Here is a 144,179-nt window from a genome sequence, read left to right as displayed (position 1 = left end):
ACATACTTTATTATATTAACTTACATTCATTCATTCTTTCATCTTCTACCGCTTATCCGAACTACCTCGGGTCACGGGGAGCCTGCGAATATCTCAGGCGTCATTGGGCATCAAGGCAGGATACACCCTGGACGGAGTGCCAACCCATCGCAGGGCACACACACACTCTCATTCACTCACGCAATCACACACTACGGACAATTTTCCAGAGATGCCAATCAACCTACCATGCATGTCTTTAGACCGGGGGAGGAAACCGGAGTACCCGGAGGAAACCCCCGAGGCACGGGGAGAACATGCAAACTCCACACACACAAGGTGGTGGCAGGAATCGAACCCCGACCCTGGAGGTGTGAGGCGAACGTGCTAACCACTAAGCCACCGTGCCCCCTTATTAACTTACATATTTATTAGAAATTTTCTAGCTTTATAGCAGAATTATCTTTTATCTGAAATGTACTGTAAGCAGCTCAAAAAGGAACTTTCAGATTATTATTTTATTCATTTTTATTGAACAACTGTTAAATTATTTTCTCTAAGTTCACACATACAGCGACTGACAATGGCAAAGCGAATTAAGATTATTCATTTTTAATGAAAGCTTGTAACAGGTACTAGATGTGGTGTGTCCACATCTTCGCAGCAACTACCAATGGGAGTGAAGACAGTAGAGACACACTGCTTTTTCTTTATCTCGTATATTATGATGCACATATGCACTAGTGTATTTATAAAAACAAAACTCTTCAAATAGAATTTAATTTTAGCAACAAGAAAACTGATTAGGAAATCTAGTCGCACCACCCAATGATAAATGTTATTACTATGGCAACCAGTAGTTGGAACGCAGCAACTGGTGACTTGTTTGTGTGAACATAGCAAAAGAGGCAGAAGCTGTAAGTTTACTCAGCTAGTAAAAGTATAGCCTAGGAGAACTGAATTGTAATCACTTGTTTTGTACAGCTTTAATTCAATGGCTTCTGGAAGCCATGACTTACATCATCACACCATTCCTTCATCTTTCCAGTTAATTTTTGTATCAAGAAATATGTACACTGTTAATTGTCTACCGCAATGTGTTCTATAAACGTGTTTTGTATATAATGTCTAATGTTATTCATTGTAATTGTTCTTCCTTTATGCTCAGTATTGTTATTGTTATTAAACAAACTGGCAGTAATACCCAAAACTGGCAAAGGGTTATGAGATATATATCCCATATATGAATTTTGGATTTCATAAATCATTAATTTTTTTTAGGGTACAATAAATCATAAGCAAATGTGCAATGAACAGAGTTTAGAATATAAGGAAAACATTATTAGGAAGGTGGTTTTAATACCGTTTTGAAAGAAAGGTTCTCCCTGCTGTAAGAGAACACTGTTGAGTGATATGTTGCCCTTATAAACAGACACAAGGTCAAGTCCCAGCATCATCTTCAATGCCTAAAGAACACAAAAGTGTTTAGTTTAAACAATAGCCAGTGGCAACATAGTTCTAGAAGAAAACTTAAAAGATCATGTATATACTTACGTGACTATAAGTCATTGGTTTAAAACATACATTGACAAAACTAAAAAGACAAGTAATCTGTAGCAGTAAGCATCTACACTATAGGACCAAATGTTTGTGGATTTCAGGCCTTTACTTTTTGTATAATTAAGCATTGAGAATCCTTCTTTACTGGAGTTAACGGAATTAGTCCAAACCTGTATTAGTACGACAATGCAAAGTATGCAAAGCTAGGTCCATAAGGAAATGGTTTGCCAAGGTTGATGTGGAAGAAGATCAGTGGCCTGCACAGAGCCCTGACCATAACACTTTTGGGATGAATTGGAACACTGACTACATGGCAGGTCTTCTTAGAGTGGTTTGAACAGATCAGGCTGAAGTCACAGAAACACACAAAAAACCTGTGTTTGGTAGACTCAAAGATGTTCTGTCAAACCAACACCTCAGCAGAAGTAGATCATAAGCCATTGAGGTAAGATGCATTCACAAGCTTTGCCAGGCAAATATTAGAAATATTGGTAGCTCAGTGGTTAAGGTGTTGGGCTACTGATCGGAAGGTCATGGGTTTGAACCCCAGGTCCACCAAGCTGCCACTGCTGGGCCCCTGAGCAAGGCCCTTAACCCTCAGTTGTAAGTCACTCTGGATAAGGGTGTCTGCTAAATGCCGTAAATGTAAATGTAGAAAACTCTGACCTTCACTGGGGATAAAGTTTAGCAGTGGAAGAACTTTGAGGAACTTTTTAATCTGATGGATATGCACTCTGTTTAGGTTCTGCTAAGGCCATGAAACAGTAGACCACATATTTCACAATTTTTTGGGTGTCACAAGGGTGTACTAATGAAATAGACATGTCATGAGATTTGGAGAAGGAAATTGTGTGTTTCAATAGTTATGAGAAGCACTCCAGGAGTAGAGTGTACCTAAATTTCTCTCTATGAGCACTGTGTTGTCATTTTTTTTAAGGTGGGTACTGAACACCATCGAGGGTGTGTCTTTTTGTGGTTTTATGGACAGGATATCAAGTCACAGCTATGTTTGAGATGCAATATGTTTGTATGTAAGGGATTGATTGAGGTAACGTCCCACTGACATAGACATGAATATTTTGCAGCCGAGTGTGAAGCAGCAGGAGTGAGAATAAGGACCTTCAGGTTAAGGCATGGTACTCTCCTAGAAAAAGAGCTGTGCTTCCTGCAGGCATATGCACAGACCTTGCCACTAGTGAAGAAGTATCAGTACCATTGGATCTTATTTATGAGATGGAAAAAATGTAATATTGACAAATTGATTGGCTCAGCAACAGCCAACAGCCTGGTGGAGTAACTGCACCAGCTTATTTTCAGGGTAATAATTGAAAGAATAGGGTCCCAGGTAAATAAAGGGGACCGAGCGTTGTCTTTACACTAAGTGATCGGTTGAAAAGACAGGCAATTCTAGACAGTGTCGAGGTATGGTGGTGATTTCGGCATGTAATTATGAGATTTCCTACTGCTATATTTACAGTGATATTTTCTTGCTAATGACTGACAAAATTATTCACCTTGACATTTTTTCCATCACTTTTGGAATCCAGGTACAATCATATCTGATGTACTGCCCTGCTTCCTACACATACTGTATCATATACAGATACTATATACAGTGCATGGAATACCTTGCTGCAATGTCCTCTGCCATCACACACAGTGCTAATGTAGACAGCCCAGGTTCCATCAGTGGATGAGGCCAACACATAGGTGCAACCACCATGGAAATGGAAGTGCTTCTTGTCAAAGGAACGATAATGTGCTCCACCCCAGCTCATGCAAGTGGCAGAGGCCTTAGGATCTCGAATACCTCCAAGAAGACCCCTATGAAAAAGAGGTGATGGCTGAGCATCTGAAGACAAAGAATAATAATAAAGGTTGTAAATACAATTTTACACTATGGAATGTGAACAATCAGACAACCAAGGCTTACTGGCACATTTTCCTGAGATTTTGATTATTCTAGAGGGTTGTTTTAATCTAGTGAAAATGCTCATGTTTAGCTTGTACTCTTTAACTGTTTTCAGTACTGACAAAGACACTTGTTATGTTAATGTATAATTCAGTTGAACTCTGAAATGATTATAGACTGCCGAGTAGATGAGAAGTTTGAATGGACTTTAACAGTGATGATTCAACCAAAATGTTGTAAAGAATGGAACAACTGGTTAAAACAGTAATATGATTACCTGGCAAGAGAGTGTAGGTACAGGACAAGCAGGTGTGATCAGAGGCATTTTTCCAGCTAAGACCCCACAGGCTGCCACAGCATTGCTCAAGAGGCATCAGAGAGGCATTCTGAACTCCAGGAAATTCCTCACAATTCCATGTAGAGAAACACAGACCTCGGATACTCACTCCTAGAAAAGCAAAAATATCCATTTAAAAAATAAACATGTGTATGTACTGTTTATAATGTAACTGGCTATATTTGGTGTTTTACCCTGTGAGCATTGAGGACCAGACCAGCCTTCGCAGCAGGCTCTTATTGTCCTGTTCACTCTTTCAGTCACAATGTCCGCAGCTCTACAGCAGAAAAAACACACAAATCAAACAGAGATACAAAATTGCGCTTGCACAAAGATGCAAACTAACTGTGAAGAAATATATATTCTCAACTATTACAATGTCTAAAAATCCGAGACCACTCTAAAAATCAGAATTTTTTTCTAGAAGATGTTTTAGTTTATGTTTAGCATATCTTTATTATTCAACAGTATTCTAGATTATAATTTTAAATTTGAGAATATTTTTGATGTATAGATTATATATTCGGAGGGCACGGTGGCTTAGTGGTTAGCACGTTCGCCTCACACCTCCAGGGTTGGGGGTTCGATTCCCGCCTCCATCTTGTGTGTGTGGAGTTTACTCCGGTTTCCTCCCCCGGTCCAAAGACATGCATGGTAGGTTGATTGGCATCTCTGGAAAATTGTCTGTAGTGTGTGATTGCGTGAGTGAATGAGCGTGTGTGTGTGCCCTGCGATGGGTTGGCACTCCGTCCAGGGTGTATCCTGCCTTGATGCCCAATGACGCCTGAGATAGGCGCAGGCTCCCCGTGACCCGAGGTAGTTCGGATAAGCGGTAGAAAATGAGTGAGTGAGTGAGAGACATTATATATTCTTCAGATATTATGTTATTCTTATATTTGATATGTTCAGATGACTTGAGTGTAAAGCAAAAGCAGGATGAACTAAACACATAATTAAACTCATGAACATATTATTGAGATTCTACTTTTCATTCTTGTTAACACTGCTAATATATTTTGTAATGATTTGAATTCATTTGTTTTTCAATTAATTAGAAAACAATGGAAAATTGAAGTATTTTCAATATTGTGCTAAGACCTTCGGAGCATTGGAATATATTTTCTTACTTAAACAGAAAACAGGAAGCATTGGGTCCTTGTCTTTTGTAATACAGAGCAATTCCATCATCACCCCCATGTGTGTGACGCATCCTGTCTATATCTAGCCTCCATCCTTGAGTGTTGAACTGATACACCTCTGAGCAAGCCACTTCTAGCTGCAGGCGAGGCGAGATGATTGTCTCCAGTTTATCTTCCACTCTGTGTTCACACCAGTGACTAAAGTTGAAGAAGATGATGATGTTAGAATTATCTGTCCTTTCAATGCACTAAACAGAAGCGGCAAATAATTGAAATCATTTACGGATCGGTAATTTACAGATTAATAATTTCTAATTTCAAAATAATGATTTTCAAATCTTGATTGAATTTTTTTCTTAACATTAATATTATTTTCATACTTTTTTGCCATGTGGAAACAAAAGAAAAACATGAAATATATATTATACTGCATTATACTGTATGTATAAATAAAAAAAAAACACAAAACAAACAACAAAAACACAAGGAATGAAATTGTAGTAGATTTTTAGATGTGCGGCGGAACTTTGACACAGAACCAGATAGACTGAAATGTGGTTCAGATTGACAAATGAATTGAACACCACAGCACATGGCTGGTATCATTTTAACAGATATATCATGGTGAACAGTCAGGGTGTGATTACTGAACATAATGTGATTTTTTTTTAGGAGTTTGATTTAGTTCAATGTATTAATTGTTATTTAGCTAATGGACTATAGAGATACATAAATTTAGAGAAAGAAAAGTAGGAGAAATCTGTGTGCAAGAAATACGAAGACTGGGTTCAGCAATTTTTTTTTGCGTAGAAACAATAAAAATGTAGTTACAACTTGGCCCTCAAAGAGTGCTATTGTGCTAAGCGTGTGAAGATTTAAGTTGAAGTCAATTTAAAACTGTAAATAAATACCCAAAGTATTTTAATATTCCAACAGACTTGAATACGCATTTTAACGTCGACAGAATACAGTTTCACCATTTTAAGTAAGGTTCGTTTATTTAATATATTTATCATTCATTTTTAGCCATACCAGTTGAAATGAGTTCATTATTTCAGTTATTTCAGATTTATTGAGCTTTCTTTACAATAAACAAACAGCATGTTTGAAATATCTCAGCTCAAATGCTTAAAATTTAATTTTAGACAATTTTATAGGGTAAATCTAGACAAAAAAGTCAAGATAAATAAGCAATCCTCACCAGCCTACTAAAAAGTATAGCATTTTGGGGGATAGAAAATACAAACGAATATGTTAGAAATGCCTACCCAATTCCCAGAACCAGACGCAGACTCAACAAAGACAAAAGCACAGCCTTCATAATGTTTTTTGCGTCTGTTGTTTCTTGATAATGTGACCAGCTGTAAAACAAAATTACAACTGAATGTATATTACATTCCTATATTCTTGTCAATATGAATACTGTATGAGTCTATTAGTTATGAATTAAAAATAATATCTACTCAGTACAGCTACATCCAGATTCACTTATGATTTTAATTTCTAATCTAAATGAAAAAATTCTACTGGGAATTCAGGATGTTGCTTATTTCACTCCACCATAATATCATTCATTAATTGTTTACAGCATGTTGGTGGACCTCTCACATTAAAAGATACTCTGTTATGCAGGATCAAATTTCCAAAAATAGGTAATCAAGCCTAAAGTAAATTACCTGTGTTGTCAGATTCAGTATCTTTTCAGTTCCAGCAGAGCTCCTATATCTTCGGAAAAGTTTCCCAAAAATTTGTCTCATTAAATCTCTATGAGTGTTGCATTTTTATTTTTTTCTTGATTATTTCTTATTTTCATTTATTTCCAAATCTTTGAAGACGTCTTTGCATGTCTAGTCCGTTTTAGGTTTTTCGCACAGATGACACCCAATTCTGTAGTAAGGATTATGAAGCCACTTTCACAATGACTGGTGTTTTGTTTTTTAATGAGGGGGATTTAGGGACTTCTGGCAGCATCTGAAAGCTATGCAATTGGTGCACAAACCGCTTGGCCACAGCTGCGATGTCAGCCATTAGCCGTTCATTTGTTATTGACAATGCTCAATGCCCACCCACTGTCCTGTGTGCCCATCCAGAGGGAATGGGGGAGCACAGGGGTTAAATTCAGTTGCTTTTGCAAGAGGACTGTTTGTGCAAGTGTAATCCTATAAAGAAATTCTTCAGAGGAAGGATTTCAGGGGCGTTTATTTAATAAAGTGTGTCAATAGGGAAGGGCCAGGGGCCATGTGGCTGATCCACTATCATTAGCCAAAACCTTTCGCTTTGGGAGAAGACACAAACACAGCTGCCTCAACCCTTAGCCCTTCCTGTAGTCTACAGAGTTTTCTTTATTCAGTGTCACACACAGCCAAGGATGATACATGCAAAGTCAACGTAGCAATATAGTTCTCGCAGTAAACTAACCTTTTTAAGCCTGACCTGTAAACTAGCTGTGCCATGCTCTAACACTGGTGTCAGGGTCTGGGAAAAGCCTACATATAGTAAAATTCTGGCATTTTCTTCTATAAAGATTCTAATATATCTCACTCTCATTCATTTTCTACCGCTTATCTGAACTCCCTCGGGTCACGGGGAGCCTGTGCCTATCTCAGGCGTCATTGGGCATCAAGGCAGGATACACCCTGGATGGAGTGCCAACCCATCGCAGGGCACACACACACGCTCTCATTCACTCACGCAATCACACACTACGGACAATTTTCCAGAGATGCCAATCAACCTACCATGCATGTCTTTGGACCCCAGGGAGGAAACCAGAATGCCCGGAGGAAACCCCCGAGGCACGGGGAGAACATGCAAACTCCACACACACAAGCCGGAGGTGGGAGTCGAACCCTCAACCCTGGAGGTGTGAGGCGAACGTGCTAACCACTAAGCCACCGTGCCCCCCAGTTATTTATTCAATTGTTAATTTGTTGAGTAGTTGAATTGGCAGGTCAGGTCAAATCAACAAAAACATTAACATAAAACCATCTGGATTATTGTTACATAATCCACAGAGGCCTCTAGTAGTAGCAAAGTGTTCTGCAGTAATTGTCAGATACACAGTGTTCCCCATGTCGAATTTCACTCTGATGCCCAATCCACTTTCAACAAACACAAAATCTCCCAGCCAGTGGATGCTTACTCCTATTGAAAAAGATTACACAACACATACTTTATTATATTAACTTACATTCATTCATTCATTCATCTTCTACCGCTTATCCGAACTACCTCGGGTCACGGGGAGCCTGTGCCTATCTCAGGCGTCATTGGGCATCAAGGCAGGATACACCCTGGACGGAGTGCCAACCCATCGCAGGGCACACACACACTCTCATTCACTCACGCAATCACACACTAGGGACAATTTTCCAGAGATGCCAATCAACCTACCATGCATGTCTTTAGACCGGGGGAGGAAACCGGAGTACCCGGAGGAAACCCCCGAGGCACGGGGAGAACATGCAAACTCCACACACACAAGGCGGAGGCGGAAATCGAATCCCCAACCCTAGAGGTGTGAGGCGAACGTGCTAACCACTAAGCCACCGTGCCCCCCGATTCTAATATATAATTTTGAAAATTAAAAAGATTTATTTACTGAAATAAAATGTTTCCCTGTTGCATATTTCTCATCGTAAATAAGGCTCTCGCATTTTTTAATCTGACTACCTTTATATTTTGAAATTTTATTCCAGCTCCATCATTCAACTAATTTATAGCATTTGGCAGATGCTCCCACATCATGTTAGGACTTACAATTTGTCTCATTTCATCTCATAAACAACTAAGGGTTAGGGATCCAGCAGTGGCAGTGTGGTGGACCTGGGATTCGAACTCACAACCTTCTGAGCTGTTGACCAATGCCTTAACCACCAAGCTGCTTCACTGAATGAGGTTAAAACACTGAGCGTCTAAAACATATACTGTCTTATTTTGTATTTAATTCGACAAGTAATAATAAAAAAACAAATAGTTTATTAGAGTAATAACAATAATAAATACAACTTTAAAAATGTTGTCTGCCTTCATACCCACTTCATACCCACAAGAATAGCCATAGTCATAGTTCATAGACAATATGAATCGCCATTTTTCCAGCCATATAAGTGAAACTGCATACTTTGGGAGGATACAAATCTAAAGCAGTCTTTGTAGAAAGACAATAAATCTCAAATTCTTTCAGTTGTACATCTTCAGTAACTGCTGTATCCATCCCAGAGTAGCAGTGGATCCGGAATCTGTCGCAGGAACACTGTGCATTAGGAAGGGACACAACCTGAATATAAGACACCAGTCCACTGCACCATGCACACATGCAATACATTCAAATGGTCTAGTAATCATTCAGTTTTGGCTGATACATTTTTATTTTCATAAAGCAAAAATTTCAAAGTAAATTATAAGCAATTATTTCTGGCAGAGTTTTAGCAAAATTTTGGTCACAGACATGTGGATGTTGGATGTTTTCCAGGCCACAATATACTTGTATGCCAAATGCACAATGTTCCACTTATGAAGAGGAGAAAGAAGAAAAGAGCAAGGAACATGTACACGAGGAAGAAGAAGGAAATACAGCTCATGTTGGATTTGTTGTGAAATGAAAACAAAAAACTCTCCTAGATTTTGTGAGGAAGCAACCTTGAGAGGAACCAGACTCAAAAGTGAACCCATTCTCATTTTGGTGACACCAGAGCGTGTGATTATAAATAAATGTTTCTAAATGTCCTAAATGTTTCTACTTTTTTCCCCCCCATGAAAAGGGTCACCATACTGTAATAACTGTAATCATTTACATTTGTTCATTGTTCTATCAGTTTTATGACATGAAATTGACCAATCATTTATCACACTTGGGACCTGAATGGCAGATAAAAGGAATAATGCCAGAACAGAAGAGTTCATTTCATATCCAGCTTTATCATCCAATAGGACTGTAGGGGAAAGACTACATCTGTTTGGGCTGGGCTGAGTAAATACATTTCAGCAACAGAAGTGACACATTAAGAGAACAAATCCAACCAGGGTTGGAAATAATAGCAGAAGGTAAGAGCATTCAATGTATTTTTCTTTTAAAAACGCATTGTTGATTTTGATTTGTTTTTCGGTTTGAGAAAATACTAAATGTGGGTTACATAACAGGTTTCTGGTAATAAAATATGACATTATCTTCTATTTGTGGGTCTTTTATACATGGTACAGTAGCTTGGTGTACTAGAGGTTGCAACAGAAAAAAAGGATTGAAGCACATTATTGCTTCTTAGTAGATGCTCTGACTTGTTTTTATCACTGTATAGAACATAATGTGACATGGGAAAGGTTTACATTTCTTCTACCAGTTCTTCTACCAAAAAAAAGAGAAAAATACATTTTTTAAGCTCTTACATTTAGCAGTCATGGTCATTGTTCAAACGATATGTGTATACCTGCACTGGACATCACAGTGACAGCATTTATGCACAGGTGTTATAAAACAATTCATTAATAAACGATTCAATTATTTTTTAATGATGTCAGTCTTTTTAATTTTTATGGTTACTATCAGGTTTGGACATGTGGTTGCCTTTGCTACTGCTAGCTTCAGTAGCCACTCAGCCTACTGCATCTAGAGTGCGAGAATGGGCTCATCATGGGGCCTCCATGTTTGCCGATCTCTCCCCTCAAGAAATGACTGCAGTGAGATCCTATCTTCACTCTTGCAGTGAGCTGGGACTTACTTCAGCACTAAACAAATCACTCAAAAAGAACAGCATCCTCCTTATAGAGCTGCATGTTCCTAGAAAGCATGAAGCCCTCCGAGCACTCGACAAGGGACAGGCAAAACCACAACGTCAGGCTCGTGTGGTGGTACAATTTGCCAACCAGGCCCATCCTAATATAACCGAATACATTGTTGGTCCTTTGCCTTTTCCCAATTCATATCAACTCAAGACTTTCAAAAATGAAAAACCAATCATCTTTGAGTCCCGGCCAATTACAATGGTAGAATATGGGCATGTAGAAGCCATCTTGGGCAAAGTCGCAAAGAAAGTAGACAAAATTCTGTATGAGAGCACGGGTTTCACTTTAGGAAATTGCACCAATCGATGCTTAACCTTCTCAGACATAGCACCTCGTGGACTGGAACCAGGAGAGAGACGATCATGGCTCATGCTGCAAAAATTTGTAGAGGGGTACTTCATTCATCCTGTGGGTTTTGAGATTCTTATCAACCACAAAGACCTGGATTCAGAGAAATGGACTGTAGAAAAAGTGTGGTACAACGAACAATACTTTGACAGTCTAGATGAGCTGGTGGAGAAATATGAGAAGGGAATGATCCCCAAAATGAAGCTGCCTGAGCATGATGAAAATGATTTATTTTCCACCTACATTCCTCGCGGTCATAGCAACACACGCACCAATATTCATGGACCAAAACTTGTGGAGCCTCAAGGCACCAGATATCAGGTAGATAAAAACTTTGTGGAATATGCTGGATGGTCGTTTGCTTACCGTGTCCGTTCATCTGCTGGCCTGCAGATCTTTGACCTGCGTTTCAATGGTCAGAGAATTGCATATGAGATCAGCCTACAAGAAGCTATTGCCTTCTACTCTGGAGACACACCAGCTGCAATGCAAACAAAATACATCGATGCTGGCTGGGCCATGGGAACCTCTGATTTTGAGCTTGCACCTGGTATCGACTGTCCTGAAATTGCCACTTTTGTGGACATGTACCATTTCTATGATACAGACAAACCTGTAAGATATAAGAATGCACTATGTATTTTTGAGATGACAACAGGCATGCCTCTTAGGAGACACTTCAATAGTAACTTCAAAGGAGGCTACAATTTCTTTGGGGGTCTTGAAAACAATGTTCTTGTGTTAAGAACAACATCCACTGTTTACAACTATGACTACATCTGGGACTTCCTGTTCTACCAGAATGGAGTAATGGAGTCTCGAGTCAGTGCCACAGGCTACATTCATGCTACATACTTTACAGAAAACGGACTAAACTATGGAACCAGGGTATATAACTATGTTCTTGGAAATCTTCACACACATCTTGTTCATTACAAAGTGGATCTGGACATTGCAGGTGAGCTGAATTAGATTCAAAATTCAATCTGAGATTTTTTTTTTTAATTGTTGCTTGTACATCAATACCTTTATACAGAAAAGAAATACTGTACTGCTTTGAATAGAGTGTAGTTTTTAGAGCCATTTGTCCTGACTTTCTCAGTGACTTCTTTTATTTGTCTTATTGAAACAATGAAGATTGGCCTAAAATCCTATGATGCTGCACAGAAACAATGGTTTATGTTTTTTCTCTCCTGCTTAGGCCGAGACAACAGCTTTGAGTCCATCGAACTAAAATATGTCAACTTCACCAACCCCTGGAGTTCCCGACACACCATCAAACAATCCATCATCTCTAGAACGCAACATGAAACAGAGCGTAGTGCTGCCTTTCGTTTTGGAAAAATGTTCCCTCGCTATTTACATTTCTACAACCCCAACCAGAAGAACAAGTGGGGACACCAGAAGGGTTACCGTATTCAGTTTAACTCACATGCCCACAGTGTGCTGCCCCGGGGCTGGAGAGAGGAGAATGGTATTCCATGGTCAAGGTATCATTGTTACAAAAATACCGTACTTGTATGTAAGATAAACAAATTTCCTAGAATTTCTAGAAACTGCAATGTTTTTCAATGAAAATTCTACTAAAATGTTAGGATGCAGTTATGGATAAATTGTTAGATTTTCCAAAGCTGCAAATAATTAGTCGACAAAAGAGGATGATTGGCGAGAGGAAGTAATAGTTGATTCTTCTGATATTATAGATATCCTTTGGCTGTAACAAGACATAAGGACAGTGAGCTCACCAGCAGTACTATCTATACCCAAAATAATCCATGGGAACCTGTCGTTTCATTTGAGGACTACATCCGCAACAATGAAAACATTGTGAATCAGGTATTGTATCATTCTAGCTGTAATAAGCATGAAATTTTTATGCTCTGAAAAAGCAAACAATGAAGAATTTGTAACTTCTGTATCTCCCCTTTGCAGGATTTGGTTGCCTGGGTTACTGTGGGTTTCTTACACATTCCTCATTCTGAAGACATTCCCAATACAGCAACTCCAGGAAATTCTGTTGGCTTCTTCCTTCGACCGTTCAATTTCTTCAATGAGGACCCATCACTATCATCCTTTAACACGATTATTGTGCGCCCAGATAAAGAGGGTAAACCAAAAGTTCAGAGATGGACTCCGGAGATTGTAGGTCACTGTGTCTCCGACAAGCCTTTCTTCTACAATGGCACATATGCTGGAGTCTAGAATGGTGTATAAATGATTATAAAAGTGTTGTTCATAAAGTCTAAGCTAAAATGCATGAAGAGTTGTACACCATTTCCTGACATGCATGAAAAAAATGAATCATCCTTAACTATATAGACTCTCAATTATATTTGTAAATATAAATGGATGCAGGGTTGACATAAACTTAATCCCATTAACTATATATACAAATGTGTAGCTACTGCAAACACTTTTAAAGTTTATCTTTAAAAATATATCAAATGTTTTTTGTGTCAATTTCTGTCTGTTTATTATCATACAAATAAAACGCCTGGGACACCAGCATTTAAATCAGTCTTTACTGGCCATTTTATTCATTTAGGATTCACTTGGATTTACCAAGGCAGCGATTATTAGGCATCTTATACTGATAAAGGGTCTCCATGGTCTGGGTTTATTTACCAAGAACATCCAGGAAGCAGGATCCTCCATCCGCCAGCTTATGTCTCAGCAGTCTTGAGTAGCTTGAATTAAGTCAAAGAAAGGGCTTCTTAGGCAAATAATCCTGATCCCTCTTAGTAAACACTCTCATACTACAGAATTTACCTGCATGGTTACCCAGGGGAAACTATATGTGGAAAGAAATAGTGTTTTTTTTTTCTTGTTTGAACTTTTGATAAGGATGATACAATACAAATTACATATTGGTAGTAAAGGAAAGTACCTACAAAAGTATGGAGAGCTTACATTCCTAAACATTTCTATAGCAACAAGGACCCATAAATCACCATACTTCAGACTGCACAAAACAACGTTTGACGTATACAGTAGAGTAGCTCTCTCTTTCTATCTCTCTATTTGAATAAGCTCAACCAACATTGCACAACCGTTTGTTATCTTCGCTTTGTGAAATTTCCTGTTTTTCTGCTTAACGGTTCCAAGCAAGTTTTGTACTATATGTGATTCTTAGTTATTGAACTTGTCTTTAGCAGGATTACTGAATTAAGACTATGCTACAGACTTACATAAGAGTATATTGTTTAGGATATTTCAACAAAACCTCTCTATATTAAAGAACCATTAACCATTTTCTGTGATATGTATAATCATTTCAAACTTGACATTGTCTTGCTGTATTGGCAGATAATTTTACTTACTGTAGTAAAAGCATTTATTTGTAAAAGAAGCAAAAATATAAATAGAATAGAATATAAATATTTTAATTTAAAAATTAGTAGACATTTTTAGAAATAGGCTTTATGGTCTTACATTTGTTATGTTATAATCTCACAATAAAAAAAAATATTACTTAAGGTATCTTCTACTGCTGAGACATTATTTTTTGCAGTGAATTACTTTTTCCAGGTTAATTAATTCCTGGGTTAAATTTGTATTTATATATATATATATATATATATATATATATATATATATATATATATATATATATATATAGGTTTATCCAGGATTTCAGTTGGTAAAAAGTCCCAGCTTATCATCAGTGTTGGCTTTAGAATGACTCACTACATTCCTAGTTTATTGTTAATCACCACTTTCCACAATCCTTTCACTGTTATCCCCATCAGCACAATGGATGTTCAATGAGTTCTATGAGAAATTTGCTACTGCTCAGCTTTCAATATTCCCTTTATTGGCAAAGAAAGTCTAACATTATCATTAATGTAAGTATGATGTAAGCCCCTAAAAAGAGAAACAGCTGTTAAATATAATAACCCTATAAACATGACAGTCAATGATTTTCATAGTGACTACACAATAGTACATAACGTTATTAAATGCTTCAACCCACTACTATGATGTCCATTAGGATATGCAGCTGCAAAATCTGTTAAACTATTTATACAGTTTAACACTACAATAAATCCCTATACACTGTTTTGCTTGTAGTTTTGTAACACCTGACAGTTCTATATAAAACTATTTTATAATACCTAGTAGGTTTTACACAGCTTCCTTCAAGCTTATAAAAATTTGATTTCATCTAATGGCTGAACTTCATGGCTGTATTGATTTCTTAGAATAACAAATCCACCCAATTTAGAGGTCCACAAAAAACCACTACCACAAAGCACAAACATATGTGCTAGCTAGAATAACACTACAAAAGATTTCAACATTCAGTTTACATTCTCAAACACAAACAAAAATCAGCTCACATCACGTACATCTTATCTAAACAGCTTCAGTTTTCTTTCTCATTCCAATTTTTCTTTAAATAACTTTTTCTAAGTTTCAAAGTTCTTCATGGCAATTCCCTTCAATAGCTCAGAATCTTTCCAATGAAAATGCTATGAAAACTGAATTAATATTGAATTCTTACCACTGGACTACATTATATGGCCAGAAATATGTGGACACCTGACCATCGCTCTCTTATGTACTTGTTGAAGATTCCAATTCCAGATTTAGTCCTCCTTCGCTGTCATAATAAGCTCCCATCTACTGGGAAGGTTTTTTCTAGATTTTGGCACATGGCTGTGGGAGTTTGTGTTCATTCAGCCACCAAATCATTAGTGAGGTCAGACACTGATGTCAAGTTAAGAGGTCTGGAGTACAGTCTGTATTCCACACCAATCTTTCAACCCATGTCTTTATGAGCTTTGTACATGGGGCATTGTCATGCTGGAACAAGACTGCTAACAAGTTTGTAATGCTACAGCATACAAAGACCTTCTGTTCAATTTGTGTGCTTTCAGCTTTGTAAAATTAACCTTTACCTTTATCTACCTTTATTTTGTACAAATTATAGACATCAAGCACAGTGAAATTCTTTCTTTGTATATCCCACCTTTGGAGATCAACTTTTTCGGTCAGTGCACAGGGTCAGCTCTGATTCAGGGAAGCAGTGAGTGTTGAGGGCCATGCTCAAGTTGCCCAGCACTGGCTTTACAATGCTTAGGCTTGAATCCTTATCTTCCACTCAACAACCCAGATCCTTAACCCTTAATCCTTAAGTGGAATTAACCACTTGAGCTATCATTGCACTGTACTGTTGTCTCAACAGTGTGAAGAAGAACCACATACAGTACAGTATAGTTGGGATGGTCTACTATCCACAAATCTTTGGCCATATAATGTGTATTATTTTAAATTCCAATTTATATTCCATGATTTAGATTTCAGATATTCGGGAACTGCAGAAACAAACCAGACAAATACAGTTTGCAAAATTCTCTTTGAACTTTGCAATATCTCCATCCTCATTATCTAACAGTCAGGTATAGATATAAATAATATTTTTATATTATCATTTTAATATACTATTTATATTTGTTATAATGGAAAAATGCTATATTTTATCATAATAAAGACTGTTTTCATATTGTTTGGTTGTCATTTTATTTAAATGCCTGGTTGTTTGCTATTCATTTTATGAATGTGTATCAATATGTATTTAATAATAGTTTTTTTATGAATTAAAACATCTGCATTCAGTTCCAAGCATGTCCATGTCTCAACTGGGAAAATGTCACTGCCATCATCAACATAATGACAGCTCAAAATCTGTCCTTGGTTCTTTCTATAGATCCTTCACATTCTCATGTCATCACGTTCTCACCTCAGCAGTCATTGTGTGATTTGCCTCGGCCCCCTCCTGAGCAAATGCCTGTATTGCCAACATGTTGACTTGCCAGGAGCAGTTCACATTTGAGAAACTGCAAATCTGTGTTATAAAGAGAGCTGAAAATACACACTGATTCACATGTTCTGCAAACTCCCCTTTGGAAAGAGAGAATACTCTGCTATTTTTAAAAGTCAGAATTTTTCCCTCTACAAGAGGATGACTGAGCAACAGGACTAACTAAAAATGACTCTAATGGTAAATGGTATCTAATATTAATTCTAAATGGTATCTAATATTAATTCTAACTTATTTAATTCGCCAATAATTTGGCAGCAATATATTGCATAAAATTATATGGATACTAGTCAAAAGCTTCAGGCAATGTTCACAGTAAACTTCAGAATGGGAAAAAAACATGATCTCTGTGACTTAAAATGTGGTTTGTTTGTTACAAATGTCTCTAGAGACCATTAATAGTTAACTATCATCATAATATAATATCCTGCCTCCTCAAGACTCTAGATCCTCAGGGGTTTTCTCCTTGCACTCCTTGGCTTAGGCTTGCTCATTACAAGTAAATATACAGTAATCAGAATTTTTTATTCTAAATGTTTATATTTCTTTAAAAGACAATGTCCATTATTAAAATCACTATAGAAATAAAACTGAATGTCATTGAGATCTCGATCCCTTTAAGAAGTTTCATAGTTCAAGTTCATTTTCATTAGAGGTTCAACTGAAACCCCTTGTATTAGTGGCAAGATACATTTCAGACACATTATTGAACAACCCTGCAGCCTAGTGTTCACACTACAGCATTACACAACATTAAAGGCTTTTGATATAGCCTCAAGGTGTCAGACCATATAATTTATACATTATAAATGAATTTAGTAAATGTGTGGAATTATGATTAGTGTAGAATAGTCAGCAATGTCAGAATATATATTTAAACCATACAGCTGTTTAAAAATAATGTAAATATATCATGATTTATAATACTCACCAGTATCTGATGGACTTCATATGCTCAGGTTTATTTTTTTATGAGATGTTTTTTTTTAATATGGTTCAATCAGTGGTATATCTGCTAATGCTTATTAAGGAGTCATGTAATCGTACTAGATTCTGATTCTGACCTTGAATAACATCAGCATTAATCCCCAGTAAGTACTCAGGTTATTATTCTAAGTGCATAAAAAAAATTGTGAAACTCAGCACCTTTAATACTCAGACAATGACTAATAATAGTGGTAGCACGATAGACACTGTTATACACTTGCCACATGACACTGAACAAATCTACCTAGAAAATAAACAAATTATCACTTTTGGCTACTAATGATAGTACTTTCTCCTCAATCATGTGTAACTGAAGACCTTGCAAGAAATATGAACCTGTTTGTTTTTCTGTTAAGCAAAAATACTTTACCTTAAGTTCACTTAGACTCAGAACGGTAGCACAATAATAATAATAACAGAAAATCTCCCCAAAGCATTAAAAAAAAAGAATTAATAAATAATAAGTACTCCTGAAATTACCTCCCAGAAATCTTCACACCCCTGAAAAAATTTGAAAATGTTATTATATTATATTTCTGATTTGAACGATCACCGGTCATCCAATCACACACCCGACCATATAGATTTGAATGCTAATTTTCACCAAATGCAATCCAAAAAGTCATTTTTTCCTTAAGGTGGCTGTTAGCTGATATTCTCAGTATGAAACAGGATTCTCTTATCTCTTATCTCTCCTACAGACCAGTGAAATAAGCCCAGTTAATTTTCTCTACACTTGACCTGTATAATAACTGTGAAAGGCAGTGCAGTCGCAGGTTACAGCATTTTTTAAGCTTTCTGCTTATCCATGTGTCCATTTGGTATTCTTTTAAGCATAATGTGCCAAGAACAATTAGTTGTATGGATTTATTATTGTAATCAGTAGATGAACTGATTAGAATTTATCCAATTAGGTCAAGGTCAAAGCAATGTCAAATGGTGCCTTCAATAGCCACCTTTCTGTTTGAAGTATAATTGAAACCTAGATGACCAGCGCATCTCGGGTGATTCTTGGGCGATTCAGTTGCTGTTAACATCAAGTTCTATGTTTTGCTAATTAAACTGGATGGTGAATTGTAGAGTGTAAATGTGGGCTTATCAAGGCTACAGTTCCCACTCAAATTGGCCTACAACATAGGATATAATAATAAGGCAAAATGCAAATATTATAGCTCAGTGTAGAAGTGAAATCTGCAACCTAGACAATATTTTGGTTAGTCCTATACTAGTTCTGCTATTAGCCATGTAAAATAAGCCAGTGTTTTTTTCTAATCGCAGGACCCCAGCTTGAGTAGCTGGTTCTTTTAGTCATGTGAAACATTTCATTGTGCTTTGTCATTCGCTCAAAATAACCTAGAACAGCTGAGACAAAGCCCAGGAGGCATGCTACGTACTTAATGTCAGCCATGAGCCCCATTTGGAAAAAAAACAATCACACACAGATAGATGAATTCTGTCTGGTCAACACCTCTGAACCTAACATACGTTCAAGAGACTAAGTGCCAAATACATAATACAAGTGCCAATACCTACAGCTACTGAATTATCAAGGCTGTTCCCTGTTCTGGCATCTATATGGGTAGAATGAACGTGTTCTGACTCAATTGACGACTAAAAAGTATATAAGTTAGAACTTTGTGATTATACAGTAAAAGGGAAAATAAAAAAGTGTTGTCTTTTGTTTTTTTTTCATACTATGCTAACCTCAGTAGAATTTAAGACTGATAATACTCTTGACGTGACCCAACATAGTCGACCAGTATAAGGATGTATTTACCGAGACTCCAGTATCAGCCTTAACTTTCCCTTTAGTGAATCAATATAGATGCATATTCTGCTTTTCACACTTTTGTATTAAAAAATGGGGTAATGACAGTAAATGTCATTAATTTTAGTAAATTTCATTATTTACTTTAATATATATATATGTATATATATATATATATATATATATATATATATATATATATATATATATATATATATATATATATATATATATGTATATATATTGTTTACAGAAGTTACTTAAGCTTCAAAAAGGAATTTTAGTCATTTTGCTTTGATCACTTACGTTTTAAATGGCACAATTGTAAATGCTTAAGAAAGGGACATGCACAGTAACTGTGTTATTGTTTCCCTTACTGAAATGGTTTATTGTTAAACTAAATTTCTTTTTTATACCTCAATATATTTGATAGTAATCTTTAAATTTAGGTATCAATATGTCACAAATGTTTCACCTTAAATCGAATAAGACCAAGCTTACCATCAGAATTATTTAATCTCTTCAAGTTTATCTATTTTAAATGTTAATTTCAGGCAAATATCATTTATTAAAACTAGCACTGTCAGGGAACGGGTCCCTCCATGGGAACAAAAATCCAGAATCCAGAAAATGCAGGAATACAAACCAGACTTATTAATAAAACAACAAAATCAACAGAAACAGGCAAAAACTAGGGAAAAACCAAGCAAAACAAAATAAAATACAAAACAAAATAAAAAAAGGAAAACCAAAAACATAAAACGGAAGACACCAGGTAACAGCGGTCTCAGCAAAAGCAGACACAAAACAAACTAAATAGGGCGAGTCAATTTCAAGATATAAGGAACAGGTGTGTAGACGCTGGAATGGGATAAGGATCGAGCAGAGGAAACACACGTGAGAACACAAATCATAAACAAAAGCACATGGCACAGGATATAAATAAAGCCCTGCTGGAAACTGTACCATCCATGACAAGTACAAAATATTCATTATTTAATATGTAGTAGATCTTAGTGTTTAGCATATATTTAATGCCCATGTTACATCATTTAAAGGTATAGCAATACTGAATACTTAGTATCCTGTGTACTTCTCTATAAATATACTCACAAAGATTAGTGTATAAAAATAACACTAGTGTACTATTCTCCAATGACATATATGTTGATAGATTAGTGTACATCTCTAAAACATATTTTATAGTATATTATCTAGTCATCTATTTTCTTTATGACTTATCTTTACACAAGGTCACAGGGGATCTGGAGTTCATTCCAGGGGAATAAGGGCCCAAGGCTGAGGAAAGCCTGGATGGTGTGCCAATCCACCACAGGGCACAACTATACTCAAACTCACACAACCATTCACATGCTATGGGCAATTATTTAGTAATGCCAATCAACCTACAACATATATCTTTGGACTAGAGCAGGAAACTGGAGGAACCAGAGGAAAAACCCAAAGCACAGGGGCCATTATTTTTTTCAGTGGCAAGAAAAAGTATGAGTTGGTTATCTACATTGATTGGGCAGAAAATGTCATATCATCTTCATCAAAGTATAGACAAACATAACATGCTCAAGCCATTAACACACAAACAATTTTAATCTTTCATGTCTTTAAAGAACACCTCTCATTAAACATTCACAGTGCTGTGGTAAAAGTTAATAAACACTTAGATTTAATAGCTAGTCAATCCTCCTTTGGCAACAATATCCTCAACGAAACCTTTCTTGAGGCTGTGAGTTAGACCTGTACAACATCCAGTAGTCATTTTAGACCAGTCTTCCTTATAGCATTTCTTCAGCTCAGCCATAATCGCAGGGTGTCTGGTATGAACAGCTCCCTTGATGTCATTTCACAGCATCTCTATAGGGTTATGGTCTGGATTCTGACTGGGAGACCCCAAAAGTAGTTTTTTTTTTCTTTCCTTTTTTTGTTTTTAAACCATTCTGTAGTGGATTGTGGTGTTTAGGATTGTTGTCCTGCTACATTGTCCATCTTCTACTGAGTTCCAGCTGCCATACTGTATACAATAGATACTGTACCCTAATATTATCTGGGATATCTTGATAAACCTGGGAAGTAATTTAGAATTAACATAGCAGTTCTTGTAGTCATTTGCCTAAGGTTTCACATACTTTTTAAAAAAGTTTATGTTTGTTGTTGAAGTTCAATCCAGATTTAAGACAGATTTATACATAAGAACAGGAAATTCCAAATAGTTCACATACTTTTTCTTGCCATTGTACATTAAGTATATTGCATGACATGATTGTATATCAAAAATAACCTATACATCTCTCCAAATATATATTTGTACACCTGTAGTACATCTTGAACAAACATGACACATTAACTAAGCAGATTAACAGTGTGAGACCTTGTTAAGAGGAGATGGCTGTAAGATCACTGTGAAGTATTTGTCTGAGGTAAAAAGCTTGGAGACAGGAGACATGCAGACGTCTGCCTTTTATTCCCATTTGATCTCATAGAGCTAATAAGGATATCTCTTTTTAGATATTTTTTCCTGTGAGAATTTAAACCAGACTGTGTAATAAGTTAATAAAATTACATTAGGATAGATCAGGTTTCAATAAGCTTTTAGAAGATTTTTTATGTTATTATTTTCATCCAGGTCATACATGCAGTAGCCAGTAGACAGCGAGTCCCATTTTCGCCTGTTGTCCCTTTTGTCAGGTTGCTGTTTTTGTCCCATTTATTTCCCCTTTTATCTTAACAATCTTTTTCTTCTGTGTGGTGAACATGCTGTTCACTGAAATCACCATTCAAAGAACTGAAGTATTAAGGAACAAAAGGCTTGCACACCATGTTGAAATAGTTCCACTGGAGAGGAAATGATTTGCACCCTCAGATCTAGCCAGTTTCAAAACACAGTGTCAAAGTAAAGTACACGAAGATTCTAGAAGCCTTTTCAAGGGATGAGTGAGTGTGGCTTTGCTGATAGTCAGCCAGTACGCATTCTAATAACACATGACAAATTAAATGGAAAGACATATCAACAAATCATACAGAATTTTTCATACTTTAATATAATCATAAAAAAAGAATGAATTTAAAAAGTTACTGGAAAGCCAGTGCTGCATATCAGATGATTTAAAGGTTTTAATCCTGAACTAAAACAGTAATTGATGCTACATAACAAATCTATAATAGAGCATCACTAATAAAAAAAAAACTCTATAAATCCTACTATTTACTTTTTTATACATATTAAATCTCTCTCTCATTTTAACCTCTAAAACAGCCATGCAGAAGAAAGCCATTTTATCTCCTGCTGTGTAGTAAAATATATCAAATATACATAAAGCTGTGTCTGTCATGCTTTATGCATGACTGATATTCATGCTTACCTGCACCTAGGTTTAGATGATTATGGCTGATGACTATATCTAAAAAAGCCCTAGAGCTCTGGTGTTTTTTTTTTGTACTACACTCTATTATGGGTTTAGTTGATAACATTTTTTTATACCTGACCTATTTACACTAGCATGAGGATGATCTGTTTATAATGGAGACCACAAATCAGTTCTTTAAGCTTTGGATAAGGATGTCTGCCAAATGCTGTAAATGAAATGTAATCTTCTAAATAGGTTTGTTGCTGGATATGTTGTGTTGAAATGATAAAATTTCCTGTTTTCAGTTTGGTGACAGTGTTGTAATTTCAACATTGTCCTCTTTGAAACAATCTGTTGGCAACATATCTATTTTTCACCTTTGCAGCTATTTTTATACTCGTAACAAATGTTTTCTGAGTGACTATATTGATCACACTATTTCGGGTTGAGGCCATAGTGGCCAGGGATGCACTATTATTAGCAAAGGCAGCTTACAAAAGAATAGATTTATGGGCACTTAAGCCAGACAGTGCAGTCATTGAAAGCCGTGAAAACACTGATACTGGTCCAAAAACAACATTTTCCCCTCAGTGAAATTTTTAATTGGCCTATCGGCTATCTATTACCTTTAAGTATTCAGGAAAGTAAAATAATGAATTTACACAGTGCAGGAATATGAAAGATTTGAGCTGTCTTGTGATCTGGTGTCATAATAAATTTATAATTAATTTAAATGAATATTGAAAGAGGTGAGGTAAAATACAATCCAAGCATATAGCCAAGTAGCTTGATTACTGAATTGGCTTCATTATAGAATTGATTTTACATTGTAAAAACGGATAATGACAGAAAAGAACATATATCCTTGATACAATAAATCACTGGACAATATTGAGGGGAAAACTTTGATAAAGACGTTGTACTACTGACCAGAAAGTAAAAAATCACAAGAACTGCCAAGCTGCCACTGCTGGGCCCTTCATCATGCCTTGTACTGAGTCCATGCTGGGCCCTTGATCATGCCTCAAGTACTGAGTTATATAAATAAGATAAATGTAAGTTGCTCTGGATAATGTTGTCTCTTCTCTCTGCACCACGCTCCCTTGAATCTACTAGCACTGCTCAACTGGTCCCACCATTTCTCATGTTTAAAGGTAGGTGTACAGCAAGACGCTTTTCTGTTCCGGCAACGATGTGGTGAAATAAACTTCCCCTAAATGTCCGAACCGCTGAGTCACTGGCCATCTTCAAACAACGGGTGAAGACCAACCTCTTCCTGAAACGCTTAAACTAGCACTTATTTTCCCTGTTTGATTTATATAGGTATGTTAGGTTCATGGTATCCTAAGTCTGAAACTTAGTGAACCAATGTTAATGTATTTATTGATAGAGACTTAAAAGCACTTCTGTACAACACTCTTGCTAAGGATGTCCGCCAAATGCCATAAAAGTAAATGTAAATGCCAGATACATTAAATGTACCATAAACTAATACAATGTATTACTTACGATGAGAATTATACTTATGCACAACATAATTGTGCTTTTGGAAACAATACAACTATACTACATTATCATATATATATATATATATATATATATATATATATATATATATATATATATATATATATACACACACACACACACACACACACACACATATATACATATATACATACTGTATACTATAATATCATAATAGTATTTCAAATGTATCGCAGAAGAATCTCAGTTGTAGGTGTAAACTATTCTGTAATTTTAATCACAGTTTCTGGTATCTGACAAATGTAAATATCCTGTTCAAGAGACTCGGAGCTCTCATCAAAAGACATGAGGAGTGCAGATGCAACCTCAAACACTCCTACATTTAAATCTCAAATTCACTACCATGAATTCAGAAAACCACAATACCACATCCATCCCTTTTTTCTGTATTTTAAATTTCCAGTGTATTTCTTTAAAATCTGTTCATCTTTAGCTTTCACATATAATATGTTGCTAAACCAACTACAAGATGGCAGTTAATTGCTAAGGGCTATAACGGCTTTGAGAAAGGCTGTTTAATGATTTATTTACCTTGCTAGTTGTCTCACGAAGAAGGAAAGAGGGATAGCATGTAGGGTACATTTTCCAATACAGCACACTAAATATTTATTACTTTTTTTTATTTGAGTTCCTCTAAACTGTCTGGTAAAAGGTGTCAGCTATTCAGATGGAAGACTATTTTAATAACTGACAGTAACAATGAAATAAAACTTGTTCATGCATTTAAACTAATCAGCTGTGCTTCAATATAATAGATAGATAGATAGATAGATAGATAGACTAATTTGATAGATAGATAGATAGATAGATAGATAGATAGATAGATAGATAGATAGACTAATTAGATAGATAGATAGATAGATAGATAGATAGATAGATAGATAGATAGATAGATGGATAGATAGACTAATTAGATAGATAGATAGATAGATAGATAGATAGATAGATAGATAGATAGACTATTGCATTAAATACATGGAATAAAAGTTTCCTCACTTTGTTTCTAACACAAACATCTCCAGAAGGCGCTTTGTTTGCTCGTGTTTGACTGACCAGCAGCTCGACCAATCAGCGCTCGGTCACGCCCACCGCGGCACGGATTGACAGGGTGCATGGAGGTTGCCGCTCGCCTACATTGTGTTATGAGCGCACTTGAACACCGCACACACCGCCAGCTATGAGCTCCAGACCGAGCGCCATCTGACCCGTGAAACTTGCTCAGCCGTGAGATTGAGGTGGACAAACATGACGGAAAGGTTCGTGGTTTTGCCCGTGTCTCAGTGCTGTGACATCGAGGAGCCGGAGCTGAATTATCTCCATAATAACCAGGAGCTCTTACCTGTGTTTGGAGGTGTGGGTGATTTAGATGAACCTGAGGTTGTTCCCATCCTCCAGTACAACAGAGAACCTAACAAATACGGTGAGTGACTTACTGCTCGATTTGCTTGAGTGAACTGGAGGATAAATCTGTGCGTAAGGAATTACCCCGGCTTTAAAATGATCACCACGCACTGCATGTCTCTCTGAGCTCAATGAATAAGAGATATGTGGTGTCAGGTAGGTGAACACCTCAATCCAGGGATATAATAAATAGGCTGACTTTCCCATCATTTCCTATTCATTCCTGTGCCCTTGAACAACTGCAGGTAGTATTTCTATTGATAGAAATATACCATGTTATCATATTACTCTGTTCTTTTCCCCCATCTGTTAGTGGTTGGAAAAGCTTCCATTCTATTGCACAGGTTGCTTTGAATAAAATAATGAATATGGCTTTTACAATATGACATCGGACTCCTATGATTTCATGGTCGAGAGCTCGGTTTCTCCAGCCAGTTAATGCCAACAGTTCTCAACATTCGCTGTAGTCTTACTTACTAGATTTCAAGCAATATTGGATAGATAGATACTGTAGATAGATAGATAGACTAATTAGATAGATAGATAGATAGATAGACTAATTAGATAGATAGACTAAGATAGATAGATAGATAGATAGATAGATAGACTAATTAGATAGACAGACAGACAGACGGATAGATAGATTTCATGGTTAGTCTTACTAGATTTCAAACAATATTGAATAGATAGATAGATAGATAGATAGATAGATAGACAGACTAATTAGAGATAGATAGATAGTCTAATTAGATAGATAGCTAGATAGACAGACAGACAGACAGACAGACAGATAGACAGACAGACAGACAGACAGATAGATAGATAGATAGATAGACTAATTAGATAGATATATAGATAGATAGACTAATTAGACAGACAGACAGACAGACAGATAGATAGATTTCATGGTTAAGAGCTCAGTTTCTCCAGCCAGTTAATGGCAACAGTTCTCACCATTCGCTGTAGTCTTACTAGATTTAAAGCAATATTAGATAGATAGATAGATAGATAGATAGACTAATTAGATAGATAGATAGATAGATAGATAGACTAATTAGATAGATAGATATATAGATAGATAGACTAATTAGACAGACAGACAGACAGAGACAGATAGATAGATTTCATGGTTAAGAGCTCAGTTTCTCCAGCCAGTTGATGCATATTCCCAACAGTTCTCAACATTCGCTGTATTCTTACTTACTAGATTTCAAACAATATTTACATACAGTTTACACAAGCTATACACCACAAAGACACTATACACATTATAAAGCAAGTTAAATGCCCTGCTTGATTATGCTGGATTACTTCTGTTGTTTAGCAAAGATAACAAACCATCGTGTTTAGTGTGAAACACGTCTCACGTCCCAGATCCGTGGAACCAAGCACCCAAAGGCCACCAGGAGAGCTGAAGCTAGGCAAGCTGATGCACGTTCTTTCTGCTTCGATCTATAATTTCTTAATACTTGTGTGTTCTTATTGTGTGTTGATTTTTGTTGGATTAGTGTAAAACTGAAAAGGAGGACTAAAGTGAACAAAAAGATATGTGTATATATACATACATGTCAGTACAGTACATCAAGTGGAAAGGTAATTATGCAATTCTGAGAATTTCTGAAAAGAACTTAAGAGGCTCAGTAGAGTTAAAATTAAGTAGTAGTTACTTTCTCTATGCATGATATGTCTAGACTGCATGTTGGACTTTGTGGAGTCCGATATAAATTGTTTTTGATCGCACATAACGTCACTTAAAGTAATACCAGGCAGCAAGTGTAAGTATATCTTCTGATCTTTGGATAGATGGTCTTTAATTCAGCATTCAAGCTTAGCTATGTCCGTTATTAATAGCGCCTCATCTAATTGCCGTCGGAAATCAAGTTGCCAGACTCCTAAAGCAGGCTTTTAGTCTTGTCTGTTAGTGTCATAGGTGGATTTTGTTACCATTTTTCCAAGACGCCGTACTCCTTAAACCAGGGTGAGTTTGTTGATTGTGTCAGTGCATTACAATTAATGTGATAAATCTGATGTGCATGTGTAATATAAGCTTAATGTTTGCTTCTATATGAGGAACAAGGAGATGCGTTTTCTTATTCAGGTAGTGGTTGAGTGCCTAGTATGGGGTTACTGTCCCACCACCTTTTAGCTATGTTGGAGCTTTTAAGGCAAATTGTAATTGGTTAAGCAATTCCGTCTTTCAGCTCCTTCCGCTAGGAGCATTGACATCATTGCATATTTGGAACATATCCGGAGCGTTGATGATGGATTGATGTATTCGATATGGCACAGGTTTTTCCTCTTCTGGGTGCAACCCTCCTTAATTTACCCAGGGTTTGGACTGGCACTGGGCCTGAGGCCTGGTTTATGCATTTATGCCACTAAAAATATGTGATGTGTTTCAGAAAAATACCTTAATATAAGACTGATGTATCCTTTAGGAGAGCTCAAATAAAATCAAAATATCTATTACTAGATTGACTGTGAGCAGTAGTTTATATCTTATCATATGATTATATCAGTGTTAAGTTTATATATTTTGACGTCCCATGACATTTTATGGGAACGAGGATGATTGAGTGAATAATCCGCCTTGTTCCTGTGTAATACAGTCAAGACAGTGGTGTGTATGTGCCTTCGTCAAACTGTATGTGTCAGTGACAATGATGTGACGTACTGTACTGTATATCAGCCAAAATCTAAGGGGTGTTTCAGTCTGTGTAATCTGATATGACTTACTGACCATCATATTTGTTAACAGCATATAATCTGGCATGGATGCCAAAAAACAAATCATACTATTGATTTTTTAAAAAAACTGCTAGCCCATTTATATCATGGCAGGAATAAACAAGGCTGTATGTGATGCAGACAGATTATATAACCAGGCATGTACAGCCCTTACCAGTTTCTGTTTCATTTGTTCTTTTTTTTTTTTTTTTTTTTTTTTAGATTTATGGATTACACCTTGTCGGCATTTTGCGTATTTAGACAGTGTGATTTAATTGTAGTTTATAACTACTCAGAATACATGTACAAAAAGTGACATCATGCTCATCATACCTAAACTTGCTGGTGAATGAAAAATGAAACTTAAGCCTTGAGGTCTATCTTAAAAAGCAATATGAAGCAAGTGACCTTCAGAGACATATTTGATCGAGTGTCTCCGCTGTTAGTTTAGGCTGTTAAGAAAAAAAGCCTGACTTGATTGAACTGCACTCTTGTTTTATGTTCCACTCTGGTGCAGCTACCTGTCGAGATAAAAGTCTCGGCTAGAAATCAAGCCATGCTTTAGATGTCTGTTTTTTATGGGTTGTCCTGTTCTATGTAATCACACACTATTATATCGGTGCAGCATTTACCATTGCTTTTTTTAATGGCCTGCATTTACAGATGAAAGCAATTCAATTGTTATTTGTTAAAAATTATGTGTGAATAAGCTCCACTTTATAAGTAAATGTAGTCAATGTTAGAAAAAGATAAGATTCAAATTGGGGTATATGCCAGACCTTTTAAACCTAGACATAACTGCAAGACTCTGTATAAGTGATGATGTGGTTAGATGATTGATTACCTGTGGATTATTTTTGGTCGTCTTCAGTGTTTTCAGATATATAGCTGAAATGTTACAGTATATCAGATAAATGGCACATGATTAAACAGAGGAGCCACTATCAAAAAAATATTTGCAAAGAAATGACAGGAAAAAAAAATTGTTGTAATATATATTAGTCTGGAAAAGTCTCAAATTAATGGGTTAAGAGACTAGTGCACCACTGTGGTTTTGCCAACCCATTATATCCAAATGAAGGACATTTAAAGCAGCGGTGAGTCTGTCCTGGAGACCAGAATTCTCTCCAGGAACTCACTTAGATCTAACTAAAGGTATTTAACTAAAGTCCTTTATTAATCCCTGGCGTCAACTTCTGGCTTATTTTAACTAACTGCAGTAACTGATCATAATGCTGTAGTACATTTATGAGTGAAGCTGATCAAGTATTCTATTGGCATTGATTGATGCTGGTGCATTTGGAACAGCTTGGTTTGATTGGATAAAACATACAGTAGGAAGAGGCACTGAAGCTCATTAAGTGAAAGTGACGTGACATACAGCTAAGTATGGTGACCCATACTCAGAATTCATTCTCTGCATTTAACCCATCCAAAGTGCACACACACAGCAGTGAACACACACAAACCGTGAACACACACCTGGAGCAGTGGGCAGCCATTTATGCTGCGGCGCCCGGGGAGCAGTTTGGGGGGGTTTGGTGCCTTGCTCAATGGCACCTCAGTCGTGGTATTGCCGGCCCGAGACTCGAACCCACAACCTTAGGGTTAGGAGTCAAACTCTCTAACAATTAGGCCAGGACTTCCCTTATTCCGAGACATTAGGTCTCAGTAGTCTTTCTGAAGTATCCTTTCTGTCCATAATTTAGTGGTATCTCTACACACACATGTGCATGCCTGCATATGCGTACACAAGCACAATTACATGCATATGTGCGCCTGGACACACACAAACACAAACAATTATTTTACTATACTCACACATACACACACATGCACACACACACATTTGTCTTACTGTTTTTGTAAGGACCATCTACTGACCTCAATATTAATGCAGCTAATTAATGCTATGCCTTAACCTAAATCAGTCCTTCTATAGCCAGAAGCACAAAAAGATTCAGGAACAGTTTGTTATTTATCTGCTTACTTGGATCACATTTATTCAGGAAATCATAACACAAGAATGTGTGTTCTCATGTGGTCTTTGAGGACAAAAACCTCCTCATCAATACACAATTGTCATACTGTATATTTATAATCACACTCTCCAGTGTCACCCAAATGAAGATGATGTTCCTCTTTGAGTCTGGTTCCTCATAAGGTTTCTTCCTCTTCCATCTAGGGGAGTTTTTCCTCCCCACAGTCATCTCAATCACCTCAGACTTGCTCATTAGGAATAAATACAAACAAATTTAAATATAACTAATATTAATCTTGAATTTTTGTACTATATTAATCTTCATATTCATTTTCTATCTTATGTTCATGTTCTGTAAAGCTGCTTTGAGACAATGTCCTTTGAGACAATGCGCTACACAAATAAATTTGAATTTGAATGTCTTCCATTAAATTTCATGTTCATTAAGAAACAAAATGCAACATTTATGTTCTTGGACAGTGCAGAAGTCTCCAAGAGGACAAAGAAAGCCCAATCTCCTAACTTTCTCTCAGGAAGGAGTTTATGGTGGTGTCTTGAACAGAGCTGATGCCTTTCTCTGTAGCTGAAAGGGAGATGGGGGCTGTGGCTATCAGGTGACATCTCCCATCTTTAGTCTTTCTTGGTCAGGACATGAGAAACAGCTGACTCATGCATCCATGTTCATAACAGGGTCATTCCATACCAAATCATTAGGCCTTGACACAGCAGCTTTTTGGAGAGCTATGACAGAGGATCTCAGCGCTCATTCAGGATGTGTTGTGAGAGTGTTTATTCTTCATTCCTAGGTTTGTGTCCTTTAATGAACTTTGTCTTGCACACACACACACACACACACACACAGAAACATTAGCATCAATCATTGAGGTATTTTATACGACTATTTAATTTAACATTTAATGAATCATCTTTAGATTCCTTTGACAAAATCCCAATAAAATTTTTATCTAAAGTTTTCTAACTGGCTATTGATAGATGCTTTTTAACATGTTTTGTCTAATTGTAATTGTTTGGTCATTCACTTGACTAAAGAGACTAGATTTGATTTTTGATTCACTTATTATATACAGAGTTAAGGACTAGACAGTTTTTGTATTTTTTTTTTTATTGAAAAATGCATTAGAACTACCATTTTTTTTGTGATAGTTTTTCCAGTATCGTGTTGTTTTTGCCCTCTGGCTTCTCCCTGTTCAGGGTGACCACAGTGGATTATCTGATCTTCTTCATATTTTGATTTGGCATGTGGTTTGCTCTAGGTTTGCCTTTCTTGAAGCAACTTTCTCATTTTACCATCGAGTAACTCCTTAGTGTATGGGTTGGTTCCCTGCCTGGGAATTGAACTGTACATAATTATAACAAGGGTTTGTGTGGTACACAATAATAATAAATAAATAATAAATAAAACTACAAAAATAAAAAAAAAATGATCTAATGAATAAAAGAGAACATAACTGCATGCTTGACATCTATGTACTTTTGAATACAATGACTCGTGAATCAGTGACTTGTGAATCAGTGACTTGTGCTTTGACATGAAATAATAGTGTCACCCTGGTGCTGCTGTCTGCAGGGACCATAATTGCCTAGTCTAAGGGGAGTGTTTCCCTCATCGCCGTGTGGCCTTCTTGTTTTTTCTACATTAAGGCTGATGATTGTGTTTATTGCCCACAATGAATAGATTTACAGTGATTCGGTCTGTAATAGTCTAGCAGGAATTATAAAAAGCTGCAGCGACGATGCAGTGTGAAACCTCTGGACGCATTAAGGCAATCGATATTTCACCACACTTTGTTGAGTTGCGTTTTCTTTTTGTTTACGCGGTCGAGGTCACTTATTTTTATACACCTTTTGAATTTTTAGGCTTGAACTCATAGCTTATTGACAGTCATTGAAGCTTGCACAGTTTGTCCACTTTATGAGGGTTTCAAAATTCAAAGCTCCCATTTTCTGTCCATATCACATTTTAGGTTGCAGTGTCTAGTTACTCTGTGCATTTTGCAGAGCTGTGCACATCGACTCACCCTCCGTCTTGTGTGTGTATGTGGGTGTGTGTATGGTGTGGGTTGGTGAGTGTATATCTGTTCTCATAACACTGACCTCATAGACCTCAGTGGATATCTGAACTGTTGGAAATAACTTGTAAATATCCACCAACCCCCATTGTAGGTTAGGTTTTTATTTAGTAAGTGACTTCTGACTTAAGATATTGTTTTTGTAATATATTGTATAATATATTTTATTCATTTAGCTAAATTTTTAATCATGGCAGCCCCCTGTACATTTCTATTTTTTTTAATGATCTAAATTGATTATTTATGAATCAGGCCTGATTGTTCTTGTCATATTAAATAACTTGAGAATCCTACAGAGGTACTAAAAAAATATCATGGCAGAATGAAACACAACCAGTTTTTCCACTAAAAACATTGACCTCTGTGTAAATTCATAGAATTTCTTCATTAATGCTACAGACGTGTGAGTCATCAGTCTGTAGATTATGCGACGTTATTGAATTTCATTTCAACTCTACTCAGCTGTCTCTTTCAGTTATTGGCCTTAAGCTGCTGGCGTGAAAAGCTGATGTGTCTGTGGTTTTAGGTGACTTCCCCTGACACTCCCTCTCCTCATACCTCAGGAAGCCTTTACCAGTCACCCGGGCTTCCTGTGGCATGCTGGGCACAACTCACCTATTGCATAAGAGGAAAAAATAAAGCATCACCTGATCCAGGCTTGTCAAGCAGACAGCTGAGAGAGACGCGTACATGTGTGCAACATTCGAGATAGCCTGTGAGTGTACAGCCTGTGAGTGTACTTGTGTCGTCTCTATTTTAGGGTGGTCAAAATTCCTGTCAGTTCTTTCTATGTTTAGAAGTTCTTACTGTATTTATTTTTCGAATGCGTCATGCAGATTGATGTACTGTACACAGACGACTTCGTCACTTCAGTGCTCTTACTACTTTTATAACCTGGGCCTCATAATAGATGAATTTATTTCTTATTTGGTTGTCTATGTGAATAAACATTTGGCTCTTTACTTGATTGAATGCATACATACAGTATAATTGAGACCAAAAGTGTATATACCCCAAGGTTAAATATATGTGTGTTTCTCCACACTTTTAATTTCTTTTAGCCACTCGGTTAAACACAAAGTTTAACTGCTTCATGCAGATCAGAGGTCATTTCAAAACAACTGATTAGGTCAAGATTTATTGCAGCTTTAATTCACTAGGTCAGATTTCTTGTGGGTTATTTTTTTATCCACACCAAGTCTCTTTAAATAGTATGTATGTTCACATGCGCCCATCTTTCACAATCTGAATGAATTCGATCCGATTGCAGATTCTAAGAGAACTATTTATGTACGCTAAACATTGCAATCCGATGAAATATTTGCTTACAGGTACATTTATATGATTTCTGAAAAGACCTCTGAGCATCTGTTGTTGTGAATAAAAAAACATTAAAAAAAATAAAACACATTTACAGTACATGTGTTTACATGCGTAATTTATTTTTATTTTTTTATTAATTCATTTATTATTATTTATTTATTTATTAAAAATATATATATATATATATATATATTTTTTTTCTTTTTTTTTTTTTTACTGGATTGTTTCATATAACCCCTTTAAATCAGATCAATTAAGAGTTTTACATGAAGGAATTTCAGTTCGGTTCAGACATCAAAACGTTATTTGGTTGCATCAAAACATGTGCTCTATGCTCCTAGAGTACATCAGCATGGTACAGCTGACAAGTTCCAGATGACATAACATCTGAATTTATTTGTATTTGTTGATTTCTTTTAATGTTTTTTTTTTTTTACCTAAACAACAAAGCAGAATGACTCTAACAGGATGCAGTTACAGTGTGTGGAGGAAGAAAGAAGAAATTTCACTCCTGTTTCACTGTGCTCCTAAATTGTCATCGCAGCACAGTTACCTGTTTGACTTGACTACCTCATACCTTTATCGTCATGTATGACTCCGAGGTTCTTGATCTTTTTTAAAGCTCAAACTTTAAAGAAAACTTAAAAATCTGCCTTAAAAATTTACAAAAAGGGTAAAAAAACACTTTTGTCTTTTGAGTTGTAAACAACTGGGAATTCAGGGTAGGCTGTGTGGATGAGAGAATGGCAGAAAAATTACCTTAAAGTTTTTCCTAGGATATCACGCCTGCCTTAAAACATTTTATTTCCTATTTGAATATGCACCATATATGAAAAGTATGTTCAGATTTGCATAATGTCTAAGCTTTGTAATGTAGAAGATTGTGTTATTAGATCTTAATCCTATTTTAGTCTACTTTTTAACTCACTTAGGTAAGACGTCCTTTCAGGTTCTTTTTAACATCATGTGGAATTTTCCACTAATGTCTGGAAAGGAAAATGTATTGCTTTTGCTCAGGGTCACCAGGAGGTGGTGCTACAGTCACAAATACTTTTTCCAATATATCTTCTTCAATACTCTAGATCTTTAAGATCTTTAAGATAGACAAACAGATAAGATAAATGATAACTTGCTTGTTGCTCTTAGCTCTTTAACAGTAAGAGATTAGTGGTCTTGTGCTACAGATTTATTTTATGAACGTACTCATTTTCATAAATGAGTATTTCAAATTCAAATGAAAATAAAAATTGTATGTCATCTACAAAATGATACACAGTAAAACATTCAGTGAAATAACTGTGTTTAAATATTACTTTATTATTTTGAATATTTTTTTATAAGTAAAATACAATGCAAAAAATTATATTATACAAAGATTAATATAATACAAAAATTAATGTAATTAATTTGTTTTTATCCCCAACGATCAAGCCCGAGGCGCCTATGGAGAGGAAAAACTCCCTTACTGTAGATGGAAAAGTAAGAAACCTTGAGAGGAACGAGACTCAAAGACGAACCTCATCCTCATTTGGGTGACACTGAAGGGTGTGATTATAAATATACGTATAAATATATCCGACAATTGTGTATTAAGGAGGATTGGAATTAGCTGTGCAAGGAAAATTAGACAGTATATTGAAAAATATAGTTTACAATATGGTGACTGATGAATATGGTGATTTAATTTTATAATGAAAACAAATAGATATTTCACAGTCAGACTACATTGGTTACGAGTCGATTTTATGAATTAATTAGTTTTCAAGTCACCAGTCACATTAAAACCTAATTTTTCAGCTCATTATTGATCATAAGTCTTCATCTCCGTGGTTGATAAAAGCAGCTGCTAAACTGATAACTATACTCAGTATGTCTACATCAAACATAACATCCATTTGTCATTTGCTGCTTCTTTTCTACAAAAATACACTCAACCTCTTTTTTTTCTTTTGTTTCTTTTTTCTGGTTTAAACACCCTGTCATCATATGTTTGCTCTCCAAGTTAAAAGGATCAAACGGTGAACAATTCCGAAGCCGGGACTGTAATCTTCGGCTCTGCGGGAGTCTTGAATAATTTTGCATCATAGAGAAACCTTAATAAACAAGACTCCAGATGAATGTTTCTGTTCTGTGATTGTTTTGGGGATTCACACAATCACTTACTGTGTAATCCACTCTGATTTGTTTAAACATCAGTGTAAAATCAGAGTCGTTTTCACATAGTAGAAGGAATATCACCCTTATAATAATGAAACACTACAATGAGATTTTGTTTGTACTGTGCTGTTATAGAGGAGGAAAAACTGAAGAGATGCAGTGCATTATATCAGTCAGAGTGTTTTATTTTACTATGATATATATTTTTTAAAAATGTGATATTTAGTATACAGCATTGAGTTGTTTGATCAGTTCTCAGTGAGAAAAGAAATCGAACCTCAAAAGGATTCAGCAGCGAAATCCCGAGCATTTAAGTAAACGTTTGAAGCAAGAAGGAAGTAGAAATGTGATGTAGAAATTACATGAACAGCTCTGTGAATGTCCCAGAGTCATTTTTTTTTTTACTTCTGAATGTTTCATAAACCCTTATGACTAATAAACACTACATCAGTTTCAAAACTTTAAATCCGTACGTTTCTCACACTTAACGACTTCATTACAGTCTATTGTTTTATGGACACAGCAGTGCGTACGCTACACGATCCATCATGGTGGAAGCATACACAAGACATATACTTTCACCTGCACAGTTCCCCATTGAAGCATACCTGATTCCCCAAACCACAGAGTAACTGTAGTTGTTATTTTTGCAATAGTTTCTAAGGAAAAAAGAAATAAGGAAATAGGCCATTATCTGTTCTGATTTATTGTGATCTATCTGTTCTATTGTGACCCAGGATTTGGAATGTAGTCCTTATTTTGTACTGTTGCTAACAATTATCTGGATATAGCATGCCAGGTGACGTGCAGACACTGCAAGATATCAGGTAATGTAACGTACATGGAGAATTCTTAGAAACGTCAATCTGACTTTAGTCAAAATCCAATGTACAAGAACCCTATTGGATTTGAATGAGCAATAGGATTTAGGGATTAATTGCTTTGTCCATCTTTCCCTGTCTGTTATTAACAGCTGGCTCTCTGTGTGCACTTTCTCGCTCCACATGATCGCTCAGCAATGATGATGTTTGCCTGGGGCATTAGTTGTTAGGATACAAAGTAAATGAGAGCTGTGTCAGCGTACATAACAAATACGGGTCTTAGAGCATGACACAGTCAATAAAGCAAAGGTTAAATATTAAGATCAGACAAAACAAACATGTGTAAATGCTTGTCTTGGTGCACTACAGTTCCTAAGATATGCTCGAGTGCCTGAAGGCTGGTTGTATCCTTAAACACAGCAGGGTTTAAAACAGTTATTTAAAGTCCCTGTCAGGAATACAGGAACAGCACTGTGAATGTCCCAGTGTCATTTTTTTTAACTTCTGTTATGAACCAAAACAAAACATAGTTTAGTGTTTCATTGTTACTTTATAGTCTAATATCAGGGTGACCTGTATACAATACTTCCAAAAAGATCGGGCACTGCAGCTCAGAGTTGGTGCATTGGAAACCTTACCTCTTCATGTCTCTTGTATTTCCTGAAGGATCAATACTCTGGGAATAGCCATGTTAAACCACAGGGGCCGGAACGCAGGAGGATAGTGATACTGTTGGTTCTGACTTTGAAATGAGGTGAACTTTCTGTTAATCCCATCACACACACACACACACTCCTGCCCATTGGCTATTATCCTGACCATTATTCTCATATGTAATATAATGGAAAATTATGAAATGTGCTGCACATGTGACATGAATCACATCCTGCACTTCAGTTGAGCCTTTTACTGAAAAACAGGATACGTTATTAGAGATACTTACTGCAAATGTGTTTAAAACGTAGACATTTCAGCTCTATTCTTTAATGTTCACTAAATGTTACGTACATCACTGATCCAAAGGCACATTTCAATTGCCGAATTGTAATAGGATTACTGACCAATCGCATTTCTTTACAGAAATCGGGTTGTTGTTGAGTCTTTTAATGGAGTACTCTCTCCACCCACAGTGTAAGGAGATTCTGATGTCGTTTTTAAACATTTTTTTTTTTTAGACTTTTCTGGCTACAAGCTTCAGAATCCTGGAGTGCAATCTGATTGTTTCAGTGCACATCCGTGTAGATGCATTTACATCTACTGTATATGTAGGCTTCCAAGTGGAATACAGTGGGTTGAAAAAAGTCCTCAAACCCTCAGAGCCCTGAACTCATGACCAGTAACACCCTCCAACGCTTCTGAACATACTTAACACACACACACACCACCTGATCATACATATCACACCTGTCACATTTGCACATACACAAGAAACTTAAACGTATATAGTTAGGTACATACATATAAAATAAAAGATAAAAATTGATCGCTCTTGATTTGTCTGCACTCTCCCTGACCCATCTATTGTACATATTGTCCAAATAATGCAAAAAATTAACTTTGAATCTTTTAATATTGAATTGAAGCCGAGTTCTAAGAATTCTGTAAATCTATAGTGATATAAATCTATATTGTTATAAATCTATAGTGTATAGAGTTTTCTTTCTTTTTTAAACCAAGTTAGTGTTTGTTAGCTCCTTAGTAAAGATGTAATGAAAAGTTCATTCATTTCTGGGTGGAAGGACAGAGAAGATTCTTAATGGATGTTTTCCTTATGTGTTGAGGGAGTGTGTGTAAGTCAAAGCCGATTTCTGTCTGGAAGGGAACATGGTACAGAGCAGAGTTTCTGCTATGTACCTTAAGGTAGGTGCGGTTTGTTTTTGTCAAGGACTTGTATTTCATATTGGCTGTAAGCAGCTACAGGAAGCTAGTGGAGGGAACACAGCCTTGACGTTACCTGGCACTGCGTCAAGTCAAGCTATGCTTGTGTCTGGAATGAAACCTGGTTTAGAGCAAGGCTTCCTTTAGGTTCTAGGGGTCTGTTTTTGGCTTTGTGAGTAAGCGCTGGTATTTTACATTTGCAAAGGGAACACAGCAAGTCAAACAGATACTTCAATGAAAGCATATACATATCCTTTGTGCTTTAGAGACAGCAGTTAATAAACCCTCACTGACACATGAGGAAGGATCATATGGTTTATAAAGAATACACAGCAGGTAATAATTGCTCTACCTAATGGAATTTGTCAATAAAAAATTTACATAAATGTGAACAACTATTTTTATTTTTTTTTTCTTTAACATGCTTTATCTGGAAAGGTTTTAAAATAGTTTGTCCTACAATCATTATGAAACCAAATAAAAGTAAGGGAGCTCTCCTATCACGTGGAACACACAGTTCCAACCATTTCCTGAGTACTACAGCAATGTGGGGGAGGTGATGATGTTTTGGGGATGTTCTTCTAAGGATGGCCTCCTTGTTCTTTACGCTATAACCAGCTACTGGAACGTGGAGTAAATAGTGCCGCTCTGTCTGTGTCCTGATAGATAAATGTGATGCCTGGGTGAGCCTGGCACTTAAGAAAATCCCTCTAGCTTGTTTGCAGCACATTGCAGTTATTTTTGATGATTATAAGAATATGTTTGAATAGTGTTAAACTTTTCTGATTCTGGTAAAATAAAGATTTGTATGGTTAATGACTTATTGTTGCATATGTTTGTTAATGCGTTTAAGGCTAATAATTTAAGTTGGTGTGCTGTATGTTGTGTTTTCAGGAGTGAAACAAAGTGGGTGTTTTATAAAATGCATATTCTGTGTGACCGCTACTTTAAAGTATGTTTTATATTCATTGTACTATGTTTTTCACAAGAGTTTCCTGTTTAAAAAATGTTTCACAACGAAATTTACAGTCTGCTTTACCCATAATGCAACCGTATCACATGAATAGGAACACATGAACTGAGGAAACACTTTGAACGTCATATGAATGTGATAGGACTTCCTGTTGAACTCAGAAAGGTAACGCATCGGGATGATCGTGACTCACGACACAAGAGGTGACAATCTGGAGCAAGAACAGAAACTGAATAGAGAGACTCTCAGTAGGGTTGTACAACATATCGTTAAACATTTGGATGCATTATAAGCCGTTTGAGAAGTCATTAAGCCTAAATAAATGGGTTGTTAATAACAATAGTCTCAAAGAAAACTCATTCAAAGGGCTATCACACTTGACTTAAATTAACTAGAGTAACCCCATTTGAGTTGAGAACATAGTCATTCCGGCAGCTTGATTTAACCGGTTTTAAACATAGCTTTTTTCAAGTTCAGTAGGTGTGTTTGCCAGTAATATTTCCAGTTTAACTGCAATTGAACAAACAAAAAAATTCAGGCAGATTTTCAGAATTTCACACATTTTTATTCTTAGACTTTTAGCCTGAAACAAGGTCACTGTGGCGAACACATTTTTCTTATATTCCATGATCTCTTTTTCTCTGCCAATCCTTACAATATATCTGTACATCATAAACACACTGTCATTACTTACAAATGTGACACAAAACACACCCTTTGTGTTTAAATGTATTAGATTGAATTCTGACTAGCTGGCTGTGTAAAGCTTTTAAACTAGCTTAATTTGGCAACCCTGTAATTATCTGTCTTGTCTGTTGCTCCTCCTCTGGTGAAATGCGATTCATACCACAGGGGCCTCAGATAGCAGTTGTTGCAGTTCCTGTTTTGACCACTAGTTTAAATAATAATTCAATGAAGCTAAATGGGAAAAGGCGACCAAACCATTCTATCCTGTAGCAACATCTGAAATGATTCAAATGTAAAAAAAAAACGTGTGTGAATGATGTTGAATATACTGTATTGGCTAAAATCACTCTTAACGGAAAGGGGAGAGTAACGAGTCATCAGAATGACTCTCCTAACGTGATCCACACACACACACACACAAAGAAAGCATGGCCGGTTCTGCTCTCTTGGGCTCTCTTGACTGTGGTATTGTTGGGGTTTGAACTTGTAGTCACTTGATGACACTTTTGTTCTGTGTCAGTCTTTGATTTTTTAACTTTTTTAAATAAACAAATTATATAAAAAAAAATGCACTCACTTATGTGTTACATAGGGTAATGCTGATGTTTGTTAGTTAAGTACTAATAATACCCACCATAATAATATATTAATATACTATACATATTTAATTCTGATATAGCCCTAATGTAGGGAGGGTCTTGTATACATTCCTGGATTTTTCCTCTAAACTTGATCTTGTAGTGAAGCATTGAGTGCAAACAGGAGAGCTCTGTATGTGGAGTAACATTATGATAAGATCCTGGATAATAACAGCAAACAGTATAAGCTGTTTATCATGTAGCTGATGCCAGTTTTTGCTATGCACACTTGCATTCCTGGAACAATTCAGCAGTGAGTGCTGGGGCTGAGGTCTCTGTTGACTAGAAATGCACGTTATTCTCTTCCCTAAGCTACATGCAGTAATGTTAGGATGATTATTTAAGTGCACATAGTCTCTGTGTCACTCATTGAACAAGAAGCTAACCCTCTTACGTCATACCCCTTCACCCTTTTTAAGAGAGACAGGAAGTGGCTGGAGAGCTTAGCTTAATCAATACATCCTTTCAACTCTTGCACTTTCTGGTTCTGTCTGTCTTTGGAGATTCCCGCTGCTGCAGACAAGAGACAGACTACACCAGGCTATGCATGTGGGTGCATGCGTGCGTGGACAGTTGGGCGTGGCTGCTCCATATTTGTCAGAGGGCTGGTCACATGGGCCACCGGTATCCAAGCACTCAGAGTGAAACAGAATTTCTCTCAGATAAGCCATTGCACAGGACGAGAAGGAGTTGCTTCCTGAAGGAAGATAAAAAAGACAATAAACAGAACGAGTAAGACGGAGCGAGTGAGCGTGCTCACGAAATAGAGAGAGAGAGAGAGAGAGAGAGAGAGAGAGAGAGAGAGAGAGAAAGAGGGACAGATAAGGAGTAGGAGACGCACTTGGTAAGAAGCACATGCTGTAAAAATGCCCACAAACTTCACGGTGGTCCCCGTGGATGACGGCAGGAATTCACCTCAGGAAAACAGCAATGATGACAACATCCTGAGGGAGGAAGATGAAGACTCTGCAGGTGAGCCCATCTCACATGGTTTGTGGAAGTTTCTAGAAAATTACATTGTGTAGGCAGGACACTATCTTCGTTAAAAGTGGTGCTAAACAGAGCCTGCTCTTTTTTAAGAGCTCTTTTACACACTTTTGAGAGGAGCATATCTGAAGGGTTGCACCATTAGTGTTGATTTGTTTATGCTCGTACTGCTTACATGCATGATCTAAATGCGACAGTATAATCTTGTGGTGGTCAACAATTTTATACCTTTTTATTTTATTTATTTATTGAACAAAGCAGTATTGACACTTTTGGTATTGTTTGGAGTCTGTGCTGGAGTTATGGTAAACTACTAATAGAGTTGATGCTTCCATATTTACTAGCACAGCCTGTTCCACTGCCTCACTGTTATCATCTGCACGTTGAGTCAGTGCTCACTCTGAGCATACAGATTGCACAAAAGGTCATCGGGTTCTTCTGTTTAGCGGCGTTCCAACTCCTAACAGACTATCGAGCCAGTACTGCAAAACATTTTTTCATTGTTTCAATGTGTTCCTGTTAATTGTAACATGGTGTGCACTTACACTTTTATAGACTCAGTGGAGAAGCTGAAGTCTTGTTGAGGGTTATGTTAGGTTAAATGACTATAACGGGGTCCTGGGTTGTGCAATGCCTGCTTTTCTTCACCACCTCTACACTATATATATTCACACACCAGCCAGTTCTATTGATCGGCCTTGTAGCTCGCTATCTGTTTGTCGCCTTTAATGGAAGTTGACAGTCCACCTATCAGTCATCTTAGCAGTGTAGGTGGAATTATGTTTTTTGTTTGTTTGTTTGTTTGTTTGTTAACACAGTTAAATATCACAACCACTGCTCATCTATGAAGAGTATCAAAGTATCCGACGCTGAACTTCGTCTCGTCGTCGACTGTATTATCTCAAAAGGCTTCTGAGAAACCATAAGGTTATGCCTGTCTCTTTCTCTCTGATTGCATACTGCAGCTGAAAGCTAGGCATCTGTGTCGAATTATTTCTGAGCTCCTCCCAAAGAAGAACCTGAAATTAACTGTAAACTCAGATCAGATCTGTAGTTCAGAATCTCATCCCAGGGTTTTGGGGACGCTTTAGCTGTAATTGAGGGTAGCAAATAATGAGATCTTAGAGTCGATTTATGAAGAGATTGCCCGGCATAAGAGTCACATATCATGCTTTCACAATAGGTGACTTTTTTTTTTTTTTTTTTTTTTTTTTTTGCAACAATGGTTTCAGAGCTAGCATTCACAAATGACCTGCTCAACCCTGGATTCTTTATTCTCTCTATTTTACAGAGGATACTGGCAGAAATATGAAGACCTGAAGCCAATGTTGTGTTTTATTTATTCGATTTAGGCCATGTTTATTTGTTGATAAATGCTTTTATCCAAAGACACTGACAAGGGAGGCAAAATACAATTCCTTGGTGAAAAGTCCTTAAAGTCATTAAAGTCCTTGGTGATCTTCACACATTTTCACTTATGTCTTGTTAGCATTTAAAAGGTTTTTAATAGATCAGTATTATAGTACTTGACAATGTTCTGACCTTTTGGCAAAGATTTGTTCATTTTTTTTGTGTAATTTACATTCCACTGAATACAGTTTATGTGAAGGGTTTAAACACTATTAATTAAAAGTGGTTTTAAAAAAAGGTCTTTTTAAGCATGAAAGAAAATGCTTAGTATCTTAAAATGACAAAATTGTCAGATAGAACCTTATACTTGTGAGGTCTTAATTTAGATATAATGTCAAATTATCTCTGACTATTATCACTGTTCCTAACACTTTCTGCTTAAACTGTTCCTTTATGAGTCTACTTTTGTTTGTGTGTGAATACAAGGAAGAGGATCAGATGCCACAGAACACAGGTTTGTGTAAGCTGATATAGTGAGGACCTCGCGTCCTATTGCTTTAGCTCCGATAGAGCAGGGTGGAGGTGAGCATTACAGATGATCATAATCTCTGTGGGACAGTAAAATGACAGGGTCTTTGTCTGCTGGAAAACAGACAGATCAGTGATGAGAGTTTTGTTCTACTGAGAATCGATTAAAGATACACAAAAGTTTTGTTGAGAGGCACAAACCAACTAAACCATCAGGGTGCCAGGTGTAAGAGTGTATAACACGCACCACCATGCCAATGTTTTTTTTACTGTACTTGCTTTAATATTTATGCTCATCTTCACCGTTTTATTTACAAATCTTTTTTGTTTATTCTGGCTCCCTGTCCACATTAAAGTGGTGGTTTGGGCCACAGAAAATAAAGTGGTTATTGTGCTGTTGTGTGAATAGTGAAACCACTGAAGCTGGTTGTTCTGTTATTGGTCTGTAAAAGCTCCAACATCCCAAACAGAGGATTGGGAAATTACATCTGAACTGTTTTTAGTGGTGATTTGGGCTGTTTTGTCACTGTGCTGGTGCATTTTGTGGCTGTATTGGCATTACTTTGGGCTGGTTTGGCACCGTTTGCGGGACTGTATTGATGCTGTTTTGCTGTTTTGGGGCTGCTCTGGCACTATTTTGAATTTTTGATGATATTGTGGCACTGTTTTATACTGTTTCGATGCTGTATTGGCACTTTTGATACCGTTCTATCACTGATTTGGACCTTTGATGATGTCACAACTTTGGGCTGTTTGGCTGTTGGGTTTTTGATATATTGGCACTGTTTTGGACTTTTGAGACACTGTATTGGCACAGATTTGGGTTGTTTTAGACTGTTTCAACACTGTTTTGGGGCTGCTCTGGCATTGTATCGGACCTGTTTAGGATTGTATTGATATTGATGTTTTTAGGTTGTTGTTGTTGTTGTCTTCTTTTGCACTGTTCTGTGCTGTCTTGGACTGTGTTGGTGTGCTGTGGTGCATTTTCAGTCTATTTGTGCAAAATTAAGTCTCACTGCCATACGAGTTTGTGCTCAGTGCCGTTACTGACTGAACAAAGAGACTTTTTGTCACTTAGCCATTTGCAGGGTGTATCACATTAAACCTAAAACTGTGAAAATGGTTTAAACATCCTGCTTTATTATTAGCTGTGCTTTATTATTATACATATTTTTTTTATCATCTGTGTTCAGTGTGGACAATTCTTTTCATTGCCCCTCTCTATGGAATAAAAGAGAGAATAAAATATAAATGGTGTTAATCCATGTGTTTGTACTGTAATTATGTATTGATAGGACAGTTATACTTTTAGTCCTACACTCTGGTCCTGTAAGACTTTATCATCAGTTCATTTCAGTTGTATTAACAAAGCTGTGTGTTTTGACCAGTGTTTCACACTGCCATGTGCTTCCTGTTTTTAACCTTTTCTCCTCTGGTGTCAAGTTTTAGTCAGTGTTCTACCCCCACAACCACTGGCTTTTTCCTGGCTGTTAACTGTTGCTGGTTTGTGTGTTTCTTGGTCATTTTTGCATTTCTGTTTCTGACTCATTATTTTTTTGCAAGTGTTGTTTCTTCATGTTATGATTGGTACCTAAAGTCCCAAGTCAGTCTGTTGTGCTTTCTTAGTGACGTCCAAAAGTGTTCAGGTGTGTGAGGGTTTATAAACACCTCTACCTGTCTAACCTGTCCTGTGGGGTTTTTACCATCTCATATACCTGTAGTACAGTATACTAAAGACTTATAGGTCACATTTATCAATGTAAATACAGGTTTTGGCATTATTAGTAGTTGATGCTCACATTTTTCGCATGTGTTCACACCGTTAATTATATGATCTATCACAAGTGAACAGTTATAACACGATTTTATGTGTTTTATTTGATGTGTTACACCATTTTCACATGAAGTCAGCAAAACAGAATGGAAGTTTGGCGTGCAAATATTCTGGAAAGGGCAGAGCAAGCTGATGTAATAAAAAATGTGGCACCCAAACCTATTAACCACAGAGAAGCTAAAACATACAGTTGCTATGTCACTGTTTTTATTATATATATATATATATATATAGTTCTTTCACTTTTTTTAAATCAAAATGCTAACCTGTACAAAGCTTTTATAAATATTTCTATCATATTTTTCACTTGTTTTGAGCTTACTTTGTATAATCACAATCATGTTTTTGAGGAGTAAAGATGTGTATTTAGTAAAGATGTGTATTGCAGACAAATTCCTCAGTCATGTTCCTCATTCTGGGAATTTTCTGATGAATCAGACATTCATGCACTGTGACTGTGACCATTTTTCCTGCTTGCTCATTTTATCACATGATGCTAATGGAAATCTGACCGACCCAGTAAGATTGGTGTGACCTGGGATTTTGTAATTGACATTTAAGAAAAAGGTTAATGTAATATAAATGTTAATGATCACATGTTGTGTAGTATTGTTATCTAACAGCTGGATTGATCCTGAGTTCCAGTTTGTATCTGTCCAGACTTTTGCATATTCTTTCTAAGTCTATGTGGCTTCTTTCCCACCTCCAAAAAACATGGCAGTAGGTGGATTGGCTGTGCTAAATCATGGAGTAGGGGCATGTCATCCAGTGTGTTTTCCAGTGTGTGTGTGGGATATTGAAAATTCAGTTCTGGTGAAAATTCAGGTTGGAAAAGCTGGAAAAAAAAAAGAAGTCCATGAAATTACTGTAAAAACAAAACTCTCTTCACATTTTAAAGGCTGACAAAGAAACCCTATTGATTCTGCTTTAACATTTACAGCATTTGGCAGATGCACTTATCCAGAGCGACTTACATTTTATCTTATTTTATACAGTTCAGCAATTGAGGGTTAAGGGTCTTGGTCAGGGCCCCAGCAGTGCTAGTTTGGTGGATCTGGTATTCGAACTCACAACCTTTAGGCTAATGCATCCCCTGTTATTTAACAGGATATAACTGAATTAAGATACGTAATTAGGTATTCATACAACATCAGAGTTTGGACATTGCAATCCTCCTACATACTCGGGTGACTGCCTTTGTTATCACTGTATTAAGTTTTATTATTATTATTAATCAGTTTATTTTAATAGAGATGTGTTCGACAAGTAAGTTCACTAAAGCCTTGGCAACCCGACATAGGCATCCGACACACAGTTGTGTATTTGTATTTTCTCTTAGGAGACATTCAGCATAGCACATGGCACATAACTGCTCCTGTGACAATGATATTAGCTGTGAAATCGCATATCTATGCGATATTCAATGCCAATCGTGTTCCACACTTAAAATTTCACACTTAAAATTCCAACCAACAGAAGAAGTGCACTTCAGATAATCTGATGAGGCACTAATTCAACCGTGAAAACAGAAGTGTGGAATGTTAGACGCTTCATGAACTCATTGCTTGTAGCTTTGCGTACCTAGCGTACGTTGGACGAGGAAAAAAATGTTCAAGATAACCGACAACACTTAGGAATGTCTTTTATATTAGCTCATGTGTGATTTATTTTTCACCACATTTAAACATTAGCGTTAAATTTTAACCCTTCTAAAATGCACACTAGAGAACATAGTGCATAGTGTGTAGTATGTCATTTGAGATATAAATATATATAAAAAAAAGAAATATGTTTATAATTAGTTGCATTGCTTGGCATGTGCAGAGACAGATTTTGCATATAGAGAGACATTCATGCCAGGAAAAAGTGTTATTGAGTCCTGTGGTGTCGAAGGAGGAGGGATGGAGGAGGAGATTTAGTAATCTCACAAACAACTGAACTGATATGTGATACTACACTTGAAACTGTGAATAATGAACAGCATCAGAATGAAATAATAAATAATTGATGATATTGTCTGAATAGTGCTGGACTTTTTCGGTTACCATTAGCTGTGAGTTATTAATTGATCAGTTCTCAGGAACAACATGTAAAGTGTGACCATTGGTGATGACTCAGGTTTCTACAAAAGCAATCACACTAGAAGTGCAAAAAAAAGTCACAGGAGCAGTTGGTTTTTATTTTCATGCAGGTGAGAGAGCATGGAGTCAGGTATGAAGCTCACAGGATAAACAAGGCTATGCTGATAAACATGGGAACGTATTTGACGCTTGTGCGGTGCTTAGGGACACGTTTACCAAAATTTATTGATTCACCTTTAGGAATTGTTTTCTTTTGATAACCGACACAGCGGTTTACATTTTTTAAAAATATTTTTGGGAAAACAAGCAAGTGGACAGGAGTATTTTTTTTTTTTTTTTTTTTTTTTTTTTTTTTTTTTTTTTTTTTTTTTAAAAAGTGCCAAACTGTGACCGCAGGCCCTGACAAGTTTCTAGAAATCTCTGACCTTGCATGTGTTGTGTCGCTTTTGACCAAGTCTGAATTAACATTACAGTATATAGGTTCCATGCCCTAAATATTGATCTTTTTGAAAGATACTGAGAAAGATTAACTTGAATGTTTTAGTTGTAATAATAAGTCTAGAATAGTCTCTAGTTTTCTAATAAGAAACTCTCACTGCTTTCATTTATTTAACCTGAATTTTTAGGACCTGAATATTAAATAGATTTAGACCCAGTAATTTTTTAATAGGTCAAATTTTCCTGGTTTGTCCCTAAGCTCAGGTTACAGGTTTTTTTGGGGTGTGTGTAACGGAGAGTGCAAACGGATGGCCTAGCATCCTGTATTCCTTCCTCCTCTTCAACCCTGTCCAAGATTAAACGGTTACTGAAAATGAAAGAGTGAACGAGTGCAGTGAAAATTTTCACATCCATTTATTACGAGTAGTTCTTATGTAGAATTTGGTTTAAACTAAATACACAGAGCACTTGCTATGCCATTAATACCAAGCCCTTTTTTGTCCTTTATTCTGTGGTTTTCCCACATACTTATCTAACTGTTTTTTTTTTTTTCCTCTGGGTTGCCCTGGGGGCAGCAAATAACTGTGGGAGTTAATGCGGGAGTTAATAGAATAGTTCATAGCATTCCCTGACCTAAATCATCTATTAAATTTTCAATTCCAGTCTGTTAAGCATTGCTTCTGTTTGCTATTCAGTGCATTGCCATAACACGTCGCATTTCGCAATCGCAGTGAAAAGAGGGCAACAAAAAATTTCCAGGGCATGCTGGTCTGTTCTTGTTACTGAAATGTACGAACCTTGGGGTAGTTTTCAAATATAGACATTTACTCTGTTCAATTCATTTTTTAACAATGTTCCTAAGATGACATGAGAAGAAAGGTTAAGAGGAACCAGGCTCAAAAGGGAAGCCATTCTCATCTGGGTGACACTCGATAGTGCGATTAGAAATAATTTCCCTTCTATAAGTGAGCACTATAATCAAATGCAATCGTGTAAGCTGGAGCTACACTACAGTCTGATTGGTCAGAAGATTTAGATTTTTTTTATTTTATAACACTGCAGCTATGACTGTAGTGTGCATTGAAATTCTATCCCATGGGATTAGGGACACAAGGCGGTGAGCAACCTGAAGGGTATTAAAACCCATCACATGGCACAATCACACACATACTCTCACACACATTCACACACTCGGACAAATTAGAAATGCCAAGCTACAACACGTCTTTGGACTGGGGGACGAAGCTGGTAGCTGGGAGATCCTTCAGGCCCGAGGACTTTGTGTTTTCTGGTTTCTCATTAAAATTATATGGTGAAGTTGTTGGTCTAATCTTTTATGAGAGAAGAATAAGAAAGGCAGGTCAGGGAAGTAGATTCTCTTTAAATATAAACAAATTTAACTAATATGTATTTGGTCCATGAGTGAAAGGCAACGCCACAATGACCAGAATACTGTAAACTAATGCCTGAACTGAGTTAATCTTATTACTAGTGTTTAACAACATGGGTATAAATTTATATATTCAGAATTTTTCCCTTTAAACTAAATAAACATTATTTAATGGAAACATTTTCTTAACATTTAAAATAAGCCCCTAAGTATGTTAATATGAACTTTTTTGGTTTATGGTTTGTTCATATTCATTAATTCAGTAAATAGTAACAGTTAAGGGAACACGAAAGTGTATAAGGGTTATGGTCAGTATAAAATTAAAAGAAATCGCAAAGGCGTACACGCGCACACACGCACAAACGTGCGCACACACACACACACTTGTGAGGATCTTCTGGGTGTACACACACACACACAGACTTACTCACACACTCACTGACACACACTCACTTTTTTCTTTGTATTTTTATTTGAGTGAGGCATGGTGGCTCAGTGATTAGCACGTTTGCTTCGCATCTCCGGGTCTGAATTAGTTTGCATATTCTCCTTGTGCAATGGAGGTTTCCTCCAGGTGCTCTGGTTTCCTCTCTCCGGCCAAAGGCTTGTGCTGTAGGCTGTTTGGCATCTCTCAACTCTTTGTAGTGTGTGAGTGGGTGTTTGTGCGATTGTACCATGCGGCGGTTTGGCGCCTCGTCCATTGTATCACCCACCTTGTGTCTCAGGTCCCTGGGATAGACTCCAGGTTCCACATGACCGGTTCACGGTTTAGTCGACAGATGGATAGATAGGGTTGAACCCATCTCTTGATTTTCTGCATGTACGTGTTATTTGCATACAGCAAAAATCAAGGTAGGTGAAAACTGAAGCCATGCATTTCTTCTCATCATTCACATATAATTAAATAAGCTTATGTACTGTATAATAAGCACCCAAAACATGTTGCAGCTCTGTCTTTGCTGATAATAGATCAGTGATGGCACTTCATGGTATGGTTGAGTTGGCATTAAAGAAAATATGGCATTATGTAGCTGCTGGTAGTTCTGTTTATGTGAAAACAAAAAGTATTACATATCAAGCGAAAAAGATTTAAAGCTAGTGCAGGAAGTATGCTGAAATACAGCTGAGATTGAAAGTCTGAATATCACATGATTTTTGAATGAAAAAAATTATTTTGAAAGTTTTCAATACATCTTCAAACAAAACCCATAGAATATCAGGAAGTTAAAAATGAAACACGGACGTGTCCTTAATCAAGAGAGACAGCAAAAGCAAAAAGTCAGCAAGTTTTAGAAAAGGAAGAATGATCTAAACCATCTGGAAGGATTATCATCTTCAACATATAAAGGGGGATTAAACAGAGCAGATATGAAAGCAAAAATTGGTCATGAAATAATTAGAGAATAATCTTGTTATATTCAGAAAGAAATATAAACGTCTGAACCGATATCAGTTAATTTCTTCAAGATAATACGGAGCACAAGTTAATACACTAAACTGAAAAGGAAAAGGCACAGAGAAACAACAACACTGTGACCTCAGGGTATGCAAACATTCGCACTCGACTGTATATGAAACATTTCATGTAAAGGCAAGTCCTACAGGCTTCGACTCTCTATTTGTATACTGGGTTTTACTATTTTTACTGTGCTAGGCAAATGTATTCTTTTAACTTTATAATGTTTTTTCCATTCCTGGGGAATTTTCTTATTTTCCGTCTAAGATCTTAAGTTGTTTTTGTGTGTTTGTTTGTTTTTTATGACACAAAGTGACAGAGATTTGAGCTACAGAGCAATAAAGTGAAAAAGTCAGACATTTGAAATCCTATTAAATGAAGTCGTACCCATGAGATCGTCCTTGTCTCCGAAAAAAGTCTACTCTAACCATTTTGTTTCTCACTCTTTGGAGCTCAAAAATGATAGAAAATCAGTTTAATATTTTTCTTACAGTCCACTTACAATATAAATCATTAAAAAAAAAAATCACAAAGTTCTGTGTTTGATTTGTACATTAAAGTATAGATTTTGTAGTAATATTCAAGCTTAAATTCAGACCGTGCAAAAGCTGAAAGTGAGAGTGCTGGCAGTAGACAAAAAAATACCACAAGAGAAACTCCAACACAAGCACTTTCTCACTTTCTAGTGTGTACGCAGTATCAGAACTGCTGCTGTGAGTTTAAAGACTTTGCCGTTGGTTTATAATCCCACCTTCCTGGATAGGATCCCGTCTAAGTTATGACTGTTCTCCTGGTTTCTTCCTCATATCCTCTTTTGTATTGCCACTGTCACCTCTGACTTGATCATTAGGGATCTAAATCTACATACACATTAATGTAAAGCTGCTTTGTGATTCTAATTCTAACATGACTCAATTCAATGATTCAAATTCTAATGTTAAACTAGTATGTGTGTATGTGAGTATGTGATTTCCTGAGCAAAACTGAATAGAATAGACTTGACTGCTCTCTCCCTTCCCTGCTGTTTTTGCTGTGTTTACTTCAATCTTTTCCTGACTTGAATGTAAAGGGATTAATATAAAGGTGGCTGAATATATGACCTGGTTAAATGTTAAATTCCGCTCTGGTATTAAACCCTTGAAAACTAAGGCATGTGGACTGCTATAAGCTCTCATTTCTGATATAATTTGCTGAAGGGGCACATGGATGAGGCCTGTGTGTATTTGCCATGTGCTCTACATCCACATTCTGACCCTGACCTCATCTGCTGAACACTTATCAGGCAAGGGGCTGTGTCCTGTTCAATTACAAACATGCCAAAAAAAAATCTATAGCCTCTCTCTCACTTATTCACTCACTCACTCACTTACTCACAAACACACTCTCTCTCTCTCTCTCTCTCTCTCTCTCACACACACACGCACACACGTGTGCGCACTCACACCCTCTGTCTCTGTCTCTGTCTCTCTCTCGCTCTATCTCTCACACACACACACACACACTCTCTCTCTCTCTCTCTCTCTCTCACACACACTCACACACGTGTGCGCACTCACACCCTCTGTCTCTGTCTCTCTCTCTCTCTCTCTCTCTCGCTCTATCTCTCACACACACACACACTCTCTCTCTCTCTCTCTCTCTCTCTCACACACACTCACACACACTCACACACACACACACACACACACACAATCTCTCTCTCTCACACACACACATACGTGCGCGCACACACACACTCTGTCTCTCTCTCTCTCTCTCTCTCTCTCTCTCTCTCTCTCACACACACACACACACTCACACACACACACACACACACACACACAGTCTCTCGCTCTCTCACACACTCTTTGGGGGTGTAATAGAGACTAAATTCTAACATGTCAGGAATAAGAGAACATGATTAAAAGAAGACACAAATAGACAAAAAATACTCGCTCGAGTTAAGAATGTTTGTCAAAACCCATGCTGCAGTTCTGTATTTACAGAGAAAAGAATTTTTAAAAAGCCCACTGCTGATCAAGGCTGTTGGTCAATCCTTATTGGGTTCAACTGGTATTTCAATTCCAAAGAGTGTAAGTGTTAAATAAAAATATAAAATATTGCACAATCTTCTAAGTCTATCTAAAATAGGCTACGATTTACTAATTATTAGAAACATCCCTAACTAACTCCCTTTTCCCCTTCCCCCAAAGGCTAGACTCAGAACATCTGATACAGAGAAAACTGAAGTCATGTAAAACTGTAATGAAGTCCTGGCCCATAGCACAACAGCCAAGTCACAGGAGGGGTGATAAATTCCAGATGGCCTACACTTGGTCTAATTTATGAAGAGGAAAGGAGGACATGATAGAGAATACCATTTAGTCAATCATCTCAGAGCTCTTGAGCCCATCAATTTTTTTTTTAATTAAAAGAAGATTTGATTTTTTTTTAAAGCTTGGGGAAGGAAAGAAGAGGACACTGGGGTCAAGTATGTGGGAAATTGTGTAAGATTTTCTGCAGAAATTGCAGGTTTGGTGATCTGTTAAAAAGATGAAGTAAAAATAAAACACCATTACTGAGCTTATTGGAGCAGCATGGGGTGAGGTGAACACTAACAGTGTGCAATTCATCACGTTTTTAATCATTGACATGACATTATTTTCCATGATAAACACACTGTGAAAATAATGGCCTTTAGATTTATGGACTTCCATGTGCAAGTGACGTCATTAGAATAGGACTGCAGAACACGCGCACAAACACACCACATCTTTTCGAACAGATTCTTATATAATGTCATAACGCAGCTGGGTGAACTAGGAGAACGATGTCCTGTTTTATATACATGAGCTCACACATGGCTGTGATTTAGTTATTTGTTCTGCGTATCTGGAAACCTGTCCTTGTTTAGAATAGATTAGAAGTCTTTATTTTGTCACATATACAATACAGTACTGTGAAATTATTTTTTCACATATCCCAACTTTAGAGGTTGGGGTCAGAGCACATGGTCCGCCATGATACAAGTGCCCCTGGAGCAGTGAGAGATAAGGGCCTTGCACAAGGGCCCAACAGTGGCAGTTTGGCAGTGGTGGGGCTTGAACCCTGATCCCCTGATCAACAACCCAGAGCCTTAACCACTTGTTTTATACACAATTCATACTCACAACATCTTAACAAATTAGACAAAAGGTTTGATTTCGATTTGAATGGAGGAAGTTATTTGATTGTCCTGTGATGGACTGCGATGTTTCCCATTCAAAGTGTTTAACTTGCCTCACACTCAGTGTTCCCAGTATAGGCTCTGGATCCACTGCAACCCTGACTAGGATAAATTACATACTGAAAATTAATGAATAAATACTTAAGATTAGACTAATGATAAAGATAATGAAATCTAGGCTAAATATTAAGTAACAAATGTGTATCCTTACAAACTGTATATACTGTACATACATATGAATGTGGTATCTGATGATTAATCTCAGGCTGCTCAAATAATCAAGACTTGACCATTAACTCTAACTTGGATTGTAGACTTTTCACATAAACGGAACGTTTTAAAAAAATGTTTGTAATTAGTGAAGTTAACACGGTGACGTTTTCTGTAAGGAGGCATTTATTTAGCGTTTATGGATGAAGTCTTGTGTAAACCTGTCCACTTCTCGCTGGACCTGCTTCATCTAGCCTGATGCCTTACTTCTGCTCTGCTTGGAGTTCTCATCAATTGGAAACTGCTCACTGCTGCTGAGAATGACATGAGATACATGAGATTACCGTGGATGGTGGATACAACAAATTTTTTTGCTATGATCAATTCATGGCGTGTCATCTCCATCAGCGATCAACTGATCACTTCAATAAAGCAGACTTAAATTAATGAACTATGAATGAATTTCCTGGTTACACAATTACACCTTTTGACCATATAGTATAAAGTTATAGAAGGGAAATGATTTACAATCACATTATCTTATACCAGATGAAGGTATATGAAGGTGTCCTTTTTGAGCCAGGTTACTTTTCAGATCCCTCCCACATAATGTCTCAGGGAGTTTTTCCTCACCACCATCATCTCTAGCTCGCACGTTAGGGATACATTTAAAAGGTATCATTTATGTCCTAATATATGATATGATATTTCTATAAAGCTATTTTGTGACATTTTTCATTGTTATAGTGCTCTACATTTAAAACTGAATTGTATTGAATTAAATATAAGCACTTTAACATTTAGTGGTAAAGTTATGATATTCCAACACAAAGCGTTAAGCACTGAGATCTTCCAGGTTTTTTTTTGGGTAACATAAAAATCTGTATCTTCAGGATCTTCAGCATCTTCTTGATCTCTTTGTAAAAAAAAAAAAGGTATGGGAATGTGTTCCCAAATGTCGTTCTTTTTTTCATAACTTAAAATGTCGTCATGTTGGAAAATTACTGTAGTACGAGATGAATAGTACACTTATTACTTTTTATTGGAAAATACCAACCTTAGAGTGTAAACAATAATGCTTTGTGTCAGGCTACAGTACATCACACCACCCGGTTGTTTCATATGATGGTGTATTTTTATCCTTGTCATCGTGCTTGCATGTTTTTAGCTTTTTTGGAAGGCATGTAAATTGCAGACACACAAATCAGGAAAAACAAGTACTTGATCATTAACGGATTATGACATCGTGTGACGTCTTTTTCTCCTCGGGATAGAGCTGAAGTAATAAACAAATTCTGCATTAAAATGAACACTGCTTATCACTGTTACCTCTAGTGTGTTCTTTACTATCGCATCTGTAAAACATTGAGAGTGGGTAGACTTGCTTGTCTGCACTCCGTATAGTGTCTGTACAGCAGGCAGGCTTGTGTGCGGAATGTGGTGCAGTTTTTTTTTCTCTCTTTCTTCTTTAGCTCCTGTGTGTGTATTCACTCGCTACTACATCTGTAAGGAACTGCTTTGTTTCTGTAAGGACTTTTATTGCTGATGTAGAGAACTTGCCAGCTGGATTCACCCTCACCAAGCCAGACTGGAAAACACCTGGTGCCTGTTGTTCATTAGGCACTCAGGACCTTTTTTTTTTTTTTTATTATGCTGTTCGAAAGCTGTTGAGAGTAACTCGGTTCTTTTAATTGAGAAGAGTCCATGAAATTAACTATATAAATAAGGAAAAAAATCATCATGATACATAGTGAGACAAGAAACTAAATGTGGACAAAGCAGAGACAGCTTTGTTTGTCGGTGATGCCCTCTGGTGGAAGCAAAATCTGCCCTGTTATTCTTTATATTCACTTTATACTAATATATAAACATTCAAAGGTTATTTTTTGCATGTCAGCGTTATACTCATTTGACAAAAAACTCCCTCTTGACCTTAAACTTGCCGTTATTTAAGTCTTCTGTGCTTGAAGGCTTCAAGCCGCGACATGTAATGACTACTTTTGCCTCCCTGAGTACATATTGCACAGACGCACGCACACACTTAAACTCACACACTCTGTATGCGCCATGGATTGCACTGGAAAATAATTGGGTTATTAGATTGTTCCGTATATCGTTTGTTTTTTACACACTCAGTGCAATAAATGTACGATGCTGTCATCCTTAAGGAATGTTATTAATGGTACGCCACTAATCTGCTGGTCAATACTTGTGGTTTCCTGTTCTGGGTTATTGACTTCTGGAGGGAAATTGAATTTAATATTTCACACGTTTATTCAGGAATCTGTGTATCACACCTCTGCCAATGTACATTTAGAAGCATATTATTTATTCAAAAAATTCTTTATTTTGTGTATAAGAATTACAGCAGCCACCAGTTGTCATATCTCAGTCAGATTATTGGCATCATCAATTGTTCATTATTATGAATTGTTTACAGATTACGATAACAAGCTAGTATAAAGTATATAAAAGAAATCGTTTTAGGATAATTTAGAGGATCTAATGCATCGTTCTGATGTGAAACACAACCCATTTGGATTTTTCTCGCTTGAATGAAATACACTGAGAAACTGCTTTCCTGGATGTTCATGTAAAATATCTCTTTAATTGGAAAATAAATTCTATGATTCCCCTCAGTCCAGATTGTTTTTTGAACATAATACAATTATCCAAATCTTATGCACATTTTATACCATAGTTCAATTCAATATTATTAGTATAGTGCTTTAACAATGGACATTGTCTCAAAGCAGCTTTACAGAATATAAGAAACATAATACAAACAAATAATTAATATTATACCAAGATTAATATTACTACAAAAATTCAAGATTAATATTAGACTTATATTTAAATATGTTTGTATTTATCCCCAACGAGCAAGCCTGAGGTGAAATAAGGCGACTGTGACAAGGAAAAACTTAACTTAGATGGTAAAACTTTACTAAGGAAAAACTTTAATTAGATGGTAAAGGAAGAAACCTGGAGAGGAACCAGACACAAAACTCATCCTCATTTGGGTGTGATTATAAATATACAGTCCAACAATTGTGTATTGATTCGGAGGTTGTTGTTCTCGAATACCACATGTACAACAGTAAGATCCAGTTCACTAATCTGATTGGTTGAGCAGCGTAACAAGAGTGTCTATAATTAGTATAACCTCACTGGGACGCTTTACTTTGTGTATCTCCTCTCATCATAAAATACCTCTTACTATTTTGATACGGCTACTACAACAGCGTTATCAACATCATCAGAGGACGCAGCAAGACATCATTTATAGGAATATAACTTTTGCTTAAAATATGAAAACTCTACAGAAGAAGATGAAACAGAAGAAAGGAGGCTAATTGGACAGGATGCACCATTAACAGGAATTTAAGCTACAGTAGCTAGCTGAAGTGCATTAAATTTAATCTAGGATAAATTTGCGTTAATTTTGCGAAAATAAACGCAATCCTTCCTCTATATCATGTCCAAAATGTCACTTACCTGACATAAATTTCTCATATAGCAAAATTGTACACTCGCAATTGATAGTAGATTGAAGACAGTAACGAAGACATTATTTAAAAACCCATTTGTTTTTGGGTTACTGACGTTTGGATAAAACTCATTTAATTCATTTTACCAGTCAAAAAATAAATGACTATAAAAACCAATGAGAGAAGTTAGATCAATAAAATTCAGGGTTTTATTTCTCTTATTTAACAAAATAAAATCTCATAGAAGCCTTGACTTGCAGATCTATCATTTACTGTGTTATTATTTATGACATGCTTTAATTGTATATGGTGCAGATTAAATTCTATACTGTGCTATGGTTTCTACATTGCATCCAACTCTACAGCAGAACTCTAATGACCTCAAACACAATTATTTCAATCCAATTAGGGATGTTTATGATTTTTACTGGAAAGGGGTTAACAAATGTTATGAGCGCTGAGTGTTATGAATGCTATATTAAATGTTATATCATTAAATCCATTAAAAAAACGAATGGCAAATTCTATGTATAAGTTATTCAGGTGTTCCTGCTGCCTACACTTTTGGTTTGTGTGTTTTATAAAAAGAACAGGATTTTACTAATCTTGTTAAGTGATTACTGCTTCCTTCACATGCCGATGAAGTTGATGAAGGTGGTTAACACAGACTTATCAGACTTTATGAAGTGTAACTGTGTAACTTTTAACACCAACAAACAGAAATACAGATTATCTTTCCATGATAGTCACTTGATCCACGTGTGAAATCTGGCATAGATGCTCTTGTCAGACATCAAAGATTAAAACATTAAAGGATTTACCCCGATGGGTAGAATTAAAAAAAAAAGCTCCTTCATTTTCAGTTTTAGTTTCACTTAAATTTTTTGGCCAGCACTACAGTTCCCACCCGCCCTGTTTGTTCACTTGTGCTGTTTAGAGCCTCGTTGTGACCAGCAGTGCATCTTTTTTTTTTTTTTTTGAGCTTCCTCTCTCTCGTTCTCTCCCTCTCCTTCATCTATCCTTTTGGCTCCTCCCTCTCTGTTAGTCTGTTAGTGCCGATGTTCAGGGATCAGCATCTGATGTGTCACTGGCGTCAGGTTGGCTATGTGACAGTAGCTGATCTTCAAAGCAGCGATTAGCATACCACCTTCCTGAGCTCAGGCTTTGGGGAACCTGCACGCAGCCGCTTTAACAGCGCAGCCCTCTCCTCTCCATCAAGCATGGAGCAAGGAGAGAGCTCCCGACGCCAGGGTAAGTGCCTAGGGGTCATTTGAAAATGACAGTTTCGGAAATGTCAGCTTGGGCAGTACATTTGAGTCAGCTCTTTTTGGATTTCTTACCTGTGAAAACTTTTAGTTGACAGCTCTGTCTTTTGTAAAATGGTTCCCAGTAATTAAGTATGTATTAAAGGCTTGTATCCAGCATACAAATACATATCGTATCCTGATTGTTACCTGCTGGTACTGCTTTTGCACTGTACTGTAGTTTATTCGTTGGATGAAAAGCTTGAAGGGCATCCTCTTTCTTCTTCTTTTTTTTTTATTGTCTGGCACTGTCTCGCTATTTTTAGGGAAACTTAGCTTTGGTGTGAATTAGGCAGCTTAGAGTTATAGCTGAGCAGATATAAATAGATCGCATGTTTAGTATCAAAATACTGATGCTCTTGAATCACAAATAGTCATAGTAATAGTATTAAGAATATTTTCCACTAGACCAGTTTTCAATGATATTCATTCATTCAAAACTACATTACAGGAGGGTATTACAGTCATTTTAAATAGTCTTGTATAGTGCCAGGGAAAAAAAAAATAGTGCGGAATGATTCCTCCGCAGTCTCTCTGAGAGGTCAAGCAAAGGGCTGGCTCAAGGACTCCACTGCTGTCCACCTCAGATACACCTGCACTCATTCATCACTGAGACTGGTGCAACCCCCAGCAAATTCAGCTGAAATGAGAACAGCGCAGCTACATAGGGGAAGCAGAGCTGTAAATCAGGCAGCGTTGTGTGAACTTGTCAAGACGAGCGATCGAAGTCAAAGCTTCATTGGGCATCAGTCATGTCATCACCTGTTATTGTGTTCAATCGGCAAGGATACGGACATTTTCTGTAGAGTATATAGAGGTGTTTGGGTTGTGATACAGAGGATGTGGATGCACATACAGTAAAGACAGTATGACAATGAGAGATGAGTGCATGCACACTTATAAAAATGTCTTGACATTGTCTTAACCTTTTAGGCTTAGCTTCTTCTTGGGACTTTGATGACGCTGCATTTTGCTATATTGTAGTTCATCGTAAATATTTTATAATGTAACTTAACACCAGGAGTTTTAATTGTATCTGTACACATGCATGGCATTTTCCAATCTGTCAATCATGTTGTGGTAACACCTTGCAAAAAATCATACAGATAAAGAACCAAACTAAATAATAAACACGATTGCGTGTATAACATCAGAATGCTTAATAAGATTGCTGTGACTTTGACTGTGTCATGGTTGTTAGTGTTAGGTGCGAGTATCCTCGTGATCTCCTGCACTCCAGCGCGTGGTTGTTCTGTAGTTGTCGAGGAATGGCCAGAGTGGTTTAAGCTGACAGGATGTTAACTCTAATACATACAATCATGACAATAGACAATACAATCACGATGAGCGGAAATGCATCTCAGAGCACACAACATGCCAAACCTTATGGTGGTGGATCTACAACAGCAGAAGACCAAGTTGTGTTCCAAGAACAAGAGTCTAAGTCTAAGTGAATCTGGACAGATGATGTTATGAGTGAATCTTGGACAGATATAAACATAATGGAAAAAATACTACCAGGAACTGTTTTAAAAAAACCTGGTGTGAATTTAAGTATGGATTAAAATTAAAGTGTGAAAAGTCTTTTTCATGTGACCTTTCGTACAGACTGAAATCTATAAGAATCTTTTTGGTACATTTTTTTTATTCATTTACTAAACAGATGAACATTTCTGTAAACATCAGGTGCCTTAGCAATAAAGAAAAAAAATCCAAACTTCTTTACTCTCCATCCAGTCTCACATTATACACTGTAGGACAGTACATATAGTACATGGTAACCAAGTGATGGAGTGATTTTAGATACAGCATGGGTACTTAAGATTTATCTAATTTGAAACACACACAGAAACTCTGCTCTATCTTAACACTAGATGCTTTTCAGAAACTAATATAGTTTCTTAACCTTTGCTATCTAGATCTTAACAAATATTTGGAGAGTCTTCATTGTTTGAGTATTGTATTATGTTGTCCATGGATAAATATCATTTGATCCTTGCTGGATTGCAGAAATCTTTGTGCAGAATTTCTAATAGGTTGTTTGGATATTAATAGCGGATGTCAGGTGCTGTGCATTGACATTAATGAAAAGTCGGTGCAGTAGTTTTTAGTAATAAACTTTCCCCAAATACAAATCAGACTTTTAATCACATGGTTCAAAGGATTAATTGTGATTTTTTTTTTTTTTATGTTGCACATTTAATAAAAGTTTTAAGATCAGAGACACTGGTTTATTAGACACAAACGCAAGCATAAGAACAAATGTTAATGAGAACAGGCTACTTATCGTCACTGTCATGCGGAAACCTCGTATGTCCAAATTTTGTCAATTTCATATTTTTTCACATATCGATGCTATTGGTCAGTCCCCACATGGGTCTGTTATTTTTACAAGTTATTAACCAATCTAAAGTCTTGAAAATAGCTTGAGCGCAAATCTCATAACTCCATTGGACACAGATTTTATTGAACACTTCTGGCAGCAGCGACGTCTGTGTCCGTACCATTCTTATCAATGACAGCATAATCTCGTATCTCCCTGCTCCCAAGTCATAAAGCTTGTATCTCCGATAAAACGTGACTTTGGGAAAATGTTGTGTTAATGTTGGTACACAACAGTATGATAGTAATATAAGGTATAATAACAACTTTAACGATAAAATGTTTAATAACTCAAAAAAATAAGGCGTTTTTTTAATTTCCTGAAAAAATAATGGTTTTGGAGATACGAGGATTCCGCCCGACAGCGACGTTATGCTACAGACAGTAAGTACTGCAGCGGGTTTGCCCTTCACGAGTGCCGTAGTATATGATTATAACCTAGTACTCATTATGAAACTTTGCAAGTGGCTACAGACAGAGTGCATAGCCTTAACTCTTTTAACAAGTTATTGTCACAAAGCAGCTTATCAGAAATCCGGATGTAGATTTGGATCCACAGCGAGCAAGCAAAAAAATCTCCCATGAGGAAGGAGCCACACTTCTAAGGGAACCGGTGTCTTCTGGGTGATAGACAATGGGATTATAAGTCATTACCCTTTTGCAACTTCATACTATGACATCAGAAGCTCTTCAGTGGGTTGAGAGGATATTCAGAGTGGGAGTGTTTTGTGGAAAAGTGGGCTGAGCGCAGGACAGTCTTTGTGATTCCAGCTGCAGTTCTTGGCCTGATTATTCAGGGAGGGCAAGAGGACTCACAACGACGGTGATGTGTCAGGATCCAGCATCACATTAGGCAGAAGATCTGCATGTCCAGCCAGAGAGACAGAAGAGATTATTAGGCATACTTTTACCACAGGATTTAAAGAGTGTACATTGTGATCAGTGTGCAAGCAGGGGAAAGCACCTACATTTTACTCTGACAAAGAAATCCAGATTATGCACAATGAAGATCAGAAACTCCCTCAAATCTGGACTCAACCAGTGTAATAACAAGATATTTGGCTTTTAGATTTTATTGAGCCTGTGTTGCATTCAATACTAACTTCGATCCATAAAGGTTCTAGTAACATTTTCGACTTCATGCTGTCTCTCAAAGGAATCTCAAAGGCAATACCTTTGCAATGCCATGTTTAGCATTTTATTGGATGAATTAAATGGATTGAATTGTAATATTAATAATAATACTTGTTTTGCAATACTCAAAAGGTTTCACATTTACACAGTGATCTTTATTTACAGTAGACCCTGCATTTACTTGCTTTCCAGACTCCTCTCAGTGCTACATGAATATCATGAAAAATCATATTGGTGTAAATTTGTCATGTTGATGTAAATGTTAATGTAAGTTTAAAGATCCTTGTAGGTTGGTGCAATTGAAGCAAGCAAATGTTCTATTTACATTCATTACATTGAGTTTACTGTCACTTACACTGGTCAGTAAGATCGAGGGTTGCTGGGGATCAGTGTAGGGAAGAATTCAAAGAATCTTATGTCCGTTATTACCGGCTGTCATACCACAGTCACTAACAGGCTTAATGAGAAACTTGAGCCCTTCAACAGACCCTGCTTTCTTGATCCTGAGGTCAGAAGTTCAGTTATCTCTTCATGGTTCTCCCTGGTATTTAATTTGTCTGGTTTTGAATAGATCTCCATCCATAGACAGATGAGACCTACTGTGTACCATGATTAAGGCTTTGGATATGTGAGTGTGATGCGGGCAGCGATGCAAACAGGTCAGGAAACTGGGTCATTGTCCTCTTCTAGGTAAATGAAAGTGGAGCATGTCTCATGTGAATTACACTATATGGTATACTAAAGATGGACAAAGCACAGAAATTACCTTTAAATGTTACATGCCTGTGCAGATATCTGTAATTGCCTACATTCTGGCCGTAGTCAACTGTTTGCTTAGCTTAGATATCACAGGCAGCTGAAATAAAAACAAATCAGCTAAACTGAGCGAGCTGAACTCGAGTGTTAAAGCAGAGGTTGAGGAACTGTCAGAGCCTGAATCATGCTGACACTGCTGGAGCTTTCCCCAGTGTTTTCCAGTGTTTCTGGTTTAAGTCACTCCTACTATGGATTTAAATCAAAATTCAGATGTGTATACAGATAGTGACACTTGGTGACATGTCAGTAAGAGATGAGTATGTGGTAGAAATGATGTGGTATCTCAGTGGTTAAGGTGTTGGACTACTGATCGGAAGGTTGTGGGTTCGAACCCCAGGGCCCCTGAGCAAGGCCCTTAACCATCAATTGCTCAGTTGTATAAATTGAAATAACAATGTAAGTCACTCTGGATAAGGGTGTCTGCTAAATGCCAGAAATGTAAATGTCTGCTAAATGCCAGAAATGAGATGAAGTCTAGCATGTTGGTAGTGGTATGAAGGGATCATGTTTGATCTCAGGTGCGGAAGTGTGCCATATTATCAAAAACATGTCCACGCCGCTGATTTCTCTCTTTTCCTAATTTGGCAGCATGCGTGTCATTTGCTGTTTACTTAGCCCTCGTTAATATCCACAGTTCATGTAGCTTTAAGAAAAGGAAGTTCAGCATTGGCTCATGTCTGTAATTAAAAGGAGCTTAATGACAGGGAATTAATTATGTCAGGTTTAAGCGCTTTTCTTAGAGCCTTAGGCAGAAGGCTCAGCTATATGAACTTCACATCTACATTATATATGATTACACTGTATAGATTAAGGTTTGTTGTAGAGGTTTGTTCCCTTGCACAGACAACAATTAGGGTGTGGATATAGTTAATAAACTGCTCCTGCTCACAAACCTGAACTGTGTAAATTTTTCACGACCATTACTTCTGTTTATTGTTACTCTTAATGGGATTTTCTCTGTCACTGTTAGGGCTGGAAAATATGAAACCCACAGAAAAAGTTAGTAAGTCATATACTTTTTCTGAGATACAGTATCACAGACATCATCTGAATTACAAGCAGCTGATAAACTTTAACTGATTTATTGAAATGATGTGCTGTGTACTGCCGGTTAGCAAACCTGTATATAATAGACGTGTCTTGACGTATCAGGATGTCACTCCTACTACCTTTCCTAGAGCAACAATGACTCCAGGGGCCAGGATTAGACTCACAGTTAGAACATTAAGTTCTGTTTCAAAGAGGATTTAGTTACTAATAGAGACTGTAGGCAACTCGCTAGCATGTTTTAAATCGCTGTGATTGAATTGCCACTGAGACATTACCACCATTCTTTAAGCCCTTATTCATACTGCAAGTGCTATTATAGTCATTTCATTTCTATCTGCCTTGAAGACCTAACCACTTGAAGAATTCTTGTCTGCTGTTTTCTGATCATTTTAATTTCACCTGGATCTTTCTTTGTCTGAGACTGGGACAAAATAAAGCTAACTATTAGAGCCTAGTAGCAATATTGGAATAACTGCAGTTTATTTAATCTTAAAGCCTTTTCCTTTGCACAGCACAATATCATCATTTTTGTGGTCTAATAAATAAACATAATGCGCCATAAATGTCTGTAAGAACCTAATTACTAGGTTTATTCTTAATCATCTCTATGCAGACATTTTATCACAGAAGAGATATTAAGATTTTTTATTGCAGACATCAAATTGAGAATCTGTTCCCATCTGAATAGTGATGAGCTGAGAAGCAGAATTTATGGGTCCAGACATCACCAGGATGCATCACATATTGGATCTATCTAATGAAGTCTCATATTGTCAGTTGGGGTTTTTTTAAGTTTGTTAACCACCCCATGTGGTGTGATTATTTTTTAGATTAATGTTTTTAGCTGATGGCATGTCCATTTTGAGCCAAAATGAGATATTTTGCCATTGGATGCAATTGGATACAATAATTAACATTGAAACAGTAAAAAATGCATTATGACTCAATAAACTAACAAACACGCATGTAACCAAGTTGCTTGCTTCTCACAGGCAGCCTATTCTTACATTCTAAGCTTAGTGAGATGTAATTTTACTCCAGGACACATCCCCTTGTCCTTTTGTCAGTGGTTAAGGATTTAAGAGATTGCTTTTGGATTTTGGTTAGTCGAAGCATTTGCAACAATGCAAATGATTGTTTAGTGCTTGATTCTTCAGACCAAACCCACTCCAGATTTAATTAGGTAATTCTGCTTTTTGTATGAAAAAGCTATGGACCATTAACTGATACAATTCCTATATGACATAGTAGTGTATGCAGAAAATATTATAAATGCTTTTGTAGTTAGTTCGATTTTTCAAGAATATTTGGTTTAGGGCCTTCCTCTATTCGGCCGTTTCTGTTATGTCCATTTCATTCACCCATGGAATTTTTTTCCTTTCCAGAGGTTGTAAAACATGTACAGCATATAATTCTAACCAAAAAGTGCATATTATATAACAGTCTACTATACTTTACAAAGCTATTACTTGCTTCTACGCACTTGACCGATCCAAAAGTGAAATCCACAACAGCAAAACATAGGCTGCAGTTTAGGCCGTCGGTAGTGTTGGATTGAGTGACCCATATAGCCTGAGGAACAGCATCGATCACTTTTACATTCCAATTATAGGAAAATCAATGCTGCAGGCTTTGTTGGACTGGTTGGACTGCGTTCATTGTACTCAGGTTTTCTTTTTCAGTTGCACTAGTTTCGTCATTGCATTTTGTTTACTTAGTTAAACTTTTCTATTCTTGTATGGAGAATTTTGTTTAGTCTGTGAAACATAAAGAGACAAAATATTTTATTTAAAATAGTTTATTTGAAAATGATCAAAACAATAGTGTGAAACGGCTTGACCGTTTGAGTTGATCCTAATCTGCCACTGCAGAAGGTCCAAGTTTCCTGTAATACATGCAAACAGTAAAGCTTCAGAAGGAAGTAGTTTATTTTCACTGTAGTAGCTTTCTTACTGTCTTAGTCTGTAATCTACATTTGATTAGTTATTTAACAAGTCTTATCCAGCATTGTATAATCATACTAGCTTAAGGCTTTATTCAGATATTCACAATATTTAGTGTTTAATACCTTGACAAAATTCTTAGCGACGCGTGAAAACAGCACACAAAGCTAAATAAATAACAGGGCTGGATTAATATAAATATATAATCTCTTATTGCACCAAAAATTGTATATGTAATGGATTATGTACAGGAACAGGACCATTGCTGACAGAACATGAAGGTCTACAGAAATTAATTTAATCTTATTCATTTTTTGCTCCTTTGATTTAAGGATTATGAATATTACTGAGATACAATTGAGCCAGTGATACAAATAAACGGCTGATTCATGTCACAGCTTGTTTGCTGATTTCAAAATCTGGCCACAGTTTAACAGTGTACAAGAATGCATTTCAGAAGCAGGGTAGAGTTGCATTACTTTTAAACTATGATGTGCAACTAATAGATGTTTCCATCCTGGACTTTGGCTTTTCTTCTTAAGGGCTTAATCAACTAAAGTTTGTTTAGCTACATAAAATTCCTTTCGTGCTGAGGTTTGGATTAGCAACAGCCATGGCTGTATGCCAATAACAATTAACTTATAATGCTTACATTTTTTTTTGTTTTTTTCATACTGGGCTTCTCTTTACCATTTTTGATTAATGCTGTGGTCTCTGTTTTAGATTTAAAGGCAACTGTTTCTTATTTTAAAGCATTTTATGTTTTCATCATAGAGCTAAGCCATTTCATCACTTCATTAATCAGACCAGATGGGAAGCTATGAAAAAATGTTATAGCTGTTATTGATTGTTCTTGACTGTTATTGTGCAGTTTTAGCTTTTCTGCTTTAACATTCTGCTTTTCTTTGTTTTGCCTCAGGTGATGGAAACCCCAAGGAAAGCAGTCCTTTCATCAACTCAGATAATGACAAGGGAAGCCTATACGATGGAAAAAACATGGCACTGTTTGAGGTACGCTATTAATTTAGTCAAGCTAATAATAAGGATTTTAACTGTTTTTTTTTTTTTTTTCTTTCCTCATTTGGACATTTTTCTTAATGGGTTAAATGTGCTAGAATGGTGATGCTTGTATTTACAATGTTGTTTTTGTGGGTTATAAAAAAAAAGGCTGGCAAACAACCAGCATGTTTGATATTAGAAATGTATTGTGTTGTGTCTTTTCCCTCACATCTCTCTTGATTTTGTGTAGGTTACTATCAGGTCTCCAGCCAGGATTTCCAGTGCCTGTGTCTTATAGTTATAACCTTTGTCAAATAATATACAGCTACAGATGGATAATAAACAAAAAAATACAGCTAAATTTTTTATATTTAATGAATTAAATGGTTGGGGAATTTGAATGTGCTCCCTGGGCTCCGGGGTTTTCTCCGGGGTACTCTGGTTTCCTTCCCCAGTTCCAAGACATGCATTGATTTTGCACCCAGGGTGCCCCCCCTCCTACAACCCTGTGTAGGATAAGTAGTACAGAGAATGGATAGATGGAATAGAATTAAATGCATGAGTTTTATCATTTCTAGGAAGAGATGGATAGCAACCCAATGGTGTCATCGCTTCTCAGCAAACTGGCCAATTACACCAACCTTACACAGGGGGTTCGGGAACATGAGGAGGCAGATGAAGAGGAGAGTGCAAAGAAAAAAACTGTCAAAGTAAGTGGCACTCTTTCAGAAGGTGTCCGTTTATAATTCAATATTAAAATGCTTAATTTTCAATTTGAATGACCTGGCGTTTATAAAATCCGCAAGTCTTTAATCTCTAGTTTTTAGATTCGGTTCTTTGGTGTAACAGGATCATATATTTTATTTTTTTTGTCTTCAGGTTTTGTGTACAGAAAACACACTCTTTTGTTTTCATTTATTTGGATTGTGTATGTTTTGGCACCCTTAACTAACGGGTTGTGTAAATGTAGATCATGTTCCTCTTATGAAAAACTGCAATAACAAAAAAAAACATTCCTGCATGGAGATATTTTGGTGATACTTAACACTTGTTGCAAAGTAAACACTTCTATTACAGTTTGTAATAATATTAAGAATGTCGACATACAAAACAACTGTTCTTCAGTTTGTTTTTCCCACATGTATATCTAGGGTACCAGCCCTCTATTTGTGTGATTCTTCAACATAACATCCTACTTTGTTATTTTTAAAATTCCTAAATGGTTGCTAAGTCATGGCATGAAAACCACACACAGGACTTGCTGCCTTGTAGTGACAGTGATGAGGTTCATTGCTTTGTCATTCATTGCTTTGTCATTGCTTTGTCAATGTTTTGTGCTAAGAATGGTGTGGCTTTTGCCTGTTGGTCAGGCTGCAGACATGATCAGAAGGGGTTATGACATTGCTAAATCTGTCTTGCTGGCTATAGATGCTAACAAATAAGAGCTGTGAGTGGTACAACAAAGACACCCTTAGGCCCTTTAGGATGCACAGTATGGTGGAAGGTATTTACGTCACATTAATTTTACGCTAAGCTACACCTACTATAACGGACCCGCTATTAAACCTACTTGTATGCCAGGCAACTATAAATAAAAAAGCAATACCCCGGCACATAAAATCTGCTTACCCTGGGGTCCGAGGCTGCCGATGTTCCACGTCTATCATATTATTACTAGTGATTTCTGCTTCTCTTCATATTTTTCTCTTACCATAAAGAAACATCACTTCATATACCTAAAATTATAAGCTATGATTACAATTCAGAAGTTCGAAAATAGTATCACACTACTTGCAGTATTTACAACAGGATTTAGTGATTTTCCAGCCGTACTCTATTACACACTGTAACACACTTAAATTGAATGCGCCTGTGAGTTTAAATTCTGTTATCAATGCTTATTTAATCAAGAGTGTGAAAAGAGCTTGCGTTTTCTGTTTCTACCTTGCTAAGACGAGACCGCAGATGGGGACGTTCATGGGCGTCTACCTGCCCTGCCTTCAGAATATCCTGGGGGTCATCCTGTTTCTGCGAATGACCTGGATTGTTGGAACTGCAGGCATTCTGGAGGCCTTTATCATCGTATCCATGTGCTGCTGTTGTGTAAGTATGCTGCGCTCTGACAGTTTAAATTCACTCTAAGTTTTTACTCCTGCTGGATTGTATTATTTTGACATTTGCTACAATTAATAACCGGATACATTTAGATATTTATCCAAGTTGCTAAATATGTTTTTATTTATTTTTTTGGGTGAATTGTATTATTAGTTTTCACTGAGATTGTGTACACCAGAGACAAAGAAGAAAAGCTGTATGTGATAGAATAAATAAATGGACGTTTAGTCTGCCTTCCTCTTCATTTAAAATACTCTAGCAGTTTATGTACTTTTGGCAGCTTGGTGTGTAATCTTCGCAGCAGGTGTATATTTATAACGCAGCGCAAACAATAGGATAACTCGTCTTTTTTGAGTGTGGCAACGTGCTTCCTGTTTTTGTGTCGCTGTCCAGATTGGCAGTTTAGAGGGAATGCTTATTTACAAAAAATATATATTCCATTGCTTTGGCACGGTGTTGTGACGTTGTTAGGTCAAAACATGTCATATAATTAAATGCATTTAGTTGAAATTCAGGGATGTACAAATGCAGTAAAGGTTCCTCTGATTGCTTCATGTCATATTTAGCAGTTGATTTTAAAACAAATTTATAAAATGAATTATACAAAGGTTGAACATTTTATCACATTGCCTGGTTTTCATGGGCATCACATATCATTCCTAGTCATTTATTCTGACTATTAATCCACGGTAAGTGTGCATTTTTAATCAACACTTATTTTAAACATAAAAAACTTTTTGTAAAAATTTAATAAACATAAAGCCTATGATTAAATCAGACCGATGTATTACTCTTCATATTGTTTGCCAGAGATTACAGAATCATTCATTCAAGTAATGCTCTTTCCATCACTAAGCTCCTGTTTGAGGTAATGGACCAGTAAGTGGCTTTAAGACAGCTTTTGGACTACGACTGAGACTGAAGCAGCTGAAAGGATTTATACCGATCATTTGTCTGAGTTAGACTCAAGGACACTAGAACACAGAGGTGTGTTATGTAATAGTGATAGAAGTATCCTTACTTTTACAACATTTACATACTTTTAAAAAATAAAAGTTGTGCTCAGATGATAGACTCTAGTAGCTGTGGTAGCCAGGCTCTGTGAATGTGATTAATGTATTACCAGCCCCAACAAAAAGGTATTTCTACTCATGTGCCAATCATGTTGCCAGTAATTTCAAAAAGCCTCATTTCCTGCACTAGCTTTCAGGTGTTCTAGCCTATAGTCTGGTCCCAAAATAGGCTATGACTTTAACCATGGAACACCATGGGACACAAAAAATTGTGGTGTGGCGTGTGGATTTGGTAGTAGGACAAAAGGAATGGACTGTATTTGTAGGGATTTGGGTTTTCAAAACAGCTAGATTCACCTCATTTTACCACACTTGCTGATTATGCCTTTAATGTACTACTTCGAAGCAGTTCCACTCAAGCCTGACCCAGTTATATTTGAGTCAGTGCTTTTGTCTAAAGAGTTCTGCTCTATTGTTTCTTTCAGACAATGCTCACAGCCATATCTATGAGTGCCATTGCTACAAACGGAGTAGTTCCAGGTGAGATGGCATTGCCGTCCCAGTCATTATTAATTATTCATAAACATTCCTAATAGGTAATAAGAATAAACATTATATATGTAAATATGTATATGTATGTGTGTGTATAGATTCTATGTGTATATATATATATATATATATATATATATATATATATATATATATATATATATATATATATATATATATATATATATATATATTTATTTATTTGTGTATATCTGTACATATGTTTATTCTGTAGTACTACATTGCACTTCTGGTTAGATTCTAACTGAATTTCTTTGCCTTGTACATTGCCTTATGTACCCATGTGCGATGACAATGAAGTTTAATCCTAATTAATTAAGTTATTTACATAGTTACATAGTTATTACATAGTCACCACTTTTATTTTGACAATCACTTGTGCAAATACTTTGCATTGTAAATGTTTATGACTAGTATTTTCCCTGTCTCTGTTTTCCCATCATAGCTGGTGGATCCTATTACATGATCTCTAGGTCTCTGGGTCCAGAGTTTGGAGGAGCTGTAGGACTGTGTTTCTATTTGGGTACCACATTTGCTGGAGCCATGTACATCCTTGGTACTATTGAGATTCTTTTGGTGAGTTCTGTCTAAATGCAATTGTTTATGGTCTGTTCTAGGGTCAGGCTATAACATAAAGCGATAGACTACAGTGATCAGATGTGACTACATCAGCATTTATTACAATGATTAAATTTATTCATGAAATGCAAAGCACATATTATGAGAAACATCTAACTGAAATTATAAGGACCTACCTATTCAATTTAAAACAGGAGAAAAATATTACAAAGAAAACAGTCTTCCCTTTAATTGATTGCAATTAAAAACATGCAGTTTTTAAATGAAGGTTTTTATTATTAAGGGAAAATATAATCCAAACCCACATGGCCCTGTGTGGAAAAAGTGTTGAAATATCCACAAATGGTGAAAACATGGAACAGTGGTGAACCTTCCCAGGAGTGGCCGGCAGACCAAAATTACCCCAAGAGCACAGTGACGACTCATCCAAGATGTCACAAAAGACCCCACAACAACATCCAAAGAACTGCAGGCCTCACTTGCCTCAGTTAAGGTAAGTGTTTATGACTCCACCATAAAAAAGAGACTGGGCAAAAATGGCCTGCATGGCAAAGTTCCAAGACACAAACAGCTGCTGAGCAAAAAGAACATACAGTAAAGGCTTGTCTCAGATTTGCCAGAAAAAATCTTGATGATCCCCAAGATGTTTGGGAAAATACTCTGTGGACTGACGAGACAAAAGTTTAACTTTTTGGAAGGTGTGTGTCCCATTACATCTGGCGTAAAAGTAACATTTCAGAAAAAGAACATCATAGCAACAGTAAAATGATAGCAACAGTAAAATATGGTGGTGGTAGTGTGATGGTCTGGGGCTGTTTTGCTGCTTCAGGACCTGGAAGACTTGCTGTGATAAATGGAACCATGAATTCTGCCTTCTATCAAAAAAACCCGTAGGAAAATGTGCGGCCATCTGTTTGTGACCTCAAGCTGAAGCAAACTTAGGTTCTGCAGCAGGACAGTGATCCAAAACACACCAGCAAGTCCACCTCTGAATGGCTGAAGAAAAACAAAATGAAGACTTTGGAGTGGCCTGGTCAAAGTCCTGACCTGAATCCTATTGACATGCTCAAGGTTCATGCTCGACAACCCTTAAATGTGGCTGAATAAAAACAATTCTGCAAAGATGAGTGGACTAAAATTCCTCCACAGCTCTGTAACAGACTCATAGCAACTTATCGCAAACACTTGATTGCAGTTCTTGCTGCTAAGGGTGGACCAACCAGTTATTAGGTTTAGGGGCAAACACTTTTTCACACAGGGACATGTAGGTTTGGATATTGTTTTCCCTTAATAATAAAAAAAAAAACCCTTCATTTAAAAACTGCATGTTGTGTTTACTTGTGTTATCTTTGACTAATAATTTAATATGTTTGATGATCTGAAGCATTAAAGTGTGACAAACATGCAAAAAAATTAAAAAAACAGGAAGAGGGCAAACACTTTTTTACACCACTGTATAAAATTCATAAGATGTTTAGAAGTTACATCTTACAATCTCACAATAAGGCTGTTGAGAGTTCTCGAAAATACTGTCTACCAGCGGAAGCTGAACTGGTTCTGCTCAAGAAATGTCTGAGACACCGGAAGGTGCCAAAAATCCACACCTTTGTGACTTTTTATATGGACATTACCCCCACTGCTAGCAAATCATCACTGTTGTTGGCCTGTAATTAACAGAATACACTCAAACACCTACAAGAAAGGATAGGAGCCAGTCATTCAGTCCAAGTTTCATAAAAAAGCAAGTCATAACATTCCTCCACTTTTCTGAATTACTGTGTAGATTGACATTTTAATGGTACATTGTTTATAATCCAGTCCTACATAGTGCCCAGTGCTGCCATCTTTAAGGCAGAGGAGAAGGAGTTTGAAGCAGCGGCCATGCTGAACAACATGCGAGTGTATGGCACCTGCTGCCTCGCCGTGATGGCATTGGTGGTGTTTGTTGGAGTGAAGTATGTCAATAAGCTAGCGCTGGTCTTCCTGGCCTGTGTTATCCTCTCTATTTTGGCCATCTATGCTGGTGTCATAAAGACCATCTTCGAGCCACCAGTCTTTCCGTGAGTAAAAAAGTGCAACCTTTGTGTGATGACAATTCTTGTTGTTTTACTTTTGTGCAACTCAAAGCTTGTTGCTTGGAAAAAAAGGCTTTTGATTGGATGGTATTTTTGATCTGTTTTAATACACAGGATGTGGTTTCTAAAGTGGTAGAGACAATTAGGTGAGGTGTGTGGGTTTATTAAAGATAGACCCAGTAAAAGTGAAAAACGTTTGTCTGTAATTATGCATGCACTAAAGTGCAATAGGGTTTCCCGTTACTGAGAAACCAGAAAAGCTTCTGTTCCCTCATGGTGGAAAACTTTCTGACTGTTACAGTATGCTGATATTTAATACGCCATTCATACATTTACAGAAAGCCTCATCATATTACTGGTTATATAGTTCTTTTTATTTAGTTCTTTAAATAATTTTTGTAATGTTTATAGATTCGGCTTAGATTATGTGACCCATTTTCCATGCATGTTTTTATGAATTAACAGTTTCTATAGAAATTGTAGCATATTAGATCTACCACATTAATTACAAGCCTGTTATTGGCCATGCACCACTGTAATAGAAAGTTAATTATCACTTCCTGCTCAATCAAATATTTGAGAATTGAACAGTACTGTGTTAAAATTTACTCTACTTGGATCCAATATGCCATGTAGGTTAATGTGGCTTTAAATGTGTTTCTGGTGTTTGATTAGGAAAATGTAGAAGTTATCATTGGAGCTTAGGATGTGGAAATGACCCATTTAGTCTGTTTATAATGTAAATGGACTTCTTACATCATGTACCATCTGGATCTCTGATTACTTTTGCACATTAGATTATTTTGAGCAGAGAAAATGGGTGAGCTACAGCTGTGGAACTATAAATAGTCATGTATGAAATTTGCTGACATCAGGTAGAAATTTAGGCCGATGCAATATACAAGTGAGTGTTTATATTTAGTTAACGTAATTTCTGTGAGCCAGTTAGTTTGTTGCTCTTTTAACCAATATACACTCATTTTACACTAATACGAGCAATTGTAAAATCTGGAGATAAAAACATGAGATCGACATGTTTTAGAAAAGCTGTAAGAACCCTGATATTAACATCCTGGATGTTCTGATAAGCAGGAACTGTTTAACACTTTCCATGTTAATTAAGGAATAAACCAATTGGCCATGTGCTGTTAGAAAAGTTATAAAATAATCAACAACAGGTTGGTGTGATTTAGCTTGACAGCACAAGTTACCATGGCAAGACTTATGACGTTAAGTTTAGTAACGAACGAATCTCTGTGCTTTATATCCGTTTATAGTTACATTAACCATTGTGGCAATCTGGCTTCTGATATATCAGATCTCACGTTTTTATAGCAATCCGGATTGCACTTTATGACCCAGGCATGTAACACCAAACTCAGAGTGTGAATATATATCATTAAAAGCTTGTGTTTTCAATTTGCTCTCCAAAGGGTCTGCTTGCTGGGAAATCGCACACTCCAAAACCAAGACTTTGATAAGTGTTTAAAGACTGAGATCATTAAAAATGCTACTGTGACCACAAAGCTGTGGTCTCTCTTCTGTGACTCCCCTCATCTCAATGCGACCTGTGACGATTATTTCACAAAAAACAATGTTACGGAAGTGCCGGGAATTCCTGGCCTCACCAGTGGTGCCATCTCAGGTAAGGGACAGGCTCATGTAAATCCCACTCAATCTCTTGATTACTTGCTCCTTACATGCTCTTACATTTAGCAGAGAGAAGGTTTTCCTTGACTAGAGATTACCATTTTTGTCATTATGCCATTCTTAGATGTACTGAAATGGACCACTATTAATAGGTAAATGTAAGCCATATTCATATAAACAGCCAGGAAAAGTATTCTTGAGAGACATGAATATTTACTTGCTTACATTGTCCTAACTATAGGTGGTATCCATATCTACTGTACAGTATGTTGGATTTAAATATTTCTTGAGAAAATCCACCTGATGTGTCACTGTAGCTGAATTGTATCAGTTTAGCTATATATACATACATACATACATACATACATACATACACACACACACACACACACACACACACACACACACACACACGTGTGTGTGTATATGCCGATAACGTACTGTGCTTATATACTGTACATTTTATAACTTACAACAAATGACATCTTTTTCTTCAACAATTCTAAAAATCTATACAGTTCACTTTGTAATCAGATGGTCTGGTTATCAAATTATTCATGATGCTCCTGCACCACTGTCTCTTTTCACTTTTGGGTGTAACCAGAGAAAAATAAACATTTTTTTTGTCCAGGAAATCTGTCCTGTATTTTGTGAATGTCAACATCAATGACTGACTAGACTTTCAATTTCAATTCTTATTTTAGACATAAACGGATTTTATTTAAGTCTACGGTATGTTAGTAAATTCCTCTTGAGTGATTTTTATTTTTGTTTTTGTAAGATCTATGACATTCATGAGGTTTGCCGTAGCATTAATGGTGGTTTCTGTCTGAGCAGAGAACATGTGGTCGAGCTACGGCCATGCTGGGGTGCTAGTAGAGAAAAAGATGGAGTCTGTGGCAGTGTCCGAATTGACTCATGACACCTCCTTACCCTATGTACTCAACGACATTGCCACCTACTTCACTCTACTGGTGGGCATCTATTTTCCTTCAGTCACTGGTAAGGGCACGCTAACCTCTCCCTTACCTTTCTTTTTTCCCTTTCTTTTTTTTTTAGCAGGTTATTGCCAGTCAGTTCCACCCACTTGAATTTAATCTCTGTTCTGGCCTGTTGGCTTGCGCTGTATCTGAACATACATAGAAGGTCAAGGAGCGAGCAGGGAGTTCATGCTTATCTGTTCACTTCAGCTGGAAATGTCTCATGCCAGTTTGCTTTTACTCAGAGGCCTCATGCCTACTCGCTGTAACACAACAGTGCTCATATCAGCAATTATGGAAAAATTCAACATATAAAAATGTATATAATTATGCAAATACAAACTTAGAAGAGAATATTAATTATAGCCACTTTTTTGTTATAAATATTGTATTTTTTATTTTCTTTATTTTCCAGGTATCATGGCTGGATCCAACCGCTCTGGAGATTTGCGGGATGCACAGAGATCCATTCCAATAGGAACCATTCTTGCCATAGCAACTACTACCTTCATCTGTATCCTTAATGCAGTCTCTGTGACTTTAGAATAGCAGTCTCAATTGTTGTTTCTTTTTAAATCTGCCCTAAAGTCTAAAGTAATTAAGGTTTATTTGACATTATTATTATTATTATTATTATTATTATTATTATTAGTAGTAGTAGTAGTAGTAGTAGTAGTAGTATAATTTATTAGTTTACTAGTTAACATTCTCTTAACTATGTCATTTAGACCTCTCTTGTGTAGTCCTCTTCGGTGCCTGCATTGAAGGAGTGGTTCTTCGAGATAAGTGGGTACTTTTACTTTGTCTATAAATAAATCATAGAAAAGACCAAAATCTGAATTCAAGGTCTAAAAATAAAGTGAGCAGAAACCAAAAACTAAAATGCAACCAGAACTGGCAAGGATTTTATAGTTCTCAGTGACTTAGAAGCAAGTATGAAGTAGATGATTGTAAACTTGCTAGGATTTGGGGAAGCTTCTTCCATATAGTAGACTTAAATCAAAATCTATCTGTCTACACAGCTCTGAATATAAAATAAACATAAAAAAAGACATTAAATTGTAACTAGAAATATCTTATCAGGTTCGGAGATTCAGTGAAGAAGAACTTAGTGATTGGTACTTTATCATGGCCCTCTCCATGGGTGATCGTGATTGGCTCATTCTTCTCCTGCTGTGGGGCCGGTCTGCAGAGTCTCACCGGCGCCCCTCGGCTGCTGCAGGCCATCGCACGAGATGGCATTGTGCCTTTCTTGGAGGTAACAGTGACGCGCACACACACACACACACACACACACACACACACACAATTGCTTTATTTCTGGCTTTCTGAACAATTATAACTTCCCTATGTGGTGGGGTAAAGAGCTTTCTATTTTTAGAGGCTTAGCTCCTGTCAAGTCTCACTGTCCTTCCTGTTACTGTTTTAAAATGTACATTTTATTTTCTAATCTTATTATTTACAAAAAATAATAAATGCATATTAATTAGATTAATATTAATAAGATTAATATTATGTTATAATTAACACTCACACATAAGCCTTGTCCTTTGCACCCTAAGCTTTGATATCAGTATATCTACAGTATAATGTAGATCATTAAAAAATAAAATGCATAACATATTAAAAAAAATAAATACAAAGAAGGTAAATGGGTAAATAGTGTGCAATATCTGGCTAGTCTGGTTAATGTAACCACGTGTAAAATGGAGCCGCTCGGCTCTGATTATTTTTCTCCTTTTCCTTTAAATCTTGCAAAGCTTGTAAAGTATCAGCACAATGCGTGTAAAGGAGCAAGGGGAAGTTGGGAAAATTTTAGTCTAAATTGCTTCACATGCAGAATAAGCCTATAAACCAAATTGTTTATCAGCTATATTTTCATTTAAATCTTCATAAATAGCATCAAGCTGCAACTCTGAGTGGTTCTGCAGTTTGTGCTCAGCAGCCAATCCACAGCGTTTTGTATATACTGTCGAACAGGGCAGCGGACATTCTCCAAGGTTCTTGATATCCGATCCCACAGAAATGTCATTGTAACACAGTGAATCAGACTGCAAGTGGATTTATATTTAATACTGTATGTGTCTGAACACAGCTCAGATAATTTTTCCTGTTTTCAGGTGTTTGGCAAAGGAAAAGCGAACGGTGAACCTACATGGGCCCTGCTGCTTACTGCAGGTATCTGTGAAATCGGCATTCTCATCGCCTCACTGGATGCTGTGGCTCCCATCCTGTCCATGTGAGTGGAGTTGATTTCCTATCAATCTTTATCTCATGTGTTCATTCAGAGTGCCATAATAGTATTTAGTCACATTTTTCTTTTTTTTCTTTAAACTACTATTTGCTACTTTAATTTTGCTTTAAACTACTAAGTTTTCCCCTCAATTTTTCCCTACGCCTTTTCATTTCCTGCTCTTTTGGCTAAGACATGTATGCTTCTTCATCTCTCAAACTGAACTCACTTATTCCCATGTCTGACTGTACTCCCTCACCAGCTTTCATGATAATAATAACTTTAATATACCTTCAAACCCCCTAACAAGCTCTCGTTCATAATACCTTCCTTTCTTCCTGCTCACCTGTTTATTTCAGGAAGCGGTTTTCGGAATTATGACATGTTTTGATTATGATTTTTTTTAATGTGTGTGTTTGTCTTCCAGGTTCTTCTTGATGTGTTATCTGTTTGTGAATCTGGCCTGTGCTCTTCAGACCCTCCTGCGCACCCCTAACTGGCGGCCTCGCTTTAAGTTTTATCACTGGTGAGCATGGAGCATAGGTCAAACTGACCTCACTCATGTTGGATTGTGTTGGTTCATTATCAGTATACAAACTATTTTTAGCTTATCCATGTAAAGCAAGTGAACCAGAGCTAATTATCCTCTCAGGGGTCAGTGATGTCATCATCATGTCAGACAGGCATGGAAACCTGCCCTGCTCCTATTAGCTACTCCAATTACAGAGTCTCAAATCTCTCTCAGGACACACTCTCGAAGGATACACACTCGAAGGATACACACTTTGGTCCGTGATGATGTATGAGGGCGGATTCAACTGCAGAGGAGGTGGAGGTTCTTTAGGGCTAAAGACACACGGCCTCCCTACTGCCATTTCTTCAAAGTTGAGGGATGCCTTGTTTTTTGGCCCCTTCATTTTTCTCCAAGCCTCTTGCTTAAATCTCATTACCAACTTATGTTTTGATCACACTGCCCTAGTGCATATTCCCTCATGCAATGTTTGCAAGGGTTTATTTTGTTAAAGGTGCCATAGGTAAAAATGTAAAGTGTTTCAAGACCTGTACTAATCGTATTATTACAAAGATAGATAGGAAACAATGTGGTTTGGAATACTCGTATGCTGTTCATCTGGTTAGGTTCTTCATTATAAGTTTCTATATAAAATTTTCTGATCCAGAATTATCCCTGCCACCCATTGAAAAGTAAAGCTTCTCAACTCTTTTTTGTTAAAAGGAAATGTGTGTGCCTTCCGATATATTAACAGAAGGTATCTATAGACTTCCTGAGACTCTGTTTAGAAAAAAGTTTATAATTATAAATAGATATTATAAAAACAGGGTCTGGTAGATGACAATTAAGCATTTTTTAAGTAATGTCTACATAACAACAGCAGCTCTTTCTTTCAGTCAAATACAAACTCTTATATTTCTCTCTTATCCAACAGGATGCTGTCTTTCCTAGGAATGAGCCTGTGTCTTTCCCTGATGTTTATTTCCTCTTGGTACTATGCCCTGGTAGCCATGGTCATCGCTGGCTGTATCTACAAATACATCGAGTACAGAGGGTAAGCTCAGCTGAATGGTGCTGAAAGCACAGGTCCAGATCGACAGCACTGCATGTGTAGGCTTATAATTATATGATTCGCTTTTCTATATGGCAATATTTCACAGACATAGTCAAGAAGTGTGAAAAATCAACCTCTGGCTTTAATATATTTGTACGTTTGTGTGTATACAGAGCTGAGAAGGAGTGGGGCGATGGCATCCGTGGACTGTCGCTCAATGCGGCTCGTTACGCTCTCATTCGGCTGGAGGAAGCACCGCCACACACTAAAAACTGGAGGTGAGAATTCTAGTGTCTGCATATAAAATAATCAAATCTTCATATGGGGAGCTAATATTTGAATCTGATTTATCTTCCCTACACAGATTATAGTGACCGCATTTCTTGCTAGTTGCTATAATCCAAAAAGAATTACTATTTATATGCCTCATGACCTTGTTAATCCCACACTGAATAAATTACCTGCCCTTCGACCCTCCGCGATTCATCCAACGCTTAACACTCAAAAATGTTTTTGTTGAGGCCAGATATTTTCCTCGTTCTAATTCCAGCTATCCGAGGGTTGTCGTAATCTGATGCCAAGAAAAAAAGAACTCCATCCCATAATGCCATCTGTCCAAGCGGGCAGAACGTTGTGTGGAGACGAAACCAGTGCCCTTCTGCACCCTCATTGTCGCTTAAGCCTCTTTACGTGACTTGATGCCAGTGTGTCGCTGCAGACAAATTAAATTTGCTGGCCTGTGTTTCAGTTCTTAATAAAAATGCTATTACTCCTCTCACAGTTCCAACTCCTGCAAGATTATTTAGTTTATGTGCTTTAAAGAGTGTAAATGTTGAAGCTGGTATTAACAGTAAAAGAATGAGGAGTGGCAGTGTGGCATTTTCATTAGGTATGTCAACCTGTGAAGTTCATGTTAAAAAAATAGAGGAAGTAACTTTAGTTTCACAGACTGAAATAAAGGAACTCTGTACAAAACATAGTACAGGACGGTGACATAGTGTGTAGCATAGATGCCTCTTAGCTCCAAGGTCCTGAGCTTGGGTTACTGTAGAGTTTCACATGTCAGCATGTTTGCCTCACACCTTCAGAGTTGGGTTGTTCAATTCCAGTCTCCACCCTACTGTACGTACACAGTTTCTTTGCTGTGATTTGGAAATTTGTTATAGACGTGTTATAGGCTGATAGGCATCGCTAAATTGTCTGTAGTGTATGAATGGGTGATGATGGTGAATTTTTCTCTGTATGTTTGCATGGGTCTCCATGATTCAGGTTGGTGGATTGAATTTGATATCCTAAGTATGTAAACTATTGAACCTTGTGAACTAGTGTTAATGTATTCAATGATCGAGACTTCAAAGCACTGATGTACGTCGCTCTGGATAGGGGCATCTGCCAAATGCTGTAAATGTAAATGAATGTGCTAAATTGCCCATAGTGTGTGAATGTCTATACGGAATGCCGTCCCATCTGAGGTGAATTCTCCCATCTTTCATCCACTGTTCCTGGGAGAGGCTCCAGACCCACCACAACCCTGCTCAAAGATTCTTAACCCTTTTACCAGTACACTGTTGTTCACCTGCGGAATGGAAATGGATTATTTTATTGACCAAGTCTTGTAAAAAAAATAGTCAGGATGCTGTCGGCTATCAGTGTAAAACGTTTTTACCTCTGTTCTGTTTATGAACTTTTCTACTAATTTATTGCCCCTAGTAGGTTCAGTAAAAGCAGAAACACTTATGAAAAACTACAAATATGCAATACTAAAACTCGAGTATCTATTTCATATGAGCCATTAACCACCACTGTGGAGTGTGACATGACAAAGAAAGTCAATTCTGAATATGGACAATAAATAGGCAGAAATAATAATAATAAAAAAAAACAATTTGGAATAAAGTTCCAATTAAATACCTAAATCATGATGTCCTTCTACAATTATATTCCTAAAGGAACAAAGCTGGAACATTCAAAGGAACCTTATTGACAACCAGTTTAGTCAAGAGTAAAGATTTAGACTCTGTAATGTTTTCTACCTGAAAAATCTTCTAACTTCAGTTAGTGGTGCATTTTTTTGTCAATCACATTAATTGGTAAAAATGTAAGCACAGAATTATTTTATACTTACAGTAAGACATGTGTCATTACTTCTTATGACAGCTGTACTCATGTTATACGCACACGAATTGAAGAGGGATTTGGCTGAATGTGGGTTGTGATTAATTCACACGACACATCTATTCTCAATTCTTCAATAATAAAATCCTGGAGGAACTGCAACTTTCACCACAAACTAGGATTATAAATCCTTATTCATATTCATAAACTGCATTAAAAGGATGTTCAATGTGAGTGTATTGACAATAAGTATCCTGGGATTAGCACAGGAATGTCTTTATGATTCCAGCAGCTGTTCTTAGGCCTATTTAAGCCTCTTCAAAGCAACATATAAGAATACAAGTGCAACAAAACCTCAGAGAAATAATCATGAACTGACATTTGCAGTACATCAACATCAACCATCTCCTGTGTTGTTGTGTTCCAGGCCTCAGCTGCTGGTGCTGGTGAAACTAGACTCGGAGCTGAAAGTGAAGCACCCTCGTCTACTCTCTCTCACCACGCAGCTGAAGGCAGGTAAAGGGCTCACCATTGTGGGCTCTGTGCTGGAAGGTACTTACCTCACCAAGGATACAGAAGCCAAGAGAGCTGAGCAAGTAAGACCACAGATCTACTCAGTGATGGCTGCATGCATTAAGTAACATAACTAAAACATTTCCTAGCATGCTACATTCATTATTCACCAAATTAAAATTTATTTACTTTGGGGTACTGGGAGTTAAAGCAGTGGAAACATGTTTTGTGCAGATCCCAGAATAAAATTTTAGACGGTTGAGGTGGCATGTAGTATAAAGCATAAGGAGATACTGGCACCTAGTGGTACAAAGGAATTTTATTTCTTTTTTTTATTTTAATCACTATAATTGTTTAAAATCAGTGAATCAGCTTTTTAATATTGGTCTTATAAAGCTACTGAGTGACTCATACACCATAAATTGGTATATTTTCTGTTCTGATTGGCCAGAATTTATAGTTGCGAATTTATATATTTATCAGGTTTATGTTTGCGTTCTTTGTTTAAAGGCAAATTTTTATAGTAAAATCTTTGACAGGGGCATCGTTTCACTTCAAATAAATAGATTTTAAAAAGATTGTATTTGTTTTGATGAAGTTTTCTTCAAGGAAACAAATTTATTATTTATAGAAAGAGTTTACAGTATCAGTGTTTTGTAATAGTTAGCAGTAAAGCTATACATTTTCCAACATGGGGAAAGTCTTCATGGCAGAGGAGCTGCATTTGCTATTTGTCTTATTAACTCACGTTGACCTTTTGCCTATAACTCTAAATGGATAAAATATATAATATCATTCTGTAATATATAAACTCCCCTTAGGTTTGGGAAGTTATTTTGTTATAGGTTTTGCGTACGGGCCGCTCTGCACCGATTCGTTAATTATTTTACAATAACATCATGCCTCCAAGTGTTTTATTCCTTACTTACATACTAATATCAGTTTATTCTGCTGTTCTTATCACAAAACAAATAGCACTTAAGGTAAAGCAATATAACCAACTGAGACAAAGAACAAACATTCTGATAAGATAACTTAAGTGTATCTAAATAGTATTTATTTATTTTTTTCTAATTTTTTTTTTTACTTTTGTTCTTTGTAGAACATTAAAGTAGCCATGACTGCAGAAAAGACCAAGGGCTTCTGTCACGTGGTGGTGACATCCAACCTGCGTGATGGTATCTCACACCTAATCCAGTCAGCCGGGCTCGGGGGCATGAAGCACAACACAGTGCTGATGGCATGGCCGGGTTCCTGGAAACAGTCCAACGACCCTCTCTCATGGAAAAACTTTATAGGTTAGCATCTTAAAATAATGTTTTGGTAAAGATTATTATTATTATATATAAAAAACACCTTTGTCTACAATTTCATTTACATTTGCTTCTTCTTCTTATTCTTCAGAGACTGTGCGAGAGACCACAGCGGCTCATCAGGCTTTGCTGGTAGCTAAGAACGTGGACAACTTCCCTCAGCAGGAGCGGCTACGAGAAGGCACCATAGATGTTTGGTGGGTGGTTCATGATGGAGGAATGCTGATGCTCCTGCCCTTCCTGCTCCGCCAGCACAAGGTATGCAAAACTAATGTCTGAGCATGATATCTGAATGATCTGACCACAAAAGCTTAACTAACCAATGATGGAAGTTATTTTACATAAAAGGTGTCTGTTCTCCCTGTTTTCTTCTTCCTCTGTCTACTTCTACTTTTCTCTGTGTCTCGGTCAGGTGTGGAGGAAGTGCAAGATGCGCATCTTCACCGTAGCTCAGATGGATGATAACAGCATCCAGATGAAGAAAGATCTTCAGATGTTCTTGTACCACCTTCGGCTTGATGCCGAGGTTGAGGTTGTTGAAATGGTAAGCTTGTGTACGGATAGTTGACTTTTGAGCTCCTGTGATCGCAGCCGTATTGTAAATGCTGTCTTTTTTTTCTTTTAAACAAATCTTGTGTTCTTCTGCGTTTTCCTGAAAACAGCACGAAAGTGATATCTCGGCTTTCACCTATGAAAAGACCCTGGTTATGGAGCAGCGATCCCAGATGCTGAAGCAGATGCATCTCTCCCGGACAGAGAGGGAGAGAGAGGTAATGATTTTGCAAAAACTTCCTTATTCTGTTATGTTGAAACTTTATAATGGCATTTGGGCAGCAACCATGAAATTTTACTGTGATACTAGCATGAGAGGGTTTTTATTGTGTTATAATTGCCTAAAGTCACCCAAAACCAATGTAGACCATAATCGTTTTTGTTTTTTTTGTAATTAGTAGCAAATAATATTAACTGCTTTATTTATTTATTGCTTCCAGTAGCTATGAGAAAACTGCTCAGAAACATCCATCAGGAAACTTACAGAAAGCCAAATGTAAATGCCCCTAAACATTCATGTGCCTTCCCCTTCTCCTATTAAAGTAAAGATTTTATATACATGGGCTGCATTATTACAGCTGGGGTCATAATTTTACATACAACAAATTTATTTATTTGTTTATTTATTAATTAGACAGATTATGCTGCCCTGAATAAGCTGTTTTACATAATAGATGTTTAAATATAGTGCACAAGTCACAATGGTAACTGAATGTACTCAAATGAACCAGTTCCAAAGTTTAACATATACTTGATTCTTAAAACTGTGTCTTGTTACCTGCATGATCAACAATAGTTCTTCAGGAATCCCTTGTTTGTCCTGAGCAGTTAAACTGCCTACTCTTCTTCAGAAAAATACTCCAGGTCATACACATTATTTGCATTTCCGGCATCTTCTACATATTCCACATATATAGTGACTATATGATTCTGAAATCCATCTTTTCATTCTGAGGACAACTCAGGGACTCGTACAAAACTATTGCAAAAAGTACAAACCTCTCAAAAAGGCAAAAAAAAATGTTAAGATCTAGTGGGTGTAACATTTTGAACAGGATAATCGATATAAATTATTTTGTTTAAAGATCTTATATTTTTCTTGTTGTATAACCCTTTATGCTACATAAGATATTTACATGTTCCCAGAAGACAAAATAATAATTTACACCATTCATTCTGTTCAGAATTTACATTTATTGTAATAAATTTTATAAATTATTTAACCTTAGCTCATGACCCCAGCTGTCAATTGGGACATATAGTCCTTTATGTTTGTTCAGTACTCAACATTATTATTGAGATTAACATTTGTTAAAAAATGTAATGGTAATTGTTTTTATTTCCCCAGGCTACATACTCACATTATTTTTATTGAAATGATTCCATGTTTACGTTTAGGGTGACTTTAACTCTAGGGTCTAGGGTGACTTTAACATTCTAACATGTCTGTGAGAATAACAGTATGTTATTGGGTTTTAAAACAATTCCATGTTGGCATCAATTGAGCCAATGGTGGTAGTTAGGATAGTATGTGGGGGAAAAACAACAGGAAGTACAATTTCTGGTTCTCCTGATCAGTTATGTTTGAAAATCTAATCATAGATCCTATTGTATTGAAAAATCATCTGAAATCTTTAGAAGACCTAGCATGAAACCTTGTTGCACACCATAATGTAGCCGTATGACATCTCTCGTATTGTTGCTGCTATGGGGACTGGAACTTCCCCCTTCAGATTCAGAGCCTCACTGACGAATCTCGTAGCTCCATTCGGAGGAAGAACCACACTCGGGCTCAGAGCTCGGGCTCAAGTAACCAAGGTGCTGCACTGGAAGACGAAATGGAGAATGAGGTAGCGAATTGTGAAAACCGTGCCCTTCGAGAGCACCACCCTGGATCCAACCCTCACAATTACAGAGCCGCAAACAAGCACAGAGAGCTTTACAATACAGTCAAAGACAAACCTTTTAAATCTTTAATCTTTACACAGAAATCTCTGTTGGGTACCAGGTGATGTTGTGGCTCTGTAACTGTCATGGTGTGTTCATCCAGCTCCGTGACTCCTCCCATTAAGCATGACTCTCTGATACCATGCACAGTGGCCTCCACCTCCTTGTGAACCCCCTATGAACATAAATATTCTTCTCCTTTCCTTACACACATTATTATTTGCTACCCTTCTCATAGCGAAAGCTTCACTACAAACTTTCCTCTTTACTTAGCTAGCAAACAAGTAGCAGATGGTAGCTTGGATTTTGACCCATGCGTTCAAATTTTTTGTTCACAAATAATATGCATAACATTGCATGCCAGCTTGTTGGTATAATACCATGTCATTGTGCATATTAATACAGTAGTTTTCAATAACATGTAAAAACTAAACATCAAACAACCTTTATTGTGTGTTTTACATGTTGTACAGCATGGATCATGGTACTCATATGAAACACACTTTCACCTCCATGTATACATTGTTGTTTTTAGTGTATCCATTGCTCAAGTTCTGTGAGGTTTTCATTATTATTTTTTAGCAAATTTACTAAAATATGTCAATTTTACCTCAATGAAGTTCTAAAGTTTATCATAGAGCTCCGTAATTTTTGAATTTTTGAATAAGCTAATCATTTTAATCACAAAAATCTATTAACATTTAGTATGTAACTCTGTTTAGCATGCTAATCATGTTTGCTATTGTAGTCAAAATTGCAAACTTGTAACTAACAAATTGTAATAGGAGGAACATTACAATTTATTTTTAAATCAGTTTAGAATAGAAGAGAAAAAAATACTAAACCAAATTGTTCATCTTGGATTGTGTCTCTATTAGCAGTGACTTTTTAGCATTTAGATTTAAGTAGTCACAGTTTATAGTAAGGAGCAAATACCTGATCGGATTATGTTTTGTAAATACAATTCTACTTTGCCTATAGGCTATAATTTCCCCATGTATGAGAAAGGACATTTTTGTATATGCCTGCCCAGAAGTTAATTAGCTAGTTTTCCTAGAGCTAGCAAGCTAGTTAGCCACCTTGCAAATGCTAAATAGCAAAACACAAATGTAAACACAAATCTTCACTCACTCCTGAAAAAAACTTCTGAAAATTGTTTTATTTAATAGAATTGGTCAGTGTCAAACCCTTTCTAAGATTAGCGCGTCCTCTATTTTGGATCTGATGCTCTACATAAGTAAAGTATCCAAAAATTACTTTTATGACAGGTCAGTGTGTCATTTAATGTTGACATGGCATAACCAATATCTAATTGAGGATTTCCTTTTATTAGCTACTATGCACCAGAATTTAATGTTTTCTGAGCCATTGGGAACTGATTTAATGCCTGTAACGATTCCTCAGGCGCAGCTCATTCACGATAAGAACACAGCATCCCATGCTGCTATTAACGACAAAGCTGATGCCACTCCTGACCGGGTACACATGACCTGGACCAAGGAGAAATTTATTGGGGAACGCAATCGCAACCGGGAGCAAAACGCCAGCATGGCTGTGCGGGATATTTTCAATATGAAACCGTGAGTACATAACACATTTTCGAATTATTTCTTCAATTAAATGGGGGATTTGATTAGATTCGTGTACAGCAAAACTATGAAAAACTTTACAAAAAGTGTTTAAGATTACTATTAGTATACATCATCTCAGGTCTGGAAGCAGTTTGCATGATTTGACACATACTCTGCTGATCCTGTGCATATTTATTTTTTCTTTAGTTGTGTCTTCTTTTCAAGGCCACAGCCTGCATGACCTGTAGTAGTATTTGTTACCGTATGTAGGATTTTGCAAGCCATCTTTGTTAAACAGCATGGCCCAGTGTGTAGGCACATTGTCTGGACTAACGGTCATAATCTCACCATGTGTCCTGTGTCTCTGTGTTACTGAATAAACCTCCATAGAGCCAACATCCATGTATGCAAGAATGTGTTACTATCTCAAGTAATACTTAGAAATGATTAGGAAAAACTCTCTTAAACAATGACACGTAACACTTAAATATTCCATATAGCTTACTATATTCATGCGTACATTAATGTATAACTATTAAAAGAATAACATATGACATACTATACTACATTTTATATAATGTCCAGCTCCTTCATTATAATTAGTTATAGAACTTATTATTAATATTTCTCTGCCATGACTATTCATTTATTTTTGACATTATGGGTTGGATTCAGAGTGGAGGTAAGCACAAGCAGTGAGGATTTATTTGATATTCAGACATAACTATGGACTTTATATGAAACCGTTCATTGTAATCATTCCTTAAAAGTCCACCAAAAGTGTATTTTTGTTTGCAACATTTTTGGTGTGCTTAGTAAATTTATCCTTCAAACTACAGGCATGCTTTCCTAATAAGTGAGATTAAATTAACAATAACGAGTCATTAATATTCTACATAAATTTATAGCCTACATCTCTACATTAGATTTAGAATTCTATGTCTATTATGTTTTATTATATTATGTTATATTATGTTATACTATATTGTATAGGTAACGTGTATACAGTACATACAGTATATATAATCTACCAAATAATAGGAAGCACTGGAACATGTGCTGTGGTTTAAAGGTGGTAATCTAGGCGTTATCAAAAAACAAAAAAAAAAAGAACATCACATGTGAACTTCACTAAACTGAATGGAGAGTGAAGAATATTCACATAAACAGCTGCATAACCCGAGTCTGAATACGAATAAATATTAGACCTGTCACCAACTCTGAATACGGCCTGTGTGTGTAGTTATTCAAAGTATCCTTATTTTTATTATTTAACTCTGGTGTCTATTTGACCAGGATCCTCATTATGAGGTCACAGCCTTATGTAAATGTATTTTAAAGAATTTTTTAACAAAAATTTGAACTGTGCTTAAAGCAATGTTTCCAAATCCCAGTTCTGAGGACTACTAATTCAACACATTTTTACGTTATACAGTAGATTTAAAAGCAAATCTTTCTCATAGGGTGTTAAATTCGATCATGTAGCCTTGGCCCTGGGATTGGGAATGCTGTGTTAAAACAGTTATTAGTGTTTCACACTATGTTTAATTAGACAATTGTAGGTTACAGCATTAAGCATTTTTACCTGTGATTTTCTGGGATGGTTGGCATGTCCTCATGAAGGGTTTACAGCAGCGTCTAAGTTTGTCTCTGTTGTTTTGTCCCATTTTCCTCCTTCCAGAGAGTGGGAGAGTCTGTAAGTCCACTTTATTTTTAATGTAGGCCATGTGTCTGTGTTGTTGTTGTCCTGTCTCCTACTGTAGGTCCATTATAATTTATCCTGCTCAGAGTGTCTGTGCGTGTGTGTGTGTGTGTGTGTGTGTGTGTGTGTGTGTTTGAGAGAGAAAGAGATTGTGAGCTTGTGAAAGTGTAAGCATGTGTGTGAACATTGTGTGTGGGTGTGTGAGAGCGCATGTGCATGTGAGTGAGAGAACGAATGAGCATGTGTGAGAGAGTGTGTGTGAGAGAGTGTGAGTTTGTCTGAGAGTCTTGTGTGTGTCTGTGAGCGTGTGTCTGTGAGTGTGTGAGTGTGTGACCGAGGGTGCGTAAGCGTGAGCGTAAGCGTGTGTGAGAGTAAATGTATGTGAGAGCGTGAGTTTGTCTGTGAGAGGTGTGTGTGTGTGAGCGTGAGTGCGTGCGTGTGTGGGCGTGAGTGCGTGCGTGTGTGAGCGTGAGTGTGTGCGTGCGTGTGTGAGCGCGAGTGCGTGCGTGTGTGAGCGTGAGTGCATGTCTGAGCGTGAGTGTGTGTGTGTGTGTGAATGAGTAGATGCATGCTTCTTACAATGCCATTATGTCTTTCACTGCATAAAGCCATTTAATTAGCATGACACAGTAGTATGTTGCTTTCAATCAAAACACTACATGCTTTTCAGACACAGCACCTGGTGTCAGTTTGAGTTTAATATCTGGACACATTATTCAAACCTTACTCTACATCATAAGCCTGAAAAACCCTGCAACCTAAACAGATCTTTGAGTGTGGCTGGAGTGTTGAATTGACATCAGGCTGTGATGGAGGGCATGTGTTTTTGATTGTGTTGTGTGTGAGTGTGTTTAAGTGTAATTTGCGTTAAGGTCTTGTGCAAATACTGCTCCATTCATCAGCTATTAGTGCCATGCGCTTTAACCTCCACTAATGTGCTTTTATTTAACTAGTTGCTCTGACCCTATAGAAGAGCAATGCGGTTTTTAATAAAGATGTTTAGATTTTATTAACAACATATACATGTTGTTAAAATGTATTTATGTAATTCTTATTTACTGATCTGTAATAGAATAAGAATTTCATATTATATAAAGGCATAAAAAAATAATCATGAAATAATAGCAATTTAAAGTCACCCAAAACCTATTTTGAATGTCACTGGGCTTTTTTTCTCTTTATTTATATATAAATATACAAATAAATCCATACAGTGTGTCTGACATGTCAGGATTCTTCTTGTACTTTGTTTTGTATTTATTATTTAAAGCATATGTTCTATGTGCCCATTTTTTCAGCTGCTGAATCATGTTTTGTGGATTTTGCTCAACGTATTCTTCTCGATGTTATTTGCGCAACATGTTCTCTTTGATCACTGACTTTTTGGACACACTGTAGATTATATGAACATAGTAAATAAAAAGACCTCCAATCCTACATGCACCTAAACTGGTAGTGATTTGACTGAATTTGCATATCGGTGCATAATCTATTCATATTTTAATGCTTGTTTGTTGCATACACTTAAATTGTCCAGTTAGATTTCAGATATTATCTAAATAAAATGTCACAAAAAATGGCAGAGATGGTTTTCATTTGATCAAACTGAAATGAATTCAATAATAAGGATTTATAAGGTTTCAGGTGACTTTATTGTGATTTTTTTTCCCCCTTTAATGAATTAATTCTCACATAATCTTATTATAATTGTCTTCTGTGTATTTTGGACCGTATATATCCCCGGATATACAAGACATATACAAGATATATTGGTTATTGCAACTGAATGGGAGATTTAAGCCACAGTACAAACATAGGGGCAGTTCAGTACATTTTTATTCACTTAACTAGTACAAAGGATGTGCCAATTAAATATAGCATTATATCCTGTGACCATAAATCCAGTCTTGCATGTATACTACAGGAACAGCCAGCTAGAGCATTGACCATATTACTTTGAAGCACTAAGTGCTCTCTTTGCCCCTGTATTTGGTGTCTATGGATTGTCACCCATTCTGTTGAGGTTTTCAGACATCAGTCTTTTGATATTTATTATTTCTTTATATGCATTTGGAAAACAGCAACCAGTCAAACGTGAGGCGCATGCACACGGCCGTAAAGCTGAATGAAGTGGTGCTGAACAAGTCGCAGGATGCTCAGCTGGTCCTTCTCAATATGCCTGGGCCACCCAGAAACCGTCAAGGAGATGAGAATTGTATCCTTATCTAAATTTATAACTAAGACAATAATAATAATAATAATAACAATAATAACAATAATAATAATAATTATTATTGTTATTGTTGTTATTATTATTATTATTGTTATTATTGTTATTATTGTTATTATTGTTATTATTATTATTATTTTTATTATTAGTAGTAGTAGTATTAAGACACTACCGTAATTGTAGCTGTTCTTTTTGGTGCCTTTTAGACAAGTGATTTTTATTTTAAAATTTCTGGTCCACCTCACATTATTATTCTTTTGAATTTATTTGTTTATTTATTTATTTTTAATGTTTTAAATGGGCTGATTATTGTATAGTGTAGATGTTTATTCATATCTGAAAAAGGCAAGTCTGGGTGCAGGTTTTCATTCCAATCAAACAGGAACCACACTTGGTTTATCTGTTTAATCAGATGTTATTGGCCTTTTATAGACCAAGTGTGGATTCTGCTTGGTTGGAGATGAACACCTGAACCCTGAACCCTTTTATCCCTGATAAGAAGAAAGCCTAAGCTAAAAAGCTGCACTGACTGATTGTTTGATTGATTGATTGATTGATTTCACTGACAAAAAATATTTTTTTCTTAACCTGTGTGCTTCAGACATGGAGTTCCTGGAGGTTTTGTTAGAAGGTCTTAACCGGGTCCTGTTGGTGCGTGGTGGTGGGCGAGAGGTTATAACCATTTACTCATAACTGCCTTGCTGTTCCAGCTGTATTTGAATAGCATTAATGGTGAAGCTGGGAATGGGATGGTGGCATTATGGAGGACTGGTGTTTCTGGACAGACTGTGCAGTTTTGGCCTTGAAGTAAAAAGGGAGGCAGATGATCCTCCCCAGAGGAACCACAGAAGGCCAAGGGACAAACAAGCACACCACAACTAATGGCACTCATTTCCTTTCTATGTTCATTTTATTTTGTGATTCGTCTTTTGCCCCTACCTTTATTGTCTGTCTCTGTTCAGTGAAGGATATATCAGTATATGCTGTGTTCTGATTGTTAGCATTTTCCAAAGGCATTGATTCCTCTATTCGAGGTTTACGTAAGTTTGTTAACACAGCCATGTCTGAGCATCTTTAAATTGTAATTATTTTCTGTATGTATTACAGAGTTTTTAATGGGACGGGTAGAACTAGAGTTACTCTTGCTCTCGGTGTGCCGCTCATGACGAGGGCCGTAATAAACACCACAGCAGCACTACGTGGTGTTATAACAAAGCCTGGCTAGCTGTTCCGCAGCCATTCTACCTTACGATCATAAGATTAGGTTAGTTAGAAGCAGCAATAGTCACACTCAAAAAGGCTCTTTAGAGCGATGCCATTGAAGAATTTCTGTTTCCCTGAAGAACAGACCCTTCATTTTTTTAAACTATTTAATTTATTGACACTAAAAATAATAATAATAATAATAATAATCATTTTTAACAACTAAGATGCTTTAATATAATGGTAGCATTTATGGTGGGAATTTCTTCCTATGGCATTATTCTTAAGAACCTTTTGTCACCTTTGTCACACATTTTTCTTTAATGTTTATAGTCAAATCCTCATAGTTCAGTCATTCTACATTATCCTTTGTGATCTGCACCAAGTTTAGAAATAAGATATAAATTTTCAACTAGTTAGTATTTATTTGTTTTGTGTTTAGGACTAGCTGTAGTGTCTTTGCCAAAGTTTTGTTGTTTTTCTATTGTATTTTATTTACATGGATACATGCAATAATTTTGGTTTCTTCATTACATCTCATTGCATAATATTATCTAGCTGCTTAAAGGTTTATTATGTTGATATTTTGTATTACTTGAGGTGGTAACTAAGTCTCATAGAAAAAAAAGTTGCAGGAACATAGCCATAATACTTTGCACAAAAAACCCAGACAATCTTGATTTTAGTCGATTTGAAGTTACCAAATATTTTTGGATCCTGCTGTTGAATAAGACTCCCGTAAATGTCATCTAGTGGATCATAATGTTTTAAGCTGGCAGCAAAGTTACAACTAAAGCCGTATTCCTGTATATACAGTTGTAACTGCCTTGACATCTGTACGTTAGTTTGACTTTTTTAATGAGAGGACCAGCAAGTTTTAAATGCTGGGCCTCATAATGTTTTAGTAGTGACAATTGTACACACTAGAAGAGTATAGGCATTTCAGAATCCAGGCTACAAGTCATAATACGTCATATTTACCGTAACATAAAGTTGGAGTGAGCATAACTATAGTCCATGTGCTCATAGGTTTTGTTTTTAGTTGTTGTTTTCTTCCCCAGCACCAGTTCAGTTTAAATGTTAAAGCCAGATTCATAGGAAATCCTGTTTTTGTTTAGGAAGAAAAAATTTTATGTTTTTAACTTTTAACATTGTCTTTTGTATCAAAGTATGATTTGTGCCAAAAATGTACAGGAAGGTAGGTGTGTGTGTGTGTGTGTGTGTGTGTGTTAGGTGTTTTCACAGTCACGCACAGTAGATGGAGAAAACGTGTATGTGTAAGACGACATCCTTTTAAGAATATGTTTCTGTAATTTCAGCTTAAATGGCTTGAATTGTTTTCCTGTCAATAAGGTCAGAAACGTGGCCACGAGAGCAAGTCTAGATTCCCTAACCATCTCTGAAGGTTTTTGCAAGTATCCAGTGCTATTCAAGCCTGTGTGGTGAAAAAGGGATACATCACTGTATACATTTGAACAGTCTCTTTTTGTTTGGTTGTTTTTTTAGCTGTGCAGTATTTTATAACCTGAACATCGTATTTTCTACAGTGCATAGTGACAGAACTGGCCATAGAAAGGGAATCCCAACAGATGGATTTTGATGAATTGGGACTCTCTTTTTTGTGGAGTTTAACATCCATGTTTCTATCCATGTACTAGTTTACTTAGTCTTATTGTGTTGTCTGTTGTCATAGTCTCTGCACTTCAGTTATGTTACTCTAAGTGTTACTGTATGTTTAAATTTAGTGAAATTTGGGAAGAGCTCTAAGTGTGTGTGTTTTTGTCTTTTTTTTTTTTTTTTTTTTCTTTTTCTGTCCCCTAAACCAATAGGAACATGACATGCAATGCTCTTCTGGTTCCTTTGGTAGAACTTTATTATGGGACCAGGACAATAAATGGGCTCCAGCAATTCTAAGAATGGTGTTTATCAAAAATTGAACATTAGCATCAACGATTTGGTGTGAAAGTGGGTTTAACTTTTAAAGTGTTTACCGAGGTGAGACGGCTAAAAAAGAAATGATGATGATGATGATGATGATGATGATGATGAACTGATAAGCCATGGAACTAGTAACTGATAGGATTTATTGATATACTGCTACATTAAGATCAATGACACACAGTGTGGAGAGTTTAACAAACCGTGCCTCATTAGTTTTTTAGAAAAATTCTAATTGTTTGTGTTTGCTTTAGCCTGATTCTAATTGAGAGAGAAGAGAGGTGTGTGTGTGTGTGTGTGTGTGTGTGTGTGTGGTTGTGTGTGTGCGCGCGTTAGAGAGAAAGAAAGTATACTGTAAGTGGAATATCTAGATTCAGTGAAATATATAGCAGACTGATTAAAAATCCACAGAAAATCATCTCAGATCATGAAATCCAAAGTCACCCATCATTCTGCTTTAAAAAAGGCAACCCTAGGTCTCACATCCACTGTGATGAACAGATGGACACGGTCGACCAAAACCTGTACTAGCCTTGTGCATATTATATAAGTGAGGCTCCAAGTGTAGCACATGTGGATGCACAGTAGCGGAAAGTAGCCCTTTAAATTACATGTGTGCCTCAGAATAATTTAAATTAAACAACTGAAATGTATTTTGTGTCTTCTGTCTCATTTGTCTTTTATTTCTGTCGAATTTCTTTATAAAACGTACATTCATTTTTATTTTATTATTTTCTCCACCAGGTGGCAGCAATTCCAGAAAATTCTGTAGCAAATGGTCTAATTGTGTTTAATAAGACCACAGTAGAAAAGAGCTTTTCTGCACCCTGTCCCCAGGGCCGATCGGCCCTATATGCTCACTATGCAAGAGGCGTAGGGCCCCGCAAATTACGCAAATGGTTTACATGGCTCACTGGTCAGGTAGGAGGACCCCTTGGCAGAATTTTGCTTAGGGCCCCAGGGAGGTCAGGATCGCTCTGCCTGTCCCCATACATCATGCCTAAAGTACTAGCATTAAGTTAAGTTATTAAAAGTATAGCTAATGAAAGCTGTTTTTGTCTAAATCTAAGACTCATACAGTGCGTCTCTTCAGTGTTCACTCCCAAGCCACACTCAAACACTTTTAAACACAAAATCATACTTCATGATGAGAAGATTGCTGAACTGATATGCAGCATTATCAATAAGCAATAAAGAACTTACTCATTTTACTTAGAAGTTAATCGCTGGTTGTCCAGATCATTTGTTCTTTATGTTTTTGTTCTTCCTATATATATACAGTATATACACACACACACACGTATGTATGTATAAGAGCATAGCCCAGCATAGTCTCCCTGGATATATATAAAATGTATACATATATGTGTGTGTATATGTGTGTATATATTTATATATATTTATATTTATACAGTACTGTTTATATATTACTGTATAAATATATATCTATATTTATACAGTACTGTTTGTCTGTCGTGTTTACCAATTATATATTTTATGACCCTCTGCAAAACAACGACATTCTTTATGATTCTGTAGGATTGATGACTAGAAGTCCAGCATGGTCTCCCTGGACAATACACCGGATCTAATTCAGTTTATTTGTAGCACTTCTACCAATTGACATTGTCTCAAAGCAGCTTTACAGAAGCATAGAACCTGAATAAAAGTGTATAGTTTAAAATTTATTTGCTAGTTATATCTAGAATATAATAGAACAGATGCCTTTTATCTATAAGCTATGGAACTATGGAAATAAACAACAACAAAAAAAACCTCTTTGACTTCATGAGGAATTAAGTTTCACTGCTTTATTGTATTCAGTAATTATAAAAACAGATGTTTCCTTGTTGACTATCTTGTGAAGTTACTGTTGTATTTATATGCTACCTCAACCTTTTTCCACTGTGTGAACAAATCATAATGTATCCACTATTTTAGAATACATACTTTGTTTTTTTATTTGTTTGTTTTTTGAATAGTTTAACCAATGAACAGGTTTGTCTACTGGAGATTAAAAGGTTACTTTAGCTAACAAATAATGGATTTTTAATGGTCTCTGCATATTGTATATAATTTCTGTAATTAAATAATCAGCCTTCAAACCAAATGATTTTTAGTTATTACACTTACTTCAACTTTACTGTAACTTATAGTTGATACTCTAACATTATTTAGGCAGCCATCTTAGTTAACTGAAAAGATTTTTGGTAAAATTCCCACCTCCTACAGTTTCAAGGATCCTATGGTGGATAATACAGTAAACTGTAATCTAAACTAACTTTTTTTACCTTAACAATACCATTTTCTAAGCAAGTGCAACACTAAACACTGTTTAACTATTACATTAAACAAATCTTGCATGTTATACCTATGCAGCTCTAATAAGTTAATATAGTTTTCCATTTTCTATGTGTAACACACTTGTTTTCATTATGACCCTCTGCAAAACAACGAAATTCTTTATGATTCTGTAGGATTGATGACTAGAAGTCCAGCATGGTCTCCCTGGACAATACACCGGATCTAATTCAGTTTCAACTAATTCAACTTTAGTTCACATTTTACTAAATCTACTTTCTTGGTTTGGGTCAACTTTAAAGATGTGTGTGTATGTTAGCGAGACATTAGAACAAATGCATTGTGTATACAGTATAATGTATTTAGGGCCTATTTAGTATTAGGACATATATAGTATCTGCAACAAGTTCAATAGAAACATCATATTTCCACAGAATTTTTTCAGTATTTAGTGTCCAGATGCTTAAGTTTAATTTCTGAGTAAAAAAAAAGACTAAAGTGATGAGATATAAACGATAAGATGATAAGCATGTGGTAATGAAGAACAATGCCAGTATTTAGCTGAATGAATAGTTTTAGTTGTAGTTATCATAATAATCAGTGAAAACCCACCCCATGAATCCATAATACAGAATACACATTACATTCACATGATACTCACTCATGGGTCACAGACTGACCACAAATGTCTCAAAATTAGCAGCATGAGGATTTAATCTAGAGCTAATAGTAGTGGTTATTTACTGTACGCTGTAGTTTGTCTGTGAATGACTTTTCAAACCAAGGCAAATTTCTTGCCAATTGAAATAGAATGGTTTATAGACATTTAATTAATTCATTTTGCCTGACAGATCTGATTTAGGTACATAAACTACTTATTTTGGAATGTCTTGAGCTTATCTCTTATTGAGAAAATGTATCTCACCCATTGTCTCACTGTGTTTCTTACCTGTCACATTATACTTACGCCCTAGACTATAGTTAAGCATGGCTCAAGGGCTGAAGGACAGTCTTCACTCATGATTATTGATGTACACTTCAGCTCCACCATCCCATTCCTGGTATGAAACATAACAGTGTAGTGACAAATTGACATTGCACATATACATCGTACATTTCTGGGAATAAACAGAGTGAATCATTTAACCGAAAATGGATATGCAAAGAGTAACTATATAGTTCCACACTATACTGTATATATTCCTACTGCTACAGAGCTAAACACCACTCAACCTGTGATCTTGCATGAAGTTAACATGAATTGGCATTAGATATAGTCAATGGAAATGATTTCAAGATTTCTAGGTAATTTATGTATCTGTGCATTGTTAGGCATCCATAATTTTATCTGTTTTGTGCTATAAGAACTAACAATGCCTAACGATGCACAGATACATAAATTACTAGAAATCTAGAAATCACTTCATTTCTGTTTTTCAATTCACTAATTTTCAATAACTTTTCTAATCCAAGTCTCAATTTGCTCTTATTCTAGACCACAGTGTGTACGTATACAATTTGAGACTTTGATTAGTAAAGCTATTGAAAAATAGTAAAAAAACAAATATAGCACACCTGTGATGGGTTGGCACTCCGTCCAGGGTGAATCCTGCCTTGATGCCCGATGACGCCTGAGATAGGCACAGGCTCCCCGTGACCCGAGGTAGTTCGGATGAGCGGTAGAAGATGAATGAATGAATGAATGAAATATAGCACAGGCACTATTATTATACACTATTATTACACACACACACACACACACACACACACCATATGCACTCTAATATTAAGTTAAAAAATAAACGAATAAAACAAAAGATTGTGAATTCCCAACACCAACACCCCATTTCTCCCAACACCATTTGAAAATGGTCACGACCCCCAATTTATAAACCCCTGCTGTATCTTGTACACGTGAAAAATGTACAGTATATGGTTTAAATAAAAGTTAAATAGTAAAAAAAAATAATTAATTAATTAATAGTTTATCAAAAACTAATTAGTTTACAAATAGTTTTATTTTTAATTAATTTATATTATTTGCAGGTTTCAAACAAAGCTATATGAATTATTTCAGACATTGTTTGTTATACAATTCCTTTGCATTGTGTAATTAAATTTTCTTTAATCTATTGTCGATAAAATATTTATTCCTGAAAAGGGGGCTCGAGCCCCCAAGACGTCATCGTTGTAAGCCACGCCCTCCCTCGTACCGCGCCTGTAATATGGAAACAGACAGGCGCGTCCTCAGCTGCTGCAGGAGTGAACGGGTTAACAGGGAGGAGGAGGAGGCTGGAAGAAGAGGAGGAGTGATCGAGGAGGAGCGAGCGGTGATTCTCACACTGACCGCAGTACTGATAGAAGCACAGCGCGGCTGGTGTCCGGCTTTTTGCCAAAGTGGTGTCATTTGCGCTGTGTGAGACCGCCATCACCAGGAGGGTAGGTTTAGATTTTGCGCACGCGTCTCAGAAGACAGGCGCGCGCTCTTCACTTCCTTGCCTTGGACTCTGCTGATGCATTTTGGATATTTTTCTGATTGCATTCTGAATGCCTCCTGATCTCCTGGATGACACGATGCTGAATTAAATAGTGGACACGGAGGAGAAAATGCGAGGCAGCGGAGGACGCGGTGCGCGCGGTGCAGGTGGATGGCCGACCTGATGCTGCAGAGAAAGAGAGATCGAGAGAGATAGAGATAGAGAGACCGACAAGTGCACACACACACACACAGAGAGAGTGAGAGAGAGATAGAGAGAGAGAGAGTGCTGCCATGCTATACTAGCCGGGTGTGACAGTAGTGAGCTGAGATCACCATGCTGCCCGGGGTCGGTGTGTTCGGCACGAGCCTGACAGCGCGGGTGATCATCCCTCTGCTGAAGAGTGAAGGCTTCTCAGTGGAAGCGCTGTGGGGCCGCACGCAGGAGGAGGCCGAGGAGCTGGCCAAGGAGATGGACGTGCCCTTCTATACCAGCCGCATCGACGACGTGCTTCTGCACCAGGATGTGGATCTGGTGTGCATCAATCTTCCACCGCCGCTCACACGCCAGATCGCCGTCAAAACGCTTGGTGAGAGACGCATCCTTTACCGTCCATTGCATGTGCATGATCCCACTGGCTCTGCTTCCTACCCTACTCTACTAATAATATTAATAATCATCACCATAATGAGAGGCAAATCATCAAAATAATTATTTATGCTTTCCATCGTGGAAAGGAATAGGAATGAAATATAGTATTCCCTCCAGAATCAGTTTTATACTTAGAATAACATAGTAACAGATTACAGGATGAATAGCACAGAGACAGATTCCTTCATTCATTCATTCATTCATTCATTCATCATCTCAAGTCATTTGTTTATGCACCAGACACTAATATACACACAGAATGACATGCGGTTCCATGCATATAGTCATTCACACACTCATTCACACTGAGGGGCAATGTGTTATAGCTTATTTACCTAATGCAATGTTTTTATTTGATAATTTATATTTTAATTAATTTATTTATTGATATATTTTTTGCCTATGTAAGGTAACCAGAGAACATGGGGGGATATAGCAGATATGGAAAGAACATGCCAAACTCCTTACAGACAGTAACATAGGGCCAGGATTGAACCATGAGGCAGCACATGTACAGTAACCTCACAGAGATGTAATGTTAGGAAGGACATAGTTATTCCAAAACCATGACACTGCACTTAACATAAAACAGTTCCGACACAAGGCATTCAGGACTACTCAGTCTTTTGCTCAGTTCAGGCATGGGTAGGTTTTTTATCATTTCTCTACATCCAAGGTTAGGAAGGATCATTATAAACCAATCTGAAAGCCCATCTCAGGTGAATACATGGTTCTGCTTTTACCGGTTGTCAGGTTTTAGCACATATGGACTGCTTGGAGTCTAGGTGTGGCAACCAAATATACTGTCTAAGCAATAGAGTCATGCAAACCTGCCTTGGCCATATGATGGAAAACATGATTCACATGTCTGGGTCACGCAGTTTTGCAGCACGTACAAGGTAACATCCAGGATGCATAGGATTCATGTGATGGTCAATATCATTTTGGTCGGATGGAAGATTCTGTCATGACATACAGTTGAAGATTCTATGTTATGACATACAGCTTCTCAGAGCTGTCACTTTTTCAGACATGCTTGTCTCAGTGCCTCGATTAGTGGGTATGATTGCACACATCCTGTGTGGTGAAACCCGCCTTCATTTTCCGGTTTAAGTGTCATGTTTAATATGCTAGTGTTTTTGTGAGTCAGATGATTTAACCCTCTAAACTACTAAATAATTACTCAGTTATACATGTTAAAGCTTATTACTCAGTTAGTACTCAGCATTCAATTCACAGCCAACACTGAAACGAATAAAAAAGGTGTGTAACACGAGTAAGTAATGTTAGAGCTCAACACAGCGATGGGTCCTGAGAATATCAATTCTAAATATAAATTCTACTTGTACATTACATTGAAAGACCACACTTCTATTTTTGAAATGATATTCAATATGATTCAAGTTTTGTTTTTTTTTGTTTTTTTTTTTTTTGGCCATACACCTTCTTGTTTTGGCTTCTTGATTCTTGTGTTCCTCCAGCATGGTGGGTAAACACAGACAGGCATACACAGGTGTCCAGTAATGATTCAAAATAACCACTAGATTCTGAGAATGATTCATCATTGGGGTTGAGATCATACTCAGGACCAAAAATAGCCCTCAGACGAGTCAGAGTATAGCAGAATGATCATGACCTTGCTCATGGACTGTGCTCTAGTGTCCCTAATCTGGTATCTTGCGATATATATTTTTTTCTTAACAAGAAAATGGAGTCCAAACGGTTATAACACCTTGTACACACTTACACAAGCTCTATGATTCATTAACAAAAATATAGTATTTAAAATGTCACACAGTGCATTTTCATTACTGTAAAAAATATATATTTTGACATTCAATCTGCTTCATGCCACAGTGAGCAGGTAACGTTGTGTTACAAGAAGGTGTACATATTGTGTGCAACTGATATTGAGTTTGCTATTTTAGGAAAACCATTAATGACGGAGGTGTGGTGTAGTCCTACGCAAAGGTGTTGACTGAGCCACTGTTACCACCCCTTACTGAAGTGATAATTTTTTATTAAGCACTTCATTGAGTGTTTCATTCCTTTAATATCGGATCAGTTTGTCAATAACACTTTTTTGTTTATTAATTAATATCTTTATAGATGTTCATAGCTTCATTTAATGCTGTGGAACGTACACAAGAAGGTTTAGTTCCTGTGAGCACTTACTATATGGCAGTAATAACCTCACCAACCTCTCTTGTTTCTCGTAGTTATTATATTCTCTATAGCACAGTCACTGGAAATCGAGTTAAACTGTATTAACCTCTTTTATACATTGAACAGAACAAACAAGACCACTAACTCTGTGAAGAATGAACATATGAGAGTGAATTCAACTAGCAAGTCATTTTTTTTTCTTAACGTCATATTAAATTTTCACTTCCTGTTCAAGGCAAGGAAGAAAGGTTGCTGAAATTAGCTTTGCTTTTTCAACTTTCAGTATCAGTTCATTCATTTCAGTATCATTTTCGTCAGAGACATTAAGAAGACTGCACAGGTTACTGGTTTTACAGGAATGATCTCTTTTCTGCTTCATTTTAGAGCAGAGCCTGGAGGCAGTGAAATTATCGTGCAAATGTATAGCTTTAAGTCAAATAGTGTAGTTTCAGAATCAGTTGGCTGTAATTCTGTCATGCATTTTTGTCAGAAGATTTGGAACAACATATTCAGTCTTAGTTTTGAAAAGTAAATCCACTGGACAGCTCGGTGTTTACTTTGCTGTGGTATTTATCTAATCCCCTGCTCATGAAGACCTTGAAGTGAGGTCGGAAGTGAGGTGTACAGGCTTAGGTGATTATTCTGTGGTGTTACAGAGCCAGATCTGTTTATACGCTACTGTGTTTATTTTCTGTTAGACTCAGAGACAGGCAAAGTCCTTTCTTTTGTGTAAGTAATTTTTTTTATCTGTGTAGGTAATCAAAGTTTGCTCTAGTCAGGTTGCGTAATATTGTGTTGATAAACGTGGCAGTTGCAGGTCAGGGGCTAAAGCTCTAAGTAAACATCCACTGACTGTGCTAAAGAGGTGGAGCATTCCGAAAGAATACAAGAATACAACAAATAAAGACTGAATTTAGCTTACAGTATGTCTCTGGGTAATGTGGTAAATCCACTTAGACTTCCATTTAAAATCTAACATATTAGGCTATTACGTGTAACATATTTGTTTCTTGAAGTTTTGAATGTGTGAAAACAAGGCTATCATCGCCATTTCCTTGTACTGAATCCCATACAGATTTATAGTGGAACAGTATCACATTGGAATACAGATCCAGAATTGCTTTGGGTTTATAACATTTGACTAAAATTGATTTAAAAAAACAAGTGTAGTTTGTAATAGAGTTATAGATTATATCATCTGGGTTTTTATAGTGGTTAGCTTTATAAAAGTGGCTAGCTTTATGATGTACATTATTGTAGAAGATCAAATTAGCTCCATTTTCCTAGCAGATGTTCAGGAATGATGCATCGTATACTGTGTACCAATCAGTTAATTAATACAAACTATGGTCTTCTATTATAAAGAAAAGTAGCACTAGCTAGTTTGGAAGCTAATGGCAGTAGCTAGTATTACACTCACTGTTCAGGATTGATGACCATATTCACTATTCATAGTGAGTTCAAAAATTCAATGCTACAGTTTAGCACAATTGAGTGGACCATACACTAAATATACTGACAGGTTAAGTAAATACGTTATGTTATATCGACTGCTGTGAAGAGATAACGAATAAATACCTGATCAGTTGAACTTGCTTGTTACTTCTTTAATTACCTTTACTTAATGAAATTTTCTTGTTACTAGAAGTATACTAAGTATAATAAATATTTTTACTGATAATATTTAATATTTAAATTGAATGATGGTTGTGGTGATTATTACTATCATTGCTAGCTTGCATTGGACTACTCATGCCATCCCTATTGCACCTGATGAAATCCTGGACTAGAAACATCAGGGGCTACATTATACTCTGACACCATTATGGTATACAGTAGCTCCAACACTTCAACAGGCAAAATGTCTAGATTATCTAACAGGCTGACTCAGAATGCAAATCAATTTCCCCTTTCCAGGGTGTGGGACAGTCATTATCTCCACTCAGTTGGTCTGTTTACTTTGTGTGGTACAATGATAACCTAATCAGTTATTCCAAAAGAGGAATGTGAACTTGGAAGGTTGGTATTAACAGCTAAGCATTCTGATGCAGATGATGGACACTGGAGGAAAACATGAACCAAAGTGCTAAGGAAAGGTGGCATTTGAGGACATTTGTGGTAGAAATTAAGGAAGCAGTCATGACATGATGTAAAGAATTTACACAATTATCCCTTTAACATAAAATGTTTTTATGATCAGTTGTTTGGTGTCCGAAACATTGCACTGGAGTTGTGAGGCTTATGTGGCTAACTAAGAGGAAGCTGGTAGCTGACAAATTAGTGACAGCATTGTGCATATCTAAATTATCACACAATGACTTCAGACACTTGATATGCTTTAGTATCCAACGGACCTGTTTAAAGAATTACAGTCTTCTCTAAAAAGATTTTTTTTATCACAGATAGCTTTAAAACAGAAGAAACAGCCATCATGAAGCCAGAATCATTTCTGCTTTGAACTGTATAAAATATAATAGTTCCAATATAATTAAAATATTTGATTGAACTATTTGAATGTTTTTACTTATGTGTAGATTTAGGCTAGACTAGTATCTAAATCTTTACATATGTTAGCTGGATTAGCCTTGCAGGTCAATGCAATCGTCACAAAAGTCTTTATCTTCATGGCAGACTTTTAATACTTTTCTTTATCCTTTATCTTTATTGTGTGGACACCGATCACACAATGAAACTGACATTACATCTACAGAATCTTTTTCTAGAGACTTTACCTTTTTTTTTTTCTTTTGACTTGTCCTAGAAAATTACCAGTACAAAGAATGTAAAAGAGTGTGATTAACAGGACAAACAAGAAACACAGGCTGACTTTTGAGAGCAAAACTGCAACTCATCCACAAACCCACAGCTTCAGTTTCTCTGTTGCCCTTCCTAAAAATCCATCTTTGTTCATTTTCTGGCATTACACTTTGTGAAGCACTCACCATACCATACAAATTTAGTCTACATATAGTACAGTAACACCTTTAAGAAACTCTCAGCAAAGGAGTACAAGAGTGAATAACACTCTAATGCTCTCACTTGTGTAAGAATTCCTTGGGCCTCTGTCTTAAGTTATCTGCTTGGCTATTTACATGATAATGGAAGCACAAACGGTAATCTAAGAAAGCGAGAGCTTTACTTTTAAACTTGTGTTTTGTGCACAAAATGAATCTCCCACCATCTCTAAGCACTGACAAGTGAGCATTCCTAAGTTAGGGAATTGGAACTCATGCTGGTGGGTGTAAAGGAGAAAAGAGTTCTCATCCTCATTCAAAAGGACATTTTCATGTATATTTTATTCAGCCTTTGAAAAACTTTACTATCTTCATGTGCCGTTTGACCTAGCATCACGGAGGAGCAGAAATGCGTATTTGCATTTTATTTTAGCTTCGCTTTATGAATGCAGAGAACTGTGTAATCATGCAAAGCTGCTTTACGGTAGAAGGAGGAGTGTGTCCCGGGCTTTATTTTCTGTGATCCTGCTTTTGGAGCAGTGAATGCAGAGGGAATTTACTTCTTTCCCATGACCATTGTTTAAGTGAAGTGGGCTTAGCTTGTCTGAAACTCTTTATGCTCTGCCTGACTTCACTTTCATTTAAATGACATAAACATGTTCCTTTTGATGTGAATTCAGACAGGTTTGATCTCATATTCAGTATGTAACATGCATTATATTATGTATTAGCACTCGCTGCAGAATTTCAATCTAATAATCATTAGTTATCTATGTTATTATAGCTATAAATAGTTGTTTCCCGACCAACCTCTTTTTGTATTCTTGCATCACTGAATTGGTGTCATGACACAGGAAGTTCACTGTGGTGAGCACAAATTATGCACAGTGTGCTGCCTTTTTAAAGCATATTAGACTCATTATTTTTCTCAACATACATTATGAGTAAGTACATTCACCCATTTTCGGTTTCTGTTTATAGAAGTCTACTGTGCTAACTGCTACTGTATACTGCCAATTTTGCAGTATATAGTTTTCTGTTTTTGACTCGTTCTGTTCATAGACATTAGCGTTTAGAGGTTGTTTCAAAAACTCTGCTGTAATCCAATCAATTATTTTAGTTAAATGAAACAAATATTGTTTTGTAGTTGGGAAAGATTTTATCAAATTTTAAACAAGTTTTCTAGGTTACAGTTGTAAAAGAGTAAAGACAAACAGTACTTAATGCACTGTAGGATGTTCAGTATGTCATCAATTATTACATAATTATCCATCCATCCATCCATTTTCTACCGCTTATCCGGGGCCGGGTCGCGGGGGCAGCAGTCTAAGCAGGGACGCACAGACTTCCCTCTCCCCAGACACTTCCTCCAGCTCCTCCGGGGGAATACCGAGGCGTTCCCAGGCCAGCCGAAAGACATAGTCCCTCCAGCGTGTCCTAGGTCTTCCCCGGGGCCTCCTCCCGGTTGGACATGCCCGGAACACCTCCCCAGGGAGGCGTCCAGGAGGCATCCGGAACAGATGCCCGAGCCACCTTAGCTGACTCCTCTCGATGTGGAGGAGCAGCAGCTCTGAGCTCCTCCCGGGTGACCGAGCTCCTCACCCTGTCTCTAAGGGACAAGTCTGACTTACTGCCGGCAATGCGAACCAAACTCCTGCTCCGGTTATATAGGGACCGGACAGCCCTTAGCAGAGGGCCCCGGACCCCATACTCCCAGAGCACCCCCCACAGGTTACCACGAGGGACACAGTCAAATGCCTTCTCCAGATCCACAGAGCACATGTGGACTGGTTGGGCATACTCCCATGAACCCTCCAGCAACCTGGCAAGGGTATAGAGATGGTCCATGTTCCACGACCGGGACGAAACCCGCATTGTTCCTCCTGAATCCGAGGTTCGACTATCGGCTGAATTCTCCTCTCCAGTACCCTGGCATAGACTTTTCCGGGGAGGCTGAGGAGTGTGATCCCCCTGTAGTTGAGGAGTGTGATCCCCCTTCTTAAACAGAGGGACCACCACCCCAGTCTGCCAGTCCAGAGGCACTGTCCCCAGCCTCCATGCGACGTTGCAGAGGCGTGTCAACCAAGACAGCCCCACAACATCCAGAGACTTGAGGTACTCAGGGCGGATCTCATCCACCCCCGGTGCCTTGCCACTGAGGAGCTTCTCAACTACCTCAGTGACCTCAGCTTGGGGGATCGACGAGTCCAGAACTGAGCCCTCGGCCTCTGCTTTCTCAATGGAAGACATGTCGGTGGGGTTGAGGAGAACCTCGAAGTACTCCTTCCACCGTCCGAGGATGTCCCCAGTTGAAGTCAGCAGATTCCCCCTCCCACTGTAAACAGTGTGAGCAGGGCACTGCTTCCCCCTCCTGAGGCGCCGGACGGTTTGCCAGAATTTCTTCGAGGCCAACCGTAGTCCTTCTCCATGGCCTCACCGAACTCCTCCCAGACCCGAGTTTTTGCATCCGCAACCACCCGGGCTGAAGCTCGTTTGGCCCTCCGGTACCTATCAGCTGCCTCCGGAGTCCCCCGAGCCAACCAGGCTCGATAGGACTTCTTCTTCAGCTTGACGGCATCCCTTACTTCCGGGGTCCACCACCGGGTTCGGGGATTGCCGCCACGACAGGCACCGGAGACCTTACGGCCACAGCTCCGAGCGGCTGCGTCGACAATGGAGGTGGAGAACATGGTCCACTCGGACTCAATGTCTCCAACCTCCCTCGGGATCTGGTTGAAGCTCTGCCGGAGGTGGGAGTTGAAGTTCTCTCTGACTGGAGATTCTGTCAAACGTTCCCAGCAGACCCTCACAGTACGTTTGGGTCTGCCAAGTCTGTCCAACTTCCTCCCCCGCCATCGGATCCAACTCACCACCAGGTGGTGATCAGTTGACAGCTCCGCCACTCGGGTGAAGAGAGGGCAGTCCGACCTTCTTGGCGACCTCCGACCTAGGGTGTCCTGGTGCCATGTGTACTGATGGACACCCTTATGCTTGAACATGGTGTTCGTTATGGACAAACTGTGACTAGCACAGAAGTCCAATAACAGAACACCACTCGGGTTCAGGTCGGGGGGGCCGTTCCTCCCAATCACGCCCCTCCAGGTGTCACTGTCGCTGCCCACATGAGCGTTGAAGTCCCCCAGTAGAACGATGGAGTCCACGGTTGGAGCACTTTCCAGCACCCCTTCCAGAGACGCCAAGAAGGTCGGGTACTCTACACTGCCATTTGGCCCGTAAGCACAAATAACAGTGAGAGACCTATCCCCGACCCGCAGGCGCAGGGAAACGACCCTCTCGTTCACCGGGGTGAACTCCAACACATGGTTGCTGAGCTGGGGGGCTATGAGCAAGCCCACACCAGCCCGCTGCCTCTCACCGCGGGCAACTCCAGAGTATTAGAGAGTCCAGCCTCTCTCAAGGAGTTGGGTTCCAGAGCCCAAGCTGTGCGTGGAGGCAAGCCCAACTATCTCTAGTCGGTATCTCTCAACCTCCCACACCAGCTCAGGCTCCTTTCCCCCCAGCGAGGTGACATTCCATGTCCCTAGAGCCAGATTCCGTGTCCGGGGATTGGGTCGCCGAGGCCCCCGCCTTCGACTGCCACCCAATCCACATTGCACCAGCCCCTTACGGTCCCTCCTGCAGGTGGTGGGCCCACAGGAGATCGGCCCCACGTTGCTCCTTCGGGCTGAGCCCGGCCGGGCCCCGTGGGGTAAGACCCGGCCACCAGGCGCTCGCATGCGAGCCCCAACACCAGGCCTGGCTCCAGAGTGGGGCCCCGGTTGCGCCATACCGGGCGACGTCACAGACCTTGTTATTAAATTACTCATAAGGGGTATTTGAACCGCTCTTGGTCTGGCCTGTCACCCAGGACCTGTTTGCCTTGGGAGACCCTACCAGGGGCAGAAAGCCCCAGACAACATAGCTCCTAGGATCATTCAGGCACGCAAACCCCTCCACCACAATAAGGTGGCGGTTCGAGGAGGGGTATTACATAATTATAATAATGTTAATTTGTATATAGTAATGATGCCATTTAGCTATTTGTGCTTTTCTATTGGCTTCATGTTGTTTGTTTCACAATTAATTACAGTTTTATTGCAACATGTTATTTATTCCAAAACAGCAGTATTTTTGCAAATAAGCATTCCAAAATGGCAATAGTCTCAAATATGACTGTAATTAGTGGAAACAGAAAACTAAAAAAGAGAAGCAAACAGTCATCCAAATGAAGTTGTGATACGACCTTCCACAATGCTATCTGACTAACGCTCACACAGCTGGTGGGAGGAAGATAAAAGAGACTGTAGGCTGACCAAGGCAAACAATGGATTGCATATACTGACAACGCATTAGAAAATCAAACATATGGGGCTCTGCACCACTAATGATAGTGTGAGATAATGAAGCTCACATTTGAGGCTTTTGTAGCACTACTGACACTAATTGGTCGGGAGGAGAGCAGGCACTGATAACATGCTAGCGTTGATGCTTTAGTTGTAGTACATATTGTGGCGAAAATGTTATTCAGTCAAAACACAAAACCTGTTGTTTCTTTCACCAATTCTTTTTGTAAAAATTTTAATTAGAGAATTAATAAATGTGACTTTTTTTTACCATTGAGTTACAGCCAATATTAGAATTAGCATCATGTTGATTGTATTATGCAGCTTATTAAAGGTTTAGCACAAACATATGATGCTGTTTGAATAGTGAGAATTGTTAAGAAATGAATATATTCTACAGTAATTTGGACATAAATTGCCTTATTCTATTATGTAAGGAATAAGCCTTTGTGGATGCTGTTAACGAATGCTAATAAATGATGGGATGATTTGATGCAGTCCAACACACAAAGCTAAATTTCTTTATAACAGTCTGAGTTCCTGTTGTTAGTAATTGTAGCAGCTATCGACAGTTACACACACTTGGTTTTTAATGAAGACCTTCCCACTGCAGAAAATTTATAGTAGCAGCTTTAATTCTGACTGTTGTCTGAAAGCACTGAGATTGGTGACTACTTCTAAAAACTCATATTCACCATCAGAAATGGTTAAAAGTCCCTGTGCATGTTATTAGCATAGAAAGATTTTAGAATATATAAATATATTAGAATTAGCTGATATACAGAGTCATTCTGTTGTCAAGTGTTCAACATCCCTGTGTATAAAATGCTAGTTTAATAGCTCCGGCAGAAGATACCTTAGTTGGGAAGCAGATGTTAAATGTAGTAAAAAATGAAGAAATCAAGAAATTAGTTCCACCTTAATTCGTTGCTGAGCTCAATAACTCCACTTTGCTCTTTTTCAACTGGTGTGTATTGTGTTAGCACATAAAGCACGATGCAGAAATGGGTGGATGGCATGATATTTATTTGGGTCTCTACAATAATCATAATCTTAGGGCATAGCATGCATCAAAGCATAATCATAATTCTGAAAAACAAGAACTCTAAAAAATAAAATGTAGAAACAAGGCACAACTTTAGTGACATAAAGCACAACAAGATTTGCAGAGGACCTCGGACACAACAGGGTATAAATAGATGCACTGATCAAGAACACACAAAACAGATGGACACAATAGGATAAGAATACAATAATTGGACAGGATTGTGACACACACCAAAATACCAGTGCATGCCGTATTTTGTATACATTGTAACTGGAATTCATGTTATTTTCACATTATTCACTTGTTTCACATTACTCCTTTTCTCTCGGCTTGTTTAAGATTAAGGTGTCTCCTAGTGCCAACTCTGAAAAGAGGTAGTTTATTTGAAGCTGCCATGAGTAAGCATGAGCAGCTGACAGGCAGACAGGATGACAGGATGACAGGTACACAGGCAGGAAGAGCGGTAGTCCTCGTCTGGTAGTGACCTTGCATATATAAAAGCTGTCAGTGAAGATGTCTTTCTTCATTACATCGGTTTTCCCTTTCACCATGCACATGTACTGACAATACTGTTGATTAGAATTGGCTCTATCTTCACTGTGGTTAACAAGAGCACAGTCTTAAAGAAATCCATTCTGGCTTTTTCAATTAAAACACATTTTGCATGCAGATGAAAGCAAATAGTGAATTTCTTTAGAGTGGGTGCTATAACAATAGGGTGGATCGGCTACTTTGAATTCTCTGTTTATTTATATTTCAGTGCTGATGAGCTATAATTACATTAAAATTTCACCCGTTTATTACAGAGCAGTAAAATATAAACAGCTTCTTTTGGGTGTGCGTTGTTAAATATGAGTAAAATACAGTAATTCTGCTTTACCTTTAATATTACCACAAGTACAGTTATGGTTTACTGTTGCATGAATTGAGATTACAAACTTGTGGTTATGACAAGATGCCAAAGAAAAGAAAAAATAGAAGGTTTATAAGTATTTCTCATATCGCTGCGGACCATGTCCTTCTAACCGCTGCATAATCATAACAGTTGAAATGAGATTAGGTTTGGAATGAACATGTCTCACATGCTCGGAACACGTGTTAAACTAGATCTGTCCTCATTACTAGCATTGAAGGACAGCTGTGTTTAGGAACACTGTATCTACTGTATATCATGTTAAGATGTGTTGCTATGGCTAACGATGATCAACCTGCAGACCTTGGATCTTGTTTCATATTTTTGTTACATTACATGTATTGTCCAGTAAAAAAAAGGATTATCGAAACGTTTTGAAGTAGACTACATATTATATCATTTGACACATTTAGCAGTATGTATTGATATATAACAACACATCACACTTGTTTTTGAAGACTAGTAAATTCTGCTTTCTGTGTTGCCTTAAGGGATTAACCCTGTTCATGTATTTAGCTATAAAGCACGTGGCATGGATGGACACAGCAATGATACATGTACCTCTACACAATGTGCTTTTGTAAAACACAGAATGGCAAAAAATAAAGAGCCCACAGGGACACCACATTGCTGTTATGTAAGTCTGGGGCAGGGCAATATGATGATACGATATTGATAATCTTTTAAGCCAGATGTCTAGCTTTCTCAAGAGAGTCTATTACGTTTGATCACTGAAAGGAACCAAGAGGCTATATGACTGGTGTTGTAAATGGTTAAATTGTATACTCATCACTCACTTCTTCACATCGATGATGGTAACTTTTTTCAGTCTTAGCTTTGACAAGTATATTTTCTTTTAGTAAAAACCAGTGTATGGATTCTGAAGCTTGTGATCAGCTAAGAGGGTTGGACACTGGTAGTCTAGTCTGAAAATAGACTATAATTTTCTTGAAAAATGTAAAAGCTGTCATATGGACTGGGAACCATACCGCGTTACTGAACCTGGGACTACCTGTAGGAGATGGCGTGAGTTCAGTTGCACTGGAACTGTGCAGCGATTCCTGTGAATGTGAACTCGTACACTGGTCCGCACTTGTTCAGGTAGTAATGTAGCCTTACTCATGCGTTTTACCCAATTATGACATCATTCTTTTTCCACAACACACATGTCAAGTCAAGTCAAGTCAAGAAGCTTTAAATGCCATTTTAACCATATATAGCTGTTGCAGTACACAGTGAAATGAGACAACGTTTCTCGAGGGCCGTGATGATGATATGAGATTTTTTTGCCATATTGCCCAACCCCTTAACATACATACTATAAGCACAATATGTCATCAACAAATTACAAGCTGTAATTACATTAACCTTCAAGTATAGTGTTAAATAAAGACAGCCTATTTCTGGCTGTTACTTATTGTTCATTAAAGTAGCAACTGCCCTCTGGCCTTAGTATATTTGCATAAAAATCCTGCTTGAATAATGATGTATACAATTGGATGTATTTGATAGTGCATTCTACCATGTTCAGTGTAGGTACAGGAAGAGGGTATGTGGCGCACACACACGCACACACATATGCACTTGTGTGGGCCACATACCCTCTTAATGTGCCTACACTATAAAAGCATATTGAAAAATAGAAAAAAATATATATATAAATATATATATATAAAATAGTGCACTATTTATAGGATACATATACAGTATACAGTATATATGTGTGTGTTTGTTTTGTTATGTTGTAGAAGAACAGTGCTGTACTACATGAAGCACCAGCAAAAGAGATGCACTTAAATAATTTATTGCAATTCAAAATTGGTTCTTGCACTGATTTGAAGAGCTCTGTGTTTCCACAAGATCTACATGTTGCACTGAAAACACAAGCATCAGAAACATTTAATCATAACCTAATTTCAGTTATTTACACAGGCTTGACAGCGAGGCTTGACTTACAACAATGCAGAGTTGCTATAAATAGATCTCAATAGATTGAAAGTGCAAAAATAAATATCATATATATAAAATGCCACAGTATAATAAGAGTGTCCAGCCTCAAGTTCCTTGAGATGAAGTTATTTAAAGGTCGGTGCTTCACTGTTTCTGACAGTTCCAGTCAAGTCAAGAATCTTTTATTTTCATTTCAACCATACATAGCTGTTGCAGTACACAGTGAAATGAGACAACGTTTCTCCAGGATTGTGGTGCTACATAAAACAAAGACAGGGCTAAGGACTTAGTAAGTAGGCCTAGCCACATAACCTGCAACTGTGCAACCTGGTGCAAACAGTGCAGGACAAGACAGACAAGACAGTGCAGAACAAAAGACAGTGCAGACGAAAAGTTACAAGACAATACAAAAAAGACAATCCACAAAAGACAGTAAACAGAAACAGCGCCGACCAGTGTAAATACTATGTTATAATAAATATAATATAAATGTTCAGATAATATTGCGTTATTCAGTTATCTTTGCTATATCCGGTATATGAATATGTATGCAAATTTGGACATTTTTTCAGGTACATTTATCAGGTAGGTCAATTTGTAAGTATACTTTAACCCATCTGTTACACTGCACAATGAGTCATCCCCCATCTACCCTCTACCGTCTGTATCCATGAGTGAAAATGGACCACTCAGGACCACTGCTGACCAGATATTATCCAGGTGGTGGGACCATTCCCAACAGTGGCACTGACATGATAATGGCCTTTTACTGCATGTTGTTGGGGATGTTAGCGAGCTAGTGAATCCCACTAAGTGATGCTAATGGCCATCACGCCGCCTGAGGGCTTCTTATTAAAACTAATGGAGTTTGATGAGTCCAGGCATTTCATGGAGGTCAAATGCAAATGGCTCCTTTTTGAATTCTGTGTCATTCAGATGTCTCATGGAGCAGCAGAAGTTGCCATCCTCCTGAGCAGCTCTACATTACATATTCGAGTCTTTAAGCTGTTGACTTGGAAATGGCACACTTACTTCCAGTGATTGTTTTGTTTGTTTGGAAAGAAGTAAACTGTTTAACATGCCTCGACTGTTTTTTTCTTTCACAGTTGGCCCAGATTTGCCAGAACACTCTTTTGAGGATTCTCACACTACTCTGTGAGAGTACTGCTTGACATTTAAAGCTCTTGCTCGCATGGCAGTAAACAACTGTTGTGTTCTGTCACATTCCCTGAACAGAAACTACTTCTTGTGTCAAATGTAGTATATGGTATTTTTTCATGCTATTTATCTCACACTATGTCATAAACATCTATCATTGCCACTGCAGACAGAAGTCTTTAGGATCAGTAAAAATAACATTGCTGGAGCCTTAGCGATGCACCCATCCATCACGATTGATAGAGACTGCATTGAGATGCTAATGCAGATGGCTAATGGCTTTCACTCTTGGCTGCTAGAGTCAGCAACCAGTAAAGGGTGTTATTCAGCAGAAAGGTGTCCGGTGTTTGGATATGTTCACAGGCAGTCTGAGAGAGCTGATATGCTGACATGATTATTTCAGGTTGTTGACTGTTTGTCTCAATGTTACCTTTCCTCACATTGTCCTAGACTATTATGTTCCTTATTACTGTGCACAGTACACCCCTTGTTCTTGTATTACATATAACCCCTGTAATATATAATGTGTTTAAGTGTTTTAACACTTCTTGCCAGTTTGGTCTGACAGAGCCACTATGTTATATTCTGCTGGGTTTTTAAAATAAAAGTTTAATAACCTACTATCGGCATTGTGGGAAAGTGTGAGTTGAGTCTTCTAGAAGTGACTTAATTTGAAAGATATTTCTTATACCATTCTATGGTGTAATGAAGAACTGAAAAAAGAAAACAAAAAAAACAAACACAACAGTGCTTCTATGTCTTTAGTTTTAAAATATCACACATTGTGTGTTATCAATTTTATTTAAATTATGCTCGTTTTTATTAGGGGTGCCAATATTTCTAGAGGACACTCATAAATCTCATCTTGTCAGTTGTCAACCTTAAAATGAGATCATACTGTAAATCTTAATTGTTTTAAATGATTTTTAACAATGGAAGATATAATTGTGAAAGCATAGTGTAGGAGCAGCAACCTGTAGCTGAAAGAATCCCAAACACTAAACCAACTTGAACCTCTTAAGCATTCTGCCTCAGATTTTGGTTAAAAGCATCAAATTCTACAGATTTCGGGTTAGAATTCTCTTGATTGACTGTATTTGTTTGTCACACACTTGCAAACTGCAGTCATAATATGTGGCTCTCAGAACAGCTTTTTCTAAATAAATTTGACAGATTTGATAGTCAAAACATGGCATGCTATGAAGTTTGTAGTGGACAAATAATTTGTTGATAAATTTATTCATAAAAGTGTGAATATACAGTATAAGCAGCACTACAATATAAAGACTGAGAAATGTCATTGATTTATGTGTCTGTGATTGGACGGTCACATGAGAGACAGTAAGAGATCAATAGTACAGTATGGACTGGGCATGTCGCCTGGGGGACGAGTAATTTAATCTCAGAGCTGGCCTTCTGCTTAGAGTCTGCATGCTCTCTCTCTCTCTCTCTCTCTCTCTCTCTCTCTCTCTCTCTCTCTCTCTCTCTCTCTCTCTCTCACACTCACACACACACACACACACACACACACACACACACACACACTTTCAAGTGGACTTGGGGTTGGGTTTTGGGTTGTACTCTGTGGCCTTATGTTTTCTTAAGCAAGTGAAATGTATGTTTATGTGCTATTTTTGCTCTGAGGCTCTAGTACACATCTGGCTCATTGTGTGTCCATGTGACTGTGTAGGAAGTAGTATGAAGCTTGCCTTGTTGTATCTGATGTCAAATAATGTGCAATGGGCGAGTGTATAATGGTTTTAGGTTATACTCTAAATCTTCATGTATATGCCACATTTGTATCTAACCTTTATAATGAGGACCTTTAGGGCAGAGGCAGGAATCTCTGGGGACCCCACAGTTCAATTCCAGCTGCCTTGATGCTATTATAAATTGATTATTTCTGCATCTTAATGGATCTCTTGACCTCTATAGCCTGAGTGTTTTTTTGTTTTTTTTTATCATGACCATTTGCTGCTTTTAAATTGGTAATATTTCCCATTAAATGCCTGATATGACGAAGTGATAATGAAATTGCAATAAATTATGACATTATATTTATTATATCATTATAATTAAAATTATGATAAAATGCTTAAATATTTTGTTGGCAGTTCATTAACAAAACCTCAATGACAAAAACAATCGGCATACATGTCTCATTATTATTATTATTATTATTATTATTATTATTATTATTATTATTATTATTATTATTATTATGATTATTATTATATTTCACTCACGGCTAAGCTTAACATTCCGGTCCTATTGGTGGTGTGGATGCAAATGCAGGTCATTTTATTAGGAACAGTTTAAAAAAGACAATCCACAAAAAAAAAATAATAATTAGAAACAGTATACAGGCTAGGCAAAATGTACGTCAGGTAAACAGGATTTAAAAACCGGAATGTTTAGGACAAAAAGGCAGGCTTGGTAACAGCACTGACTTACAGAACGATTACTTCAGAAAGAAACCAGGTTTTTATAAACAGTAACAATAACAACTTAATAATTAAAACAGGTGAACACTATTAAAAGGACGGTGACTGTGAGCATGGAAGTGGCAGAGGGTTTTTGTGAAGGTGAGTCCGGTGTGGATGTGCTTGTAGGCCAAGGTATATTACTGTATGGGAAACAGACATCTGTGATGTTAGTGGAAATGTAAACATTTGTTGAAAATGAAATCAAATGCATCCTGTTATAAGAAGATAATTAAATTTGGTGGTAACAGTAACACCGCTTGATGTCAGGCAGCATCCAGTTATTCTGTCATTCATTATTTCCCGTTTACATCATTTCCCTTCATCTTATATTCCTTACCTAACCAGTGTATTGCCTAGGACTAATGTTTTCATTCTTGGTTCGTGTTTAATTTTGTTTATCCATATTTATTGCACATTCATTGCTGTGTTGATTGTTTAATAGAGCTGTTAATGGGCAGAATGGCCCTGGCGTATTGAGTATTGTGTCTGCTGTCTCTTGAAGTGTAATGGCTCATGTGAATACACGGCTTCATTGGAATATTGGGAAGCCATGCAGCAGAGTAAGCCTTGTGTGTGATTAATGTGGCAGAGCACAGAGCTCTCATCAACAGCGCTCAGCTGGAGCACGCCTGGCTCTTTGTCATAGAGTCGCAGCTGCATCCTATGAACTCTATGTTACACACACACATATGTATACGCACAGACCCCTTTCCTGTAATGACCTCCATACACGCTCTTCCTTGACACACAGAGCGGGGGGTGTGGTAGAGGCTAGAGGAATATTTTATGAGCACGTGTCCTATTGTGTGTAAAGTGTTAGCAGGACCTGTTTTACTTGCTTCTGCTTCAATGCAGGTTGAGGTAATAAGATAAGGCGTGTATGTTCTTGTGTGTGTGAGTGTGTGTGTGTGTTTCTGTGTGTGTTTGTAAAGGGGTGGAACTAGTAATGTGTCCACAGGCAGACACATGTGCGTCTCCTCTCATTGGTCCGTTCTTGTTTGTGTGTTTGTGTATGTAAAGGGGCGGAAAAGTAATGTGTCTACAGGCAGACACAAATGTGCATCTCCTTTCATTGGTCTATTCTTGTGTGTGTGCGCACACGCGTGTGTGTGTGTGTGTGTGTGTGTGTGTGTGTGTGTGTGTTTGTAAAGGGGTGGAACTAGTGGAACTGTAATGTGCATCGTCACTCATTGTGTGTGTGTGTGTGTGTGTGTGTGTGTGTGTGTGTGTGTGTATGTGTGTGTGTTCATCTGTGCCTCCGTGTCATTGTTTCCTGGGTAACGCAATTCTGCTGTGACTCTGAAGCTCTTGAAGTCAATGACATGCAGAGTGTACTGAAGGCTTTATGTCATTCTGAGTGTCAATGTCATACTAGAGGTTATAAAATATGAGATTCCATATTTTTGTCTTTGTTTTTCAATTAATGCTTAATGCCTCAGGTTTTTGATCAGATTTTTATTAATTTTACTAATAAATATTACTATGAATTATTAAACATATGATGAAAGTAATAGCAAAAGGATTGTAGATGTGAGAGTTTAAGGGGTTAATTAAATATAATCATCGGTGGTATTAGATATAAAGCCCTGGTGCACAAAGCCAACAACTCTCAAGTGTTTTAACTGTCTGATGGTTGTATATGATGCTGCACTGGGGTCTTATATCACTTTATCATGGTGTCCAAAATGTTTAATTATTACAAAACAATAATACGATTATTCTCCTTTTTATATTTTGTACAAACTTTTCCATAAAAACTCTCACCATCAGTGTTTATCACGTTAACATTATGAGATGAAACAGAGAGTGGCTGTGAAGAAAATTGTTCAATGTTGCCCAAATATTATTATTTTTTGAATTGTTTCTTCATTTAGTTTTAATCAGCAATGCCATGTTCATCTATGTGTTTGTGTATGATAAAGTTGCAGATATGCTACGAGTGGCATCTTATGAAATAGTAGTGGATTAAAGGTTGTTTTTTTGGCACAGTAGCACCCTCCCTTCGGAGAAGCCGAGGTTGGCGTAGTACGATTTAGGGCGGGTCCGGATGGAGTAACAAACCTGTCTGGGTGAAGAAAATGAACTGTTAGATGTTAATAGACAGAAAATACATTTTAATGTGTATTTTGAAAAAGAATGATGAGGAGAAATCCTGATCATGCTCTGATCAGTCCTGAAACCAGGACAAAGGTTGAAATATTGAAAAGATTGATCAGCTTATCTAATAAAATAATAAAGTAATACTAAGTACATTAAAACTGCTTTGTCCTCCAGCTGGTTGAATTAGTTGGGATAAAAGATAGTGATTTCTATACTGAGTAAAAATAATTATATGAGCACCTGTAGCCCTGTACTAAAGGCTACTAGCTAGGTATGAAGGAGTATAGCACAAACACTGAGATAATGGATTTTGACCCACATTATATTTTTACCTCCTCCTTTCTCTTTCACCTTTCATCTGATTTCATCCTCTGCCGTTTTTTGTTTATTTTATTTTAATGTTATCTGATTTCTACATGGGGCACTACATTGTCCGTAGTGTGTGAGTGCGTGAATGAATGAGAGTGTGTGTGTGCCCTGCTATGGGTTGGCACTCCGTCCAGGGTGTATCCTGCCTTGATGCCCGATGACGTCTGAGATAGGCACAGGCTCCCCGTGACCCGAGGTAGTTTCGGATAAGCGGTAGGAAATGAGTGAGTGAGAGTGAGTGATTTCTACATGTAGAACAGTCTGATGTCACTGCTACTAGCTGTCTGTGTGTGCGCGTGTGTGTGTTGTGTGTGTGTGGTGTTTCGGTGAATCTGTATGTGTGTGTTTTCGGGGTTTTGTGTGTGTGTCAGTGTGTGCGTGTTTGTGTTTGTGTGAGTCTGTGTGTCCATGTCTCTGTCTGTGTGTGTCTGTTTGTATGTGTGTTATTTGTGTATCTGTGTGTTTGTGTGTGTCTGTGTATGTTTCTCTGAGTGTGTGAGTTGTTGTTAGGCAGGATGAATGTGTAATTACCTCCTTTGTGTCCTTTCCCTACAGAAGCCCACTCAATTATCCTCCACGCCAGCAAGCTGCACCAAGCACATGCTTTTCCCAGTTCTCTGTAGAGCAATTACTAGGCTGACTTGCAAAGCACATCTCTTAACTGGAATTACCGTTCATAATGGATTCCTGTTCAAAACGGCCAGATAAGGATAGGCGATTACGTCTCTGTTATCAGTGACTCAGATATAATTCCAGTGTGGAAACTGTTCAGTGTACAAATAATTACTGAACTCCAATAGGAATGCTGTAGTGTTTGTCAACCCCATCTGTAGCGTATGTGTAATTACCACAGTCAATCATTTTAACACGTTTCTCTGTAATGATAATTAAAGGAAATCGTTTCTTTGGGATTTGTTTGTCATGTTGTTGCAGTGGTCAATAAATGTTTACAAGAAACACAGTGGTTTCATAATAATATAAAAAATCTTTAAAAATTTTTCAGAAGGAATCAATTGTGATTATATGTTTCTTATGTAGTTGGCGTAGTTCTAAATAAATATGAAAGTCCCTCATACCTTCACGATCACCTATGAAAACCACGAAACAAATCATGCCAGGTTTGGAGTGGTCCATCATAACACTGTTGCTTTAAATGCCATTTATTTCATATTTTACACTTTTGTTAACAAAATTCAGCAACTGCCCATAGACTGCTAATGTAAGTTCAGTTCAGTAAAGGAAAAAGTATGCGTCATTGGGGTCAGAGCTCAGGGTCAGCCATGATACAGCGCCCGTGAAGCAGAGTGTGTTAAGGGCCTTGCTTAAGGGCCCAACAGTGGCAGCTTGGCAGTGCTGGGGCTTGAACCTCTGATGAACAACCCAGAGTCTTGACAGCATGAGCCATCACTTCCTATGATGTCAGAATGATCTTTTTGAATGAGGATCCAAACAAGATGACAAATTCATTGTCAGGCTGGGATTAAAATCAGAAAGAAAAACGAAGAGTAGATGCAAAGGCAAGGAACAAACACAGGAAATAGAAAAACCTCAAAAGGTTATGCTGGTATATTTAGGTGATATATAATATCTGTGAGGTAATTAATGGTTTTGGGTGTGGATGTGTGGTGACTTATCTATTGGTAGTCAATTTGGATGTGGAATTGATAGTTACTGAGATTGATTGTATAAATAAATGTGATATAATATGTGTTACTGGTAACACTTTGCATTATATTACAACAATGTTTGGGTGTTCGTGAATATTTACATGGGAAATTACATTGCCAACATGAGCCATGATGCCATTAATCAACATTGATGAACATTAATTCATTTCAGTCTAATTTTATTTCTATAGCACTTTTAACAACGGGCATTGTAACAAAGCAGTTCTACAGAAATATATAAATACTGGATAGAAATTATACATTTATAAATGTGTCTCTAATGAACAAACCAATGCAACGGTGGCAAAGAAAATCTTCCTGAGACGATATGAGGAAGCACCCTTGAGAGGAACCAGACTCAAAAGGAAACTCATGCTCATCTGGGTGACGCCAGATTGTGTCATTATAAATTTCCCTTCTATAACTGTTTACATGTGAATAAGGTCCAAAAGTGCAATTGCATAACTAGTCAATTTATTCTAGATAGAAGTCAACAACTGTTCCCAGATTGAGACTTGAATGCAAAATTGTTTGTGACAATTGCAGTCCAATTCAATTTGGAAAAAAAATGTCACCAGACCAGGCAACTTTTACACATTGTTGTGTCAAGGTGCCAAAAGACTAACATAAGTCCACCTTGATTAACCTGGGAGAGTAATGGACGCTTACACGAAGCTGCTTAATGCGTTTGGTACATCTTGTGTAAACTCGTTCATTCATTTATTGGAAAAGAGAAGTAAATAATGTCATTCGTAACAAAAGTAGCTGGGTAAATGTGAGTGAGTTTAGCATGAAATAGTCATGTACACACCTCTAGTCTGGCCTTGATAAAGCGAGGCATCGTTGTGTCTGGCCTACATTTTTAATTCGAGCTTTATTGCTGTATAGTCACACAACACAGCTGTGATCTCTTCTGGCTGATTTATGCCTTGAGGCAGCAGTAGAGATTTGAGAGCAGCACCTGACCCCAGGTTAACCACCACACCACTGTGAGAACACATACATTAAGCTTTCATGAAGTGTAAGCATTAAGCTTCATGACTCACTTCTCTTTCTTATCTATGGTAGTTTAATCACAGCGAGCCATTGTTGTGTAGTTGTACTTGTTATTGTTTAGATGTTTAGTGCTATCTGTGTGTCAAGGTATATGATTTTGGCCTCAGATATAATAGAGGACGGTTGTGACAATGAAAGCGTTTATCAAGGCTGGATATTTGTAATTCTAACACACAGAAAAGAATCAAGATTAGTGCAGGTTGGAAATCCGTGTCACCCAGACACACAGAAGGGCAGTGTGTTTCCTAAGAGAGCTGTGTGAGGCTTTTGCACACGCTGCTAGCGTGTTTGAAGGCAGAGTCTCTATAATTGATGAGGAGGGCTGAGCACTAATCCCAGAGACATTTTCCACTCCATTAGGGTTGAGGACAGAGTCTCTATAAGGTCTCTGACCCACTGAAAGACAGTCATGCTCCTGGTTATCTTCAGGCGTGCCCTTAGACCTTGGCTTGATTCAGGCCAAATAACGATCTGAAACCTCATTCAGTAACCAGGCTGTAAACCCCACAGGCTGGTGTTCAATATAATTCACGCAAACAGCATCTGATAGTCCTTTGTTTGCCAACATCACAATTTGCATCTTCTGTAATACTTCTGTAATAATAATAATTTTTGAAATGCATTTTATTGGAAAATAATAAAAAATGACATATAAAATAAAACGTACAATCGATAATATTTAAATCAACGTGAAGAACAGGATATGGTAGCCTAGATGTTAAAGTGTTGGATTACTGAAGGTTGTGAGTATAAATCCTGGTACACCAAGCTGCCACCGCTGGACCCCTGAGCAAGGCCCTTAACTCTCAGTTGTATAAAAATAATATAAAATCTAAGTCACTCTGGATATGCAAGTGTGCCGAATGCCTGTAAATGTAAATTGATGGTAGTTTCAGACCTTTGCTTGTATAAAGCATGTCTGATAAGGGTATTATCTAAATGTACATATAGGTTAAATGTAAACATTAACACTCAAATCTAACACTCATTACATTAGTGTAAGTTTAATTGAATGAAGGATGATTGCAATCCCGTCTGACAAAAAAATAAGATGATCTATGTGATTTCTTGCTTATAACATAATACAACACACATGTCTGAATAAAAAGTAAAAAATTAAAATAAACAATTGTCAATTGTAAACAACACATCAGAGAAAAGGTTTGTGATTTTTTTATGAATCCTGCACAATGCCTATTATTACACAAATAATATATTATGGTATTTTCTGATAATATGTTAAATTTATATATCATGAACATCATTTTGATATTGTATATCGAAGAGCTAGTGTTTCAGTATACTGTATGTATGTATTGTTGTATGTCTGCCAGCTGACAGATCCCATGGTAGTTGATCAGGTGTGGATGCTAAACATGTGTGTTTGTGTGTTTGTGTGTTTGTGTGTGTGTGTGTGTGTGTGTGTGTGGGAGTGAGAAAGAGGGAGAGACAGACAGACACTGATACACTGGCGTTTTAACCAAGTAAGCATTGTGTAGACTACAGAGATGAATCTAATCCGGCTTGCTTAAATCGTAAAGTACTTTATAAGGATAGTGTGAGTCAGTTTGTGTGTGTTTGTAATGTTTAAGTACTCAAGATTTAGAGAAACTGATGGGTTTGTGTCAAGGTGTGGTACTCTTATTACAGTAGCTCTGTGATATATTGTGATATCTGTGTGTGTGTGTGTGTGTGTGTGTGTGTGTGTGTGTGTGTGTGTGTGTGTGTGTGTGTGTGTGTGTGTGTGAGTGTATGGGCTGTGTGGTTGTGTATATTTTGCTCATTAGTGTTGGTTTGGTCCCCATACAGTAGATGGTTAGCATAATAATGAGCCTGCGCTCGCTCTCTCTCTCTCTCTCTCTCTCTCTCTCTCTCTCTCTCTCTCTCTCTCTCTCTCCCTCTCTCTGTATCATCTTTCAAAAATATTTTGGCAGATTTGCATTTTAGTATCCACATTACCAGATCTTGTTTCCATGAATAATAAAGACCATGTCCTTGTTCTTGCTGCTGTTTCTTTGTGCTTTGTCTTTCTGAAAGTGTGTGAATGCTTCTGACACATTAAACTCACAGAACCTTCCTAAACATCTGAGCTGCAGCAGCACACTCAGCGCACTCAAGGCAAATTTGATTTATTCCTTTTCTGTAGCACTGGAAAGCTTCATTCAGATCAGACATACTAGTAAATGTAAGGTGATATTCTTGTCTTGATATTTTTGTTCATGAATATGAAAAATACTGCAGTCAGTGGTGCAGTCTCATTGAACAGCAGACACAAATGGAATGCTTTTACTGCTTCAATTTTACTGAAATTGTTGTAATATTTATACATTTTAAATAAATATGCAACATGCATATGTTTCATCCAAATATCCTACTTTGTATCAAGTCAAATGAAACTGAAATAATGAAATGAATGAAATGAAATAAATGGTTTAAAATAATATGTCAATTGTGTAACATAGAAGAATGTTTATGATTTAAAGAAATATTACATTTTACATTTATGGCAGTGGTGCACGCTGGCTGACACCCCCAGGTTTGGGGTTCGATTCCCTTCTCTGCAATGTGTGTATGGAGTTTGTATGTTCTCATGGAGGTTTCCTCAGGTTTAACTATCTTTTGAAATGCATATCAAAAGAGTCCGGAAAGCATGAGATCATGTATAAATACATTCACTCTGGCTGAGTCTAAAGTCAGGTGGTTTCATCTACCTTTAATAAAAACCCCAAAGAGATCATGGCCTGGCTTCTCTGCTGTTACATGATCTGAAACTGTATTCTATCATATACTTTGGGAGTGTAAAAGTGGGTCAGGAGGCTTAATTTTTTAGCCTGTGTTCTGCTGCTGGGAGCTAATGGGAGATTAGCTGGGAAGCTTTTGTTCTGTGAATCTCAGAAAGCACAATGGCTTGTTCCTTCAATGAGGCCCCTTTAAGAAAAGGTCACATGAAGTGGTGGAGAGCTGTGAGAGCGGCACCACTCCAGCTCTACTGCTGTTTATCTAGCTGACCGGGCCAATCAGTCTGGCCTTTTACAGCCCAAACAATGGCGGGTCTGGCGGCCCACTTTCCTACTGATGAGCCGTTTTATCCTCTTGCAACATTTTCCCTTATAATGCAGAATGCCAGGCCCTGAACCTTAATTATTCAGTTTGATCAACAACTTTATTTATAATGTATCTAAAGGCAGTCAGCCTTATAGACCTGGTTTTAATGCAGCATTCCTAGGTGTTTTGAAGCAAGTGTTACTTTTGTCTGGTTTACGTCTTCGCAGCTTGAAAACCACATATTATTAGCGAGAACCCACTAACACAAGCTTACTGAGGTTTTACCGTATACTGTATATCAGTGGCAAGTTCATATAATGCTTTCCTTCTGTCATGGTCACTGTAATTTATGGTTCTTTAATAACATCCCAGTGAGGGACGATTACGAAGGTGATTATGGCCATAGGCGATAGTCTATAGATTAACAGAAGCAATGGCCAGTTAATTGTTTTCATCTCTCACCCATAAATGCCCAGCCACTTATATGAATACAAGTGCCATGTTTCTGGTTTGAAACTACACTGTTTACTATTTACTGTTATTTTATTTTATTACTGTTTACTATTCCAATAGCACATCATGTGTCCATATTCATTTTTGGCAGGGCATGCTATCTTTCGATGTGATGATTTTTCAGCATTTCGATGTGATGATATGAAAGATGAGGCTTAAATAGAGGGCCTTTGAAGTACTCGAACTGTGGTCTGTATTGTGTCATTGGATCAGCACTCATTTTTTTTCTAAAATTAAAAAGTTCACTTATAACAAACATGAACAATAGCATAAAAATGAACTGCTGCTTATTTTAGCACTTCCTTTTTTCCCAGTCAGTGCCAGTTCAGAAGATTGAGTAATCCTGGTAACATGCTTTATAGTCACGTCATTGTTTGGCTTTGGCGTGTAACGCTGATGACTCAACCATTGACTAATTCTCCATTTTTCTCTCTCTAATCTCTAAGGAATTGGCAAGAATGTCATCTGTGACCGCACGGCCACACCTCTGGACGCCTTCCGCATGATGTCAGCAGCGCAATACTACCCCAAGCTGCTGAGCATTATGGGTAACGTTCTGCGTTTTCTTCCGGCCTTCGTGCGCATGAAGGAGCTGCTAGAGGAGGGCTACGTGGGAGAACTGCTGGTCTGCGAGGCACAGGTTCATGGCGGCAGCCTTTTGGGTAAGAAATACAACTGGAGCTGTGATGACTTGATGGGTGGTGGAGGACTTCACTCTGTGGGCAGCTACATCATCGACCTGCTCACGTTCCTGACTAGTCGGCGCGCCATCAAGGTGCACGGCTTCCTCAAGACATTTATTAAACAGACAGACCATATCAAGGGCATCAGACAGATCACCAGTGATGACTTTTGCACTTTCCAGATGGTGCTGGAGGGTGGAGCCTGCTGCACCGTGACGCTCAATTTCAATGTGCCAGGTGAGTTCCAGCAGGAGGTGGTTGTGGTTGGAACGGCTGGACGGCTCACAGTGAGTGGCACTGACTTGTATGGTCAAAAGAACAGTGGCATTGGAGGTCGTGAGCTACTGCTCAAAGACAGCACACCTTTAGGCAATGCCTCGCTGCCTGACAAGGCCTTCAGCGACATTCCTACGCCTTACCTCACTGGTACCATCTGCATGGTCCAGGCAATACGTCAGGCCTTTCAGGGCCAGGAGGATCGGCGGACATGGGACGGCCGGCCGCTCACCATGGCCGCTACATTTGAGGACTGTTTGTATGCTTTATGTGTGGTGGACACAATCAAGAAGTCCAACCAGTGTGGCGAATGGCAGAACATCGTAGTGATGACGGAGGAACCTGAGGTCAGTCCAGCCTACCTGATCAGTGAGGCCATGCGACGCAGCAGGATGTCCCTCTACTGCTAAAGTTGCTTGACTGCTGACTGAATAAATGTGAAAGGAAGTAAATAACTATAATTTAAGCTGGGATTAAAAAAACTGCTGAATTTTATGGTTAAAAATAGAAGGAATGATCAAGAATGCAAACAGCAATATACTCTTTCTGCATTCATTGAACACCACTGCTTCTGGATTAAATCACACTCGATTCATGGAGGATGAGTGTACAACTGATATTTTCAACACTGGAGAACCATTAAAAAACATTTAGCTAGGGCAAACATTGTTCTGTCCTCCTTGCATGGTGATAAATGTGCAAACCCAATGGGCTGTCCTGTGTGTGTGTCCTCTATGTGTGTGCGTGTGTGTAGAACATTACAAAAATCAATAGTTTGGCTGGTAGTCCTTTTAGAGAGGAACTCCCCTCCGGTTAATTACGCAATAAATCTGCCCAGATATGCTTGTGTGTCTGAAATACAAAGGAAAGGCTTGTTTTTTTTTTTTTAGCTGTGTCTGCAGAGGACAGTATAATCCCAGCATGCTAGCACAAGTCTACTGTTCCTTTACATTTTAGGCACAAATTCTGTTCTTCAGAGCTTATATGAAGCTAGCCAGCTTGTTTCTGAGCTTAATGTATCCAGAGTGTGATGCAAAACCAAACCAGTCTCGCATGCAAAGACGAAAGCTGTGAATCACATCTCAAACAATCAGCAGTGGCCACTGGTTAGCACAGCGTGGGTAGGTGTTCCAGCATGCAGCCACCTGCACTGTTAAAGTGTTGCACTTGAAAATAATTACTATAATTAAGACTTAAGCAAACAAGTAGTATATGTGGCAGACATACAACACGAAGCGAAATAGTAAACACCCCTATTGTTTTACAGATTCATGGTCAGCATACACTAAGTGTCATTGAGCTGTTACATAGCAGAAGCAGTTACATGTACAATAAATCTACATAATACGTTCTTTTTACAGGATGTTATATTTACATTAATATAAAATCTGACAGTTTAAAGCCAATTTTACAATTCATACCTGTTCATCATACCTGTATGCTCCGAGGTAGATTTAGTTCAGACGTGTCGTAATTCAATTTTTTTTTTACACGTCTAGTGACATTCTTGCACATTGTTGAGGGCTAGACACAGCAATTATAAGCCTAAAAACATGTATACCAAAATATTTAAAAGAATGCAAAAATTCCTACGCAATGTTTAGTGCTGTCTTGACCACCACATGATCCTGAATTAGCTACATTTCTAGTGCATAATTGTAATAGAAGTTACAATATTAGTCATTAGATACCATAGTAGTCATTAGCTAATTATTAGTTCAGTTTATTTCTAACACTGACCCACAAGCCAAAAGATTGTTTTTATTGAACTCTTTTTATTTGGTTTGGTTTATATAGGCTTTGCTTATATAGTACAAAGCTCTACTATTTACCATTGTTCGCTGATTCCTTTTCCTGTTTCTGTTCCAATTTGTTAATGTACCATGTCAGACATGACAAGGGTGGTACATAAGGGTCAGATCTAACTGGTTGAAACTGTCGGTAAAAATCACAAACATAATGCAAAGACTCCACAGGATTAGTAGCAAGAACTACTTCCTGTCACTGTGTTATTTGTTTGTACAGTCGAACGCCATGCTAATTGTGATGCAACGAAATGAAAGTTCTTGGCCGAAAACTAGAAAATTTCTAGATTTATTCAATTGGCTTTTTTGCACCATAAATAAATTAAATTCATTTATATATTTATTTATATTATTTATACTTTAGAATAAATCGTAGTTAAACACCGAAAAGATAATGAACTATAATCACTGGCACTGAAATTGTTACACGTGCTTGAAATTGTGATGCACACATGCAGTGCAATCTGAGCAGGTCATAAATAAGCTACAAGTTCAGGGTTGCCAGATTGGTCACAGTTTCCAGTTCACTAGAAATCAATCTGGAAATGTAACATGAAAAATGACAACTACATACCCACAGACATTTTCTTTACACTCAAAATGATTACAAAAAGCCTAAAAGAATTTTCAGAGGTTGTATTTGGTAAGATAGGGGATCCTTCCTAACCTGGCAACACTGTTCATGTTTCTGATGGTGTTTTTAATTGCATAATCTAATTTGTAGTGTTGTATTTTAAAATGCTGTATTCAATGTTAAAAAAAATTAAAGACAAGGTAACATTTCGGTTAACTTTTTACAGCGTTTGTACTCTTTTATCTAACAACCGGATGTGTTGCGCTCGAGTGTTTTCGGCCAAAAATTTTCAGTGGTGTGAAATTTCATAAGCCTCCCTAGAACTACTGTAATAAATATGACCGTTTATTGAACTGTTCAAAAAGTGTCATGGTAAATGAAATGTCAAAGAAATTTACTTTGAGAATGTTATTTTGACATTTTGTCAAGTGTGAATTTTATTTTCTTTTTAAACTGCCTGTGAAAAACATTTGCTGTACATAACTACATACGTTTTTATACATGCTAAGCGTAATATAGACATATTTATTTTGGATGTTTCACACTGAACTAGGTATTGTGTGTCTTGTTTGAGAGGTGCATTGATGCCTTTGATTTAGATGCTTCTCCAAGAGAGGAACAGCACTTCCACTGTGATGCTATGGTTACTGTCCATGTGTGACCAAAATCTGACTGGTTTTTGTTTTTGTTTTTGTTTTTTATTGGTCAGTTTCATGGCTGGTAATTCACACAGTATCAAATATAATCGTTATATGAGATTACACTGGAAAACTGGCATGAAAATCATCTCTGGATTTGCATATTTATAATATTTGCTTCCTAAAATGAATCTTTTTTGCTCTCTTGATCCTTGTACCTGATATTTGTGCTTGCGCGCATGTTATTCTTATAATCTTAAACAAAAGGATACTGTTTCACTCAACCATTTTCAGTGACCTTTCACCTCTTTCTCTTAATCATTTTACATTCGCTCCACTCGATTTGACATCTATAGATTTTTTTAATATGATTTTAAACTGGAAAATGATTTCGAGTTATTCGTTTCAGGGATCTCCTCAACGAACAGATGGACAGACGTAAATTTAACTCGTCTGGCAGCCTGCGTTCGCTCGGCTTTCTGTTTAATTACACGTCCCTGCGTCAAAGCTCCGGTTCACTTCTCTAATTGATCTGATGACTACAAGTCATGTTTTCTCGGAGCAGAAACAAGCTGCAGCCTATTAGATAGTATAGAGCCTGGAATAAAGAGCTTGAAATTTAATCCAGTTATCCGTAACATGCAAATACAAGCAACTCTCATCAAAACAGCTTCTGACGGTTGTATTTGCAGTTGTTGTTTATGAAGAAGAATCTGCTTAAAAAGATAGAATACGAATGTGTTTAAAAAAAAACTGAGATGCTGGTTACAGGCAACATCTTTAAGGATTACAAAATTAAATCTGATTTTGTTTGATATCAGACTGATAACCAAAAAGCTTGACATTATCTGAGTTCACCTGAGGCATCCTTTCAGATTTTATTCCTCGGATATCCAGAGATGACTCCTGCAGTAACATGTTAAAAAAAAAAAAAAAAAAAAAGAATTGTTTTATTTATTTATTTATTTTTAAACAGGACAGATGTTATCACCAGTAACGATGGCTTTGGAAAAAAGGATAAATTAAAAGATTATGTTGTTTTCTAATTATTTCATATGGTTTACATTGTCGCCACCTTAAAGCTCTGTCCTAATACAACTGCTGTAGTAATGCAATTATGCAAATAGCATAATATTACAGATTGCAGATGTAACTGAAAAAGTGTGATGTTATTGTGTCCTGATTAGTTTTCACCCGAGAAATACTGTACCTGTGATAACAAATCTGTTATGTTGCCAGTCATTGCTTTGCTCTTTCTGTACCTGTTTTTCAACTGTAAGAAATAATTTAAAAAAGTCGTTAAACATTACATCTGTATATGTTTGAAGTGTGTATATGTCCGCTAGCACTGCTGTGGTATAAAGGTCTCTTTCCTTCCCTTTATTTAGCATTAGCAAACATGTTGAAAATGAAGGTGGGGGTTGGGGCGTGCTAAAAAGGATGAGACTCAACAGTCCTGCTTTGGCCACACTTCAACAGGACACGCTCGGCTTTCAAAACCGATTCTGGTGAAACAAAGCATTGATGGATGGGTGAGAAGGGTGAGACGGAGAGAAAAAGTGAATCTTTTGACCCGTCCCTGGGAAGCGATTAACGCGTAGCCTCGTCAACTCTTCCCACTCCGAATGTTAAACTCTCACACGGTCCTGTGTGGGATGGGTTAGTGCTATTGTCTTGGGTGACTTTTGCTCAGTGTTGCTTTAGATTGCTGTGTTTAGACAGTAGAGATGATACAGATATAAACATCTACACACCTTTAATTGCCGTTCGGATGGAGAGGGTGTTGGTCTGCTCCAACTGAGAGCGGCCTGCTTCAGTATGAAAAGACTCCAAGCTCAAAGAAGAGCTTCTCCTGCTGCCTGAGACAGTATCCTAGCAACCGAATACCGCTGGGCGAAACCAGCCTTATCGTACATGTTTTCCATTCTCCTTTTCTCCTCAAAAGACAGTTACAGAGGCACTGATTTGCATGGCAGACTTCCAATTATCTTTAATATGGTGGTGTACATTTTGAACTGTTTTATTATAATATTTTAAATGCTTGAGACACTCACTGATATTAACAAAGGCCACATGGTATGCAGTATAATCCTCTATGCTCACTGGATTGGAAGACATTATAACCCCTCTGGGAAACTATAAATTTGTCAGATGGAAAAACAGTAATGCAGAAACACATTTTTACACACTAAAAACCTATAAAGGTTTTATGCAGACTCCATACAAAAGGTTTTATTTATTGTTGAGTTTTCATTTGCCTGTTTGATCGTCACTTGATTTAAGTGAGTTTAAATTAATTAAACCTTAAAACAAGTAGGATTGTAACATGGTTTACATGGACCTGTTCTGTTTATAGAAAGTTCAGGATTAAAACCCATCAATAAATAGCCAGAATATTATTGTACATATTTATATAATGAGAATAATATTTGAAGATGTCCTAAAATAATTCTTGACAAAGTGGTTTTTTGGATTTTTGTTATTGTTGTTGTTTCAGCCATTTATCGCCATGTCTTTAATGTATGTTATCAAGCTCAATTAAACTCCCTGACTAAAGATAACTAAAATCAACATAAACCAAACATTTTGACATTTAAGCAGTTTGAACATCACTATGTATGCTGATAAAGCACAAAAAAGGATTGATTTTTAAGGCACAGAGATGGAAATGTCTTCAGACTGAAGCAGGAGTGAGTGTGGAGGAGTGAGTATGGGTCACCATACTTAGCTGTATGTCACGTCACTCCAGCTTATTCCCAAAATGCAAATTTTTCAGTCAGGACTCAGCCACATGAGGTACAGTAGTTAATGAAACTACTAGTTCAGTAATCCAGTCTCTGTGATACCTCTGAGTGTGGTGTTAAAGATGCAGAGCTTTGGAATGAATCAAAAAGAATACAGCATTTGTTTGGCACCTAAAGCCAAGCCCACTATTTTCCTCACCACAAGGGGTCAGTGTTGTGACATACAGCAGTATGGTGATCCATACTCTGAATTCGTTCTCTGCATTTAACCCATCCAAAGTGCACACACACAGCAGTGAACACACAAACACCATGAACACACAGCCGGAGCAGTGGGCAGCCATTTCTTTATGCTGCGGCGCCCGGGGAGCAGTTGGGGGGGGTTCGGTGCCTTGCTCAAGGGCACCTCAGTCGTGGCCGGCCCGAGACTCGAACCCCCAACCATAGGGTGAGGAGCCAAACTCTCTAACCAAATCAAATCTAATCAAATAACACAATTAAACTGACTACCACTAAACTACACTCGTGTTGAAAGTCAGACTGAAAAAGCCACGTAATAGTAGAAACCTGTAGGCCATGTGAAGGCCATTGTAACACAATTTCCAGTGTTAAAATTTCCAACCCAACATTATCAACACTGCTCAGGATGCTCAGTTTGTTATGAGTCAGTTTTTATAGTTATAGTTATCTTTGATTTAAGACTTTTTGTCAGTGAAAATCCCAGGAATAAAAAACTCTCAAAATATAATCTAAGGTTAAAGGTTATTCTCATGAACAAATCTGAATGTGGTATTTCTAGAGGTTTTTTAATAGTCAAATGTCTTCCAAATTTTGAGAACTTCTGACGTAGAGACACACATTCTTGGAAAGTGCACCTGGCTAACACTTATTTGACTACTCAAATGTGTGACGCAACTCACTGTCCTGGAGCCATGTACGCCTCACACACATTTCCTGGTCACCTCAGGTGGCAAGCCCTTTTTTTCATGTTGTAGATCTGCCGTAGAGATTTGTTTGTGAAAGCTGCCTTTGCATTGTCGTTGTCAAAGATGACAATTTCTTTACTTTACTATATATGCTGTATATCATGGATGCATGGATACTTGTATATATTTTAGAGTGGCAGAAACATATTTATCAGTCTTGAATTAGCGAATGTAAATGTAAAAGTAGCATTAAAACTATATTTTATATACCTTTGTTATGGAAAGCTAGAACAGGAGAACTCTGTCCCTACACTGCCACAATGCGTGTGTGTGTGTGTGTGTGTAGCATGGAGTCTCTATGTATTAGATCGTTGTTTATGGAATGTTTCTTGTCCAGACCTGACCATCCAAGTGGTGTCTCATCTGATGCTGCAGTTTCTATGGAATTAAAAATATGTAAACAAATGTGTGTGCCTTTTTTCTCTTCCATTTTACAGACCTAAATAATTCACTCGAGTTATTGTATACTATATAATGGTCAATTTTTTTTTATTTTTTTTATGTTTCTTAAATTCCTGTTGAATTAAAATCCAAATTTTAGCATCCTTTTTTCTATTATACTTTACTATGGAGTCACATTTATAGAAATTTTGTCCACTGTAAAAAAAAAAAAAGCAAAAAAAAAAAAGATTATGGATTATGAGACTTTTGTCATGGAAACAGTTGTAATAACAAGAACACTACATCTTTTTCTGAAAGATATACTCAGTCTTTGACTCCTGCAGTTGAGAGTACGTTTTACTGGACAACAATGATTGTAGGTGTATTATTACTGATGTTGTCCACCTGTAGCTATGCAACCCTTTATCCTCTCCATCTATACAAATCGATTCCCATACACTATCAAAAACAATATGGTGTTGAACTAAATCATTCCTTGTCACTGGGGTGGTACAGTGACATCTCAGCATCATATTAAAGCCTCCCAGGCAATGACAAGGACATGTACACATTAGTAGCCTTTTAATCTGAGCTAAAGCATGTTTACACTAGTTATTTTTTACTGGCTGTCACCTTTTACTGTAAAATAATGGGATAACAAATTATGTCTAGCAGATCTAGACGATTGACAGAAGAATGACAGAATTATAATTCTTGTGTTGTAATGTTGTGGTAATTTTACTTAATCAAGTGTACATTGGTATATTATCACTTTTATGACAGTGTATTTCATCATAAACACTTTAACTGTATTCTAGAGTTTATGCAGTTTATTATAAGAAAACTTTGATGATCCTGCCCTCTGCTGGTTAGGATTAATCCTGCATTTTTATATGCTCGTTTTACACTAATATTTACATTTACAGCATTTAGCAGACGCCCTAATCCAGAGCGACTTATATTTTATATACAACTGAGCAGTTGAGGGTTAAGGGCCTTGCTCAGGGGCCCAGCAGTGGCAGCTTGGTGGATGTAGGAATTGAACTCACAACCTTCCGACTGGTAGCCCAACACCTTAACCACTAGGCTACCACGTCCCCATAACATGCATTCTATAGTACTCTATCTTATACTATATGTATGTATGGATCAACAGCGCTTCTGCAAATAAATAAATAAATAAAAATTTGATTTGATACAAATAAAAAAATAATAAATCAGAAATCTCACTGGCTTAGTTGTTGTTCTACCTGGCTGCATGTACAGTATTTGAGTACTGTATATGAGTATACCAATTCTTCTTCTTCTACTTTCGGCTTACTCAGGGGTCACCACAGTGAATCATCTGCTTCCACCATCATATCGACCAACAGCAGTCCAAATTCCACCAGCACCCTGGTTGGTTGCCCTTCCTGACCAAACCCTCTCTATTTATCCAGGCTCAGAAGTCACTAGCTTGCAACTCCAACCCCAGTGGCTAGATTTATAAAGTAAATTAAATGTACATTTCAGGCATTTAGCAGACACCCTTATTAAGAGGGACTTACATTTTATTTCAATTTATACAACTGAGCAATTGAGGGTTAAGGGCCTTGCTTAGGGGTCCAGCAGTGGCAGCTTGGTGGACCTGGGATTCAGAATTTGTTATGGAAAGCTATAACAGGAGAACTCTCTTCCACTGTCCCTACACTGCCACTATGTGTGTGTGTGTGTGTGTGTGTGTGTGTGTGTGTGTGTGTGTGTAGCATTGAGTCTCTATGTATTAGATTGTTGTTTATGGAATGTTACCTGACCATCCAAGTGGTGTCTCATCTGATGCTGCAGTTTCTATGGAATTAAAAATATGTAAACAAATGTGTGTGCCTTCTTTCTCTTCCATTTTACAGACCTAAATAATTCACTCGAGTTATTGTATACTGTATAATGGTATTTTTTTTTATGTTTCTTAAATTCCTGCTGAATTAAAATCCAAATTTTAGCATACTTTTTTCTATCATACTTTACTATAGAGGCACATTTATAGAAATGGGATTCAAACTTATGACCTTCCGATCAGTATTCCAACGCATTACCCACTAGGCTACCAAATCCCCCGCATTACATAAATGTAATGTATTATAAAATGTATTTGCATAATCTAAGTGTACATACCACCTTGTGTGGGAAGCAATTTATGATACAGATTATTAATAATAATCATAAATAATAACAATGACACTTAAAATTAAAATTTTTTTGCTGTGATTTTGTATGTGTGGGTTTGTGTAGATAAATTAACCCTATGAAACAAAAGACTGAAAGAGCAGGAACCCAGTTAGTAACTTCTACACAGCTAAATATAAGATTGTGTCATGTTGGTCAACTACACCTCCCAGAATCCTGCGTGGCCTACAAGCATGGCTGCTGAGGACTACAACACCCAGAGTCTCTCTGTTCATGTTAGCTAGACTACTGATTAAACACACAGGGACTCAATCACCTTTTTAGCACATTTGTACTCTTCATGAAAACTCTAAACGTTTATTATGGCGGTTGTTCCCAAATCCATGTTAGTCTTTCAGGTTTTACCTTTTTAGGACATTGCTTATATTTTCTGCTTTAGTTCATGCTGTTTGTTCATTGTGTGTCTGTTTCTCAACCACGTTCTTGAATCACATCTTTGTCTCGTTTGCCTCGATAATAAAGATCACTGTGTACCTGCACTTGTATCCTCAACCTTTTCCAGTAGCTTATAAATCAGATTTAGTCCCTGTTGGTTTGGGCTTTTGAAAAATCATTATGGTTTAAAACTCAGTTCTCCATGAACTAGGGCTTGGAGGAATTATGACACGAGTTACATTATCTAGTCCGCACTTCACGTTGACAACTTATCCTCAACCTTGGTGTTCAATCTAAGAAACATCCTATCTGTATCTGATCCTGAGAAGCTAGTTCATGCATTCATGACCTCTAGACTGGACTATTGTAAAGCATTACTAGGTCGTTGTCCTGCATCTTCAATAAATAGCCTACAGTTAGACCAAAATGCAGCTCCCAGAGTACTTACCAGGACAAGAAAATATTATTATATAACCCCAAATTTATCATCTCTACATCGGCTACCTGTTAAGTTTAGAATTGATTACAAACTGCTGCTACTCACGTATAAGGCTCTTAATGGTTTAGCTCCCATGTATCTAAGCAGTTTTAATGCGCTACAACCCTTCACACTCTTTGAGATCACAAACTTTTGGTAGTTCCCAGAATATCACAGTCTATTAAAGGTGGTAGAACGTTTTCTTATTTAGCCCCTAAACTTTAGAATAGTCTTCCTGACAGTGTTCTAAGTTCAGACACACTCTACAAGTTTAAATGTAGATTAAAGACATATCTCTTTAGCCATCTGATATCTTATATCCATTTTATGCATCTACTCACATGCACATTATCATCTAGTGCTGGTTAATATTATAAACAGCAGCTAAGCTAATTCCTCTTCACTTGCTACTCTTTTTCTACCTATCCTGAAGCATCCAGAGATTGTGCCAGTGCCAGTTGTGCTCTGCTTCATGAAGATTTTGGACCTTCAATGAGAAGAGGCCAAAGCTGGGAGGATTCTGAGGCATCTAGACATGTACCAGCTCCTGTTGGATTCTGCTTCATGAAGATTCAGGTATTCAAAGATCAGATGCCAACTACATGTGGTCTTTAAGGACAACAACCTCCTAAACAATATACAATTGTCTGGCTGTATATGAATGTAGAAAGGATATTATTCATAATAAACATTCAGGTGTTCATAATAATTTATAATCACAATAATAATTTATAATCACCTTCAGTGTCACCAAAATGAGGATGAGGTTCCCCTTTGAGTCTGTTTTCTCTCAAGGATTCTTCCTCTAAAAATCTAAGGGAGTTTTTCCTCACCACAGTCATCTCAGTCACCTCAGACTTGCTCAGTGGTGATAAATACAAACACATTTACATATAAGTCTAATATTATTCTTGAACTTTGTATAATATTAATCGTTGTATAATATTAAACCTTTTCTACTATATTCCTTATGCTCTACGAATCTGCTTTGAGACAATGTCCATTGTTAAAAGCACTATACAAATAAAATTGAATTGAATTGAATTGAATTGAATTGAATTGAATTGAATTGAATTGAGGGGGCACGGTGGCTTAGTGGTTAGCACGTTCACCTCACACCTCCAGGGTTGGGGGTTCGATTCCTGCCTCCGCCTTGTGTGTGTGGAGGTTGCATGTTCTCCCCGTGCCTCGGGGGTTTCCTCCGGGTACTCCGGTTTCCTCCCCCGGTCCAAAGACATGCATGGTAGGTTGATTGGCATCTCTGGAAAATTGTCCGTAGTGTGTGATTGCGTGAGTGAATGAGAGTGTGTGTGTGCCCTGCGATGGGTTGGCACTCCGTCCAGGGTGTATCCTGCCTTGATGCCCGATGACGCCTGAGATAGGCACAGGCTCCCCGTGACCCGAGGTAGTTTGGATAAGCGGTAGAAAATGAGTGCGTGAGAGTGAATTGAATTGATTGTTCCACTGAATGTCTTAATGAAATGAGAGGACTGCTCTTGGGAACCTGATTAGCACCATAGAGTTTGGGCTTTGCTTGGTATCATCATTAATATTAGTGTATGCTGGGATAGTCTTGACATCACACAGTTCAGTTCAATTCCCAGTTCAGTCTGCATGTGGAGGTGTTTCCAATATTATTTACCACACACACAAACTGTAATACCAGTCATGGCCACCAGAGGGCAACCACGGGTAAAGGTTAAATGGTGGTTAGAATAAAAGCCCACATACAGTATGCTCTTTTTGGGTAAGATCAAATACCCATGGTGTGAAGAAATAAAGGTGCAATGTGGAGCCATTTGCCTTCCACGAGACTCCAGTGCTAAAGGCTTTTAAATAGCAAAAGCAGCTGATAACCTATTTATTTAACTTAGCAGTTTATGAAATCGAGCTTGAAATCGAGTGCAACTTAATTGGGTCTACCGAATAGAGAATATAAAAGTATGTAGCCTAGTGAGTGTTGCTATGAAGGGAACTGTTTAGGTAACACAGTAAACAGCTGTTTTTTTTTTAACAATCCCAGAAGATCAAAATGTCCCCTCATGACTGATTGACTGATTCATAAAGTCAGAGGTATTCAACTTATATTCAGCTTATATACTGTTCCTCGCTTACAAATGTGTGAATAAGCAGCTAACATGAGTGAATGGTGACAACACGTCTTAGACTCTGAACAGATGAAACAGAATAGCATGCAGTTGTTGTAATCTTTCCCATTCCTGTATGTATTTTGCTTTACAGCTAGCCACTGGTCCAACGAGCCACCTTCAACAGAGGATCTACTACAGAGATGAAATGGTATATGTTTAAAAAAACAGAATTGATGAACTATGGCTTTTTTTTATGGTCTTTGGTATGTTATCTGGTTTCAAGGTCATGCATTTTAAAATGAATGGCTACCTCTTTGGTTTAAAAGAATTCTAAAGATTGAACACATCTTAACCAGACTTCAGAACACTGCTGAAATCATCATCCATACAACTCGCATACAGACCTTTCTGCTCCGTTATCTGTTTATGAAAGGAATTTTTTTGCTGGAATGCTTGTGAAGTATGATATCAATATTTCTTATCACTGAGACTTCAGTGCTTAGGTCACTCAAAAATGTCTTTTTCATGCAACAAAACAATATTTGTTGTAATCTTTAAGCTGCATCTACCACTTGTTTTCCATTTGGAAATATTATAAGTCAAAGCTGCTGTTTCAGCAATGTCAGATCGAGCCTTTAACATGAAACACTACTTAGCCATTTTGTCCCATTTTCTTGGGCACAGATGAAGTGCAGTCTCTGAATAAATAATACCTTTAACACAAATGTGTAACTAAAAAGACTTTTTGTACTAGGATGGGGATTTGTGTCCCCAAAACAGAAGCTTAAAGATGTCCTTGAAAAACTGAACAGCAAATCTTGCAAAGGGGGCTTTTGTCCTTAACTGACCTTCCTGATACGTTTTTCCCATTATCCTCAGACCTTGCCAGGTGCAGAAGGACTGTAATGTCTCTGCCTCGTCATGTCCCACAGGGCATCCTGCATCCTAGTCCCACCCTGTCTGCTGCACAAATCCTCAGCTTCTGACTCACAGTCTTTCCATGCCAAGTCTTTTTCTATCTCACAGAAAGTTTGTCGTGCCAGTGGTGTTATTAACACATCGTATGTTAAACACAGGAAACTCAAATTCTGCTATAAATTTATTATCTCTGAACAGCAACCAGCAGATGCCATATGGTGGACATTTGTCCAAGAGCAGTGTTGGGTTTCCCATGATGAAATCTTTTAAATGAGTGTTGTCTGAGTAAAGCTGAAGAGTAGTATTTTTGTGCTATTTGGCTGTCACTGTATAATTGGCTATTGTCTATATTTGTGGGCTAATACTAGGGTTAAAAAATTGCAAGAAGAAGATATAAAGAAGAAAAAGAAGAAGAAGAAGAAGAAGAAGAAGAAGAAGAAGAAGAAGAAGAAGAAGAAGAAGACTTTATTTCTCACATATGGTCAGAGTCACAGTGGTCTAAAGCCTATCTTGGAAACACTAGGAGAAAGATAAAAAAAATCAGGTCATCTAATTTTTCATTGTTCATGAAAGTGGATTCTTTCCCCTCAGCATCCTCCTTATACTTTATATTTTTTCAGTGTAAATTCAGGATCAACAAGAAAGGTGGCACATCATCTGCATATAGCTGAAGGGTCTGTGAGATCAGAAACATAGTACACACTTAATACATTTGGTATTACATACGCTTTATCCTCAGGGCTTACTGATCACATATGATTTCCAAAATTATTTCAGACCATTCCACAATTTATAATAAGTCCCATCATGAAAGGAATAAAACATGCTGTTATATAATAAAAAATAATCAAGAGCGGTCAGATGATGCATCCATTATGTGAAGCATTAGTGTTTTCACCCTGAAGTTGATTCTTTTCCAAAAACATCATGTTCTGAAGTGTTTTATTCCTCCTATACCACAGCAATTTGTTGATGTTGTTTATTAACTAATGACACTGAAGTCTTCTTCCATAAAATTTTATATACACACCATATTATTTCAATTGATCAATTATATTTCAATATTTATCAATTATAATTTGTTTCAAATTGAAAACAGACAGAACTGCCTTTATAGACAATGCCGCTGTTCTATAAATACATTTATTTGCTTCGCAGACTTGGGTTTCCTCTCTATCTTTATCTCTATCTATTCTCACGCAAATTTAAAAAGCAAACACATTTTATTTTGCTGCATGCAGATTCAGGAAATTCCTGTCACTGCACTCAATTACTTTCACTGTGTTCTTAGCTTAATGTTTTAAGATGCAGCTTCAAAGACACTTTATTGCACACTTAAAGGGATTACTGTAAACCGGACTCAAAGACTCATGAATTGCTTAAAAAGCAGGGGAAAAAAAAACAAATGTTGGGCACATCAGTTGCATTGCAAAGCTGCTGATGTTTGTTGTCTATTTATTCATCTTTCCTCAAGTCAGCATGATGTTTGAGCTCTCAGATTTCTGCTATTCTGATGACGATCTTCCATGTCGCTTTCACATGACATTCCAACCCTGGCACTTTGTTCTCCGAGCCTTCCTCTGTTCAAGCAGTCGAGATCGTCTTTGAAGTGTCATTTCCGCTACGTGAACAGTAAATAAATAGGAATGTCCGACGTTAAAACAGGCAATGCATCATGTTCTTATTGAGTTTGGCTTCTGAATTTGAATCGTAAGGTAAAAGAGTGGTTTTCGTTTGTTTTTGCTTCTTTTTAATTTTGTCTGAAGGGAACAAGAGATCATGTAATGCACCCTGGTTGGGAAAATTCCTGGTGGTACATACAGACACAAAGCAATTAACTCATTCCAATTGTGTTTATTCAACCCTGTCCTGCTTTCATCTGGAATAAATTGGGGGATTTTGGGGCACTCAAGGGCATGACATGGGCCAGTGATCTCAGTCAGTGTATGACTCATCAAATAGCTTTTGACTCTGGTTTATGTGCTCAACTCCCTGGCAAATATTTACTGTAGGAACAGGCCTGAGTCTGGCTGTGATGACTACTAGAGAAGTCGATGTACAATAAATAAGTAATAAACACAACAAGGTGTGCTGTTACAGTAAAACAATCAGTAACAGAATGCTGTGATATGACCCAGTGATACAACCTTAAAGATTCCCATTAACATCATATTCACCAAGTATTCTTCACTTCACTTTTACAAAGCAGTTTTTTTTTTAACGTAATTTCATTTATTAAACAATGCTAAACTGTTTATCCATTTACAGTTACGTTTGCTGTTGGCAAATATCCGAGAAATAATTTCACTTACGTTATAACAGTCGTTTCCTCACATGCATCTTTTTTCTTCTTTGTCCTGAAGTTAATAATAAAACAAGGAAACGAAGCACTAACACAGAGCTCAGAAAGCTTCACCATATCAACAGTTCAACATATCAACACTTTTTGAATGTCAAATTAATTTTTTTTTTCTGATTTTTCTTATTTCTTATTATTTCTTCTCAAACGAGGAGAAGGACAGATTTTCATTTTAATGCAAGTTGTAAACTTTATGTAACTGTGTATGTGACAAGTAAAACCTTGAATGTCTTTTATGGAGCATCCAACATACAAATAGCTAAGAATTAGCTGTTACTATAGAAACTCTAATATATTAGAACAAGCACATCATGTGACCTGTAATTTGAATTAAGCAAAACATTAACATTGGAGATTCCTTCCAAAATTAATAAATTTATAAGAGAAAACATCACCATATCATCATCATCATATATTTTTAAAATAAGCTGTTATTGTAGAAATGAAAACGTATGAGTATGCTAATATAAACCACCGATTTGTATCTGAAACTGCTATCTGTACCGTGCTGATATGGAAAATTAACCGACACAATCGGTGAAGAATGGAGAAAAAAGAGAGCTCTGGTATAAATAAGTGTGATTTTCTTTGACTCACTGAACCCATCTTATATCAAGAACTGAAGTTTATTAACAGACTCTATATAACAATGCAGCTTGTGGCATGTCCATAAGCACACATTCATCACACCTGGGGTGCAGTAACTTTACACTTTGTTTTACAATTTCTCTGTTATTCTTTATCAACTCATTATCCCAAAACATACTTT

At 37.3% G+C, this 144,179-nt stretch overlaps 4 protein-coding genes across 8 annotated transcripts in view; 3 read left to right on the top strand and 1 right to left on the bottom strand.

The window, feature by feature from the left end:
• The window catches only part of sspo (SCO-spondin), an 86,913-nt gene extending 80,637 nt beyond the window's left edge, over nt 1-6,276 (bottom strand). Inside the window, exons 1-6 of the mRNA XM_060869667.1 lie at nt 6,196-6,276; nt 4,916-5,125; nt 3,983-4,065; nt 3,729-3,899; nt 3,168-3,391; nt 1,343-1,445 (exon numbers count right to left, since the gene is read on the bottom strand). Coding sequence (XP_060725650.1) covers nt 1,343-1,445; nt 3,168-3,391; nt 3,729-3,899; nt 3,983-4,065; nt 4,916-5,125; nt 6,196-6,248 — 844 coding nt within the window. The 5' untranslated portion in view covers nt 6,249-6,276. The remainder of the gene's footprint in view (nt 1-1,342; nt 1,446-3,167; nt 3,392-3,728; nt 3,900-3,982; nt 4,066-4,915; nt 5,126-6,195) is intronic.
• A 3,543-nt stretch (nt 6,277-9,819) lies between these two features.
• On the top strand, nt 9,820-13,574 carry aoc1 (amine oxidase copper containing 1). Its single transcript, XM_060869666.1, has 5 exons — nt 9,820-9,973; nt 10,473-12,014; nt 12,258-12,546; nt 12,760-12,892; nt 12,989-13,574. Exons 2-5 carry the CDS (start codon nt 10,481-10,483, stop codon nt 13,256-13,258), a joined length of 2,226 nt encoding a protein of 741 aa, XP_060725649.1. The 5' UTR covers nt 9,820-9,973; nt 10,473-10,480; the 3' UTR covers nt 13,259-13,574.
• Nucleotides 13,575-25,682: 12,108 nt separating this feature from the next.
• On the top strand, nt 25,683-96,336 carry slc12a7b (solute carrier family 12 member 7b). Of its 4 annotated transcripts, XM_060869665.1 has the most exons (26): nt 25,683-25,965; nt 67,740-67,831; nt 68,398-68,529; nt 69,773-69,922; nt 71,433-71,487; nt 71,963-72,093; nt 73,915-74,156; nt 75,605-75,816; nt 76,659-76,823; nt 77,217-77,315; nt 77,530-77,587; nt 77,885-78,059; nt 78,922-79,040; nt 79,462-79,560; nt 80,480-80,599; nt 80,773-80,877; nt 83,142-83,310; nt 84,330-84,525; nt 84,632-84,798; nt 84,953-85,084; nt 85,203-85,310; nt 86,826-86,942; nt 88,444-88,619; nt 90,292-90,306; nt 92,394-92,527; nt 93,144-96,336. In XM_060869665.1, the coding sequence occupies exons 1-26, from the start codon at nt 25,791-25,793 to the stop codon at nt 93,233-93,235; spliced, it is 3,435 nt and encodes a 1,144-aa protein (XP_060725648.1). In that variant the 5' UTR covers nt 25,683-25,790; the 3' UTR covers nt 93,236-96,336. The 4 variants fall into 4 exon arrangements, with proteins under 4 accessions (XP_060725648.1, XP_060725644.1, XP_060725645.1 ...); XM_060869661.1 differs by lacking the exon at nt 86,826-86,942 and having other exon boundaries at nt 25,685-25,965; XM_060869664.1 differs by lacking the exons at nt 25,683-25,965; nt 86,826-86,942 and adding an exon at nt 41,796-42,193.
• Nucleotides 96,337-100,209: 3,873 nt separating this feature from the next.
• gfod1 (glucose-fructose oxidoreductase domain containing 1) lies at nt 100,210-134,991 on the top strand. 2 transcript variants are annotated; one of them, XM_060869660.1, is made up of 3 exons: nt 100,210-101,050; nt 127,327-127,655; nt 127,746-134,991. In XM_060869660.1, exons 1-3 carry the CDS (start codon nt 100,798-100,800, stop codon nt 128,247-128,249), a joined length of 1,086 nt encoding a protein of 361 aa, XP_060725643.1. In that variant the 5' UTR covers nt 100,210-100,797; the 3' UTR covers nt 128,250-134,991. The 2 variants fall into 2 exon arrangements, with proteins under 2 accessions (XP_060725643.1, XP_060725642.1); XM_060869659.1 differs by having other exon boundaries at nt 100,215-101,050; nt 127,327-134,991.
• The last annotated feature ends 9,188 nt before the right edge of the window (nt 134,992-144,179 follow it).

The sequence above is a fragment of the Tachysurus vachellii genome, chromosome 5, assembly GCF_030014155.1.
Source record: "Tachysurus vachellii isolate PV-2020 chromosome 5, HZAU_Pvac_v1, whole genome shotgun sequence".
NCBI classification, from domain to species: Eukaryota; Metazoa; Chordata; class Actinopteri; order Siluriformes; family Bagridae; genus Tachysurus; species Tachysurus vachellii.
This window is presented reverse-complemented; position numbering and strand designations above follow the sequence as displayed.

Bases quoted from the DNA above. Each gene is read 5' to 3' on its own strand.
- aoc1 (XM_060869666.1), top strand. From the start codon at position 10,481: ATGTGGTTGCCTTTGCTACTGCTAGCTTCAGTAGCCACTCAGCCTACT. The intron at 12,015-12,257 runs GTGAGCTGAATT...TCTCCTGCTTAG, and splicing joins AGTGGATCTGGACATTGCAG to GCCGAGACAACAGCTTTGAG. The intron at 12,893-12,988 runs GTATTGTATCAT...TCCCCTTTGCAG, and splicing joins ATGAAAACATTGTGAATCAG to GATTTGGTTGCCTGGGTTAC.
- slc12a7b (XM_060869665.1), top strand. From the start codon at position 25,791: ATGACGGAAAGGTTCGTGGTTTTGCCCGTGTCTCAGTGCTGTGACATC. The intron at 69,923-71,432 runs GTAAGTATGCTG...TGTTTCTTTCAG, and splicing joins TATCCATGTGCTGCTGTTGT to ACAATGCTCACAGCCATATC. The intron at 83,311-84,329 runs GTAAGACCACAG...TGTTCTTTGTAG, and splicing joins AAGCCAAGAGAGCTGAGCAA to AACATTAAAGTAGCCATGAC.
- gfod1 (XM_060869659.1), top strand. From the start codon at position 100,798: ATGCTGCCCGGGGTCGGTGTGTTCGGCACGAGCCTGACAGCGCGGGTG. The intron at 101,051-127,326 runs GTGAGAGACGCA...CTAATCTCTAAG, and splicing joins GATCGCCGTCAAAACGCTTG to GAATTGGCAAGAATGTCATC.